This window comes from Aquila chrysaetos, chromosome 16, assembly GCF_900496995.4.
Source record: "Aquila chrysaetos chrysaetos chromosome 16, bAquChr1.4, whole genome shotgun sequence".
Taxonomy (NCBI): domain Eukaryota; kingdom Metazoa; phylum Chordata; class Aves; order Accipitriformes; family Accipitridae; genus Aquila; species Aquila chrysaetos.
In genome coordinates this window covers 29,364,293-29,486,480 of record NC_044019.1, presented here as the reverse complement: position 1 = coordinate 29,486,480, position 122,188 = coordinate 29,364,293, and the positions used below count along the sequence as shown (strand labels likewise).

The window sequence follows — 122,188 nt, the reverse complement described above, 5'->3', positions numbered from 1 at the left end:
GTTTTATGCTCCAGCTCGGGTATGACTGTTTCTTACACCATTCCCCTCTCCACACACTTTAGCACCTCCAGGACTCACTGCCAGCCATCAGTAACCCCCCCCCCCCCCCACGCATAACCCTTTCCAGGGCAGCCCACTGAGATTACTTTTGACTTCTCTGAAGGAGATCCCTGATGCTCAGAAGCGGCCACCGATTGTGTTATCAACACTACCCCACAAGACTGCTTTTCAGCTACACTTGTGAATTAAGTGAAGATCTGGAGTAAAAATACCACCTTCCTCATCAGAACTACAGCCCAGTCCCAGGAACCTGGGATTAAGATGGTGTGCATTACATCAGTTGAGACCACGAGAGAACATGCATGGGGAAAAGGTAGCTTTTGGAAGATGAAAACGTGAGCCAGCTGCTGGAGCACATTACATGCTCCAGTAACTTTTTTCCCAGCTATTTCCCTTCCTCCCGGTCCCTCTGCACGCAAGTTATACCAGATGCACTCTCCTTGAACAAATTGAGCTCAATGGGACAAGACCAGTGTGTACAGGCAGAGGGCAAGTATTATATGTCAATAAGCAGGTGGAAGCCCAAAGGCATCTACATGCTAGGAAGGAACCAAGAAGGTTCGAGAAAACATCCTCTGATCTAGAGACACCTTTGACTGGACATCATTAATAATTCTTCACTTATTACTTCTCCTTTTAGGGAGCGCTTCTATTTGCCAGAGCTTGCAGTTCAAATCCTTCTGTAAGGATCTAAGCAGAGGCAGCATTACACAGTGCTGGAGGATCACCACTGTCATGCGACAGTTGGACAAGGCGATATTAGCAGAAATTTCCTCACAAGAAGTCCGATTCCTCCCTCATGAGACTCTTCTCAGTCAGAAAGGAAAAGCAGAACATGACTTGGTCTTCCCTCCATCCTCTTAAGCGATTACTGTGATTAGGAACTGGAAAATCAAAGCTACTGTGGTATTTACCTTCCCTTGACACTTGACAACGATGCAGTCTGTCACTGTGTTTCAGAACTAAGTTGCACCTGAAGCACAAATGTACGGCGAGTTCTGTTCTCTATGCCACAATTTTTTTAAAGGCTCTTATGAGCACAAAAATATGGAACTCAAGCCCTAAATGATACAGAGACTCAAAGCTTGGAGGAAAAGTTGGCGTTACAGAATTATTAGCATGTTTAATCAATAAAAAACTGAAGTAAAAAAAATGGAAGCACAGATGCCACTATTCCAGCCATATTCTTACAGCCATCATGTTTTTACAGGAGCATCCCACAGTTCAAAGTTTTGAGACTCCTGTTAACTTCCTTATATCACTAAAGCAAAGGGCCTAAGACCAAACATTTCACTTGTGTTTAATTATCTTCTTTGTCCAAACTGACTTTCAGATAACTCCCTTTCATACTGATGCACACACACTGGAAATACGGCACAGCTCTGTTTGCAAGTAACCAGCAGGACAGCATTTGTGTAAAGGGAATAACCCTCACCAGCAATTCCAAGGAAATAACATTACAAATCATGAGGTTACAGCGATTTCTATCTAGGAAGCAACACAAAAGCCTGTGCCTTATCTTGCCTGATACAATTACACTAAGTGAACTGCCTTTTTTTTTTTTTTTTTTTTTGAGGAGCTATGAAGGGAAAGACTGAATTGGAGCTGAAGTAATACAAAAGATAACAAGACAGTCTGCCTTTTAAACCTCAGGTTTACCCGAGACTGGTGACCACACCATTTTAGGGCACTAAAACAGTATGTTCAGATGCAGATGACTGTCTTAGTACAAAGATGGCAACACAATGCAAAAATTCACAGTCCAAGATGGCAATCCAGCTGTTATCTGTTGCAGCCAACCTACTTCCCAAGAAATCCCTAGCACCCTGCATTTTGAAAAGTTAGCTTACACCTCGAAACCAGTCCAGACAAGCCATTTTTGTTACTAGAAGTATTTGCAAAGTACACTTAGTCACCGATTTCTTGGACAGTCTGCCATGAAGAGAGCAGCAAGCACAGAGACTGGCTCATTGCAGGCTGGCAACAGTAGTATCTCCAGGGGAACATATTTTCCTACAGAGGACTACGATTCCTGGCTAGGGGAGGGATGTAGAAGAGATTTTAGCACAAGAATCTAGGTCCAAAAGGGCTTTGGAAAACGAGGCTGCTCAAATCACAAAAGCTCCCTGGCCATTAGGCCAGCAGTCCGCAATCCTTCTGCATCTTTGCAAGACAAAGTTTCCCCCCTGTTGCACACTGAGTACAACAGTAGTGAAGTAAGAGGATGCTCCAAAGCCAGTTGTAACAGGTACAGAAATAGAAGTGTTTCACATCTCAATTTGTCAGCAGAAGATGCAAAAACACAGTCTGCGAACTCATCAAGCCTGCACTTTCATACAGGAATGAAGACAGCCACAACCATCTTCGTACTGGCTCATCAACTATTTTTAGCACCAGAAAGGGAGGCAACTGTCAGCAATGGGTCTATTGCCTTTGATAAAGCGGTTCCGAATACCATCACTGTCCCAAAGATCCTTTGCCACTACAACCACAAACCAGGTGAAAAGCTTTAAGTTGTTCCTGCTCCTGAGTACAAGGCATCTCTCCGCAGTTACATGACAGGTTGGAAGAGGGCCATGCAGCCCATTTAATTCAATTCACTTCCTCTTCCATCTGCTCTACGCAGCCATGCTCTATTAGTCTTCTGAGAGCAATTGTATTTAAAGTGAAAAATGCCAGGAGTCTGTGTATATCCAGCATACATTGGATGTACTGTTCAAAGCCATTATAGACTCACCAGTTCTGAGCTGCAGGCCAGGACCAGAGAAATCCCAGCATCTGTGTAATTCCACCCAGCTTTTATTTATCTTCAAAGGTTTTAAAAGTTACAACACAAGATCCCTCCCCGAGATGCTTCCCAACTGGTTCTGCATTTAGTACCAGAGCCAAGAAATAGACAAAACTCAACTGGCACCAAACAATGAGCCTGGTTTGTTTCTCTTTTACTCATTCCTCCCTTAGAGACGCAGCCTTTCTCCCTACAACCAGAGGTATATACCAAGGAGAGCAAACAGCATCATTATCACCAGGACCCAGAGCTCCTGCACACGTGGCAGCCCCACGAACAGGTATCAACATGCTGCAGGCAGAACTGCCAAGGCAACAAAATCACCCACTGCTACAGAACAGACACAAAGAGAGTTAAACCCAGCTACGATCCAGTGCTGCTGCCAGGGTACCACCAGCCCTTCCACTGCAGTGGGTAAACAGGAAGAATTTAGAAGCAGCTCAGGAGGTAAGAAGAGGACGGCAGGGCAGCCGCCTGCTACAGCAGCAGCTTTGGGCTTTCAGCTCCTTCACCAGCTCTTCCACCTGCCCTGCAGAAAGGTGGCAACGATCACATGCACGCTTTTGGCTAAAATGACTAAGCGTGATCTTTTTTCCTTCGCACCAGCTAGCTTTCTTTTCTAGCGCATTAACAACATACAGAGTTTCCTGCATGCTCTCCAGAAAATGGAAAAGGAGGGCGGAAGATCACACCGAAAACACTCTCCATACACTTTTGCCAAATTTCTTTCTGGAAGCCCTCTGTTCCTGGTTTCTACCTTTGACAGATGCTGTAAAGGAATGCCCAGCTGACAACGCAGGCTTACCACAACACCACCAGTCCAAAGCATACTGATTTAGGTATGAAACAGCTATTTTCCCACCCCCCCAACTTTAAAAAAGTGCCGCATTTTACAGTACCTTCGCGATTTGCACAACTGAAATATGTACACTGCGTTAGAGCACATTTTTATCCCTCGGCAGAGGAAATCCGAACTCCAGGGATCATTTCACAGGGACGCAGAATAGCCCGGCAGCCTCACAGTTAAGGCATTCAACCAAAACCATCATCAATCTGAAAAGCAGCTGCTCAGAATGACAGGGGTCTTACAGTTTCCTAGTTGATAGCCCTCATCCTACAGTCATTAAAGGCCAGGTTTTTTGCACTGTTCATCAAGGAATAGGGCCAGGCAGAACATTTCTGAAGACTACACGGCAGGAAAACATCAAGCCGGGAGGAAAGCCTGCCCAGGGCACATCACAAGCTGGCTGGCACAGACCTACCTCCTGATGGCACCGGCTCCAGGGTGCCACCAAGGTGCTGTGACGGTCTGTAAGCTCAGCCATCCCACGCAGGCAAGAGCAAGGGTGTACAAACCACAAAGCGCACCGCACACCGCCGCAGCTGCCCATCGGCGCCCACCGCGAGAGCTCCACCTGCTTCTGTCAGGAAAGATCAAACCTTCTTTCATCACCATTGCTTAGTTGCCATGATTAGCGGGAGTTAGGCACGTATGGAGGTTTCTCCAGCCTCACCTAAGGAGACCAACGACACATGAATCAACAACATTATAGGCCACAGCTGCCCATTACAGCAGGCAAACCATTTTTGCTACCCGGAGAGCCCTTCCAGTTCGACGTTCCTCCCAAATCAACCTCCCACCACCAAAGAGAACATACTGTATTACAGAGACTTTCATATTGGGAAAATATTTTAATATCGTAAACAAGTCAATTTACCTTTCACATGTTTTTAAATAAGTTTATGCTCATTGTTAAACAAAACTGTTTTTACTTAAACAATGGATTACAGCCTCTAAATTCGTATTGTTCCCAGCTGATCCCGTAAATAGTGAGGAATCTTGGACACCGATATCCTTTTATAGGTAACAGACTGGCATAAATAGCGCAGGAATTCAATGCAGGTTCAAAGGGAGAAGCTAGCCCTGGTGAGGAAAAAAACCGAAGCCACAAAATTCCCTTTCGAGGAAAAACGGGGGGGGTGGGGGGGGGGGGGGGGGGGGAAAAAGATACCGCAGTTCTACCAAGTAAAAACACGTCCTTCCCGCGCCGGCCCAGTCTCCAGCCCGAGCTTTTCGGGGCTCGTCCGCGCCGGGGGTCGCGGTGCCGCCTCCCCAGCGCCAAGCGCGGCCGGTGCGCAGGGGCGAAGGAGCGATCCCACCTCCGGCAGCCGCGCCGCCGGCCTCCATCCTCCGCCGAGCCCAGCCGCTGCATCCCCCTCCTCCCGGCCCCGGCGGGGAGCAACCCCCCGCCGCGCACACACACACACACACGGACCCCGGGGGGCGGCACCGGCCTCCCGGGCCGAAGCGCGGCCGCCTCCCGCAGTCCGCCGGGCCCGTCTTCCCCGCCGGACGGACGGACAAGCGCTGACGGCCGCCTCAGGGGCTCCGGCGCGGCGCGGCGGTGGCCGCCTCGGCCCCGGGCGGCGGCGACGACGACGACGACGACGCGTCCGGGCGGTCCGTCTCGGCGAGACCGGGGTCGGGGTCGGGGCCCGTCCGCGGCGGCGCTGGCGGAGTCTCCTGCGTGGGTCCGGCGGGCGGCCGGCTGACCGCGGGGCCCGGCGACGGCGGCGCGGCGCGGGGCTGAGAGGTAACGGCGGCGGCGGCGGGACCGGGGCCGGAACCGCCGCCGCCGCCGCCGCGCACCGGCTGCCAGATGAGGCTGTAGTAGACGGCGAGGACGATGGCGGCCAGCGAGACGGAGAGAACGTAGGCCAGCACGGTGGCCAGGCGCACCCACTTCTTGTTGGTCTTGGCCGCCATGCGCGCCTTCTTGTCCCCGGTGTAAGTGGCGGGTTTACCCCGCTCCGCCCCCGACTCCTTCTCCTTCATGGGGGCCCGGCCCTTGGCCCGCTGCTCCACCGACCCCTCCGTGGTGGGGCCCGGCTCCGCGCCGCCCGCCCGCCCGCTCGCCTCAGGACATGCTGCCGCTACCCGCGGCCCGCGCTGCTCCGGCAGCTCCGCCGAGCGGCGGAGCGGGGGCGAGGAGGCGGAGCTTAAAGGGGCAACACCGCCCGGCGAGGGTTTGTGTTTAAAGGGGCGATGTTTCAAACGCGCCCCCGCCCCTTTCCCTCCCTCCACAGGGCGCGCACCCGGCTCGCTCTGGGGAGCGGGGTGTGGTCGCTGCGCGCGCGGCGGCCGTTGAGGCGCTCTCTGAGGGGGCGCGCGGTCTGTCTGTCTGTGAGGAGGCGATGGCGTCCGGTGGGGGGGTCCGGTCCTTTTACCCCGCTGGGTCCGTGCGTGGGTCAGCTCGGGGCGGAGGGTAGGGGTAGGTACGTGGGTTGAGGGGCGTTTTAGGGCTCTGCCTGCTGCGGCGGCGGCGGCTAGCCCCCCGGGGTCTGCAGGGCGGGAGGTGTTCTACCGAGCCGGTCCGAAATTAAGGCTTGCTTTTCGGGCTGTGAGCCCGGGGAGTGCTGCAAGGAGGGGTGAGCGTGGGGAAGGCTCCTGGCAAAGGGCTAGTGGAGGAGGAGGAGGTTAGAAATCTTCCCCTCTGCTTTCTCTTCTCGATGGGAGTTACTCGGTGTCTCCCTGCCTGCAGGTACGTGATGCTGCCTGCAACTTTTGTGAAGCTTGAAGGATTCCCTAGCTAAGCAGCAACTTTTGGAGAGAGAAGCTGTTTAGTTCCCTTCAAATTGGGCTGATCCCAAACCTACTGATATAATCTAAAGCTGCTATTAGGATACGGATTGACCTTACTCCCCGTATGTTAGTCCCCCGCAAAAGCATTATGTTGGCTTGTTCAGAAGACAGCTGAAACGCTGTTCTGGGGTGTGGATTAGCCTTTTTATTTTTTTCTTTATGGTGCAAGATGTTTACTTCCAAGAATGATTTAGTTGCTCCTTTTACAATAACTTTCTTCTCCCTCCCTTAAATCTTAGGCCAGTCAGGTGTGTTGTAGCAGAAAACCTCTTGTAAACAAGGAGATGCAGCTCTGAAAGAGGCTAACAGCAGCTGGAGAAATGACTGTCACCCAGAAAGGCATCAGAGGAAGTGAGTGATTGAGTTTTGAGTAGCATTTTATTTTTACTCTCAATAGCAGGAAAAAATATGGAGGGTTGGGAGAGAAAGGGAAAACCTCTGAGTTTTTGCAGGAAGAAGTATGGAGCTTGCAGCTCTGAGGAAGACTACTGGGGCAGAAGATATGTTAGGGAATAAAATGGACTAAGTTCAAAATAACTGTAATTCTTGTGAAAAGGTGGGTTGTGTTCACTGAAAGCTCGAGGGCTGCTGTGTGCACGTGGAAGGGTAGCACTGCAATGATGATCTGTGCGCACTGACCCTCAACAGGGCATGGCAGGGAGCTCCCAGTGTCCAGCAGCAAAGGGAACCTTCTGAAAGGGGCTGTGAAGCCCCTCAGTGAGGGGCACCTGGCTGATTGTTCTTACAAGGGCAAAGGAATTTGGGGGACTAAACTTTTTGGGAGAGAGCAGCTATGCAGATGTGGGACCACAGCTGCCTTGCCAGCACTGGCAAGGGTAGCAGTGATTTTGCTGCCTGTTCAGGGCAGAGGGGGCATATTGCCCATGGCAGGGGGATTGGACTAGATGATTTTTAAAGGTCCCTTCCAACCTAAATGATTCTGAACAACAGCTAATGACATGCTCTATCCTCCTGAAATATTTAATTTTCATGAAATGTTGCTGTAACCCAGTATGTCTAGGAAACATTTGTTAGTAGGTATTAGGACTTTTCTATGGGCCCCCTTATCTCTCTTGCCTGATTTATTACAGCTGACTGCATTTTTCTTGTTGAAGGCAAAATTCACACACCTGAATAGCATGAGCTGGCCCCCTTATCTCTCTTGCCCTGATTTATTACACCTGACTGCATTTTTCTTGTTGAAGTCAAATTTTGTACACCTGAATAGTGTGAGCTGTTGTCATCCTACTGACACAGATTTCCTGAGTCATAGAAATGTATCTTCTGTGTTGTTCTATAGATTCTATAAAAAAATTTTCTTGGGCTGTATATGTTTAAGTTAAGTGGTACATGTGGATTTATAGCAATTCCTTCAAAGTGGATTTTCTACTGATTTTTCAGGCTGTTTTCTTTCGATGATAGGTTTTCTCCAACCCCTTTCCCCTTGCTTCTCCTATTTCATTCAGCAGCTGTCTCCTGCTCCATCTTTTCTTTGCATTTCAAAGAAAAATTCTGTAACTTGATTAGGACTTCAGCACACCTTTCCTCTGCTTTACATATGTCACTGAGCTATTTATTTTGAGGTCAGAGACTTTTTGGTTTCTGTGCTACGGAGTATTTTAAGATTGAGTTTTGACCTCTTTTGTCTAGCACAATTTCTTAGATCTTCAGCTTGTTTTTTAATCCATCCTCTCAGCTGCCGGTCTGTATTCACATTCTTGCTGGCCTTCTTTTTCCTGCTGTTGAATGCTGCAAAGACAGGCAGAGGCAGAGCCTCACTGGGCTGCTGTCTGTGTCCACTCACAGTTCTTCCTCAAATCCTCTGTGCAGAAATCAGTTCATTCCAAACCCTCGTGCTGTCTGTGATCTCTGGTGTGGCCACTGATACAATTTATCATTGTCTATGGTGAAAGCATGATGAATTACTACTTCCTGCAAGTCCTTTCCCTATGCTCTTCCTTAATTCTAGTTCTGGAATGTTGGGGGAGAGGATTGACATATACAGGTGGTTCCTCTGGGGCTGAATGAGGTCTTGACGGTTTTTGCCTGATGCTTGTCTAGTCCATATTGTCTTCCCACATTTTAAGTCTGTCTTTGGAGATGCTACGTCCTCCTTTATTGCTTAACTCTACCCTGTTGTAGTGTCTAGAAGTTGGTAGACAAAAATCAAAGCTCTGGTGTCGCTCGGTATTCAGATGTATATTATGCTGAGTTTGATAAAGGATGTTTAAAAGAGTCAGCAGGTTGGTACAGGAGATAGGCACAGAAGGTAACAATGAGGTGGTAGGCATCAACGTAATAAAAAGCAGTTAGAGCTGCATGTCTTAGTCCTATGTCCCCAAAATTAGTTTCCCCTCTTCAGGGAAGGAAACCAATCCTTCTTAATCTCTGTGCAAATGACTGCTGCTCTTTCACTGGTGCTGCTTTTGTTTTCCTCTACTCACCAAAACTTTGTTTATAAATCCAACAGTTAATAGCACTCCTTTGCCATCAGCGGAGGTCTTGGCAGACTGGGTTGGCTAAGGACATGCAGTGTAGTTGTAGAAACAGTCCCAGCAAAGGTAGTGAGTGTGGTGTGGTTGAGATCCTGCTACACCTCATATCATTTGAATGTAGATTCTAGGAGCAACTAAAGCTGCTCCAGCTAGAAAATGTGGCAATAGATAATTCAACATGAGTTACACTCCTTCCTGCCTTCCCAACTCTCTTACTCCTCTCCCCTTCACTCCTCAGGACTACAGATCTGTAGTTGATTTAAAACTGAACTGTGTCATTCTAGAAACATTCTACCTTCAGCCTAGCACCTTCATCTCCCCATTGCACTTATGCATTGCTTATTCAGGCTGCAGTGTGCCTCCTGGCTGCAGTGTAGACTTACCCTTCATAGAAGACAACATTCTATGGTATTATTAAAGAAATTCAGTGTTCTTAAGGCTCTCTCTATGTCAAGTCCTCTGCTGTCTCAGCTTTGAATAAGATAAGGCTTGTGTTCATTAAATACTGAGTCTTGTTGGCTTTTGCCAAAATCAGGTGTAAGCTTTTCTTTTTACTGTGAACAAATGAATGGGTGTGAGTTTCTCTCCAGGTCCTTTTGTTCACGTGTAGCCAGCTGCCAGAAGGCGTGTGCCTTCTGTTCCTAAACTTAGTTCCCTGCTAACAACCACCCATAAAGGCAAATGAGAGCCAGGAAGCCAGAGCTGCAATAATGACATTTTCTTTGTCCTCTGGGTTTTAGCAGAAATACCAAGCTGTGCGTTGAGCAGGCTCCTGTGGTGCGGAAATAGAGCTCTGGGGTGCAGAGCTCAGAGGTCTTGTGAAGTCAGTGAATGTGTCAGGCACTAGACAAAGCTTGCAAATTAGTCCTCTCAGATTTTTGCCTAAAGAACACAAAGGAGATCACTTGCCCGAGACAAACTGAGTCAAGGCCACGTGGTGCACCCTGGGGCTGGACCTGCCAACAAAGGAGAGCTGTATTGCCCTTGAACATCTAGCCTTTCTCCCATGATAGTCCAAACACCCTACTCTTCAGGGTCCTATTGTTTATAAGCTTCTCTAATTTTTGACTTCTCTGGTCTGAGGGTCCACTAGAAAACTCATTTACTTACAAGCCTGCTAATTACTGCCTTACACCTGTGTTTAGTTCAAAACCCAAGTGCCTGAGAATGTTGGAGATCTGGTGTTCCACCTACTGACTGAACAGCATTGCTTGAATTCTGGTGCTACTTGTTGCAATGGGATGTTTGTTTGCTCTCCAAGGGCCCCTGAAGGATGTAGCTAAATAAACTTGTATTATTGATTTCCCATGTTCAGAGTCAGTGGATAGCATCTAGTGCTTCAGGACAAAGACTTAATTAAGGGAAGATTATTGGCCAAAGATATTACCTCTGTATAGACCTTGAAACACTGGATTGGATTGCCTGGCAGGTGGCTGAGCCTCCACTGTTATCGGAGGCCTCCTGAAGCTCTCTGAACTAATGTGTGTCAGAGCTGATAAATGTCACAGCTGATCCTGCCCTGGGACAAGGGATGGGCTGGATGGCTTCCCACAGTCCCATTGCCCCCGTGCTTTTGATTCAGCAAAGGCAGTTATTCTGCCTTTCCTTCCTGTGCCCTGTCATTAGGAGGCCATCTGATGTGACACCCTGCAGATGATCAGCTTATTCCATGAGTTGTGCTGTTTGATACTCCACTTAGGTTAGCTTGTGAGACTCTAAAATCATAATTTGCTACCATGATGCTGTACACTCCCTTGTCTGAACTCTGGCCCTGGTTTTTATTCTTGGTGTCTGCCTCCAGCAGTGTGACTTCTACAGGCAGATTATAGACTTCATAAAGAATTGAAACTTTTATTGGCTGTGTGGTGCGCTTTATACTGTCTCCTTGGTTGCATTTGTGAGCTGGGGAGGGGAGAGATGGATGAGGTCTTTCTACCTGCCTCCTAATGTTTAAAGGATGGAACAGGTATGCTTAAATTCATCTCTCTTTCTTGGCTGAAGTCATTGAGCAAATACTTCGCTAGGCTTGAGCCTTCTGTCACAGAGAATGTCTCTGCTCTTGACGGGACAATCTCTCACGCTTTGCTGTCTGCTCTTCTAAAGGAAATATGCCTTATTTCACACTGTTGTTCCAGTCTCCCGTTTGGAGTCTGCAGGGAATCACATTCTGTCCTTCCCTGGCATTTTCCTCTTACACTTCAAAATCTCCTCAGTCTTATGTGGGAAGGTGCTGTCTCCCTTGTTAATCCAATAACAGATGGGGGGAGGTTGGGGATGTTCTTTTAATTCCTTCAGCTTCTGATTTAGCTGTGGTAAGTGAAGTTTGCACAACCCACTGTCTTGCGCTGACTTGGAAGGTGATCTGCAGAGATTATAGGGTGGGTGGGGAAGATAGAAGTGATGCTGAATTTGAGATACAACAGCAAGAAGTCTGGTTTTACTCAGGATAGAGGCCTTGGACAGAAAGCTCCTGGTAGCTCAGGGTAGTGATGCATCAGCAGCTTCAACCTTGTATCATCAATTTTGTTGAGGCCCATTTTGAGTCATTTTATTATCCTGTGAACCATCCGCACAGTATAAAGAGTATGTCCTACTTGCAGGAGAGCCTTGCACAGTGTATGTTTCCTTGGTGGAAAACTCTTGAGAGTGAAAAGTATGTCTGAAAAGAATGTATTGTTTTGTTTTTAATGTTTAGAAACTCCTGTAGGTGTAGACGATGGTTCAGACTCTGGAGCGGGGAGAACCACTCCATTAGCTTTATAGCAGAGGTGCTCACAACATGTCGGAGGCTCTGCTTTTGTTTGGTGTAATTTGAGGGTTGGGGTACTGTGGAGTGGAGACATATCTCAGGCAGCTTTCTGGAGGCAGGGAGTTCTCCCAGAAAACATGAATTCTGTTTGGCCTGTTGTTTCCATGGCACATTTCCGAAACTGAGAAAAGGCTGACAAGGGTGGCTTGACAGTGCCCTGGGCATTCACTGAAACGAGAAACTTTGCCATTTGCTCACATGTTAAGCTCTAGTCCCAGGGGTTCCCAGCGCTCTGAGCTGTAGGCTTCACACATCAGTTTGTGGAGAGGAAAGTTGTTTCACTAAGTGCAGGACTTCAAGAGGGTGAATGTTGTGGGTTTTTTAATTAAAAAAAAAAAAAAGTTTCTCTTTGCATGTGAACCTGTTCTGTCTGTGGTTGTGACTCTAAACACAGTCTCTGTGCAGGAATCTAGAGTAAAAAATCAGCACTTCATTGTTCATTTCGCAAGGAGGAAATGAGCATATACACACCCACACACACTTTACATCTGAACACAGTTCTGAGGTTTTGGAAATAACCACCACTTTTCAAGCAATAGGGCATTGATGATTAATGGCCACGTAATCTGACTGTGCATCTTTGCCTCTGGTTTTCATGGTCTGAAGAAGCTGAACCTGCCCACCTTTATGCGTGGAGAATGAATGTGTACAAGTTGTGCGTCTCCCTCATGCACACAGTTATACAGATATATGTATATATATAGGATTTGCTCACATGTATGTGTGGGAGAGCACTGACATAGGTTGTCTGAAAATACAACCTATAATGTTTGCAGAATGACAACAGTTTATTCAGAGTTGCACCAACTTGTGATTGACCCTGCAAGCACTGGAACAGGATTTTCTTGGGAAGCCTTATCCACAATCTCATGATGCAGCCCTGAAGCTAAAGTGATCCTGGTTTAGTTTGGGTTACTGCTGTTTCAATCTGGGATAGTTTGATTTTTTTTTTTTTTTTTTTCTTCCCCAGGATGGAGAAGGGTCCTTTTTCAGTGGTTCATTTGTACGTGATTGCTCCAGCCATCTTTGGGGCCAGTCTTTAATGCAGCCAAGCTCTTGGTTAGGCCCAACAAGTTGTTCATTCTTCAAAGTCAGCTTGACTTAGCTTAAGTTTGGGTCCTTACTGAGTTAACACTAAGACACCATGAAGTTTTAACTGCTTTAAAGATCCAAATAGATTCTTTTATATACAAGGTCAACATGGGTTTTCACCTTAGTTAAAATAATGTAGCTTTGAATGTGATAATGCTCCCTGATCTCACAGTAGTTTTTCCTTGCAGAAAAAAAATCAAAAGCGGCTGTTACTTTATTTTCTCCATTTCCGTGTGCTTGGCTTTGGTAGCTGAATAAGGAAGATGTGCTGGACTCATGTTGATAACCCTGTGCAAGGGAGGGTTATTTAACTGAATTAAAATAGCAGTCTGAAACTACTCCCAATTCTGCTGGAGCTCATTCTTAACTTCTTAACATCTTACTGTTTTCACACTTCTGCCATCCTGGTTCAGGCTGCGACTGGAAATGGAGCTGTAAAGTCCTAGGGGAGAGGCTGTTCTGATGCTTCCAGGAGCAGAAAGCATGGAAGATGTCGGCAGAAAGTTCAGTCCTGCTATGTTGTACACCTGTGAAAAGGGGGAAGATTTGTTGGCAATGAGGTTAAGTGGGATTCCTTGTTAATGCTGTGTTGTCTTCAGATAAATCTTGTATTACTGGCCATTCTGCTCAGGAAAATATTTCCTCCAGATCCAGTGGTTTGATAATCATTCACTCTTCTGGATGTACACATTTCCAGCAGCGGTGTCCAAGTGGTTTTGGTTATGTAACAGTATTATTCCTCAATTTTCTGCGGACCATGGTGCATGCCTCATTGTCAGCTGAAAAATACTATGGAGGCCATGTGAGCCTGGAGACCAACCGCAGCTTGTTTACTGGAATCTTAAAAACCACAAATTGTGAACTGCAGAACGTAATCAAACCTGACATCTAACCCAGTCATGTATGCCCTGAGTGCTAACAAGGTGGCATGTGTCAGAACTGGTGTTTATATCTGGGAAGCTGCGCTGCTTTTTGTGAACATGCCTCATTAAATGGAAGCCTCCTGATGCACCTTCACTGTCTGTTCCCACCAGTACACCCAGCCTTGGATTTGTCAGTGTAGTTCATGAATGTGCTACTGCCTTTGGTCACTCATACGCCACGAATGCCACAGAATGACCTAGAAAGAGACCTTTCTTGTGCTCTGGTAGCAATTTACATTCCATTTGCTGCTTTTCCCTGTTCCCGTGTTTGCTCAGGGAAAAAAAAAAAAAAAAGTGGCTGGAGTTGCATGCAGTGTTAAATGTTTCCTAGAGAGCTCTTTTCTAAGAATCTGTAGTCATTTTGTGTGTTTGTGTGATGTTTGTTCCTGGTTGGTTAATGTGATGAAATAAAAAATCATTTTCAAGGTCTAATTTTGACCTCTAGGAAGACAGGAGATAATATAAAATACACTGTACTGATTGCATTCATCAGGGCTAGAAAAGCTATGTAAAAAGCACAAATAACAATAAACAAGGTAAAATGGGCATTTCCTGGTAAGGCAGGGAGATGAGTCTCTTGGAGAGTGGCAGTGGAAAGAAGCAATGGCCATGCCATGTGTGCGTATTCACATGCTCGTTAGTTAATGGCACTGGGCTGAGTCAGTAACCTGCCTGTGTACACGGCAGTATTGCGGGCAGCAGTGATGTGTCAAGAGAGCAAACCTCTCTGCAAAAGTGAACAAAAATGGATTTCATTCTCTCTGTAGGATACCCACAGGTGATTATCAAAGGACAATGCCTGGATGAGATTTTGCCACTTTAGCTTCAGACACCTTTAGCTTCATCTACAGTGGAGATTGTAGACCTACCTGCAAACCTTCCTGACTTTTCCTTTGCAGCCTCTGATGGAAAATGTATTCTTTCCTGCAGGACTAAACTTGAATGTGTCATTGCTTCACAAGTGCATTTCACCTCAAGGAGGTGAAGAGTTTGGAATATAGTGTGTAAAGGCCTTTGTAGTGAGGAGGGGAATACTGGAAGGTTGAGGCTGGATATTACAAAAGCAGATTTTTGGTCTAGCGTGTGGAGGACTGAAGTTTGGGGAAGGGCCAGGGAAGACCATGGCCAAAAACTATTCGGCTCCATTAGCTGAGTAAGCAGAGTGGTTCTTGTGTAGCAGTCTGAGGCTGCTTTAACTTGGAATCAGCTGGTAGGGGCAGTGCAAAGAAGGTTTGTAGCCTTTTTTATTTTTATTGTTCTTTCATCCCTGATTCTGAATAGTGCTGCACCAGGGTATAGTCTGCAATGGGAGCCTCTGTCTCTTGAATGGGATTCATTGGGGTGCTTTGCCTTTCAAAGTCAGTGCATTGGGGCTTACATATATGTAAGCCTGACTTTCAGTGACTGTGAAAAGCAGAAGCGATGAGGATGTGAGTGTGGCAGAAGTATTACAGTAATACTAAGGTCTTAGCCAGATTGGGGAATCTGCTGTGGCAGGCAGCAAATGCATCCACAGAAAGAGACAGCTTACGGTTGAAATAAGTTGGGCTGGTAGAGTAGGTAGAAAAAGTTGACGAGGTCAAGAGCAAAATGGGGCTTCCTGCCCCAGTATCCTGATTTCCAGTTCACTGTTTTATACTGTAGGGAAATGCAGTGGGGCAATTGGATGCATTCACCTCCAGATTTGGTAGAAGTTGCTTTCCTGTTCTTGCTGCTCCATTACTACAAGGTAACATGAGATGGGCACGTTCTGTCTGGTGTGCTGCTGCTCTTCACCCTTCTTCCTCTTCTGTTAATGACCCATCTTGGAAAGTTTCATTCTTTTGCTAGCAATTAGGAATTGTGTGGTTCAGTCATGCCTGTGCAGCAATTACTTTTGTACTGCAGTAATGTATAGGATGTTTAAATAGTGTGTGAGCCTGCTTGCGTCACTCAGCTGTGCAGTTTGGAAATACTCAGAAAGCCATCAGAGTGCTGTAAGCGTAACATACTCCTGCTGCATATTCCTGCCCAGTGAACAGTTAATTATGGACCTAACCATGTCTTGGTGGTTGATCAGATGGGTTTTTGGTGTGGTGGGGGGTTTTTTGGGGTTTTTTTTTGTTTTGTTTTTTTTTTTTTTTTTACACAAGACCTCACTGCTTTTATGGTATTGTGGCATCTGTGGCCGCTTTTCTTTCTGTGCTGTAGTCCACTGCCCTCTGACTTTTGCAGATCAAGTAGAAGAGTCGTGCTGTCCGCTGAGAGCTGTCGTGAATTCTTGGCTTTGTGGTTTGGGCTCAAAGTAGGACACGAAATATGCCCCAGCACACACACTCAGCAGTTCTCCTCTCCAGGGGTGGTGAGAAAATATTGGCCTTTGTGCTCCTGATGGTGTCATTAATCCTTTCAGGATTCCCAGGGCTCAGAGGGCAGAATAGAAAAAGGAGCAGTAGGATGAACTTAGTTTTGCTTAGCTGTGAATTTTTTACGGGTGTTTGAATGCAATGCTAAAGTCTGTGCGTGCAATATCATAGCTGTTCGCTAGAGGACAGTATTACACATTGCAAAGTGTAATTATGATGGAACAATGCTGGAAGAGATTTCTTAACGATTTTGTGTGTGCTAGGAATAGGTTGGGGTTGAGGTTACAAAATAATTTGCTAGAACTCGGGAGCCATCCCGTCAAGGTGGTTTAATAGACGGGATGGTTTAAATCACTGTCTACAGACCCTGTCTTGTAAAATCTCTGAAGGGTAATGCTGACTACCTTGCTTCTGCATGCACTTTGTGGGAGGTAGAGGCTGCAGAATAAGTAGGACAGGGAGATAAGGAAGAGTCTCCAGGAAAAAAAAAAAAAATTTTGTATATCAAAACTCCTGTAGTGGGTGGTGGGCTGCACGGTGGTGAAGGTAAGGGATGAAAGCAAAGGAGGCACAGGGCCCTGAACCGAGGGGATATAGGATGAGTATACGCTGGGTGACGGGCCTTGCAGGAGAAAGAAAATAAAGGGTGATTAGAATAAATACTGCTCAAAGTGCTGCTGCTTCTGCCTGCTCTGATATCAGAGCTTTCAGCAGAGGGCAGGACTGTTGCTTTATTCTATCGCTGTGCCATCAGCCATCTCTTCATGCAAGGGACAGAAGCTCCCACATAGAGCAAGGAGTGTGAAATGAAAGATAAGGAGGCTGGGTTATGCAAAAGGAAGTGAGCTTCAGCTTTTGTGACCATCTTTATGCAAGCGGGGATCTTGGCAGTAGATGTCGTGCAGCGCCATGCAGCCTCACAGGACAGCCGCTAGCTTGGTTGCTGCTCTTCATGTTGTGGGGGTTTTTTTTAAATTTATAGTTCTATCCCTTAGGGAAAGCTGACCTTCAGTGACAAGCAAGTAAAGCTGTGGCAGGATTCTTGCTTACTTTAGGCTTGTTGATGAGACAGAGAAAGCTGTTGAATATCCAGGTCTGAGAGAACACAGGACAGAAGCCTTCTGTGAGGCCCTGGTTCTGGCAGGAAGCAGACATGGTTCATGAACTGATGATAATGGTGGTAAATACCAGATGGGCCACTGGATCCAGTAGCTGTGACTGTCTGATCTTACCTGCAGTCCCTCTGTTCTTGGCAAAGGTGGCAAAGCTCACCCACCTTTCACTTCTTCACAGCTGTGACCTCCAAAGCCTTCCTTTAGTGCTTTCTGTGTTGCAGAGGAGGGGAGGGCTGCAGCATTTCTGAGCAAGATCGATGCTGTTTATCCTTTTCACAGCTGCTCCCTAAGTTAAGCAGCCCTGAAACTGCTCTGGCCTTGCAGAAGGAATCAGGTGAAGGCAGAGAAAACTTCCACTCCTCACTGCAGCCTCCTGTGCTCCCCTGGGCTTTCTCTCTGTACCTAGGCCTCAGGGTGTGTTCCTAAGCTGCTTACAAGAGTGCAGAGAACAAAACCTGCCCAGCAGTGCCTGGCGTTTCACTGGCATTTATGCCAAGTCCCAGGCTGCTGCTGATGTCCCTGAGCACTTCCAGCTCAGCCTTTGAGATCTGGGCAGGCATGTCATCTGCTGCTTTGCTGCTTGGGAGGAACAGTGTTCTCTGGCTGGGGGGGGTCCTGGTGATGCTCTCTTGGCCGGGCCTGGAGTACCCCAGTGCTCTGTGAGCTGGCTGAGAAGCACGTGTCACTTTGACACACGTGCAAAGGAAGCTTAATAATACCATGAGTGTGGCTTGGTTGAGACCGGAGGTTATGGAGTCCTGTGTCCCTAGTCTCAGCACTGATACAAGCAACCACAGCTATGGGGTAAGCCACCACAGTTTGCTGCCCTAATAAAATCGAGCTAACAGCCTTAGCTTGGACAGCCAATTCTTGGAAAGTACGGTGCCTTGCAAAACAGGTTAGCAAATGCAGAAAACTTGATGGTAGCTGGAAATGTAGAATCTCTCTTATTCCCAGTTTGTCAGGCAGATAAATCCATGAAAGAAATGTTCAAAAGATGTTAGGTTTGTTCAGGGTTCTCTGTTTCTGCAGCAGGCATCTCTCTGATAATTGCTGCCATCTTTGATTTTTTTACAGCTAGAGCACTTGCCACAGGTCCAGTTAATTTCTCCTGTCTTACACCACTTATGTTTGAGAATGCCCTTAGGATTCCTTCAGTCAGCCTTATCTTGGCTGTCCAATCTGCTTTAAAGTGCTGGCCTTATCAAGCTGGGTAAGTCAGGAGTGGGAAAGAAGCAACAAAACCATGTAGCTGGCTCCCTTTGCACAGTGGGAGTTTCTTTGTCTACCGCTCTTGGAGAATCTGCACTACTTTTGACAGTGTCTTGTCCCTGTTGAGCAATGGCAAGTGCTACACCTTGATTTTCATAGGAGACAACAAGGATGAAATCCCACTGTGTGGCTGGGAATCCTGTTATAGCAAGTGTAGCACAGCTATCTCCACTTCTAATTAGTTGTGGGGCTCTGCCTTTTTGACTAAAATTAACCTTGCCTATGTCAGTCCTTTTCACAAGCCACTCTCCTCCTGGTTAGCCAGTGCACATCTGCCACCAGAGCAGAGCTCCTTTTCTTCTCTGCTGTCCATGCGCAAATCCTTCATTCCAAGGTCAGGAGGATGGACTCGTTCTGCCCTGTTTGCCATTAACCTTCTGTTCTGCTTTCTGTCACTTCCCTGCAGCTTCTTCATTATAATCCCCACCTTACACGTATCTCCCATTCTATGTTCCCACAGTATCTGCAGTAGACCCAAATGAATCTGGAGAATACTGCAGTTCCTAGGGACTCTTGTGAATGTTTTATTTCATCTGTTTGTGGAATTTCCATCTGCTCTGCTGGTCTGTCTCACTTTTCAGGTTGACATTTAGAAGAACCCCTAAGAGAAAGGAAAAAAGTTAAAGGCTGGACAGTGCAGCAAGTGGCCCCAGAAATGGAGTCTGTACAGAGCAAAGAAGTAGGTTTATTTTACGTGATATTTGGCCCGTTGCATGAAGGGGGCAGTCTGCTTGTAGCCAAAGCCCAAGCTGTTCTGTAACCACATCTGCTGAAATAGTTTGAGTGTCGGCTGGCAATGCCTGCACTTCGTCAAAGAGAACATTTAAGGAAGTTCAGTTGCGGAAGTGCTACAAACCGAGCGCTTCACAAGTACAACTCCGAGGAGTAGGTCCCTCCTGGAGAGACGGTGTGCGTGCATGACTGTTCAGGCGGGCATCTCAACCCATCGCAAGCTTTCCTCTAGGTGACCTTGGGCTGAGCTCCGTGTGCTTGCTTGGAGAGCTGTTGATTTACAATGCAGATTCACCGGTCCTCGCCTGCCTGCCCCTGCCCCTCCTAAATTTGGCTGGGATATAATAGGCTGTTTGCTTTCTGATGCCAACAGTGGCAATGGCAGAGAGCCCTGCCATGTGAGAGACAGAGATAGAGGAGAGGGGGCCAAGGAGGAACAAACTGTGCAGCTGCTATTGCTTCTGGTGGCTGAGGAGCACATCTGCGGGACAGAATGTCAATGCTTAACCCTGTCCTGCAGCCCCCAGAGGTGAAGGAGTATCTATCCAAGGGTGAGCGCTTCATCAAATGGGATGATGTGAGTACCGGGGTTTTTGCTTTGCTAGATTGTATGCATGGTGGCAGGGCAGATACTGTGTTTTGGTCACAGTGTGTGGGGAGCCTGGGAGCGTGTATTCAGTGGGGGTGATGGGACGCTGTGTGTTGTACCTGAGAGCAGTGATGTCTGGATAGGGAGCGTGAACTGAGAGGAACAGGAGAGCTGAGGGCTAAAAACAAAGGGCCTATGTGTTAGGCGCTGGTGGTGCGGCTTCTGCATCTCTTGTTATTGTGGAGGATGGAAGTAAATGGAGTGCCGCTGGGACTATGTGCACGGCTTCTCTGGTGTAGGACCCCAGGGTCCTGTCTGTGTGTGTGAACCAGCCCTCAGGAAGGTGGTCACTGCTGGGTGTCTCCTTGGAGCAAGAGGCATACGCTGCATTTGGACTTGTCCAGAGGAGCGTGAGGGGTAGGATTTACTCCAAAGCTGAGCGGACTCTCCATGCTTTGCAGATAGAGAGGAAATCAGGCTCCAAGTTGCTTCCTCTTATGGCTCTGTTGCTGGAGTGGATCAGAGGGTGAGCCATGTCCTCCCACGCCTGCCTGGCTTATGGGTCTGTGAGCTACCAAATGCGCAGTGGCCGAGCAGCAAGGGGCCTGTGCTTTAACAGTGCTGGAGTCCCAGAGGGTGCTGCAAAAAGCTGCTTCTCTCTCCAACTCATTGTCCTCTTGTATCTTCAAAACACCTGGTTTGCAGTCTTTGTTTGCCTTTCATTGTGAGGGGGAGAAAGTGTGACACAGCGGAAGAGAAGTTAATTTGAATGTAATAGTCCCTCTCCTCACTTTCTAAGAAGGCAAAAGTATTTACCCAATATCCACATACCTGAGCAAAAAGACAGCAGCTGCCCATCCATTTTGTCTGGAGTATAAATTGTCTGCTATTGAATGTTGATAAAACAGGGGGCAGGCCAGGTTATGATTATTCACCAAGATCTGAGGGAAACATTTGATGTGGTATTGCAAATGAGACCCATTAGAAGGAGCCTCCAGCAGCAATGCAGGAGGGATTAGTGCTTGCTTTTGTGGGTGTAAAGCTGGAATAGAGTTTTAAGTCCCAAGGCAGTGTGTGCGGGGGAGGTAGATCACTTGTGTGCAGCGGAAGCAGGGGTGGTCCAGTGGCACTGAGAAATGAGAAAGCAATGTACTGCACAGCTGACAGAAAGGATGGATGCTGAGGAATACAGGTTGGAATATCACTGGGCAGTTATTCAACTACCTGTACATAAACAGGATAACACCAGGGTACAGTGGAATGTGCAGCCTTCCCTTTCTTTCCAGTGGGGCCACTGCCTGCAGAATGCACTTGTGGCTTCTTTGAATTTGAAAAGGGATTTGGTTTCTGAGAATAACAGCAGGCAAACTTGTCTAAAATTGCTGCTGACTTTCTATGCTCAGTCCTTGGGCACCACTCTCCCAAAAACTCGAAGCTGTTAAGTTCTTCATTGGGAATTCCTGGGATAGTTAGGCTCCCTTGAAACCCAAGGTGAGTCAAGGTGGGCTTCCAAGACCTACCAGGTGTTTATTTCCTGCTGCAACCATAGGAGTTAAGGAGCTCCAAGTCCTCTATGGGTTTTTCCCTAAGGTTTACAGATCTGTAAACATTCCTAAAAGGTGGCCTCTAATTACTAAGTAGTTTACAGACTTAACCTCCAACAATAATGAAAGCCTTTTCCACAAGTGGGCTGTTCTGGTCACGTTTCTGCATCTCATCATGCTTTGCCACTCCACAGTTAAAGCAGGCTGCAAAGGATGATGGCAAGAGCTCCAGGCTGCAGGATTGCTGCTCTTTAGGGGTCATGGGCCTGTGTTTTTTTGTCTCACTCTTTGAATTGACCTGGCCATGCTGTCGGTAACAGTTTTGAATTCCTTCCACAATATCTGAGGCAAAGGAATGAAGGTGGATCAGATTGGCTCCTTACATTGCTCTGTACAGTTTTGGGACTGGACCGGAACCTTCACTGTACCAAACAGTTTCTTGAGAAAAGCAAACCCACACTTTTTTTATAGTGCCTTCACCTTGTCCAGCATTTGTAATGTATTCTTCGGAGGAGAGTGCAGTAGGATCTCTGACAGGAGGGACCGTTCTGACCTGTCCCACTGAGTTAGTTGTGACATCTTGGGGTAAGCAGCAACTCTGCTGTGCTTTGTTTAGCATCCAGCAGGCTGGGGCTACCAAGCAGACTAAAGAGGTTAAGTCTTACTACATGGATGAGAGTTTATTTCCAGAACCAGCTTGGGAACCCTTTCAAAACTTCAGATAGGGCACAATGTAGTAGCTGACCTCTTAAGTGGAGCAGATGCATGTGGATTTGGCCCTATGCTGACTCTTAGCCCTCAAAGTAACATTTTTGCTTCTACTATTTCTTAAAGATTATGGATTACAGGATTCTACCAGACGATGCTTGCTTTCTGCCCTAGAGTTCAGCTCCACAGTGTGAGCAGCAGCCAGTTTGGCTGCCATACCATCTTCTGCAGAATTCACCATTTCCTTTGTTGCCAGGAGCCACCCTGTAGGAGAGTCTACCTGCACCCCATAGCTGTCCATGTCCCTGATCAGGAGGCCAGCCTCAACTCGCTTTTGAGAAAGCTGCTTTGTAGGAGATTAGGTTAATCTAGAAACATGGCACAATACTCAGTAGTAGTACTACAGTGCCTGTTCTGCTATTCGTGGCTTGTGGCCATGTGTTCAGGGAGCTAACCAAGAGCTCTGGGAACATGGGCATGAGAGAGAGAGTAGGGAGTAAAAGGAGTGCATACGATGCACTGTGGCATGGGCAGTTTACTGTAATGAAGAATACTGAATCTGGAAATGGAGGTCCCTGGAAATAAAGATATACTCTGGAGTGAAGTATGAGTTCAATAAAAACTGAAGAACCCAAGGCCAAGCGACAAATACAACTTCCAAATTCCATTACTGGTTTCATCTCACTAGCTGCGTGTTTCAGCTTCCTGAATTGAATTTGAGGCCTTCCTAGAAATGGCTGATAGGCCTTAAGATCCTATCTTCTGTGGCACCAGAGGACAAATGCAGTGAGGAGTCATCTAGACTGAATGAACAACTGGGCTGGGACTCAAGCAGAGGCTCCAAGCATCCTTCGTCTCTGTCTCCAAAGAGCTCACTTTAATTCATTTCTTAGCACAGGCTTGCATGTGAGATGAGAATGGATGTTGTCCTGAAAATGTCGGTGAAGTTGCCTTTAACTGAAAATGCAGAAGCAGTGTAATTATTCAGAGGCAAAGTACACAATCTCACAGCAGCCTGTGTCTCCTCTGCAGTATATGCCTTGGCTCTGATCCAGAGGACCTCCCTGTTGTATGGGGTTCAGGATCAGCCCCGAATAGTTTCATCTAATTTTGTGCCTGTAGTGTGGATATTTGAATAGCTGCTTCTTTTTAGTCTGTGTAGAGCTAGCCCATGGAGTTTAGGAATCACCACCTAAAGCAGACTCATCTGTTCTATTAGGTGGACCCCTCCTTGAACTCTTCCTCACTAGGCCCATTCTCTATAAAGAGAGCCCAGATAACTAGCATGAGCACCTAGATGGTAGATGTCATGGATGAATGCTACCTTTACTTGGGCTAGGCTACTTCTGGAGCTCATAGAAGGCAGTAGGTGTCTTGGAGGGAAGGCAGTTCAAGTGAAACAATTAATTGCATCTGTGGGTACTTTATTCTCTTAATTCATTGCATAGAAAGCTCCAAGAGAGTTGTTCTAGCTAAATGCATAGTGTTAGGTGAGATTCAGGCTTCAGCAGAGATCAGCTTCCATAGCCTCACACTGTTACTCTGGAGATGTACTGAAATCATCTGGTTCATTTCCATAAATAACAGAGGATGATTCACCCGACTGGGTCTATATTTGAACTGGGAACCTTATGTCCCATGATGGGTTCTCCAAGTCATGTAAGGTGCTAGCCTTCTTTTCTTCTGGTTTTTTTGGTCAGGAAACAGCAAGTGCTTCTCCTGTGATTCTTAGAGTGGATCCAAAGGGATTTTACTTATACTGGACGTATCAGAATAAGGTAAGTGCTAAAACTTCACAGCTTGGTCTCCAAATAGCCAGTTCAAGTTTGTGCAAGATTAAACACACTGCGCTCAGGAGCAAACTACCACACTCATTCCATTTAGCAGGAAACCCTCCCACAAAGGACCCGAGAGTCTTGTGTTTATTCAATGGCAGATTTGTCTGTCTTCAGAGTTCTAGAAAAGAGCAGGAAATTAAGCCACAAACATGCCAGAGAGATGAGCGTGGCCTTTTTGTGCTTGCCATGCTGGCATCTTATACCTGCAAAGTTCATTAGATGTGCTTCAGAGGACTTCACAGAGAACAGTAGTATTGATATCCCTGTTACCCAGCATTGCTAAAGGATTCTCCCAACCACTACAGTGGTGCAGTTGGAAAGAAAATGGGTAGATGCATGCAATTAAATGTATGCAGCTTAAGCTGACGTGTACCTCATGTGCAGCCTGTGTTGTAATTAACTGACTTGTTGGGGTTAATAAAAAAAAAAAAAAGTAGTGACTGTAGCCATGTAGAGACTACATCAAGTCTGGAGAGTGGGTTTTGCTCCTCTCAGGCCAGGGTGGTGTGTGCACACTGCCGGAGGTAAACCACAACACACTGGCTGGTGGAGGAGAGTGAGAGGCAACAAATTTAGGAAAGAGAATTCAGCTCCTCACTGATGAGTAGATACAAGGAGTGGAGAGATCTGGCTGACTGGAGGTGGAAGGCTGGGCTTACTTCTGCTTTCCAGAGCAGAGCTGTGGTTCAGCTCTACTTCCTCCTTGTGACCTACATGCTGAAGAGGCATGGTAGATAGAGACAGAGACAATAGTCCTGCACAACGCCCTGGCCAAGAGACCTGATGTGTTTTGGTGAGCTCTGCCTTCTCAGAAGATTGTGCCCCAGTGCCAGCTGGGCCAAGGCACTGCCACACAGCTGTATCCTCTGAGAACAGTGTCATGAGGCTGGGGACTCTCACATCTCCCTAAAAGATGTGCTCTCCTTTCAGCCATCTCCATCACTCTCATTCTCCTTTCCAGGTCTGCTCCTGGTGGTAGAATTTTTGTTGTAAGGGTTCCAGCAAATGGCAGGAAGAAGTGGTAGCACTGAAGGAGGTGCACAAAATAGGGCAAGGGGAGCTGCTGTCACCCATCAAAACTGAGATATTTCACTCAGTTAGTGGTATGAGGGATTTAATTATCTAGGAAAGGGGCAGGGGTAAGGAAGCATAGCTGACATGAGGAAACCCAGACTGGAGGGGGTCTCATGTTCCTGGAAAATGCCATTGACTAGCTCCTAAAATAAACTGTAAACAAATTTTGAGAGCCACAGTGGAGCAACAGCCTGTTTTACATCCTTGGGGAAGCACTTTTCTGGCATCTTTCCTACTCTCTGAGGGAATATGCAGACAGTGTGAGCTAGCAAGGGTGGTGAGCAAATGCTGGCTGTCAAAGTGAGCTGGGGTAGGCTTGTGAAGGTCCCATGGAGGCTGACATGAGCACAGCAACCAGGGACAAGGGACGGGCTGATACAGAGCATGGTGTGGTATGGTCAATAGTTTGAATTTATGTGGCTTATTAATCTTTGGCTGACTCTTCTTGAGATCTGCGTGTCATGAACAGCAAGGAAGAAAAACTGTACTGCTTTTGCACTAGGGATTCAGAAGGGAGTGGGATTAGGAGTAAAATTTCCATCCCACTTGACAATAACATGGGGATACAGCCAGAAGACATGGTATCCACATTGTTCCTTATTGTGATCTTGGAAAATAATATTATCTGCTGCAACAAGTATAATTTGTTCTCCAGATCCGTGGTGAGCAGACAAATTAGTAACAGAGGAAGGAAATTCAGGTTGGATATTAAAAGAACAAACAAAATAAACATGACAACCAGCCAGTAGTGAGGATGTGGAGTGGGCTGCCTAGCGAGGGTTGTGGAAGGTCCTCCATGAGAATTGCTTCAGAACAGATTAGGGGAAGGTCTGCTGGGAGTGCCCTCGGGAGAAGTGGTCTTGCCTGCCTTCCAGATCAGCTATTCAGTGTTGAATGCATGGAGGCAAAAGGCTGAGAACATGAGTGACAGGAGACTGGGTTGTATTAACACGTGGACTGTAACTGGGGTAGTTTCCCCGTATAAACCTGTATGCATGTCATATGCTCCCTCTCATGGTAATCCACACCGAGCCTCTGGCCTCACCCTGAAGAGGATGGTGCTGCACACCACCGCTGCCTCCACACTTGCCAGCCTGCCAGCTTTGCCTATCAGCAGCTGATATTTTCCTGCCTGTGTTGTTCCTGGTGGGAACGTTCTTCCCCAGTAAAGGGTGCTGGCCGAGACCTGCTTTGCAGCTTCTGGGGGCCTCTGTAATGTATTTCTTTCCTTCCTCCTTTGTCTTTCTTCATCTTCCTTGTCCTTATTTTGTTGTAGGAAATGGAAGTTTTGGATATAACCAGCATCAGAGATACCCGAGTGGGGCGATATGCCAAAATCCCCAAGGTGAGTGCATAGCTTCATTTCTGCAGGTTGTTCATATGGCAAAGGCGAGGCTGCCTAGGGCTTTGGCATAAGCTGAGGCAGTTTATCCTGGCTTTCTGTTACAAGAAGGTGGAGAAGACCTTGTCTCCTTACATCACAACTATGTAAATATAGAAAAGCCATCTTTACTCTTGTCCCTGAACTCCTGGGGTCCTCTGTGCACCCAAAAGAAAGGCACTTCCAGGCTATGGTATATGAGCTTGTTGGAAAGAATATGCCAGAAAGCTAGGAAAACAGCAATTCCCCTTCCAAGTGCTTTCCAAAAGAGCTGTTTTCTGTTGTGCACAGCAGCTATGTTCTCTCCCCTGCCATGCATCTAGCTACACTGGGAAGTCCTGCAGGAGACTTGTGATGCTTCTGTATTGAGTCACCAGAGCTGCTTGCTTGTGCAAAGATGCACAGGCTGGGTCAAGGCAGCTACAAACCTGTAGTTACAGTGAGATTCCAATGCAGTGTGTGGTGAGGTTTTTTTTCCCTTTAAAGGGAAGAAAATGTAGTTTCAGAAAAACTAGTGGGTTTTTTTTTCCCCAAATAATTTTAAATTGTCTGCTTGCAGGGTGGCAGACTAAGGGAGGCACATGATTATGGCTTTGTTCTTGGTTTCAGTTATAATTTAAGCTTCCTGCAGCAAAGTTGTCCTTGTTAGGACTTCTTTCTAGGTCTGTTTTTTGTTTGTTTTTAACTTTTCCATGTATGGAAAAGGCAAGCAGAATATTGAGGTAAAACTAGAATGTGAAAAGGAAACAAAGGAGTAAAGATAATGGCTCCATATGGTAACATAGGTGATTCTCAGTCTAACGCAAAAGGGGAAGATTTTGCAATATATACTGAGAGACTCTAGCAGCCTCTTTGCGTAAGTAGTATGGCTGTTTTCTTAATACTGCTCTGAAAATGTCTATTCAGAGCTCCCCGAGACTGATGTTCCTCAAAAGACCATAATGAGGTGGGTGCTAAAGTCACAGCAGAGCTCAAGAACAATACCCATCTTACACAATTCTTAAAAATCATCATTCCTTCTCAGAAACTGCATTTCTTCTTGGAAATTCACTAGAATGAAACATACTCGAGTTTTCAGCAAGCCTAAAACTTTGTCTGCAACTTGTTTTGTGGGAATAATGTTTGAAAAGAAGCTCTTGCAAGTTGGTTGGTTTGGTTTTGGTTTTGTGGTTTTTGTTTTTGTTTTTTTTTTATTTGAGAGAATAAAATATTTGGAGCTGGTAGAGCTAGGTGCTGTGCTGCAGACAGAATGCAGTAAGGAAAAGGCCAACTTAAAGAAGAGGTATGAGATACTATTTTCTAGAGTGTTAAACTTTCAGGAATAACCTGTTTACAAAATGAATTCAGCTTTGATATAGATTATAAATTGATGGTGTAAGTATTGAGGCCATAGCTGGATGTCTTTCTGGTGGCAATAGGCAGGCTGGAGAAAAAATGTCCTAGATTTTAGCAATTAGTTAAGGAAGACTAATTGGAGACTACCAGGAGAAACATTCTGGCACAAGTGCAGTGTCGGAGTTGCCTCTAGACAGAAGGAATTTCTACTCAAACAGCATCTTTCTGTAATGAGCCCCTACTCACAAACAAGGAATTGCCCTGGAAACAAGACCAACCCCAGTTTTCTAAGAGTAATTCACAGTACGGTTTTGGGATGACTGCATTCCATATCCAGAGAAAAACTAAAATGGCCTTTTAAAAGAGATTTTTAAAAAAAGCACAAAGAAGTTTGTGAAAAGAATGAGGAAATTCATGAGCAGTATCAGGGTAGCAAAAAGCAAAAGAGGAGGGGCAAGCAGAGGCTGTGTTCCATAGTTAGCTCTAAATCTTTTCAATAAAATTGGAAAGCGGCCTGTGTGATTCCCGTCATAAGCAAAGGCTCTTAAAGAACAGAATAAGAGAGGACATCTTTTCATGGAAAAATTACTGCTGGAGAATAAGAACAAGGTCTCTTGAGAGAGAGTACCAGCAGACTCCCAGCAAGATCAGTGCTTGGGCCTGTGACGTACTGTGTGTTCTTATGTGATCTGCAAAGGAGGTGTATAGAGACATGACAAAGTTTGCCAATGGTGCCAAGTTATTTGGGGTAATAAAATGAGGGCTGATTTGTAGAAAGACCTTGAATTGCTGATTGACTGGATGATTTAATAAGTGGTAAAATTTAGTACAGATAAAAATCAGACAATGCGCACAGAAAAAAAGCCCTGATCCTAACCTTCTGTAATAACAGGCTCTGAGTTGGCTGTTGCTACTCAGAAATAAGATCATGAGGGTATGGTAAAATATCAATGCAGTGTTCAGTAGTATTTGCTCAAAAAAAGTAAGTTGTATGTTAGGAATTATGAGTACAGATTTAGGAAATTCTGCCACTGTACACCATGAATGCACCCATAGTTCTGCACATTTCTAGTGTCCTCATCTCAAATGAGACAAGAACTGGAAAAGGTAGAGAAGAGCAGCAAGATTAATAAAAGAACGAAATGGCTACTGTAGTGAGAGCATCTGAGTAGGCAGGGACTGTAGTCTGGCAAAAAAAGAATAAAGGGGGATGTGGAGTTGTATTGTGGAATGCTGTAAAATCAGGAGTTGAATGGAGAAGGTGAGCATGAAGCAATTACTCAGTGTTTCTTCCAGTGTGAGAGCTACACATCAAGTGGAATTTTCCAAAGGCAGGTTCAGCACAAGCAGAAGGAGGTGCTGCTTGCTGTTTTACACCTCGTGTTGCTGCGCTGTGGGATGCCTTCCTGCACAAGTCATGAAAACATATGCGAGTTTAAAAAGTCAGGACAAGAGGGAATGCCCTTTGAGGGTTATTAAATGCAAGATAATGCCTCAGGTTTAGGAAGTTGCTGAATCATAAATTGCTGGAAGCTGCAGAAATGTGTCGGGGAAGTATCATTGTGTTTGCCCTGTTCTTATGCTTTTCCCCAGGCATCTGGATGGATCTGTGGTCTGACCTGCTGTAGCTGTTGTATTCTAGCCATTGTAATAGGCCAGAGACAGTATTTTACAGTCCTGGGAATTGGCTACCGCTCATTTTTTTACAAACAAAGAAACAAAGGTCAAGCACTAAGTGATTTATTAAGTATTTTCAACAGGCAGAAGTGATGTACTTGATGACAACCTCTGCTGTGAAAATCCCAAGTGCTTTTTGAATTCTGCATTTCACAGAGACCCATTTAAAATAAGTCCCCTTTTTGTTTCAGGGGATTTTCTGGCACTTCTATGACAATACATAGTAAAATGCACTAGGCTGGCTCCTTATCCACCTTTCTCTTATGGGATGATGGGAGGTCTTGTGTGGGCACTGAAATGTCCATTGAACCAAAACGGTGGGAGAGATGTGCTGTCCTGTCCTGAAATTTGTTATTTACACATGGCTGTACTATCCACGATGCTTCTGCAGGGCTTGCTTAAAGCCCCCAGTTGTGTATTCAGTTGGCTTTCCTGAGAACAGAATTTGCTCAAAGGAATGCAGAAAGCAGTGAAAATTTCTTCATGTGAATCACCACACCCTCTACATAGGGCAGCTACAGCAGGTGCACCATTACAAAAAGGTATAAATATGAAAAACTGGTGTGATGAAGCAAACAAAGATCCGTTACAGGTGAAGGGTAGAAGAATGAAAAAGGGTGCTCTCCCTTGCTACAAAATAATGGCTTGGAGTGGTTGTGGGATGTAACTGGTGAAATTAATACAAATGGTTACTTGTTTCATTCGCTAAAAGTGAAGGAGAAGCAGCTAATGGATGATACTTAAGACAAGAAGATCATCACAGCTGTTGGAAGAGCTTTGGATAGTGCCAATAACAAATCAAACATCCTTTTCCCCCTCCTCTCCCCTTCCTTGCCAGTGATACCATAGTACATAGTAAATCCACAGCCTCTGTGAGGCAAAGCTTGTGATCTGGTTTTCACACTGAATTGTGACTGAAGGCATTTACAAGGAAGGAAAGTGCTTTATTGAGAGCATCTGCACTATTGCTTTCCTCTGCAAGGCACTATGCCCTTTTTGGCTGTGGTTCAAGCTGCATGAGGGTGAAACATGCCCAGAGCTTTTCAGACCCATGTAGGTGAAATGAGTCTCCCTACTAGTGGGTGGTTTGTACTGTGGATGTTGGGAGTTCTCTGCTTTCAGTAACACTTTCCCACTGCTGCTAAGTAAGAGGTTTGGGGTTTTTCTTTGTAACCTCTCTATGTGCAGCAAGAAGAATAACAGCAAAGCACCCACGCAGAAGCCGCTTCTGAAAAGACCTGCCGTCACATGCACTACCTCGCCAATACAGGTCACAGCATTGTCCCTGCCAGCTGGGAGGCAGGGACTGGTGGGACCCCCTTCCTGACACTGCAAGTGTTTAGGGAGTAGATAGTCACCCTGTAGTGCTCACCAGAGTAAGTGTGGCACTGAAAAAGGGATAAGTCACTAAGGGCTGGCAGCAACAGGAGCCCCCTCCAAATGAGAAGAGCCACTGCTGTTTGCCCCAAAAGGAAACTATTCCTGGAACTGAACCTGCCTGAAGGTGAGGGACAGCCATGCTCTCTGAGAAAGGCTTTCCTCCCTCTTCCTGCCCCCCTCCTGAGCCCTTGCCTCCTGGCGTATTAGCACACAAGCACGCACACAGCCCTCGAGTCCTCCCATGACCTCTTCTATACATGTGCATGTTTCCCCTTCTCACCCCCTTTGCTTTATTTTCTTTGAGAGCTACTCAGTGTTCTGCAGTGTTTTTTCTCCATGGAGATCTTTTTTGAGAGATGGGGCAGAATGAACTTTGGCGCATGTTCAAGAGTAATAAAGATAAGAATTAGCAGGGACTTTGAACATAAATGAGACAAGATAAAAAGCTATTGAATGTAGTTCAGCAGCATGCCGAAGCAGATCAAGATGTTATTTACAATGCAATTCTGTGTTTTCCTTTGAGTAACAAGGAACAATAATGGCTGCTCCATTTTGTTTTGTTCTGATGCACCAAGACCTTAGAACGCTGACAGAGAATGTAATAATTAGGACCACAATACATGATGTTTTAGGCCAGGCTGTTGGCTTCATCTTGGGTTTTGTTTAGACATTTCAGCAGGCATTGGCTTTGAAACAAGCATAATTTTTCATAAAAACAGAAGTTGTTTTTTCTGACTGTCATGACTATAAAACAGTTTTGTCCTTCATGCACATTTTGTTATCATCGAACCCAGAGATGCAGACTCTGAACTGAACTTGTACAAAGGAGAGAATTATACTGAGGTATTTCACGTGTCATATTTTAAGATGATAAAGTAGGAGCGAGTAGTGTTTAGGAACACTGCTGCAGGGAGCACTCACATTGCACTCGGAGCTGAGCAGAGGCTGAGCCGTGGACTATAAACATTTTGTGGGTGGTCAGCTCTTCTGCTGCATCACAGGGGGAAGGCAGCAGCTCTGGGGATTGAGCATCATCTCAGCGCTACGCTGTGGATTCAGCAATGGGCGTCAGCAAAGGATGGAACTAAACGCAGTCTGATGTTCGGGCCTCCATATAAAAGTGATCACAGGTACCCCGTATGCTGACAAACCAATATGTGTGCATGCAAGAGAAAAGTGGGTAGAAGCCTGTGGCTTGTAAAGGATTTATAAATAGGGGAGCAGGGGCCAAACAAGTAAACAGTCGCATCTGAATAACGGCCCTTTGCCATGCTGAGCCCTTTTTCTGCTTCTTCCATCTTTCCACAGTGTGAGCTCTTAGATCACAGGGACAGAAGTTACTGAGGATGCACAGTCTGCATCTCTCCCTCACAGTCTGTTCCTGCTCGATTCCAGAATGCCGCGAGTTATTTTGTGCCATGTGAATCTGTGTGCTGCTGCATTTTCCGGTTCCTTTAGATAAGACAGCAATGGGAGCTGAGAGTGCTTCATCTGCATATTTTTTTTCTGCCTCATCTCGCTGAGATGCTTGGCACAGAGACAGGCTGGCCCCCGCCATGCAGACAGTGGCAGGACAGCCCTCCCTGCTTCACAGCAGTCGGTCTCGTTGCTGAACCCCATGATGGAGCAGTGCTGCTAACGAGGACACAAGCATTACCTGCAGAGCCAAAAGCATTTGAATAATCTTGGTGCTCCCTATCCCTTCTGGCAACCAAACCAGACCTTTCTTCTCCAAAAGAGATCTGTTGTCACGTCGTGTCTTCTAATACCATAAGCACTGCATCGTGTAGTGTGTTTCGTGAAGATACAAAATTGTCAGTGCAGTGAGCGCGTGCAGTGAGCGCATGCAGCTGTGGCAAATCCCGGCTATCATTTGGCTGTATCCCGTTTCAAGTAGAGAAAGGACTGTCCCTTGTATTAGGCCTGGCTCTTTGATTATATTTGCATGAGAATTTGCTTTTCTCTGGGCTATGAATCTGGTTTGTACAGATGAGGATTTTAGGGAAATTAGGAGGTGGGAAGTGAAATGCAAGCTGGATCTGTATTTCAGCCACTCTGCCGGTGGGTTGTTTTCTGTTTGTTTGGGGTTTTTTAAGTGGATTTGCTGAGCGTGTTTCCCTTCCTCTGATTTGCATGGCTAATATGGTTGTCCTGCTTTTCATGTAGCAATTCTTATTTTTCCTTTATGGCCACCTGCAGGACAAGGTGTACAGGTTGTGAAAGAGCCAAGATGTGGCATCAGGTTCAGTGCTCTTGGACACAGTCTCTGGTCTTCTCTCACCATCTTCATTCAGTGTTATGCCAACATCGCTGCTTTTATCCCGTGAGGGAGATAATCCCCACGTAGAAAAGGCAGCACAAAGTAAGCCCGTGACTTGCTTAGGGCCAGGCAGGAAGTCAGTCGCTGGGAAAATATGACCCAATTTAGATCCCTGACAAGATCATCCTTTCCTCTCTCCACTGCAGTTTGCTTCTCGTAAAATGAAGCTATCAACTTCGCCAAGGTGTTAGGAGGTGTCGTAAGTTAATGCTGATAAAAGGGCATGGCATATAAAGAGCAGCTAAGGCTAACCATGAGCAACTTCTGAGAAGGTGATCGGATATCAGGCCATTACCAAACACGGCATGTGTCAGGTTTGTCTGGTGGAGCACAGCTAGATAAAGGCAAAAGCTCTGATGCAGCATTCAGCTTGCTGGAGACACAGCGTGAACAGAAACGTCTGCTGGAGAGCCAAGCAACACCAGTTTGCAGAGAAGGAAGGGCTGGGAGGAGCCGATTTGTAACAAATACAGGAAATGAGTTCAGCATAAACCACAAGTTCTCTATTGTCTTAGCTTCATATAATTTACAACACTAGAGGTAAGGAAGCTGAACAAAGGCCAGTGGGTTTGAAAGATGAAGTTAAATTCAAAGTTAAAATCCTAACACTTTGCCACTTGTAATGAAAAGTTAAGCTCCATCAAGAAGTTGCTATGAGTGTGGAAAGGAGGTGTGGGTATGTGGGTGCTGCTCACTTCTGTGAAGGAAAATTGCTCACAAAGCAAAAATGAGGCATTTTAGAAATTCCCGAACTATTAGAAAATAGGCAAATCTTCTGGGTGGCTGACTGTTTTCCCCCTTCTTTCCCTCTAAATGCTTTTGGATTATACAGGTTTCAGAGTTACCCCTGCGGAGAGTTGCTTTTATGAAGTGAGAGACAGCAGTCAGATGATCACGAGTTGTAATCCAGCCCATCCTGTTTTTTCTAAAGGTGCCTGTTTGCTACAGATGTGAAAAAATTGCAAATGGTCCAGAAATTTGGAAAAAAGCAGTGGAAAAAAATCTGCAGAGTTCCTTATAAAATATATATGCAGCTCTGTGCGTGACATGGTACAGTCACTTAAGAACGCCTGAAGCTGAGCTGTTTTGGAGTTTCTGCTATTACAGTCCAAATGTAAAGAGAAAATTCTGTGGCAGAAATGGAATTGGTTCCATTTGAATCACAATGTGATGCAGACAGATGGTTGCATATAGGGGTTTTTAGTTCGTTTGGGATAAATTGAGGTCCATGGAAGTCTGAGATCAGGGAATTCGCTTTCTTCAACTTGCAAGGATTCAGACATTGTCCAGTTGGTAGCAGCTTAACAAGTCACTAAACATAAGCTGAACTGCAGTGACTGACTTTGTGTGTGCTCTAAGTTTATAGCAAACACAAAGGTAAAGTCATTTAGCTAAAACCTCTTTTGCAGAAGTTAACGTGATAAGTAATGTGTTACGGTATTACTGATGTTTTAACTGGTTGAAATGCAGTAACTCAGCCATGTGTCTAACTGTAGGTTTGTGCATACAGCAAGAGCTCAGATTCCAGCTCCAGTTAAACTTCTGAGTCTGACCTGCTCTGCTAACAATCCCAGATCATGAATTTTGCCCTTAGTTTCTGAAGGAGCAGGTGCTCTGACAGCCTCCCTGTCTGCTTTGATATGTATTTATCCTGCGCTTTAGATAATGAATTGCTGTGCTTTATTCTAGGACATGGGAATTTTATCTCTTCATTATAAATAGCGGCCGTCAGTACAACTCCAGGATACCTTGGCTTAGTGATGCCTTACGTAGGAATGCAGAAAATGCTAAATAATTTAAAGGGATTCTATAAATACTTTCATATGGTGATGAAATCCGAGTATGACTAATCAGATGAGCCTTATACTTAACAAAACAAATCTCTGGTGAGCCATTGCTGTAGGATACTGTAATTGCTATGGAAAAAACCACTTCTAGCAACTTGACAACTAGCAGAAAACGTGACTTGGAGGAAGAACAGCCCACCTCTCCAGTGACCATGTCTAAAGCGGGTAGACCTTCTGGGTCCAAAACAACATCTTTCTTGTGGTGGAGGGAGGTATCACGCTAATCTAAAAGACCTTCTTAGTGTGTGTTTTCACAAATGGCTGTCTGCAATAACCTGGTTATGCACCTCTGGTATGAGCAGGCCAAATACTCCTCTGCTTGTCTGCAAGTTCAGGCTGAAGTTTCAGAACGAGTTTCTTTAAAAGCAGTCTCCAACTTTTACTTTTTCAGACCAAACCAGCATGTTTGTGCAGTGATGTTAGTCGCAATGTTTTGTTCCATGGAGGATCCAGGTAACATAGGCTCCAGAATAAAGATGAAAAATAAGGAAAGCCAAGGAAAGGAAGATTGTTAAACAGTTTTGCAACCCTTGAAAAGCTTGCCGTGAATTTGGGTCAATGTTTGGATTGGTTCCTGTTTTTTTCAGGTACAGTTTGCCTCATTCTCCCTTCATCCCCATCTGTTCTGTTTCTTTTGCAGTGCCAGAAGCTCCGAGAGGTTTTTAACTTGGATTACCCTCACAGCACCTTCCTGCTTAAGACTCTGACTATTGTATCTGGCCCTGACATGGTTGACCTCACTTTCCATAATTTTGTGTCCTACAAGGAGAATGTTGGCAAGGTATTGGGTCCTGAGGGCTAGGAAACACTGGGAAACACTAAGGATTGGGGCATTAAGTGGGGAGCAGGAAAGCAGAGGGGAAGATGGGGAACCTGAACCCTGTCAGTCTTACTGGCAAGGTTATAAACAAGCAGGTTTATGTTCCAGTAAGGTGTGGTACCTCCATAGTTCTAGAAACTTCTGTCCTGCATGGAGAAGAATCAGTAGAAGAAATTTTTGTCCTTCATGTGCTTTGTATGGATAAACAGCTGAGAAGACTCAGTGGAAAGGTTTCAGCTGCTAGTATATATAGGCAGTAGGAAGGTGATATAGCCAAGTCCAGGGCACAGTTGTTGGGATTTGGAGCCCAGCAGCATTGTGACAGGCCTTTTTACCAAGGCCTGTAGTGATAGGACAAGGGGTAGTGGTATTAAACTGAGAAAGGGCAGACTTAGAGTGGATGTAAGGAAGAAGTTTTTTCCTATGGGGGTGGTGAGGCACAGGAACAGGTTGCCCAGAGAAGCTGCGGATGCCCCATCCCTGGAAGTGTTCAGAGCCAGGTTGGATGGGGCTTTGAGCAACCTGGTCTAGTGAAAGATGTCGCTGCCCATGGCAGGGGGGTTGGAACTAGATGATCTTTAAAGGTCCCTTCCAACCCAAATCATTCGATGGTTCTATGCCCTTTTCATGTTTGTTGCTGTGTACTTCTTGGTGTGCAGTTCCGTAATGCCCAACTGCCTCTGCCTTTTGTGTGTGTTTGTTCCCAGAGCTGGGCTGAGGATATTATGGCCATTGTTCGGAATCCCCTCACATACAACGCTTCTCGGTACACCTTCCTAGAGAAAATGTAAGTGATTTCTGACAAACATTGTTCTCTGAAACGTTCTTGTCCTGCCCTTTCTGTCTGCACTAGAAAGAAAAGGCTTCTTAGCATCTAGGTCCTTTGGCAGCCTTCAAAACAAGTCCTGTGTCAGCTCAGGAGCCCCCAGGCACAGGTAGGGGAGTTGGTAGTTGAGCCATATGTTGCATGACAACTGACTGGTGCTGAAGTGCTCAAGCCAAACACACACGTGGTATTACAGAAACTGAAATTCTGAGCCTCAAATGTGTCCCACCGCAGTCACAGCACTCACCCCAACAAAGTGCTGCCTCTTTTTCTTTGCTCTCTCATACTGTTTGGTTGGCAATCTGGGATCACTGAGGAACGCTAAATAATAGGAGATATCATTATCTCATATCTATATCTTATGTTTCAGAGGAATATTTCTGATATCTAAGCTCTTATAATTTGCTGGTTTGTCCTTCCCAAGAAACAGGAACAGGTTGTCTGAGGTTAAGCTGATGGTCTGTAGGACTGGTCTGATTTCATTTAACTGCTAGATTGTTTTCCCAATTGCATATTTTTTCTTTCTCCTTACTGAATAGGACCTCTAAGATTGTACAAGTGCATTTTCATAATCTTGTGTTTTTTCACAGCCTGGTGAAGCTGAAGATGCAGCTTAATGCAGAGGGGAAAATTCCTGTCAGGAAGTGAGTATGGATATTTGTTTTATTGTGTGTTCAGTCAGACTAAAGGCAGAGCAGCTTGTAAGAGGATGATTGCCCAATGGCTTCAGCTGCCTGCTCTTTCTGCACCTAAGAGGTAGAGATCATTCCCTCCAGATTCAGGCCATGGAAGGACTCCTGCTGCACCTAGGTGCCTCACAGGGAAAGGCCTGGGACATAATTTGGGTCTGGAAGGGAGACCTTTTGTGGCCTTCAACTACAGCAAGAAATTGCCTTAAACAGCCATGGATTTTACTTCCTGGCTGTTGCCAAGAAATAATCAACAAAACCAAGCACCTTCAGTAAAATTCTGATCAGAGATTGCTTTGCAAACCTGATTTGAAAGGTGGCTGAGGCGTAGGACTCATTTTACCTTTCATATAAGGAGTTCTGTATTTGGATAACGTTTTGCTTGACTCCCAGGCTAGCTGAAGTAGGGGTCCACTGCTTTTGCTTGTCTCCTTTCTTCACGTGTGACCACTACAACCGTTCTCCACTGGTGTAATCCACTGCCCTCAGTCTTTACTCTGGATGTGCACGAGAGGGAAGCAGTCTTTGAGGGCAAACGTCTGGGCCAATGTTAGTGCTGGTTCAAGTACGGAACAGTGGAGACTTGCACTTCACTTTCCCCACGGTTGGCTTTGTGCATCAGGCTAGTACTGCCATTAGAATAAGCCAAGGCTGCTTTGCTGAAGCAAAGACCAGCCTATTACTTCCCCCCTGCACTGCATGGCGTAAATCTAGAATTGATTTTGTGCCACTCAGTGTCTTCCCTAGTAAAATCACTCCATAACTGATCCTATGGCTCCTCCATGTTGATTCAAGTCATGAATGAGTGACAAAAGGCTGCACTGCCATGTTGAATTCCCTTTTGGGTGCATAAATTATCTTTTCTTTTAAGTATAAGGACCTGCAGATAGTGCATTTGTGGGTATTCACTGGGAAGTCTTGAACCACTCTGCTTGTAGGTTTATGCTGTGTTATAGCATCACAAGAGGCAAGCGCTAATCACCTGTAATAAATATGCTACCTACTGCGTGTTATATTGCATAACGATTCTAGATTGTCTATGCTTGCTAAATGGGCTCCTGGATGGTTGACCATTATTCTACAATAAACATTTTCTGTTGTTTGTCTTCTAAACCACCAACCAGCAGAATTTCATTCTGGCAGAAACCAGTGTATTCATCAAAGGGCTTTTAAAAATGTATAGGTCTTCAATGAATAACTCACACTAGGGAAGAGTATTTTGAATTGATCTTTAAAATGCAAGCAAGGTAGCATTACTGCAGAGAGAAAACAGCTTATACTTCTGAAATAAGCTAGAGAAAATATCTGGTACAGGCTGTACCTCTCTTCAATGGCCTCATCTGTCTGTCTTCCAGTGTGGTAAAAATGCTTTACTGTATAAAGCATTAGACCATTAAATAGTCCAAATTAAGAGCCAGATTTATAAAAATATTCAGTATTTCCAGGTGCAGGTATATGTAAGGCTTTCAAAACTCCATATCTGATTCTTCTGAAAATTCCACTGAGCATCTGCCTTTCTCTTTGGACATTTAATTCCCTCTTGAATCATAACAAGGGTGCTGCAATTTTTGCCTTGCAAAGGGAAGCTTGGGAACCAATATGCACTGAGTTTGCATAAGTCTGCTGCAGCTCCCACTGAACACTCTTCCACCTGTCAACACACTTGGCACTTTTTGTTCCCCTTTTTGGCTGTAAGCAGCTGTGATGCCAGGAGCTTAATAGAGCTGACATCTAAATTTATCCACAGAGGAGACCTCATTGCTGCTGACTGGGATATTCTGACAGTAGGGAGAGTTCAGTTATTGTTGCTATTCCATAGTGCAGCAAAGAGGCTGCTTTATGCTAAAGGCTTGACCAAGTGAATTCTGCCCTGCAGACTAGTACCCAGCTTTCTAAATTGGAGGTGAGCTTTGGTTTCTGCAGCAGCAGACTTTTGTGCTTCCATCATGTAGTATACCGGCTTCTTGCCTGTGTAATGAGTTTGTTCCTTGAAGTCATGGAAAGCCTTTGGTTCCAGAAAATTTTGCCTTTTTTCAAAGCAGCAAATGTGCACAATATTTGTTTGATTTTTTTGAATGTTGTCTAGACTACAAAGTTATTCCTTGTTAATGCCAGCTACCACATGGGATAGCGTCTTGTGGAGGGAAGTGTCCTGGGGAGTTGTGGCACGAGGCTTGCTACCACAGGGGGCACCTACAAGAGCGGCAGGGGGAGGACAGTGAAGAGGGGTTTGGAGAGTAAGCTGATGCAGTTCAGTGACAGGGCTCTCACAGAGTCCATAGGAGAAACACAGAACTTCTGTATTAAGGCAGCAGTCAAAAAATCCACTGTATAAGACTTGGTGCATCAGTTACTCCTTTGGAGAAACACTGTATTTTTTTCTCTGGTTCATGTTTACAGTCTTCCTGTCAGTCTCCTTTGCTGTGCATTTTGAGTGTCTTGCATTCTGGCTGCAACTCCCAGGCACCCAAACCCAGGCTTTCTGAATTCACTTCCGCTATGTTGTGGTGATTTTTTTTTTTCCCCCTGTCTGGTCAGTATTTTTCAGATGTTTCCTGCAGACAGGAAGAGGGTTGAAGCAGCATTAACCGCTTGTCATCTTCCAAAGGGCAAGGTAAGGGTTTTGCTAGGTAGCCAAAGGTATCATTAGTTTGAGAATATTTGCCTACCCTGACCGTGTTGCCCTTGGGTATGAAAAAATCATCAGCCCAGATGCTCTTCGTTGCTCTGAAACCTTTTCCTTACCACTAGCTGTCATGCCTTAACTGCAAGCCTGCTAGGATCAATTCTTACTGTTCGTATTGCAGTAACGCTTGCGACTCCATCACTTGCAGTATGTGGCACAAGAAGCAGCATGTTCCCTTCCACCTGTGTCACTGTTTGCTCTTTGAAGCAACAGATCTGACAGTTAATCTTGGTGCTTCTACCAACCTGCAGAGTACAATCCAAGGCTCTGACAGCTCCTACTGCTGCATCAAGCTTTAGCTTTATGCCATCACACAAGAGGCACCGAGGGACAGTTTAAATAACTGTCCATTCTAAAATAGGGTATTATGGTGCTTCTCCACTCCATCTGTTCTTTCCGAAACACCTTGCCAGATGTTCCAGTTGCTTACTTGCATTGTCACAAACAAGTGCTGGACTGTGGGTGTTAATGGAGAGGTGAAAGCCATCGTGAGTTTGTGATACTGACATGTCTTTGTTGCATTCTCAGAATGATGCCATCAACCCAGAGGACTTCCCTGAGACAGTGTATAAAACTTTCCTCATGAATCTGTGTCCACGGCCTGAGATTGATGAGATATTTACCTCACAGTAAGTTTCCCTTAAGCCACAGCAGAGAACTTGATCTCTTGTGGCAAAAGAGAGGCAAAAAGGAGGGGCGAGGGGATTTTATGCTGTGTCGTTTGTCTGGTCTCAAGCCTTAGAAGGGCAGGAACCCAGGTCACAAAACAGTGCCAGTGAACTTAACGCTTTCACTCACAGCGTGAATAAAAAGGATAAGACTCACTGTGCTGCAAGGACTCTTAACTGTCACCGTCAGGAGGGCTGATTCCAGCTTAACACTAGATCATGCTAATGTGATACTGCTTGTGGCTAGCCCCAAACAAGGCTATGTACAGCATGAGAACCATAGATCCTCACAAGTAGCCGGTGACTTTTTTTTTTTTCAAGTAGCTAAATCTGTGACTTCTTAAATGGACTTGATTTCATAGGGCAAGCAATTTGGTGTGCTCAGAAATTCAAGTCCCTTTAGACTTCGAGTCAGAGGCTCAAAATACGCTTTGTGCTCCCCTCAGTACAACCTCTTCACAGTCTTGAATTAGTGAGGAAGAAGAAAGGCCACAGTGGGAAGCATCATCTATGGGAAGAAATGTAGACAAAACAGAAAATTGTGGGCCTGGGGAGGTGGACACCCACTGCTAACCTGAGGAAGGACCAGTCTCTCTTTTGTGAAAAGGTTTTCTGGGTAATACACAGGCCTTACCTCTGCTCCTCTGTAATTCTCTCACCTTAGCCATTTAAAAGCAAAGCCCTACATGACCAAAGAGCACTTGGCAAAGTTTATCAACAAGAAGCAGCGAGACTCTCGCCTCAATGACATCCTCTTCCCACCAGCCAAACCTGAGCAGGTGCAGAGCCTGATAGAGAAGTATGAGCCCAGTGGGATTAACATCCAGAGAGGTGAGTCTTGTTCAGCCCAAGAGTCTTGCTATAAAGATAGTATGAAAATAGCAGAGCATCCTGCACCTTCTGCTACCCTGACTTTCCCAGGGGAGCAGTCAGCCTGATTCTCGTAAGTCCCTGTGTTGCAATGCACCGGCAAGGAGATGCCAGAACCATTTGGTTTCGGTACTGTTAACAGCTTTGCTTTCTTTGTAGGGCAGTTGTCTCCAGAGGGGATGGTCTGGTTTCTCTGTGGCCCTGAGAACAATGTGATAGCACTGGACAAATTGCAGCTGTACCAGGACATGACCCAGCCACTCTCACACTACTTCATCAATTCATCACACAACACATATTTAACAGGTATGGGCAGTTCCAGAGTCTGCCTCAGCTCCAACGCATATGTACCATCACAGGGGATGGATGAATGATACTGACAATCAGTCGGGCAGATGTATGTGCCCTGAAGTTTGGAGGGCTGAGGGCTGTAATGCACTCTGAGGGGCTTGGCACTTAAATGCTATGTAAGAAGAAGAAATGTCACCCTGTAACCAAAACCATCTCGTCAGTCTGCCACATACACCTGCTCAAGGATGGCAGAGAGTTCTGTTGCTCTGGTTTATGCAGAAACTGTCCCATATGAGTAGCTAACGTTGAGCCTCTCTCCTTCTGCTGTCCTCCAGCTGGTCAGTTTTCTGGGATCTCATCTCCTGAAATGTATCGCCAGACACTGCTGGCTGGCTGCCGCTGCGTGGAGCTGGATTGCTGGAAGGGTCGTCCCCCGGATGAGGAGCCAATCATCACTCATGGGTTCACCATGACAACTGAGATCCTCTTCAAGGTACAGAAAGAGTTTTCTCCATACATGCTTTCCCCTGCTTGTTTTTAGACTGATCTCTGTTTGAGGAGGCTGGCTGAGGGAACTGTCAAATGGATGGGCTGAGGGCAAAGATATTTGATAGGAGAAGATTGATGGCAAGATGCCAAGTGAATGAAGTGTAAGACAGAATGAAAGATGAACAAATACGCAATAGGTTGGAGTTTGTGTACGTTTTTGGAGTGGGAGGCCTAGAAGAGAGGTTGTTAGCTAGATGAAGATGAATAAATGAGGAAAGTGCAGGCAGTCATGTAGAAGTGATGGAGGGATGGTTGAGTAGACATGCCTGCACACATATGGCTGTGTAGCAAGATGGATGTATGGACAGAAAGTTGCATGAGGATGGTGGATTTATGGATGGATGCACGTCAGAGAAACAAACGATGGGTTTTAGAAAACAAACGGTTAAAATGAGTCTATCTTCTAACTGGTCTACAGCAGGTTTCTGCGGCTTACAGCCTCACATGGTGGCGCTTTGGAAGAATATAGGTTTCAGTTACTTCCTAATTACATGAGTGTGTGGAACGTGTTCAGTGGAGCAACTGCCCTCTAGCATGCTGGGCAGATGGCTTCCCTGAGGATTCAGCTCCCAGGGTTCAGAAGCACAGTGCAAAGCCTACTTTTCCCTTGGAAATACAGGGCATTTAACCACAGAACTTACAAACAGCTTGCAGGTTAAAAATCAATGCACCGCACTTATTTTTTTCTGCATTCCTTTACACAGCTGCTACCAACAGGCAGAGGCACTTTAGATTCTTTTTAAAGCTATTTATTCTTATTCCGTATCTTTCCCCCAGTTCCCACACTTCACTATTACTAAAATACTTATGTGGGGGGAAAAAACCCCCCAGTCCTTAAGATCAGAGGTATTGTCATATTCAGTGTCAGTAATTTCCCAAATCCTGTAGTACCACTGCTGTTTTTTGCACAGCAGTTCACTACAGTTAGGAGAAATAATGACAGCTGTAGCTGTGGTAATTGCAGAGTTCTGCTAAAGCATGTGACTACCTGAAGGAAATTACAACCTGTTAACGCAGCATGTGCCCAGGTTTTAGTTTTACATAATACGTAGATCTTTCCCTCCACACTTCTCTCCCTTTTCTACCATTGCCTGTGGCCTTTTAGTAGCTTTTTCTGTAGCTTCTACTCCTCTGAACCTTGTGGGTTTCTGTGATAGAAAGTCCAAGTGGTCCATGCAGGAGCAGCTGGCAGCCTCCCTCAGTGCTAAGACCATGGCTGAACCAGGATTTTGGGGGGAGTAGGGGACTGTAATTGCAAAGGAGCAAATGACTCTTCTTTACCATGTCAATTAGCAGCACCATTAAAGAAAATAGTGGAAAGTTTGTCGCAGTTTTAACAGGGGCTTGGGGAAAATATGATTATTTTTTCTTACATCATTAATGCTAAGAACGTTTCCATGGTATTTGCATTTGAAATGTCAGCACTGCTGGTTACTGAACGTTCCAGTTTGCTGCTAGACAGAAGGATTTTATAAGCAGGTGAAATGATAAAAAAATTGGACAGGTTCAGAGGTAAGTATAAATAGCATTTGAAGCAGTTCAATCTGGTGCTGCATACAGCTTTCTCTACCAATTCATAGTGCATGGGGCAGTGGCTTGCCTTTCTGCTTTCACATTTGTTTATGTATACACTGAACTATGTAACAAAAAAAAAAAAGCATATTCTTACATCTTCAGCTTCATTTTTTAATGCAAGCTATTGAGTTTAGCTGCATGTTGTATCCTCTGGAGCTGGAAATCCAGGCAGGTATGAAAAAGATGACACTTCTCACCATCTTACTGGGAGAAGTTTAGTTACTTTAAAAAGAAGCTCCTGACAGTGATCTGTTTGGAATCCGTTCAGCAGGAGGTCAGCTGCATGTCTCTGTTATTAGTGAGTGCTGATCTTTTCTCTGACCATTGCCTCTCATTTAGGATGCCATTGAGGCCATTGCAGAAAGTGCTTTTAAAACATCTCTCTACCCTGTCATCCTGTCCTTTGAGAACCATGTGGACTCGTGAGTATCTAGTGATTGGGAGAATTGTGTTCTCTGCTGTCCAGAGCAAAAAGTATACAAGCAAGGGCTGCTGGGTTTTAAGTGAGTGCCTGAGCTGAAATGAAACATTGATTGAGATTTCTGAAGCAACTGGAGGTGGGTCAGAGCTGAAAGATGAGCTATAAGCTGTAGAGTGAGACTGACAACAGTTGTGGAGCCTTTTAGCTCGGGATGGCAGAGTATGAACAAATGGTAGTTGGCCTGGGAAGGAACTTTAGGATCTGCATAGCTGTCTGAGTGAAGGCAAGAGATGCTTTTCTGTGTAGAGTACATAGATCTTGAGGTGGTTGTTCATACCAAGCTCTGGATATGGGCATCTGTTTTCCTGTTCACTCCTGCTTGATCTCTTTGTTGATTAGGCCCAAGCAGCAGGCGAAGATGGCTGAGTACTGCCGAACCATATTTGGAGATATGCTGCTGACAGAGCCGCTGGAAAAATACCCAGTAAGTGGGAGTTGGGGAAGGAGGCTAGTGGAGAGGTCTTTCATGATGCCATGGACAAATAAGCCTGGGTCATAGGCGTGAGCATCGTCAGTGGATGGAAGACCTCTCAGTTGCAGAGGTTTTCCTATGCACTTGCCTGATTCTGGTCTTATTTAATGCTCTGTGACTTGAGTGACTTTGGAAACTTGAGCTCTAGGTAGCCAAGTCATACCAGTTGTACCAAGATGCGTCAGTGTATTTTTGTACATGGTACTGTTTCAAATCTCTCTGCCAGCACTTGCTTTGGAAAGAAACAGGAACAAGGGCTTAGCAGCATTTCAGGACTTTCCTACCAATGCTTCTCAATTCCTGCTTCCAGCCTGGAAATACTCCCTTCCAGGCATAGATGGACAAGTCAGTGACATGCATAGCTTTGCGCTCAGAACAACTGAGTAAAGCTCCCAATCTGTTTGACCCTAGTCATCAGCTTACTTGTACAAGCATGTATTTTTGTGGATGCAGTGACATCCTTGGTGATCCCCATGCACATTGCTACTTCAGCTTCCTTGCAAATGGACACTCATTTACAAATAACGGGCAGTGCCTCTGTTCTGCAACAAAGCATGAGGCAGTTCCTTGGAATATGTAGTGGAGAGGGGAGCTGAGACACCTAGCCCCAGCATCTATTTTAAAGCACTGAGATCAAAAGAAGAGCTGAAAAGCAGCAGTGAGCAAATCAGCACTTGCCCACTGTCCAGACCCATGTCCTTGTCCAGCCAATAGGGAGAAACAGGGTGTGTATGGGGAGAAACAGTTCAGGCTATTAGCTAAATTAATAATAGGCCTGATGCTATCTGTACCAGGGAGTGTAAGGCTAGAAGCACAGTCTGAGTCACACATCCTTGTCTTGAGCCACCTACTCTGGGATCTTTTTTTCAAATCTGCTGCAGGCAGAGTGTTTGAATATGGCCCGAGTGCTCATCTAGGTCTGAGGCTCTGGGATAATGAGAGAAGTAGGTGGAATGTGAAAGCCAGAGGTGTGTGGATGCCTTCAGGCCATGTAGGGTTTTTTTTTGTTGTTTTTTTTTTTTTAGCTGTGGTACAGGATAGGTGGCTGGGAACAGCGTGGCATGTGCAGGCAGCAGAACATGAGAGGGCTGAGAGGTGCAAAATCCTGGTCTGAAACCAAAGGTGAAGTCTTAGGAAAAATCTGCCTAGATATAGTGGGATATGGCAGCAGATGGAGAAATTATACAGTGGGTGAGAGATGTGTCCATGCACAAGAATGACCAGAGGAATGGTACTGGGAGGGACAGGAGAGATGAGTGTTTGAATTCTGTCTTTGTGATGAAAATTCAGTCTGAAGTTTATCTGTTGCAGCTGAAGCCAGGAGTTCCTCTGCCAAGTCCTAAGGATCTCTTAGGGAAAATCTTGATTAAGAACAAAAAGAACCAATCTATATCTGGGAAGAGGCAGAACTCTGTGAAGAAAGGGAGGAATGTGGAACCAGAAATCATCGAGCAGCCAGCCCCTATGGATGCTGAAGGTACTGGTACATCAGAAGGGAAAACGGGACTAGTATAGCTAGATGAGCAAGTCTGGCCCACTGGAGACCTTCCAAATCACCCCAAATTAGCTTGAGGCAAGCCACTACTAGTCATTAATTCAGTTACCTCAAGAAGCAGCATAAGGTTGGAAGAGAAATTAAATCTTCAGAATATTTTCAAAGACTTCATTCCAACCAAAAGAGACAATCAACATAAGCCCTGCCCATCAGTCAACTCTTCTGCCTCCTCTGAGGCATATGGCTGCATGAGTTGGTAATTCACTGATACACACTGGCTATTGGTTTTATGGAAGGGTGGATAATTTTCTACTGCTTGTAGCTGTCTAATAACCACAAATCCAGCATGGCTTAGTTCTTCACCCTGAGGTTCTTGAAGGTTTATAGAACCTTCAGCCCCGCTCTCCTCTCTTCCTCCAGTCTCAAGGCTGTCAACTCTTGGGCTCAGGGAACCTATGATAGAACAGTGAATTTTCAGTCCCTGTCATGGTAGGAGCACATGAAGTCATATGAAGACAAGGTGAGCGCCACCATAGAGCACCTAGAAATGGACATTTATTCCCACAAATGTGTGCGACCTTGGTGGGGAAAACAGCACTGTGATTGTCACTCTTGGCTTATGAGGGAAGCCTGCAGGAGGAATGATTTGGTCTCTTGAGTGTGGTAGTCCAGAGTCTGCTAGTTCATATTTGGATTTGGCTAATAAAATTGTATGATTCTTCCACTTACTGTTCCTGCATGACTTGGTTGTGAGGATTTGCAGAGCTTTCAATTGCTAGCAATCTGCAATGTCTTGTCTAGTGTGCTACTGATAGGTACTACTGATGTGGGCTGTGTGTGCTTAGTCTGGGCAGGTGATGTGGCTGAAGAGGAACCAGAGGAAGAGGATGTACTTCTTGGAAACCTGGATGAAGAGGAAATTAAAAAGATGCAGTCAGATGAGGTACTGTCACTGTTGTTTCTGTTCCTTTTCTGTTTCTTATCTGGCCTCCAGTTTTCTCTGGGCTTCACTGTATTGAACAGAGATGAACCCAAAATGCAAAGGGGAATGAACTGTGCTATGACCAATCCTTCCCCTGTGCAACATGACTTTTGCAGGAGAAACCGAATAAGAGAAATTATGTTGCAAGCATAGAGAATATGGCAGAAGAGTTATTATTTCTGACTCTGCCTTTGATATTCTGCATGATTTGGAGATAATTGTTTGTCTTCAGGGTGTTTGGAGAGGCTTAGTAGCCTTAGTGTGATAAAAGTTGTTACCAAAACATGAAGTGCTGCTGCTGAAGAGGGAAGGAGGAGTTCAGCATTCCCTTGAATAAAAAAATTCATTTCCAATTTCGGTCTCCCTAGTATCGCTCAGTGAGGAGGGAAAACAACGTCCCCGGTTTGTCCTAGACTCCATGCTTTGAGAGGTTAGAGAGGTCCTGGGCTTCTTACATACCAATACCTCTCCATATGCCTCAGTTTCAGTTTTTGCCAAGCTACTTCGAAACTCTGCACCCCCGACTATGCTGCCCAGAATGTAACTGTAGGACCAGGAAGCCAAAGAAACTGGTGTGTTCTGGTCAGGGCAGCGACCAGAGTTCTTTGACTGTGAAGCCCAGGTGTGTTTTGTTTCACCTCTAGGAAAGGTCTCTTCATCTGTCGTCTTTTGGATTTTGTTTTCTGTTCAGGGCACTGCTGGTTTGGAAGTGACAGCGTACGAGGAAATGTCCAGCCTAGTTAATTACATACAGCCTATCAAATTTGACTCCTTTGAAGTCTCTGCCCGTAAGTCAAATTCAGTCCTTTCAGAATCCCAAGCATTTCCATTCGACCAGGAGAGTAGTGCTTTCAGATGCTGCTGTTCTCCCTGACTTGCTTTCACCCGTTTTCTGTTGTGTTCTCTCTCTCCCACAACATGCACATGGTCACTAACACTTCCCTTCTGCCCTCCTCCCTGTAGTAAGGAATTGGTAAGGACAAGACAGATATGTCAGATACTGCTCCCAGTTATATGAGTGCAGATGAAAAGAAACAGCCTAGAGGCCAGTGACATCTCTGTGGGCTTGCTGTGCTGCTTCTGAGGGCAGGATTGAGCCCAGCTTTTCCTAATGTGTGTGACTGTGGTGATTGGACAGAGAAACATCTGAAACACTGAAAATGCAGGCAATTTCTTTATATACAATAGGTTCCTCTAAATAGTTCCCACATTTGGGTCTAGCTTTGAGTGAGCTGCTTTGATGAAACAAAGAAAAGAAAAATTAAACAATAGGGGAGTGAAGGGGAAACTTGACAAAATAACAAACTTTGTGCAAGACTTTGAATATTTGGATTTACTTGGAACTCAAACTCCAGGCAGGAGCTACTCTCTAAATGTCATGGAAATCCAGGAAGAGATGGGCAAAATTATTGCCATTTAAGCTTTGCAAGCCAATCCTGTCTGTACTCCATGAAGTTCCTGTCCTGTAGTGCACAACCACTGTCTCCCTGGTAAACATAAATCACCTTTTATGGAGTATTATTCTTCAGTCCCTTTTCAAGGGACCAGAGAAAGATAAATTGCCTTGATAGAAAACAGTACCTGATAGAAATTGGGAGTAAACAGGCCAAGTGCTTCTTGGGTCCATTAGTCCCCACACACAGAATGGGGACTGGGCATGCTTTTCTTCTAAATGCTTTCCTATCTCCTGTTTCTAGAGAAGAACCGGAGTTACGTCATCTCTTCCTTCACGGAGCTGAAGGCTTACGATCTACTAACCAAGTTCCCTACACAGTTTGTGGAGTATCCTTTTGGCAACCTTTGTCCAGTGTAGTTGGTTGTATGGTGTATGAGAGCTAATCTGAAGCTTGGGTAAGGCTGAGGCATATCCAACTGGCTTCTGGTTTCAGGACCTGGTAAACTCTTCATCAGAGATAGAAACTGTGCAGGTGCTAGAGACATGGGATCTTCCAGGGTGGCTTGGGAGCTATTCAGAGATTCCTGCTGTAGTGAATTCCAAGGCTGCCAGGTGCTTGTCCTCAAGTGGAAAGGGTATGGGAAAGAAGCCTGTTGTTGCCAGGGCCTCTCTTACTTCTTGTCTGGAAGGCTCTGAGCATTTGGTAACAGAGCTTAAACAACAATTTTCATAATCTGAATATGTGCGCTAGCCCCAGGGTACACAAGGAGTGCTCCAGACTTGTTTCCAATAGAGCAACTGTAGATACAACAAGCGACAGATGAGCCGGATTTACCCCAAAGGCACCCGGATGGACTCCTCTAATTACATGCCCCAGATGTTCTGGAATGTCGGCTGTCAGATGGTGGCACTGAACTTCCAGACCATGGGTGAGTGTCGCATTGTCCTCCAGCTTAAGTGGGTGAGACTGTGTGCTCACATTCACTGTCTTTTCCTTTGCTGCTATTTCCTACTGCTGCTGTTTCCCTGAATGCATTTATTCTGTGTGCCTTCTCCCAAAGCGGTAGTGTTCTTTGACTCCATCTCCCACAGACCAAAAGCACTTTTCTAGGCCCAGCACAAACCTGGCATACAGTGTCTGGGATGCCGGTCCTACACACTTGTGCACACACACATACATGGATTTGCTGTCATCCAGTGTCTGGGTACTGTCTCTGGCTGTCCTGTAACATGATGTCAGACTAAATAATGTGCCCAAATGCATCAGAAGCTCCCGCTTCCCCTGAGTTGCTTCCTCTTTTGCAAGGCAGCAGGCAGAGCTCCATCTGGCTACAGGACTGGCCTGTCTGTGCTATTATTTCCAGTATTTTGACCTGAACAGGGAAGAAGGGCCTTTCCTTGCTGCACAACCAGCATGAGAAGGAAAGAAAAGCCTCCAGAGAAAGCTATTCTTTACCCCTCTTCCTTCCTCAGAGGAGTGTTTTGCGTATAGAGAGTGTAGGAGACTAGCTGTAGGATCAGTAGGAGAGAAAAAGAAGCAACTTTAAAAGGGAGAGAGTGAGAGATTGGTTACAAAGAGGATATCTCATTGAAGACAGTTGCAGAGACCACAAGCTGTGTTCTCAAGTGAACAGGCAGAGGAGAAGATGGACTGAGAGGAGGCGCAAAATGAAAGGGAGAAGGAGTAGAGGGGTTCAGACAACTATTTCACACCCAGAAATAGTGGGTAGTTCTTAAAGTAGGTTTTAATTTAGTTCTACCCATGACTTACAGTGCAATCATAAGCAAACCACTTACCTTTCTTACAACAGCTGCCGTAATATTTTTCCCTGTAGGGTGCTGAGAGGCTTGATTAGTTTTTGAAATGGCTTTGTGAGCCTTTGGCTAGCAGGGGCTGTAAAAGTACAGCATCTTTCAGCTCACTCGTAGCATGCAAGCCACCTGATGAGGCCCAACAGAAATTTTTCTCACTGTGTTCCTCTGTATCTCAGATGTCCCTATGCAGCAGAACATGGCTCTGTTTGAGTTCAACGGCCAGTGTGGCTATCTGCTCAAGCATGAATTCATGCGGCGTCCAGACAAGCAGTTTGACCCCTTCTCTGTGGACCGCATGGACGTGGTGGTGGCAAGTACCCTGTCTGTCACGGCAAGTACAAACCATGGTGCTGTTCCTCCCCTGACAGCCAGTTCCTGGCACCACATATATAACTGGCATCCATGTCCATGCTATTTATTACCCAGTAGAGTTCTTAGTGGCAAATGAACCCAGAGAGTCCTGTGGGAGAGTGTTACCATGGCAACTCCCAGTCTTTTCACTATTTTAAATTAATCATAATCGCATGAAAATGGAAAATTAGCATCTGCCACACAGAAGAAGCCAAGGCTGTGATGATGGGGAGGGAGGAGTTTGGAGAAGTGCTGAAGCAAGAAACATGGGTGGAGGTAAAAGAAAAGCCTATTGTGGATTGGAAGCTGCAGCAGAAAAGATGTTTTGGGGCAGGCGAGTGACTTGGGGTGAAGGTATGGGTGGGTTCTTCCGTTTTATTCTTTTCAGCAGTTGCTAATTACATTTTCTGCTTGTTCATAGATACTCTCTGGTCAGTTCCTCTCAGACCGCAGTGTGAAGACATATGTGGAAGTAGAGCTGTTCGGGTTGCCAAGGGACACAAAACGCAAATACAGAACCAAACTGACCTCCACTGCTAATTCCATTAACCCTGTGTGGAAAGAGGAGGCTTTTGTTTTTGAAAAGGTAATAACATTTGATAGTAATTTAGACAGAGCTCCTTAAAGATCCTGTTGGCCCCAAGCACTGCCTCTTGAGAGGTCAGTGACAACAGAAGTGACTCCCTTCTGGAGATCTCAGTCACAGCTTTAGACACACAAGGTGTTACGTGTTGTGCTCTCAGATAACATCCAAACAACAATATCCAAAATAACTCTCCATCAGTATTTCCCTGAACAGAAAAGGGGTAGCTGGGAACATTTCTGGAAATAACAGGCATCAAAAGTCTTCCATTTGTGATGCACTTCAGACTGAATTGACTAATCAGCTTTGAAAACTTCAAGCACCAGGAAGCAGAAAGGAACTGAATGTCTGTGGTTAAACTGTAAATGAGAAACAGACAAACTGGAGAAGTAAAGGGACCAGTCGGAGGTTTTCAGTTGTGCCAGAATACGGAAAGCTGCCTTGTTTGTTCACAAGAATTCAGTGGTCACTAATCCAGCTACAGGGTACAAGGGAGGTTAAGTCAAAGGTGATAGTAATGTTTGGCCTTTCTGCAGTAAGTTACAAACGCAAAAGACATGTTACGCAATTCATCTCTGTCAAGCACACTGTGAAATAGCAGATATTTTCAGCCTACTTGGGATGCGGTAGATAAATATTATCCTCATTTCAGAAAGCACTTTTTCGTCTTCAGTTCTGGCAGAATAATTTTTAGTTCATTTTATGGCAGGAAAAAATGTGGGAAGAGGGAGGCAAGAGCCCTTATGGCAAAGTTAGCATGCTTGCTAAATTACCCCTCCAAGTTCATTCCCTTCTCTGGTGAATTGCTTCATGGAAGCTGTGGTTTGGAGGGTTTGTTGCCCCATTTTTTCTTTAGGTAAACTGCCCTCGTGTGATCCTTTGCAGTCCCTCCTCTGAAAAGCCTGTGTTTTGTGGAGTTTCTGTGAATTCAGTTATGTCCATGATAAACTGTAGCCTTAAATTACAAGATGCAGAAATAGGCAGTGACTTCCTTGGAGAGATAGCATTGTTTTGTTGGAAGGAGGAGACAGTAAAGTTCTACTAGTGAAGCTAGTATGCTGTCAGGAGTTAGAGGTAAGGACATTGGTGCCTTACTCTGTTTTTTCCTTAGATCATGATGCCTGAGTTGGCGTCTCTCAAAATTGCGGCTTGGGAGGAAGGAGGGAAGTTCATTGGTCATCGTGTCATTCCTGTTATTGCAGTGCACTCAGGTAAATTTTGTGGAAATTCCTTCAGCTTTTGTGGCCTTGAGACCTATCCATTGGAAGCTGTAAAGGAGATGCGAACATCTGTGTGTTTTGCTACTTAATATCCATTCCTGTAGGCAGTGGAGCCTTCAAATTCATCCTATTATAGCCTTGGCTTAATTCCATAATATATTCACCATGGCCTTCTGTAAAGAGAGACTTTATTTTGCTGTTGGAGCACACAGACAAGAAGGGACAGAGATTCTGTCAGCTTACCTCTTCTGCTTTCTGTTTTCAGGCTATCACCATGTTTGTCTCCGCAGTGAAAGTAACATGCCACTCACCATGCCTTCTCTATTTGTGTACCTGGAAATAAAGGACTATGTTCCTGATGCTTGGGCAGGTAAAGTATGTGTTAGAATGTGGGGGGGGTTGCTCTGGCTTTGTCCAGACTGTGATCCAGAAGCATTTTCCAGCCTGGTGCTTTCCTGCTGCACCCTTAATTCCTTGTCAGGGTGGGACCTGAGTGCATGCCAGCATCCTGTCATGCCCTTGCTTTCATCAGAAGAGAGTGGATGCTTGCACTGTAACTGGTTCCCAGTACGGGCTGAGAACTGTCTCTTTTGTTTGGAATGGGTTGGTCTCTTTACTACCTTTATTCAGTGGCAGGGAGAGGTTTCCTAGAGTACAGAGGTGGTAACTATCAGGGACTGACAAGAATAGGGTTTTAGGGAGCACAGGAGTGGTGTTCTCCCCTGTTTGAAGAGAGGGAGGTTCTTGCTGGTACTGAGATACAGTGATCTTCCTTTAAAAAGGGGATGGTCAAACAGTGAGAGATGAATCAGGAAGGAAACCCCACTGGAGGTAGTTAACAGCAAAACTTTTTAACAGTCATCAACAAAACCATGCAGAATGTAACAGCATCAGCCACAGAAGTTCTTGTGAATACTTCTCATGTTTACTGTCTGTTCCCCTGTGTTCATACAAATGAACCTTATTCATGGGGGAAATCCTGTGAAATTGATGGTTTTAACACATATTTGTAAAAAAGACCAGGTTTATACAGCATTGGACTTGAATTGGAGCAGGGAGCTGTGCAGGTTTGGAAAGTCTTAACCTGGCTTTGGATTTTGGGAGCAGTATGCTCTTTTCAACTTCATAGAGCTGCCCTAAACATCAATGGTGAGCCATCACCTCAGAATGGGACTGAGGTGAAGAGGGTCCCCTCCCTTTGTGCTGTCAGGGAGAAGCTTGTTAGAAGTAAAGAGTACAAAATACCCCTTCTCCACAATTTCCTGTCCTAGGCCAGAAAGGAAACCAGAAGGCAAGGAAAATCAGAGTACAGTGAGTTATTTGATAATCCAAGCAAAGACCTCCTCTTTGTTTCTAGATCTGACTATTGCACTCTCCAACCCCATTAAGTTCTTCAGTCTGCAAGACAAAAGATCAGTTCAGCTAAAAGATGGCTCGGTGGAGGTAAGTTTTTCCAAGTTCTGTCATTGTCTCTAAAACATGTTGCATGGATTCAGCCTGAAATAATTGAGCTTTGATTTACTTCTGATCTTTGTTTTAGAGGCTTGGCACACAGAGGAACTTCCCATCTGCTGAAACTAACGGGATACCAGACTCCACTGGGAAATTCAGCACTCCTCTTTCTAATGGGCCTGCAGGTAAAGCTGTGGGGTGAGCTAAAAGTAGAAGGGAAAGCCTGTACACTCAAAAGGCTGGGAAGAGACAGCACTGGAGGGTCAGGATCCTTGGTAATGGGGTCAGAACCTCTCAGGCCAAGTCACCACCTTAAATTCTGGTGCTTGTCATTAATGGCAAAAGTTGTAGTTATCCCCTGACTCTTGGGCTGGAGTGTGTGTGACATGCATACTGCTTTTACTCCACAACAAAAAAATAATCTCAGGTATCTACTGAGAATACCAGGAAACAAGCTGAAGGCCCAACTGGCATGAATATAGTCTTTCCCCTCCAAGGCAGGGCTAACGTATTGGGGTAGTACTGCTGTTTCCTGTGCTATCTTGTACATATGCTGAGGATTCTGATAGAGGACCTCAGTTTTCCAGCTTCAGCACAGAGTTCCCTGGGAGATAACTACATTAAGAGGGAACCACTGTCCCAGGAAGAAGCAGGGCCTCTGGCAGAGATGTAGCCTCTCATCTTAAGTGTGAAATTGGAGGTTGGATATTGATTTTGAGCAAAAATGTGATAATTCTGGATATTTCTGAGACAAAGGTTTTACGATCTGGCTTGGTTTTATCCCATAATACCTCGCTGCTCTTCACCTCTTTGTTGTTCTTTTCAAGGGTCTCTTTCTGTAGATTACTGTTGATTTCTGACGCTTTAAGTATGTTTAGATCCCCCGACAACTCTACCTTGTGAGACTGTGCCTGCACCATAGTCTAGTTGTATAATACTTGGGAGCTTTAAAGATTAGTAATTTTATTCATGAGCTCAGATGAACACCAAACTTTTTGTAAGATCCATTGCAAGTTCAGAGTGAACAGATCCCATATCTGGCATTCTGCAAGAGTGGGAATAAGAGCACAGTCCTGTGTTTTGACCATTAGATTAAATGGGGACCCATTAACATAGCAAGGGCAAAAACTACTTAACTCTGACCAGTTGGATAAGTTGGAAAAAAGTTATGGATTTCCTTTAATAGAAATCAAAAGACAAAGTCAGCATTTATTACTAAGTTTAAAGAAGCTCTAGCAGAGAAAGATCTTCCTAACAGCATGTTTGTTCCTTGCATACTGGCACCTACAAGGTAGCCAACAAACGTTAAAGGTGGTGTATTGGTGAAAGTGCCAGAAGGAATGTTCCTCAAACATGCTTCTAATACATACTAATTGATAGAGCAATTTCAGGTTAGGTAAGAGCATGTCCCCTACTGTACACTTAGATTACCTCATTCTCTTCTATTGTGTTTTATAGTAATTGACAGCTAATCAGTATTTCTTTGATATTTACTGTATCAATGTGATTAGTGTCCTTTCAAATATGTTGGTATCAAAACAATCAGTTTTCTCAAATTTCAGACCAGAATATCCTTCTCACCTAATCAAAACAAGTTTACATGTGCCAAATCATTACTAGCAATATTCAGCTAATAAAAAGCAAATGCCCTTTTTCTCTGGCAAGGCAGAGAATTCTGTTCCCGTTCTGATGTGCCTGCTAACAAAGTTCCCAAGCACTTAAGCGTCTCAGCAGCTTAATTAATTCCTTTGTATTCACACCAACATCCTTCATGTGGCCCATGTTCTTGATGAGCTCTCCACTGTCCGTTTTCAACCTGAAGATCCAAGATAGAACATAAACAGGAACCCTTTTTGTGATTTCAGGAGCAGCGGCATTTGCCAAGGATGAAAATGTGATAGAAGTGATGCAGATTGCAGGTAACTCCTCTTGTGCTTTCACACGGGCTGAGGGCCCTGTCAGTCATCTTACATTCCCTCTGCCCAATTTCTGACTGGGATAGAGATGAAGCCTGTTATGCAAATTAAAAAAGACCTGGCCCAACCCTGCCTGTTGTAGCCAGCACTGAAGACAAACCACATGAATCTTTGGGCTCAGGGACCCACTTCCCTGCCTGTGTGGCACCATTTGCCCGTTTTGGCAACTGCCATGTTGTGTGGCAAGCTCTCAGGCTGGGATTGAGCTCACAGCAGGTCTCAAGGAGAAAAGAGGCTTGGAGTTGCCACGGTCCATGCCTTAGACAAGCTGGGCCACTGTCACCTGCAGATAGGTCAGGAGAGCTTTGGACTGCTCCAGCTTTAGCCCTCTGAGGCCACTGGCTGCAGCAGCACTGCAGCAAGTCAGCTTTATAGCAAGGTAGCAGCCTGGAGCTGTCACCCGAGTTCTGCTCTGGCCAGATTCAATGATTCCTTTATCCTGACTAAACCAGAGGTAATGTGGCCGCAGGGAGACTCCAGCACACTTGCACCCTCTGTAATAATGTATTGTTCACCTGCTTTTCTGTGTCTTAATGCAGCGTGATACAAATCAACACAAAACACGAGTAACCAGTGTGCCTAATTATGCCACAAAACTGAACTGAAGGCACAAGAGTAAACCTACTGCACTCAGGATATGTTGCCAAGTAACTGTTACGTACATTAAGTTTTGTTTTTAAAAGTTATTCCTAAAAAAAAATGTTCCCCAGGACAGAGCTATGATTACGTTAAATATGTACTCTGGTAAAAGGCATCACATAGTATGGAAGCATAGTGGGCTCTGGTTTCAGAGTCTGGATGTGTTGACAGAAAGACTTGGTTTAAGCTGTACGCTTCAGTTTCCTCAATACGAGCCTTTTAGAAGGAGTTGACCCTGCACAGCACAGCACTGTGTTGCAGACACACCCACAAGTTCTGTTAATTTTTACACATTCCAAGCCAAAAAAAAAAAGTTACTTCCCCTGAGAAGATAACTCCCTGTGGCCTTTCTGCCACAGATAACCACATCTAACTGACTTGCTGCTGCCAGATAACAAGTTCTCCAACAGTTCACAGGCATCCTTCCCCTCTCATTTTCATCTGCCTCAAAAGCCCTTTCATTTATTCCTCACAGCTGAAGAAATGCCAGGCATTAAAACTGGAAGGGATGAAAGCACCTGTCATTGTAACTCAGTTTTGCAAAAAAATCAGTAATGAAGTAACAAAGCTTTTCCCTTATAATTAGAGCTGGTGACTAGCTTAACAATTGTGCTGTCTTTTGGATACTTAGAATTGTGGAAAAGGGTGCAAGGCATAAGACAGACTGGCACATCACCACCAGTGTGTTCCTCTGGCCAAAATACCAAAGGGCACCAATTCTTCTGGCCATCCCCATGCCATGCATCAACCAGATGGTGAACTGCGCTGTATGTAATGCTGAAAAGAGGGAGGAAAGGCTGAGGGAGGAAAGACTGAATGAAGGCAGTGCTGAAAAAAAGCTGTCTGACCCCAAAAGGCATCACAGCAGGTTGAGAAAAGCCTCTATTTTGTATTTTAGAGCCTCAGACGGCCAGCCTCGTAGAACTGCAGCAGATGAAGCTGTTTCTGAAGCTGCTGAAGAAACAGGAGAAGGAACTGAGGGAGTTGGAGCGGAAAGGAAGTAAACGGAGGGAGGAGCTGCTGCAGAAATATTCTGTACTCTTTTCAGACCCTGTCTGCTATGGATGCAAGAAAAGGATGATACACACTAGGAAGACACAGAAGAAGAGGTAAATACAGCACAGGGTCTCCAGCAGGGCCTCGCCTGTGGGTCACCTCCCCAGGGACTCCCCTTTTCTGAAGGAAGCATTGCGTGCTGCAGGCATCCACATCTCCCTGGGTTTATGGAGTGTCGGGTGTTCCCACTGAGGGGTGGGTAGGAAGGTCAGAATTGTATCATTGGCATCTCTAGAAGCAGCACAGCTGCTGTATCTGTTCTGCAGGAGTTTGACAACAGGTGATGTTGGTACATGTGCAAATCCTGTAGAAATGGCTGAAAGCATCGATAGCCGAATTTTGGAACTGAGAGAGAGGCTGGAGATGGACCTCATCCACCTGGGAGAGGAACACCATGATGAGATTCGAAGAAAGAAAGAGCAGCATGCAACAGAGGTAAGGACTGCAAGTGTCAACAGAAAATGTAGCCTAGGAGAGCCCCTGCAAGGACAGCCAGAAAAACCAAGTTCTTCACTAAACTGTGAACTTGGAAATGTGGCCGCAGAGCAGAAAACACCCCTCAGAGCAATTGTCAGGTCCATGCAAGATAATTGAGAATGTAGACAGTGAAGCTTATTTGTTAGAAGCTATAGAAATCCAGCAGAAACATTTTTATAGGTCTGCAATATTGAGAAGCACTGCCCTGGAGCACAACAGGCTCCATCTGCTTAAACTCTTCTGATAGCTTGGCTTGGGGTTAACGTGGCATTTACTGGCTTCATACACTGCCAGGTGCCAGCTCTCTAGGAGCATGGGTACACGAGGCTGTACCATGCTTCTCAAGGCTCCCTGCTTGATGCTGTACTGTCAGAGCTAGGGTGACACACAGGTATGCTAAAGCCCTGCAGGTTCACCAGTGGCAACCATCAGAGCATTACAGACATGCTGTAGGGGCAATCACACTCACTGCTGTCATTCAACCAGGACAGATGATGTGTGGGAACAGAGGAGCCCCACCAATACATTCGGTGCTTGCCATTGCCACATCTGTGCTAATAAAATGAAAGCCTTGTGAGGGACAGTACTTGTAGGACCACCCCTTACCACTGATGGCAGGGCTGGATCTCATTCCTCTTGAAATCTGGAAAGCGTTTTGCTGTTTGACTTAGTAGAAGTCAAAGTAAGTGTGCATGTATGGTGTCACCAGTGAGCCCTTCAAGTGCATCAGTGCCTCCCACACCCTCAGACACCCCACCTTAAGCAAACACCAGCAAGAGACGCAGTAATGCCTGGAGACAAAGTGCAGTCCACGAGCTGGTGATGATAAATATGGCATACAGCATACACCATCTGTTCCAATGAAAGAGGGATGATTCCAGGATTTGGAGGCCTTTTCCTATCATTATTTTCCAAAGGAGTTTGCATCGTATGTCTTAAATCTTAGGTTTCCTGGTGCACTTTGGCTTGACAGGCACCTTGCAAGCTGTCTAGAAGACTGGCTGGTCTAGCCTATACCAACCCTGAGGGAATAAAAAACCTGCCTCTTGAGAACTAGCTTACCTGGAAATCATGCTTATCACCAGAGAGAGAAGCCAAAGGAATTAAAACATTCTTGTCTCACAACTGTCAAAGACTGTGTGATTTAGCAAGCATGGGTACGAAAAGGAAATAAAAAACTGAGTTCCCACTGCACAGCACGTAGCCCAGCAGTCAGGGTTTTTCCTCTCAGGCTGTCTCTCAGCAGACAGCAGTGCAGGCAGGTCTGACTGCACTGAGACTTATCTGCCAGGAGTTCCCACAAGATGGAAGGCCCATCCCCTTGCTGCTAGCCTCTGTTGTTTAGAAGGTAAGCTCTGCTCTCCACCTACCCACAAGTATAGTGAATCTGGTGCTGCCTCCTGCACCGAGGGATAGGAAGCTGTCTGTAAAGATAACCTGGAGGTGTGTGATATGGCTCACAGAGTAGCCTGTGGAGCCTTGGTGGAGCCAGTCCACTAGCACAGTGCAATCTGTGTGCACATCTGAACTTGCTGTTGTGGTGCACTGGTTTGCACAAAGCCTCAGGGATTAGCTGGCCCCTGGAATTCAGTGCGGGGAGGGATAAAGCTGAATCTGATGGTAATTAGATACAGATGGTGTGCTGTGTCTCATCTTGGTTTGTTTGATTTTGATCTTGTTTTCATCCCTTGAACAGCAAGTTACCAAGATAATAGAGCTAGCCAGAGAGAAGCAGACAGCTGAGCTGAAGGCACTGAAGGAGTCATCAGAAAGGTAAACTTAGTATTTGAATAACAAAGTAATAATGCATAGCTCTTATCTGGGGTAGCATTTTCTGCTAGATCTCAAAGCACTGTACTACAGACAGTGAGTGAATACAGGGGAAGAGAAGCATTTCTTTTACTTTGGTGAGAAACTGAGGCACAGCGATGTGACATGGGGTCTCACACAGCTACACAGTGGCAGTGGTGGGAAGACAGCTCTTGTCTTGTGATCTCCAGAACAGCATTCCTACCACGAGGCACCAAAGAGGGTACTAGTGTTCAAGCTGCAGTAAGGAGCCTTGACTGACTAATTCAGAAATACAGGAAATAAGACTGCTGGCCACTGGATGTTATCTCTATCTGCTGTAGTCAGTCCATCACATATAATCCCTTCCAGGGACTCATCAGCTCAGTCTTCTAAGTGAATTGAGCATCTTGGCTCCAGTACTTAAACAAACTGGCAGAATCAATTCACCGATTTCTAGCCAGGCATTTATCCATTTGTTCTTGCAATAACATTGTCCTGAAGCTAAAATCCTCACTCATTCCTCCTTCCCATTAAATCCTCTCTCAGCCTTTAGTTGCTAATTCAGTCAAAACTTCCTCTTTTCATGTCCTTCATCGAGACAGATCCTCTGTTTCTCTCAGCTATTCAGCATATTCAGACAAGACTAAGAAAAACAGATCGAGTAGCTAAATAATGGTTTGTTAACAATACAATGTCATTTAGTACAGTCACATCTACAGCTGGCTATGAGAAGTTCCAGAAAGATTTAAAGATCTTAAGCAACAGACAATAAAGTGGCATTTAAATTCAGTATGAATAAATACAAAATAATGTGAATGGAAAAAAACTAACCATAGCTCAGCTGTGAGCTATTGTCACTCAGGAAAGAGATCTTCAACTGCTGTGGGTACTTCTCTCAAACAGCTCATCATTCACAGCTCTGCAGTGGCCAAAGTGGCAAATAGAATTTTTGGAACTGTATGGAAAGAGGAAGATTCAAAGTCAGCATTATGCCACTAGATCTATCTCCATAATGCAGTCACCTTTTCAGTATGCCATCTTGAAAAAAAGCTTTGAAAGAGCAAGAAGGCGGTGGCAAGGATAGTCAGCAGTGAGGATTAATTTCTGCACAAAAAGAAATTAAATAGGACTCAGCTTGGAGAACAGATGATTGAGGGGGATGTGACAGAAGTGTGTAAAATCATGAATGGTATGGAGAAGAAGAATAGGGAAGTGATTACTCACTGTTTCTCATAAGACAAGAAATGTGGAGCACCCAGTGAAGTTCTCAGGGAGTACTTCTGTCACACAGCATATAAATTAATTTTTTTTCCTCTCAGGGCAAGGAGCTATGAAGTCCAAAAGTAGAGCTAAACTCCAAGGTATGAGAGACATTCATGGGAGATAAATGCATAGAAGCTGGAGGATAGACAGGAGACTGGGAAGATGGAAGAAGGAAAAATTACCCTATACTTGTTCTTTTTCTTACACTTCTCTTAAGCATACGTTCCTTCCACTGCTGGAGGCAGGGCACCACAATCTGATGGCCATTTTTACATCCCCCTTAGCAGCTGTCCTGTTGTAATCATTTTGTACATGGGTGGCCAAGATGAGGTACTGGTGGTGTGTCAGCAGCCTCTTATGCCCTGATGATGCACCTTCCTCCGTCTGTCTTGTCACATTCTCTGGCCTGCAGTTAGCATTTCTGGTGGCCACACATGCCTCAGTCAGGGGCACAGATCCTAGGTTTTCTGGATTTTGTTCTTTTCATCCTTCCTACTAGTTGATCAAATGCCTTTTAAGTGTTTAGGGTTTCTGCTTTGCAAGTCACATGCCATAGTTTATGTGCCTTTCTGCTTGCTTAAGGTCTTCTTTTTAGCTCTGCTATACAAACATGTAGGTTGTTTTTTTTTTTCCTTTTTTTTAATTTAGCAGTTCAAGTACTTTCAGCAAGTTTCCTGCTGCTCCAGAGGACCCCAGTGTAGGTATACAATACAACCTCATTATATAACGTGTTTTCTCTTGTCCCTTTGTTATGACTTCCTTTAAAAAAAAAAGAAAAAGTTACAGGACTTAAAATATTCTTAAGACTTAGGGCTTTCTGCTGCACAATCACTCAAACTTTGCTTTTCTGGCCAGTAGAGCACGCCAGAGAGCAAATGTGGAGGGCTGCTTCACTCTGGGGTTTGTAACCAGTCCTGTCTCTCATACCACTCTCTTCTCTCTGCAGCAACATTAAAGACATTAAGAAGAAGCTGGAGGCAAAGAGAGTGGACCGAATCCAAACCATGATGAGGAATACAAGTGACAAGGCTGCTCAGGAGAGGTACTGGGCTAGATGTTACTGGGCTTTGTCTATGCAGAACACTAGCTGTCCTGCTCCAGGCAGGGAACAGTGCTACACCACAGTCTCTGTCGCCAACAGGGAAACTTTTTAAAGCAGCCAAACAGGTAGTGGCAGAGCTGTAGGGGTCAGGGAAGGTGTGCTGGCTTCCCCTCACTCCTGGCTTAGCGCTTTTTCTCCATTGCATTCCAGTACACAGGCATATACATAGCGAAGCCAAACATCTGCTCCCTAGCTGTAGCGATAATGTAATTTCTGCAGCCACTGCTGACAGTGGATTCTGGAACTTTCTCCATAGGCTTAATTTTTTTGTGTAAGGCAGTCCACAAGATTGGTTTCACTTAATGGACTTCTGAATAGCCTGAGAGGAGCAGTGCCTTAGAAACACCTCCTGCCCTGCCGCAGGGAGTAGGAGCTCATATGGAAATGCAGGGGGAGGTCATTACAGATGGAGAAATTGTACCTTGAAGACAAGCCTCCTATGCACCCATCTCTTTGGCTCTCTTATGTGACATGTAAGCTTCTTGCTGATGTGATGATGCACCTGCCAGTCACTTTAACTGAAGCCTAAGAGCACTTCCAAATACCTCCTGGCTACCCCCATGCGTTGGTGGATATTTGTCTCCCCTTAGAATCAAAGGCAGGTCTTCCCCAGCCTCTCTAGAATCTGTTTGTAATCAGTTTCAGCAACCATCTCAGTTAAGAGGTTGTGTTTAGGCATATAATGGCTGCAGCCTTCTTTCCCATTTGCTGTTATAAAAATAATACTCTGCTACCAAGCCTGTGTAGTCAAGTACTGCATGATATGAATCAGTTGTAACAGCTTCATGTGTTCAAGGGTACAGAAGAGGGTACACTACACCTCCTTTGCTTCCGGCTCATAGCAAGGTCCTTTTGCTGTCTGTTAAGCTGAAAAAAACAGAATTTTAATCCAATTATTTGGCTTATGTCTCAGGCAAATTTGAATGGTGTTTTATTTGCCTTTCCTAAAATTACAGCAAGCTCTGAATGTGGGAGGACACTATGAGAATACAACACACCTGTCTTTCTGTGTGGGAACTAGCAGTCCTGTCTTACTGTATGGCACTTTATCAGTATTGATAAACAGGTTTTATATAAAGGTAACAGATGGATTATAGGGTTTTATACATTTCCTTTCTTTAAAGGTTGAAGAAAGAAATTAATAACTCTCACATTCAGGAAGTGGTGCAAACAATCAAACTGGTAAGTTCTTCTGTAGCAGTCTGGCACAGCATCTCTGTTTCCTGCAAAGTGGGGGTGTCTCATGTACATCATCAGCATGGCTCACAGTGCGAGTTCTCCGAGGCATTTAAATCCTATTAAATTGCTACTACATCGAGGACTCTGAGTGTGTAATTCAGACAGCCAAAGTGCAGCTGAAGACAGCCACTACCCTTACTAAAATACTGCAGGTCCATAAGGATCTAATGAGTCCTCCCACCTGGTCAGAGATGCAGTGCAAACAGAGCTGTCTAGGATATTTTTACATTTCCAATTCAGGGATTTTTTTGAAGCACAACTAATTAGCAGCGTAACCCCACATCTATTTAATAATGTGCAAAATTTTGCAGAAGGGGAGGAGACCCTAGGGATCTCATCTTTGCCCTTCAGAGACCCATCCCCTTATAGAGCAGACCGTCTGTGTGCAGGTGCCACACATGTGCACGCTTTTGCAAGTACTACACAGATAACTCAGAGCCAGCAGAAATTGTTCAGAGTTGGGAATGAGGGGGATACTGTGGCATGTGCTCTATAACCCTGTATCTTGCTGGTATGCTAAAGCATTTGTTGATGAAAGCTTAAATACAAGTGTTTTTTTAATTTGTTCTTTTTAAAGGTGACACAAAAGACAGCCAGGTATCAGCAGAAACTGGAAGAGAAGCAGGCAGACAATCTGAGAACAATCAAGGAGAAAGAAAGTCAGGTAAAGGCAAACATGAAGCTCAGGGTCAGTGCTGTTACTTAGTACAGTAAATCCAAAACACTGCAGGGGATCAGTCTTCCTTGCACATTCTTTAATTAATGCTACACTCATCCTACACACACACACTTCAGACACCCACTCCTCAGTATGCTGAGAAAATGAATGACTGACTTAGATCTGTGTAGGCTCCTGTAGAACCACCTTCTAAGTCAGAGGTGCTGCACTCCCTGTGCCAGAACTAGCATTCATCTAACCATACAGAAACACCCTAAATTTTAAAGTGTGATGGAAATGCATCTTTAGAAGAGATGAGCCTCATCCCTGAGCTCCTCAAACTCTCAAAACACATTCATGTTCTTTCAAGGTTCACATGCAGTGAACACACAGTCTTAATTCATCAAACTGTGGTGCAAATTAGAATAACATGCATCAGCAATCCTCCCTGCTTTCATCTTCAGGGAAGCCAAAGATTGCCTGGGGGAGGGAGACAAGTCATTCAATATAGGGTTGAGACCAAAATCGTGAAGTACTAACATCTCATCATATTGGTCTCTTTTAGAGAAGGTTTTTGTACCATTCTCAGCCTGACGTCTGCTTAGCTTCAGTGTTTGGAGAATGATTTGAGGTCTCTGTTTGCAGCTCCAGCAGGAGGCACTGGCAGAGTATGAGGAGAAATTGAAAACTCTGAATATGGAGGTGCAGGAGATGGTGAAGAACTACGCGAAACCAGGCTTTCATGGAGAGCCAGAGACGCAGAAGGAAGCAGTTCAGAGCGTTCCTGAGGGAGGACAAGGGTCTACAGAACAACTGAAAGACAAGATCCCAGTGGCAGAGGTGTCAAGGCTCACAATAGCTGTGCCTGAGCCCCCAGGAGCTGAAACAGATGTCGAGATTGAAGAAAGCATATTCTGAGAGATGCTTGCCTTACTGTTCCACTTCAAGAAGGTTTATGGAGATATATAGTGAAGTTAAAGACTACCTTGACAGACTACTCTCCCTTTCCACTCTGGGGAACTCCTGAAATCCTTCAGGAATTTACTACTTCATTATGCTAGATACTGGAAGTAGTCTGAAGATATCACCCTCCAGAGAGCGCTTTGCGCTCTTTGTCTTCCACAGCCTTAGCACTAAGGTATTTAAGCAGCATGAAAGGGCCTGTGCCTGAAGACAAGCTGGTTGTTGGCATTCACAGCAGCATCTACATTAATATTTTAGTCTGGATTTAGACTTCAGTTTTGAGAGTAAGTTCCCTCATCATTCGTCACACACATCTCTTCACATCAGTGTGGTCTCAGAGCCAGATCCCTTTGAACAAAATTTAACTGAGAGACACTCTCCAGTAGCCCACCTAATGTGCTCCTACCAGCTGAGAGCTAGCCCAGAATAAAGCCGCCTGAAATACCTGTAAGTGTGGGTGCAGGTGCTCAGCAAAAACTGTTGTCTTCTAAAGCACCATTCCTTCTGGCAACACTACCTGCTAATGTAGACACAGCCTCTGGTTATAGGAGGAAAGGTCAGTTTGATAGAACCTCATACCATTTTTGTCAGCATACCACTTTCTTGCACAACTAGTGTTGGCTTTTTAATTGGGCTCCCTGCCCCAGTCAGACAAGGACAGTTTTCAGTACATTGGTACCCATACAACATAAACGAGCATTTCCTTCTGTGGAAATGTGCATTACCAGCATTGTAGCTTTTCTTCTTTCTTTCCTTCTTTCTAACCTCCCCTTATTCCCAGGGGCTGATTCTCACTCCTGATTCTAACTTCAACTCTCACAGGCCTTCAGCCAAGTTCTTAGATCTGGATCCATATCTCCTGAAGACCCTGCCAGGCTTGAGCAGGCTCCTTGGGCAATTATAAGGCAGACTATGAGGAGTCAAAGAGCCTCATCATGTGTTCCAGCTACCACAAAAAGTGGAGTTCTTGTCTACAACAATCTGACATTTTTAGAGCTTCACTGAAACTTTTTCTCATGAAGCTAAATTAGTTCCATATAATGGGCTTAGGGTAACAACAGTTAACAAAATTTCTAAACTGTTTGAAAATAATTTTGTTGCTCAAATAAAGAGCCAGCCAGTTATATTGCCCATAAGATTCCCTTATGCAGAAAGCTGAGTACAGCTCATAAGAAAACACATTGAATTATCCATTCAGGTAGCAGAAAGCAGTTCTCTGGAGCTTCTTTTACGTGCTGCCATCCCAGTTAATGACAACAGAGGGCTCAGCAGTGAGCTGTAGAATCTGTTCCTTGCTGCTGGAAAAACCAAACTCCTCAAAGATCCATGTTCTTTAGGACCCTGAGGGGAAGACTACACACTACTCCTGCTGTTTGTTTGCTTTCCCTTTGCAGGAGTGCTGCACACATCTTCCCTCAAAGCTTTAGTCACTTCCCATTTCATGAAATATGTGCACCTGTAACTAACAGCAGTTCCCCACTTTGGTGACATAACAGGTACATCTCATTCCACAGCCTAACTGAAGGAACATGGCCCAGCCATATGACTTCAAAGGGTAAATGGTCCTCAGCCTCTTTTAGTCCTAGCACATACTTGCTGCTGTCTGTCTTCACTAACACATAACACAAAAACCCAGCAGAACACACCTGGAGGTCTAGATTCCCATTACCTTGGTCCTGTCTTGCAACAGAAAAAGGGTAGGTTCTTCCTGGCCATCTTTATGCTTCCACTTTCTAGGACAGCAAAGCCTTATTTTTGTGAATGCAGAACTTACACCAGTGCCACCTCGCGTACTTTCTCTCACCTGTTGTATGACCTTGTGCACTGAACAGCTTTGACACAGCAAGTTCTCACTCATCCAGCAGGAAGGAAGTGGAAACATATGGTCCAACTCTTTTCCTAGCACCATTTAAGACAGACTTTGCTTATGGATCCTAAAAAAGCAGGAAATAGCAATAATTCAGTACAGATCAGCTACATCCTGACCTTCCTCATATCGGGCCCTGAAATAATGTTAGCCCAAGAATTGGAGTTTGGCCTGCCAAAGTATACATGCACCAGGTCACAGGGACCCTGTGAAATTAGGCACTTGTGGTCACCAGATGTCATGAGTGGAGGGGGGGGATGTCCTGACACCCCCCACTCCCTCCCCCAAAAAAAGGGAGTCAACCATCTCCAGTCATACATCTGTAAATAGCAAGACAATTTAAAATTAAGAGGTGGAAGAAGATACACTTAGGGGTACAAAAGGAAATGGGAACTGCGACTATTTTACTACAAATGCTTATCCTAAAGATGAGATACTGTAGGTCAAATCTTCCAAATTGTTCAAGGAAACAACAAAAAACAACAAAAACCCTAAACACTGCTGAAAAGAAATGGGGGGGGATAGGACCCCCAAACCTCAACCTGCAATTGAGCAGATCTATGACTACTGCATGTCTTAGCACCAGCTGCCTAGAGAACCTTGCGCTGATGAAACCCTCAATGTATTTATTTGGCCACTCAAGCCCCCTTATATTGCTACCTTATAGAGCTGCAGAGGGTAGAGTGTCTTCAAACGCAGCCACAGAAGAGAAATGGGTGAGACTATGGTCTAAAAAAGGAACTTCCTCCAGCCTCTTGTTATTAAAATCTTTGCCCTTAATTTGAGACAATACTAGAAGAGATGTGTTCCTGACTGGAGCAACAGTCTCTCTCCTCTCCCCAAAATTTTAGGTGCCACGCTGCAGTGTAATCTCGTAAAGTCCCCACTCACCCTTCAACTTGTTCTTCAGGTTTCTGTCTTTTCTGGAAAAGTGAGCTCAGTCACAACAAACCTACGGCATGCAGTGGTTATTACACAAGAACAGTTACACCTAGACACTGCATTCATAAACGCATTATGAAGTGCTGCTATTAAAAAAAAACCAAACACACCACACAAAACCCAAAAACCAGCTCAAGTAGGTATGAGGGACAAGATGTTCCAAGCCTGGTCTGACACCCAAGAAGAGACCACACCTCCCCTGCGGTGTTAACATAATACTGGAATTATGTATTGTAAATTTCTGACTTTTATTTATTTTCAAAAAAAAATAAAACATTGCATTTCTTAAAAAATTAGATCACCTTTTTTTTAATTGCAGTTAGTGCATATGGGAACAAGTTCCAAATGTCGCCTGATGTACGCACATGTTTGTTAATAGAGACATCAAGTGCCCAGAGTTTTCTGCCATCTGTGCTTGCAGTTCTCAAATTCAACTTCTTCAGTTACTAAATATGCAGTGAGGTGGGGTTTTTTTAAATGCAATATCCTTCTCACACACATTCTCCTCTGCACTAATTCATTCCATTCCTTGTTGTACTTAATAACCAAATCTACCAAAGCAAATTACTCACAGTCCAAATACTGCTCCTGCTCCCCCTTACAGACAACCCTGCTTCACTCTAATACAGTGGCAGCGTCCTCCTCCTCCTCCCCCAAGCACAGGTCAGAAGAGCACTTCAACCGGAGTCAAAACTATTCTGGTGAGTTCACGCTCCTCGGCTTAGTCCTAGTTCAGACCAGCAAAGCCACTGCCACGAGACAGAAAGGTCCTTCACAGACACGCTAGGACAGCAGCACAAAGCCTTACACTTGGAGCTGGTTCTCTCCCACCCCGCAGCAACACTCAGCCCTCACAGCACAACCCTGCGGCCGCTCGCCAGCGCTGACTGCTGGCAGAAGCATCTCCCAGTACAGACCAGGCTCAGCGCAGAACACTTAGCGCTGTGGGCAGCAACAGGTTCACAAAACTCTGGCCGAGCAATGCCAGGGTACCACAGCATGGGCTCTGTTCCCTTCCGAGCTCGTCCTGATGCCTGGTTGGGCTCCTTCATTGGTACAGTGGAGCTCTGGGGTGGGTACATGTTACTAATGGCCACTTCCCTCTCCTGAGAGCAGTTGCCTTCGCTGTTCCAGGACTGAAACTGTATTTCAGGAAGCAGTAAAATATTACTCTAGTTAGTTAGATCAATTTTGTTGTTTTATAGAACAGTCTCCATCCCTGAAGTCTCAACTCACATGGTGAAGTTTGAGGGCCTTCAAAAAAAAGATGACAAACAAACATCACAGCAAGGTAGAACTGCAGCCAAGGAAGCAGTTTAATATTTTGACTTAAACCAGCTGGCAGTGTTGGCAGTTCCAAATTGGAGCCCGTGATCATGAGCCCACTGCTTTCTATACTGGGACTGGCAATGGTGATCAAGGATGGTGTCAGAAACGGGATTAGCACAAGGGGAGGGGCTGCTTTCCTGGCAAGAACACAGAGCAGAGCCACAGCAATTATAACAGTGAGGAAAGGCTGCAAATGGAGAAACACACCAAAAAACCCACCCAGAAAGACACTGGCCCTGAGCAGGGCTCCCCAGTCACTGCTAAGCACCAGTTATTTCCAGACATTAGTAATAGTCAATCTGCATTTCTCAGCCATGCAGCGGTGCCTGCGGTTACGCCCCTGGATGCGGCTGCACATGGATGCAACCGGGAAAACAAGGAACTGAGCTTAAGTACATGCAAACTTCCCATCAGCATAAATATAAACCCGCAATGCTCACTGTTTTACAGCCTGAGACCGCTGATAACAAAAGCTGTTCAGAGCTGTTTCTAACTGTGTTTCTAGGGGCACAACAGCCACCACCTGCTCTGTATGTCATTACGTGGCATATGTTGCTCAACACAGATTGAATTGTTTGGTGTTTATCCCACCCTTCTGCTGCACACACAGCATCTAGCGCAGCAGAAACACAGCTCTCATGCTGGCTAAACGGGTTTGTTGCCAGGTTCAGCCACCCAGTCCATGCTGGCCACCCAAAACCCCTCCAGAGAAGTTTTTCAGAGGTTATTTTAAGGGAAATTCATCCCATCTCTCTCTGGAGGGAACCCAGACACCCAGCTCAGACCAAAAGGTGGGCACGGGGTGCCCCCCTCTCCACGCACATTGCCAAGGCACCAGGGGTTGCTTTTTTCCTTCAAACCCTTACAGTGAATGAACCCAACAGAATAAACCCATGTTACAGCGACAGACATGTAAAGCCCGGGTAGAACAGCAGGGCCTGAGTCAGCAGAAGTTTTCACTCCTCTCTCCCCTGACACCATCACCTAAAGAAGAACATGTTTGACAGGGACAGCCCTAATGGCAGTTGCAGTGAAAAGGGGGAAGGATGCACTCTCTTCCTCCACACAGCACACAACAGGACAAATACTCTAAGCCAGGTCGGGCAGGTTCAGTCTCACTTCAGCGGCTGCTCCCCACCTACAGCACCGGCGCAAGCTGCAGCCCATGCAACAAGGGATACCAGTGCTACAGCCTCCTTCCCTCCAGCCTGCGCCAACTCACCCAGCGCTACCTGTCAGAATTCCCCAACTGCTTCATTTTCCTGCCTAGAGACCTCTCATTACTGCATTATGCCAGTTCTTCAGCTACAACATTCAGTGAGAGCCCTCATACCGCCTGTGAGCATTTTGAGGACAATATGGCAGGCTGAACCCAGCGCTCTCCTCTTCTAATCTTTTTAGCTATTTTTGCCATCATCTCCAAGCAGAACATCAGTGCTCTGACAGCCTTTGAACAACATAAATTGGTTGGCCAAAACAAGGGCTGCAACAATGCCAGAGTAAAATGCTCTTCATGAGGCTTTTTTAAAGGTGTGGACATTTCAAAAAACAATTATAGCTCAACTATACTATGACACAGATGTAAGAAAACTTAACTTCAGCAGTTTGGATTCATGTTATTAATATCCTCTGATGTTTGAAGCCTGAGAAAGAAAACACACCATGATGACCCGTACACTTACACCACATCACAGTTTCTATTGTGCAACCCTTCTGTTATTAAACAAAGCACTGGCACAGCTTTATCAGGTGATTTATGCAGAATTTCATAAAAAACAGTGGTACGTTTTATGCAGATTACGTCTTAGTGCTAAAAAAATACCTTCTAATAGTACTTTTTAGAGTGTCTATGGGAGAATCACTAACTGTAAGCAAAGCCACATCTCAGATAAAGTACAGACCACATTCTGCATCAACACCTTTTCCCCGCACTGAAGTGAAGCAGTCTTCATGCCTCAGAGGCCAGGCGTGCCAATGCTCCTCTAGACAGAACACTGTCTCTAAACAAAATGTGATGAAATTTCTGGAAGATGAGAAACAGACAAAAGTAAATAAAGGCACTAAAACAAATGTTACTGTAGAGGTTTCACACAACACACAGTGAATTCTGACCATCCCTCCAGCAGCACAACGGCTCATAGAGTCACACCAGCATTTGGTTACTTACGTACTCCAGAGGAGAAATGCTACCTTCTGATTTTCCAGCACTATTTCTTCCCACAGAATTCAGACATCTTTGGAGATTTCCTCATGTGGCTGTGCAGCCCTGCCTGTGTTATTGCTTACCGTAGGGTACTTGCTGACCACAGGGTGATATGGTAGTTGGATCAGACAGGTCTCTCTAATAAGGCTGTTACATACAGAAACCAAATTCAATGGTAATTAAGACAACAATAGTGCCTGGTCAGACACTGAACAGCAGCAGATTTAGGCACAATCTTAGATTCTTTCCACATTTTCATCTTTTATGTGGCATATTCTAAATCTCCTTCTCTACCACTAAATTCTCTTGCATAAAATACTTACTTTCATGAGCCCAAACTTTGTGCTATATTCTTAAAAAAAGAAGTAATCGGGATCTCTAAGCAAAGGAGGACTCCAACCGCAACAAGGGATACAAACACAAGATATTGTACCTGAAGGATCAGCACGGGGACTCTCTAAAACGAGAGCATTACTAACAAAAGACACAGCAGTCAAACTCATCTCTTGGCCAACACCTTTGCAGGCAGCTTCCCTAATGAGAATTCAGCACTGACATTTAGGAAAAAAAGAAAAAACCTAAAAGACTAACATGGCACACACTTTCAAATGAGAAGCCAACACGAGGGAAGGCTTCCCCTTGCTGTCTCTTCACTATCCAGTGCAGACTGGTGGTAGTGGGAAAGTTAGGGCAAGCACAGCTCTCCTCAGCAGGCTGGCTTGCTATTAGCGCCTTTGTTATCGTTATGCCCTTCACATTTTCAGAGCACTTTACAGACACAAGTAAAAGCCTGAAGGTCATTGCTAAAGCAAATCAGTTTGCTGTGGTGAATAGATGCAGATCCCTATGAATATGATGCTGTCAACCAAACACCGAGAAGCGAATAGCCAGAAAATGCATGTAGCTGGTTGCTTTAGCTTTATTTCTATCATCATTCCCTAGGCAGTCAGGGACCTAGAAGCCTTTGATGTCCCCTCACAGGTCCAAACAAATGTCTGGCCATCCTGTCCTCCTTTGTAAGCAACAGTAACTCATTTCCTTCCAGTCTGCACAACTATGATGCCCCAATTTTTAACTGAAGAACAGATAGTGTGTACAGCCAGTTCTCTCTGCTCCCTTTCCTGCAATTACAGGAAAATTTGCCTTCAAATATTTAGTGGCCACTCTGCATACCGCAAGCTGCTCTACGTATTCCTACAAACTATATCCAGTTGAGAGCTACAGTTCAGGCTCAATTTGTACTGAATGATCCAAAATTATCTTCTACCTCCGTAATAAAGATATGGTGCTGACATGACCATTGCTACTACAGAAGAAATTGCTGCACAGTAGCTATTGTATTTTAGAGACACTCTCCCTGCCCCATGTGTATCTCCACATGGCCAAGATTCACTACTTATTATTATCCCCATTTATAGACTAGGACCTAGGGCACAGCAAAATGCTTCCTCCAGGCTGCAGGGGGAAAAGTAGGATTCTTCTCACCAGACTGAACAATCTTAAAAGCCAGGAGCCTCATTTGATCTAGGGTCCTTCTGTAATCACTGGTTTAAAGATAGGGGCCTCTAGAGAAAGATTTGTCCCACTCTGAAATAAATGGGATAATAAGCTGCTGCATTCAATAGCACAGAGCCCTGTTTGAGGAGGACAGGCACCATTATATATAGACAAGTGCAATTGGGAGATGACGACAGTCACAGACTCCCCATTTGATTCAGCAAATTGTTCATATAAATTCAACCTGCCATCTTCAAAGGCCTACTACATGCTGATTGCCAGGGCTGTGGCAGCATGGAAAAGACTCGATACTAGCAAGGCTGACAGGAAGGAAGAATAAAAGGGAACGATTCAGGTGAAACATGACACAAAACAACAGAAAACCCAGAGACATAAGTGTAATCTTGTTGAAGGCATATACGAAAAGATATTCAGAGAAAACATCATCTCAAAGCATAATTACCCACTGAGTAGGCTATGAGCTCTTCACAGAAGAGGCTACATTTTGTTATATACTAAGATATCACTTAGCATACAAGAAATATCACTCCTGAATACTACTGCAATGCAAATTACAAACCTGCTCTGCTTATCATAATTCTCCTGACTGGCTGCCTGGTTCTTGGGGAAGGAGTTGTTGGCCCTGGAGACAGAGCTTCGATCTTTTAACTAATCTAGGTTTATCTTAGGATTTATATTTGATTCCACACTCATCTAAGTAATGGAGCAATTAACTGGTGATATGCCATGCACGAACTGTAAAGAGAGAAACACAAGAATCAGATACTTAATTCTGTATTGGACAGGAAGATAGATACTTTCTGCATTCTTCACAAATATGGTAATGAGTTTTTAAAATTTTATAAGATTCTTGAATGCAATCTTTCAAGGGCCTTCCCTCACTGTGTTTAGTCAGACTTGGGCCAAAGTATAAAATGGTGTTAAATGTTAAACTTGTCATCCCTGTCTCCAAGAAATGTTTCAGGATCCAGGCTTCTGCTATAGTCTCCTCTTGTTTTAAAAGCCACATAGCCACAGAATAGATAAGTTAGACCAGACTTCAAGGTTCACACTTCTCTTACATCTCTGAACTATAGACATATTTTAAAGCATCTCAGCACCACAACAGGCTTATGAATAAATCAAGATCTACTTTAATTTAAAACACAAGTGCAAAGGATTCACAACTACAGACGAGCAGGATCGTTTGTTTCAAATTATAAATCTTTTCAAAGCCCTGCTCTTTTGCATAAAAAAAAGCAGTATATCTGGAATACAGAAACATTTTACATCAAAAATTTTCCAGTGCAGCTAAGGAGGAGCTAAATGAATTCATTTCAACCAACTTCATCAGCCCCAAACTTAGACATCCAGTCTAGGCAAACCACATACGATCCCTCTACTGGCCACAGGCCGAGTGGTATCGAGAGAGAGCGATTTCATCCTTCAGCAGGTATCTGAGATAATGGAGATGAACCACCTTCCGGAGGTGTTCCTCTCACCTTGGTCTACAGAGCCAACCTATATGCTTCGCAGACTGGGTGCCCACCATTTGATGGCTGGCATCAGTGCAGATGAATTCCGTCACAAATTACTTCAAGTAATCAACTGTGGCTTCAATTTTGAAGCAGGATCTGTAACTGGAGTAAATAGCAGAGGATAGAGATTATTAACATCTTCTGAAGAAAATGCAATTATGAGGTTAGTTTCTGAGCCAGTAGGACTGTCCCAAGAATAACTTAAATTCCAATAAATTTCTATCTGGAGTTTCAAAATAGGATCCCAGTTCCACATGTAAGATTATATTCTTGAGACCTCACAACAATACACACCATTACTGTACAATGTTACATCCTGACCTAGAGTCCAAATACCTTGACTATCTCACTGATCAGAGAGTGTATCATACAAAATGTCTAAATCTATTTTTAAATAACTGAAAGAGCTGTTTAGACAACCAGTAACCTTCCAAATGTCTTGGCAAAGGGATGGTGGGGAAGGGCATACCAATAACAAAACATACAGCAAAAGTTTCTCTTCTCCCCATGTTCTGCAGTAGCAAGCAGGGGAGACAGAGGCCTAACAAACCGCCTCACACGAGCACAAAAACCTCTCCAGGGATATACAGGACAGCTGAAACTTTTTCATTCAGTCTCCTAGAGCACCCCCAAAGTGCTACCCAACAACTGTCTCAGGGCAGCATTTCTCAGGCTCTCTTGAGAGAAAGGACTTGCAAAGTCAGGCGCCTGGAAACCAAACATAGGAACACAAGCTTTCAGAGAGCCATTCCAACCAGCACTGGAGGTGTAGTATATTGTGACTTTTCAACCACAAGATCCTGGTGGCAAGAACACCTGTCTTCACAGTGTCTGTTTTGAGGCCTGTATCCAAGGGTTTCCCCCAAAAAAAGTTTAAGATCATGAAATGGATTCAAGATTGACCACTAAACCATACATATTCCTCAGCAAAAGAGAAGCATGTTGATGCAAGAGAGCCATTTAGAAACAAATATATACATATCACATCTGCTCCCTAGGAAAATATGTACAGTTTTCTAGGTCCACACTTAACCAAAGGAAATTAAAATCATCTGTGAAAAAGTCTCAGAGGAAAAAATTGCCAAGTCTTTGTGCATTGTTTGAGAGTTTAAAGGGGTCTGTGCCCCAAAATGTACATTTGAGTCAGCTCAAGACTCCAGTGTACAACTAAGGAAACAAAGATCACATTTCTGATTGGGAATTGTTCCAGTTCAGTAGTCAGCAGCCAAGGTTTGCAGGAACTTGCAGACATTCAGATATGCAACTTCAGACTCCACTTTAAAATGCTATTCTTCAGATAAAGTGATCCACAAGCCATCAAACACCTGCTTTATTCTTGAGACATACTTGGTCTTATTTGGATCTAGTATGTATGTATGTATTGATTGTCTTCAGCAAAAGAGAAGCCACAAAAGGCTGAGAATGCAAGGACAGTATTCACATTCATCCTCTAAAATGATCGCTGACAAGTTCCAAGCACCATTCACAGGATGAGACTGCCTGGTCTCTTGATTTCTTTTTTTTTTTTTTTTTTTTTTTTTTTAAATAAACTTTACTTTTTCCTAGCATTTCCCCTTATGTAAAGTCAGCAGGTAGAGGTACGCTTTCTGTATTGTTGGATAAGGGGGACCAGGCACTCTGGAAGTCCTGTCTGGAGCAAAAAAGGGTGATCCAGAAGTTCTTGTGCCGTTGCTCTTTCTAGCGGATCCCGTGTCAACATCCTTTCCAAGAAGTCTCTCAGAACTGGGGAGGTCTGTGAAAAAGCAACCAACCAAGTCAACCCCATAAAGGAACCAGGCAACAGTTCACGCGACAATAGGTTGCCGCGGTAGGGTTGGTTATAAAGGATCCTGCACATTTCAGCTTTGTAACCCTGCTTTTGCACAGAAATGTAACATGAGATAGCATGCTTTTTATGCTACAGTAATAACTTTCTGTCACCTGTAGGCACAACATTTGCACAGGTTGTTTTCTTTTTAATGGGGCACAGCAAATTAAGACAAGACTGCCTGCCATGTCCTTCCATCTAAGTTAATTTTGTTTCCCATTTTGTTATTTAATCTTTTCTGCATTTCAGCTCAAAAATTCAACAGAATTCCTGTTACCCGAGGCACATCACTTGGGTGTGAAGGGTTGATCGATTCATTTTTTTTACTGGCCACAGATTGTGGGAAAAGTAGTTAAATACGATTCCCAAATAGGCTTTGAGAGTCTGCAAACCTGATGCTGCTGGTACAAGAAGATGAAGAAACTGCAGAACAGTATACTGAAAAGCTAAATGACCTCAGCAGGTTTGTCCTTTGAAAGATGTGTAAAAGCCTGTTGAGTAGCCAGACCCAAGAACCACTTCAAGGCACTGCACATCTCTTGCTGGTGGTAATCCTCTGCATCATTAAAACTGAATAAAAAATGAACTTGGCATATATTTATTTATTTTAATGCCGCTAATTACATCCATTTTAGATTGGGGGCATTTTCTGAGCTCTGGTTAACTTAGAAGTAGATCATGAAATACTGTTCACACTGAACTAGTGCTTATTTCATGAGTGCTTTGAACGACTTCACTGTCACTGCTAGAGGGAGAAGGCACAACACAGCTAAGTACGAGTGTCAGAATCCAGCCTTTGTCACTCTGTCAATAAATCTACCTGCGCTTTAGAAAAGCAGCAGAGATTCTCTGTTTAACCTGTTGCACCCAGCACTACAGTCATTGACCACAGCAAGGCATTACCTGTAATCAGAATGGAGGGCTGCATCCACAGCTGGTGCTGAGTTCCACTCAGACAGCAGGGAAACAGGGGAGGATGGCCACCAGTCTGGCAATCCAGAGGTCTGCTGGAAGCCTGTTTGCTTCCCAGGACAAAGTGGAGCAGAGCAAGACTGTAAACGGCTCTGGCTTTCACAGCCCATGGTAGGGTCATCTCACCAAGCAAGGTGTGCAATCCAGACCAGAAGTGGCTTTACACCACCTAAGGAGTGCAAGCACTGGGTCCAGAATGTGACCTTGAAATTCTAAATAGTGTTGCAAAGGCAAAGAGCAGCTGTTCATGTTTGAGTGTATGCTGTTAGTTCAGCAGTCTACTCTGTTAAATAATTCAGTTTTAGCAGCTGCAGCTATTCTGATTAATTGGAAAGGCCAGATAGCTCAGAATGCTGCAGAAGCTATTTGATCTCAGAGGCTTGGACTGAAATGAAAGGAGGACTGCTCTAAGTGGTGACTAAAAGGTAATCACTATTTCTTATGTCACTGCTACTTTTTCATAAGAAACCATGAAGCTGAGTTAATCTTCAATGCAGCTGCAGTGTCTCCATGAGCTACTGTCTGTATTGAGCTCTCCTGCTCCGACCATAATGCAGTCTTTGCAGTCCTGAAAGCCGTGAAGCCAGAAACCCTCAAGAGCAAGGATCCTCCTGTTTACTTCCCTAGAAGATGAGCTACACTATTGACATCAGCATGATATTAACTGTTGGGTCTACCTGAAGCAGCTTTGATTTGCATTATCAGGTTTATGTGCAAGTGACCTTACATTATTAGGGCTATTTCCCAAGCCAGCCACTAGCTGTCAGCAGCAGCTTGCATCCACTGAGGCACCAGGGCCAAAGAAGTTCCCCAAGAAACATGTCCTAGCAAGCTCACTTTCACAGCCAGCTTTACTGGGAACGGCTGATACGGATGTTTCCCCATGATAATCATCAGGTTTACAAGTGTTTGCCAGTGTGCTCACCCTGTGAAAGTTTTTCAGTTTGGGAGGAGGGCTGTCACGGAGTCTCTTCATTGCCTGGACTGGAGAATCACTAAAATAGGGGGGTTCTCCATCCACCATCTCTATCACCATGATCCCCAGAGACCAGATATCCACCTGTGGGAACCAATGTCACATCAATACACACAGTTCAGAGCAACAGGTCCTTGCTTTGTTGCTTTCACAAAGACAGCAACACCCCACCCATGACAAATGGTACTGAGAGAATAAAACATTAACCCGCTTGATGCTATTGGACTCCTTACCGTAGTTTAACTAAGACAGCTTTCCACCTAAGACTGAGCCACACTGGTGTTGCAACATGTAAAGGTCTGCAAGTAACTGCTTGTGCTACACCTGGTTGGTTGGTAAACAACACTAATCAGTCTGCTGCCACCTGCCCATAATTTCAGAGCTCACATCTGTGCCTTCCCTCCTCTCCTCCCCTCCCTTTATGGCATTGATTGATTTACTGATCCATATCAGGTGACAGGCTGCTCCTTGCTAACATCTGTCCACACTACAGCAGATACAAGTCTATACCAAGCTTCAGGTATAAGAATAGAGTAAGTTTACACCTTGTTCCCGGAAGCAGAACAACCTGTTTTTCTACTGTTTTAGGAAATATTGATATCATCACAATCAAATCTGTAGTCATAGTTGTATTTAAACAGACTCTAGAGGCTCTTCCTAGAAAAGCCAACAGTTAGTTTCCTGTGACACTTCAGAATATTATTTGCTACCACTTCTGATATTAGGGCAGTGGTCCCTTACCTCGGTAGTGTATGGTATCCTTGAAATAACTTCTGGAGCCATCCAGTAGGGAGTACCTACTAGGGACTTTCTTTTAGGTACATCTTTACTGATTTGAGCACAGAAGCCAAAATCTGAGAGTTTGACCTGTACAAAGAGAAAAGCAACCAACCTTAAAAATAATTTTTAAACAACATGGGGGGAAACACCAAAGACAAAGAAGACAAAGGGAGTAAGAGGACACGGTACAAACAAAATATTGTGAACAGAAAGGAAATAAGGAGACAGACGAAGGCTGCAGCAGAAGACAGGAAACAGTCTGTCTGAGGAAACATACCCTTCCATCCAGTGTCAAAAGAATGGAGTCACTCTTAATGTCTCGGTGAATGACGCCCTGAGAGTGAAGATATGACAGAGCCTGCAGCACTGACTCACACACTGTTGCAATTTGCTCTTCATTTAGCCTGAAATTAAAGACATGGGAGTTTAACTGCATCATACTGGGCAGTGGATAGTACTCATTCACAGGTCCTCTTTGAAGGCACAGTGCAATTTTGAAGTTGAATTGCAGATACATATTTTGGTTCCCTATGGCTGTTACTGTCTCACTTTTACTGTTTTTTCTATGACAGTTGAAAACATTTTTGTCTTGATGGTTAGCAATTTTTAGTTTTCATAAGTCTAATACAGAGAAATTGCATTTTAAATCTTGTATCAAAATTCATTCCACAAGATGCTGTTTCAAGCAATTCTGATAGGCAGGACTGCTTCTTCATGCCAAGGTGCCGCAGTAACTGTTGAGACAGCTTTTATTTTAAAGCAAATATAGTAAAGCTATTGTTCACAAGGCTTATTGTGCAACTTCATCCAGAAAGCATCCAAACACGTAATTTGATAGCGAATATAGGGATCCTTTAGAGGCTTCATGCAGCTGGACACTTTGGATACTCTTACACCTAACTAAAGGTAGCGCAGGTTACAAGCGGAGAAGACACTCCTGAATTTTACCACTCTCTGTTAGCCCACTGAGTATGAGCACCAAGAACCTCATCTTTAGAAACTGTTGCTGTTTGGCATACCAACACAAGAACCTTCATGATCAAATATAAGTGAAAATGGTAGAAATGAAAATTATCTCCTGTAACTGGGGACACTGACAGCATTCTCTGCACATTTATACTAAGCAATGCTAGAAGTTAAGTATTTCAAAGAATAGCTGAAGTACCCAATTTGACTACTTTTGATTCTCAGCCTGTCTCTTGCAGTTGTTTCAAACAGCTCTCAGCTGAGGACATAGAAATGATACCTCCTCAAATCCAGGTCTGCAAGGAAGACTGAGGAGAAGAGAGCGCTCAGAAGGCAGAACCATGCCAGTACCACTGGCAGTACCAGTACCTTCTAAATACATAAAAGCAATTTCTACACATTCATGAAGGAGGTTGCACCATCACCTGAGATGGTGCTTTATTTACTTTAATTTATACTTCCATTGCTTGTTTGGTATTCCATCTCTTACTCTACCAAACTGACCAAGTGACCAGGACAACTACATGTTGTGGCTGCACTCTGCCATGCTGATGGCAAATATATCTGAAGAATGGCAGGGAGCTACTTTTGGCATTTTGATTTACCCTGTAAAGGGAGAGGGACAAAGGCTAACTGTGGGACTTGCCTAGTACAGAACCTAACCTATTTAGAAACAGTGCTTTTCATTTCATAGTGCATGAGCTGTAAGAAAAGCTGATATACTTCTGAGCTCTGTGGTTCTAGAAGATAGCAAGAGGTGTACTTTTAGCTTGTCACATATGGAATTTGGTTTCAGTCAAGTGACTGCATAGTGTAAAACAGATTACTAGAGGATTACCTCACTCCTGGAGATGCAAATCAGTTATCACCTTCAGCAAATGTTTAATGAGTGGAATGAGGGTATTTTCCTCCCTGTGAAAAACTGATAAAGGCTTGCAGCTTACTTTTAATAAATGTTATGGTTACAACAGATCCTGTTTCCACTATGTGGAAAAACAAGCATTCATTAGAAGGTTCAAAGGAAGGCTTCATAAAATAACTCAAACCTAGGCTGAGGTCCCACTATGGAATTCAGTCTCACTGGTGGATTAAATTACACAGACCCTTCATAAACCTCTTCAGAATATATATTTTTTTTTTAATCCATAGTTCCATTGGTTCTAATACCAGCTATGAGCTACAAGAGTTTCACTGGCTCTGCAATGCCGTAACTCAGCACTGTTCAGGATTAAATGTTCTTTCTCCTGTCCAGGAGCAAGTACATGACTTACAGCGAAACCTTGGTTCTCAGACTCTGAGATGTGCCTCTGAACTCAATGCTGGAGGGCCTGGCCATCGGGCCTGGCCATCTAAGTGTCTCCAAGACACTCCTTACAGGTGGAATTGTAGAGGCTACAGAGGACAACGTGTTTTTTTTGTACCTCCCAAACACATCACAGATGCACTTCCAAAACAGAGAACCCAATAGAGCAAGATATATGCCTTAAATCCACCACAGGATCAGTAAAGGCTAGTCAAAGCACGTAAGTGAATTAAAGGCATACTATGATTAAAAAAAGTAAATACAATTAGTGTTAGCAATACTACATAATTGTAATCCAATTAAGATTCTGAATCTTCAAAAAAGGAAAGCTCATCCTACAGACTTTCTTGGTCAGTCTCTTCACTGGCGTTCCCTGCACCAGTTTACAGCCTCACAGGACTGCTTGGAAGCAGGAGGGTGCTCCAGGGTCATGGGTAAGATACGATCATCATAACTGCATCACCAGAACACCTTGTGAGTGAGACTCTAGAGACTATTTCAGAACAACTTCTTTGCCCTACAGAAATGCTTTGGGCATTAATGAAGTGCTGTTGATAAGAAAACAAATTTAGGAGAGTGTCCAGTAGTTGCTATCTTTAGGCAACGAAATTTGGGAAGGAGTCCAGATCTCAAGGCTCTGCTGCACTTCTCCAGAGGAGCTAGCCACAAATTCAACCTCACTAAGGTTGCACCACTGAAAACTATTTCTGCATGCTCTTTAATACTTACTCAATGAGCTTCCTGGCCAGAATTCAATACATATAGTAAACAATACTTTTTATGAGTACTGTTGTTTTACAGGAAAGGTCATCAAGTAGTTGAACAGTGGCTATCTAAAGGGATCAGTACCGTAAATAAGGTCCCTTCTACATCAGAAGTATCATCGCATACTTCAAATGGATAACAGTTAAAAAGCGTAGTAGTCTCAGGGCACTGCAAACACAAAATCTCTGAGGGAAACTACTCTCCCCAGAAATCTCTGCTCTACTGCTCTTGCCTGTCAGATGGGAACACAAGCATTGATGTTTCAGACTTTGCTTCATACCTGATCTGAGATACAATGTCTGTGAGGGCTCCCCCCTGCAGAAACTCCATCAGCACCCAGAGCTCCTCTCCCACTAGATAGCTCTTGTACATCTCCACTACGTTGACATGTTGATAGTCCCTCATTATCACCACCTGTAAAAAGAGAGTGGACAATTGACCACCACAACATCACTAACAACACTTAATCTTATCCAACGAAGCAAACATGCACAACCCTACGAGTACAACGCAGTAGCCTCCATCCCCCCAGTCATTTTTCTCCTTGGTACTAGCACAATTCTATTAAAAGGAAGATGTCTCCCGCTCTTCCCTTCTTTTTACCACACTGTCTGTTACCACAGCTTTATGGTGGACACAGCAGAACCCCACCTCTCATCACTATATTTACCTCATTAAAAAGGAGCTCCCGGCGCTGCTGCTTTCTCAGATCCATCATTTTCACTGCCACCTGCCGCCCTGAGTGCTTCTCTCGAGCAATACAGACAATACCTGTGGACCCTTCACCAATCTTCACATAATTCTCCAGCAATGTCCGAGGATCCCCCTGGTCCACAACCATTCTAAGGGCAGCTTTGAACTGCTCATGAGTCACAACCACCGGGTCCTCACTGGCCAGCTGCCCTTTCACAGAAGAGTCCTGGGGAAGGTGAAGGTTGCTAGAACTAGTCTGAGTCTGCCGGTTCCTGGGAGACCCTGCCGGTGATGGCCTGCCTTGTGGCAGTGCAATTGCCTTCTCCACTGTTGGTGATTTTTGGGGGGTTCCAGCTTCTGAGATCATCCTGGGGAAATCGGATGCAGGCTGATCTGATGGAAGAGACTGGGCTTTGGTTGCAGGGCTGCGTGGTGAACCCCATTGCTGGGGCCTGAAGAAAGCATTAGGCTTTGAGAAGAACAAATATGAAAGTGGAAGAAAGAAAAAGTGATGGTTAGATTAACAAGAAAGAAATGTCAGGAATCAGTTGTGTGTTATGCCACTCTGGCCTAGTACATTTTGTAGCAGACTGGAGCCAAGAGCTCTAGGTTCTTGTCTCCGGGTCTGCCCAACATACGCTGCATGACTAGGGGAAGACACATGGATGCAGACTTTCAAGAATCAGCCACAGGATGGGTGCTATGCTTTAAGGACCTCCAAATTGAGGCAGTTTAAAAGGGACCTTTTAAAGCACATGCTTTAGGAAAAAAAACCAAAAACACCAAAACCCAAAACCCACAGCAAAAAACCTAGCTGCTATAAAGCATTCCAACCTTGCCACCAAAACTCAGGGGCAACCTGTGTTGCAGAGAATTTGAAAATCCTTTTGTGCCTCTGTGCCTCTGATCTTCCTCTATATAAAAGGAAAAAGGATTAATGCCAAAGCTGTAAATCACTTTGATGTCTTGGCCTGATTCCCTTTGGGTAATTACGCTCTGCCTACTGAAAACTCTCTGCACTTTCCACTGGTACCTGCAGAGCATTCCTGTCGCTCAGACACTTAATTAGCACTCTGTTTTGGGAAAAGCACCGTGAACCAGGATGGCTGTGGGTGGCCAGTGTGAGACTTCGGCTACACAGAGCCACCTGCCACCTTGCCATCTTACTGGCTCAAAACTGACCTACAATGAATTTGGATTAGCAGTGCTCTTTCCCAAAGCACCCGAGGCTTTTGGAGACCTCCCACTCAAGTACCAAGCAGGCCCAACCCTGTTTAGTTTATGAGATCTAGTAAGATCACAGCCTGCGGTAATGTGGCTTCAGGATACGCATTCCCATGCTAGCACTACGCATAGGTCTCCCAAGAAGGATAAATCTTGAAGTGCTAATACTCACCCTGGAAATGTTGATTAATTAAAATTCAACATCATCTAGCAGGTTAAGTATAAAATACATTATATACTTAGTTATATGTAAAATAATAGTGGATCCGACAAAGCAGCAACTTCAGAAAGAGCAAGCCAATCATTTATATTATAGGGCAAAACAAAAACATCAAAGCAACAAGCTTTTTCTCTCTCACAATTCAGACAGATTATTAATAAAGTTAATAATACGGGTATGGGAACCGAAAACTGCCAATAGAGAAATTTTTAAAGGAGTACTCGTTTTCTGTCACAGACAGAAAATAATTGTATAGAACTTAATTCTATGCACTTTGGTTTTTAATCAAGGATTTTTGTCAACAGTAAAATCTGCATAAGCCGAACATACATACAGCTCATTTTCACACACACATTAGCCCTGGAAGTATGATTTAGTAGCTCCTGGCATCGGGGTGCAGGAGTGCGCAAACACAAACTGCCTGTCAGAAGTTACTTCCTCCTCATTTAGCAGCTCCACCCCTGCAGTCCTGTAGAGACATGCTCATGGCAACAAAGTACTTATTTCCCAATTCTTGTTTTGTCTCGGGGGGGGGGGGGGGGGGGGGGGGGGGGGGGGGCGAGGTTTTACATAACCTAGAGCATGCAAAAGGGCACACAACATGCATGCAAGCTCACACATACTTGTGTAACCACACATAAGTATTATTTCCTGCTCCTGTAATTTGACAGCCCCTATATACACATTTTCAGTCTCTGTACATTTTGAGCTGTCACTGGTTCTCCCACTCCTTCCCCCCATAGTCAGTCAAAAGGAGAGAGCACTCGACCTTCCCGTGGTGACTCTAGGCAGCCTGTCAAGGCACCCACTTCCCCATTTTCAGCCAATTATATCCCCTTTCCATTTCATCTGCAATTATGCATTTCCTAACATGTCACAGCTACACATCATCATCTCCATTTGTGAGGGAGACTAAGGTTTTAATCACTGGAGACTGTTAACAACCGCTTAGATAAACAATTGCCAGCGATGGCCCAGATCCTTCGCTGGAACAGGGAGATGGACTAGATAACCTCAAGGTCTTTCCTACTCCTCTCACCAGCAGCTCGAGTTCAAACACACCCAGGCACATCCCTGCGCACACACCATTTGACTGGTAACCTCTGCTCCTCTTTGTGAAAGTGCTGAGGCATGGCAAAGACATTCTTGCTACAGAAGAAAGAAGTGGTCAGTTCTCCCAGGTACTCAGGGACAGACCTCCAGCCAGTATAGATCAGCCCAGAGTCACGGACAGCAATAAGTGTAGCTCGTGCTACGCAAGAACTGCATTCCTTTAAAAACCCACTCCCTTGGAAAGGGAATCTGCAGGGAGAAGGCTGTGTCTGAAAGCCGTGAGCCTGATCATTATGCAAACTCCCAACAAGCTGGGTTGGAGAGAGCCCCACCCTGCAATACACTTTAGAACAGTCAGTTTTGTTGGGCCAGTGGTTCCTGTCGTTTTCCTCTGAGTTCAGGGACTCCACCCCTGCTAGAAATTAGCCTGGCCTTGCACCAGCCCAGCACAGCCTTTGAAACCACCTAACAACTGCGCATGGACAACGAGCACTAGGTTAGCCTGGGATGAATTAGAAGCAGTGGCCTGAAGGGCTACATTTCCTATCCAGTAACAGGGACCAGAGTTTTCCTCCTAGTTGATTGAGTCATTCATTCAGGATAGCTTTCCTGGGGGAGATGTAGCTATGAGCTGTCCCATCCTTACCAAAAACCGTCAGATTTCCTGTTTGACAGTACTGTGGGTGCTGATGGAAACATTCCTATTGTAGGCAGGTTGGCAGATACAGCTATAACCAACAAGCTCTCCTGAGATAGTTCTATTTTGCACAAGCAAAAGAATACCTTACTAATGTGAATTATGGCAATTTCCCAAATGGCAAAAGCACATTTATACTAGTATAACGGCATTTAAGTTATTCCTTTACTACCACAGAAGGGCAAAAAATGAGTAAGTTCCCTACCTCCTTCCCAGCCTACACTCCTGCAAGCACAGCTCCACTAACAAGCCTTTCTCATGTAGATCTGACTGCCATTTTGAGCTATGCCTAGCAGTATATTTTGTGAAGCTTAAGAGGACTACACATTTCCCCTGTCCAGGAATTTTGATTCCAACATTAATCATAACAATAACAGATGGTTGCATGATGTTTGCAATTAAATTTGTTGAGCTGTGCAAGTAACCCCTGGAACTGTAAAGTCAACATTGCACTCACTCAAAAATACTGAATAACTAACCTTGATCTGCAGGGAAGGGCCTGACTTGTTTGAGCCGCTGGATGAGGGGAAAACACTGCGTAACAGCCTCCTCTTCAAGCTGTTCTCTCTTGATTTGGAGCTAGGGCTGCCCTCCCCTGAGGGCCTGGAGTTTGCCTGTCGTACGAGACAAGGCTGAGGCCAGCACTCTTCTGAGGTCTTCTTTCCCGTCTTCTCACTCTCCCCCGGTAGAGTTGGCATGTGCTGCAAACCAGAGGCACGCTGGAGGCAGCTACCGTCAGCACCCTGGAACTCCGAAGGCCCGAGGGACTGTGCTTTCATTACCATACCATTGGGATGAGACTGTCCTTCCAATCGGGGTTTGTAATCTGGCCACATAGTCTGCCTCCGGGTCACCTTGGTCCCACCATTGCAATTGAGGTAGTTTCCATATTTGTCTGCCCAGTCTGCTTCAGGACTCTGAAGATACATGTCTGGGGGTCTGTCTTCCCCCAGGAGCCCAAGGGACTGCGCTCTCCTCCTGCTGGTGGGGCTTCTTCCCCTCAGAGTGTTCGAACTGATGGCAGAAAGCTTCTGGATGTCGTTGAGTATCCCGGAGATATAGCCTTCCACTTCCACAGTGCTGCCCCTCACCACAGTCTGTGAAACATAGGGAAGCAGGGAAAAAAATCAGAGTTGTAAGAACTGAGGCTCAGTTTATCTTGACAAAGGTTAGACTTTGTTTGTCTAGCCAAAGAAGACTCAAGGAATTTAGGAGAAAATAGAAATTTTTCTTTCTGTCTTTTTTTCATTGTCCTTTACGGAGGGGGGGGGGGGGGAAAGGAATCATTGGGGTTACATCCTTCTGTCAGAGGCAGCAGTGCTTTCAGCCAGAACAGTGAATTCTGCTGCTGCGCTCACATTCTAAAGGACAACATTAGAACAAAACCGGGATGTTTTTAGCACTATGTACTCTCTTGTGCTGAAATCGTGCTACACTACATCACTAACAGGCTCAACAAGCTCCTGAGAATATTAGTTCTCAGAAGTAGTTACAGAATGCCATAAGCTCTATCTGCAAAAATCACCTTGCTATTCCAATACAAGGTTCAACTCTCCCCTGGAGCACTCTCAATAGTGTTGTAATCAGCCTCCATTAGTCTGTGTCTCTACAATTTTTGCTAATGCATCTTAATCCTGACCAGTGAAGACCACACTGTTCCAATACTGCATCCCTCCTCTGTTCTGCCAAGCTATTATAATTAAAAATTATGAACAAAGGGTCACAACAGCTCACAACTGCCTTGTAAGCAAACGATGAAGAACAAGGCTTCCATCCAAACAAGCAACAGCATTATACAAGTAGGACACTTGAAGCTGTTGGTATATTATGTAGTCCTCTACCTTGTTTACTCTGGAACTGAAAAGCTTACAGAAGCTTTTTTAGTGCTGGGAACCAAAATGTTTCATTTCTTCACAGAAATTCACAGCACAGGATCACTCCTACACTTTCATGAATCTGTGCCTGAGGAAAGTCCTTCCCTGGAGTGATGGCAATCTCCTGTTTGCTAACTGAACTCCAGAGATCTTCTAAAGATGCTGAATTAATTACACCAAGCCTAATATTTAGCTGGTGCAAAACAGCAGCTCCAGTGATTTCAACAGAATGCTACCACAGTGCACAAAACGAGCACATGGTTTGCTCACCGTCTGAGAATGAAAGGCAGACTAGAAGATTTGGTCAAACAAGGTGAAGAAAGGACAATCCGACTCATTACATTGCATACACAACATCACCTACAGCAGGAAATTCTACTCTTCAGTCCTATTGTAGCAATGTACCTCCCTCACCACATACATGCACCTTCCTCCATGGCCCCAGCTGCTGTCAAGTAAACAACACGCTGAGGACACTAACTCCTCAAACTGTTTCCATCATTTTTGCACCAAACTTGATAGGGGAAAAAAATACCAAAAGTAAATGGTCAGAAACCCAGTCTCTGAAATCTGTCAGTGGGGTGGGAAGAGTCTTCTGTCCATTCTAATTCATCCATTAGAAACACCAGACATATCAGTTTACCTCAGTAATGCACTCAGTTAAGAGCACTAGTTCATAAATGAGTCTAAGCAGGCACAGATGTAATATGCACACCCCCCAGTCACAGAGCACACGCTTGCTCATGCTTGCACAAGCAGATGGGAGAGAAAGAGGCTCTCCTCCAGTGCTCACTGATGGTTCAATGTTTCTACAAACTGGGAAAAAGAACAACTCAAAGTTGGAAGAAATCTCAGGAGCCCAGCTAGTCCAAAGTAGATGGACAAAAGTCACTCCAGAAAGACTTGTATCTAGCAAGTTCTCAAAAAAAGAAGTCTCCAAGAATAGATGCTATGGCCTCTCTAGAAAATACATTCCAGTGCTCGCCTCACCTCCTAGTTAAAAACTTCCTAAAATTAGACTCAAGTCACTCCTGCTGCACTTCTAGTCCATTAAGTCAGTCCTATCCCCAGTTGTCAGAGAAGATGGGAGTTAGCTGTACTTCGCAGCTGTGTTTAAAGACTGCATCAGATTAATGAAGAGACATCCAAATTTGACCCAAATCTATATGGAGTGCTCCTACAAAGATCATGCCGTTTTGACCAAAATTTAGAAATTATAATTTTAAAAAGAAAAGCAACTCTTTACAAGCTACATACAGTCCATGTCAAAAAAAAGGAAAAAGCTATGATAGTTGAATCCAGGAATCTATGTATAAGAGGGCCAATTAGCACTTAAAAAAAAAAAAATCTTACTATTGACTGGTATCATTGAACAGGACTTTGTTCAAATGGAGTTTACCAGAAATAATCAACTACGTGATGCAGTCTAAGACAGTATTTGCACTTGGACTTACTGGGGAAAAATAAACAGCATTAGTTTAAGATTCTTCTATAGTTTAAAGACTGTTGGGTATTCTATCCTTGTTCTCAAAGATTTGCACCTCCTTTCAGCTTTTACCATCTACAGGTTTAATAAGTCACACATGAAAGTACTGACCAGTATTAGACTCAGGACAAACTCCAGTAAATCTCTTCATGCACATTTCTATTTTGCCAGTGGTGCCTCACACTATTCTTTTGAGCATATTTTTCCTAATATTTGAGAAAACTTGCTCAGTTTGCTCTGGGAATGCCATAGGTACAGTGTCAAGAGGCTAACTGAATTCAAGATACAGGAGAGAGCTATCGTTTCTCCCTGACCCAAAGCCTGATAGCCTGTGATAGATGGAAATTGGGTTGCCTGACATGATTTGTTCTTGATAAATCCATGCTGGCTGCTGGCTATTACCCTGCTATCTCCTAGGAAGTGGTTGCAAATAGATTACTTGCTTATTTGTTCCAGTCTCTTTCTGGGAATTGAAATTATTCTGACTGATCTGCAATTCCTTGAATTTCATTAGGCCCAGCTGACTTGAAAATATGTAACTTATCTCAGAAGTCTCATTTCTGTTCATGTTCTTTTCTTATTCTAGCCTGCGTTCTTATCCCTTCATGCTCATGTTAATTGTGTTAGCCCACTGATCACAGTTAACCTTTTCAATAAAGACTGAAGAAAAATCATTAAACATTTAAGAATTCTCAGTGTCATCTGTTATTAACTTTCTTCCAAAATGAGCAGTGATCAAATTCTTTCCTTCATCCTCTTTCTCCTCCTCAGTGTACTTATGATTGTCTCCTTAGTGCCCTTTACGTTCTTTGAGAATAACATCCCTTTTTGTGCCTTGGCCTTCCAGTTTTGCTCCTACATAAATTTCTTTTCTATTTGCCCTTTATAACTTGACCTAGTTTCCACCCTTCTGAGCAATCCTCCTGCAGTTTAAGCTCATTAGAGAGCTCCTGATCTAACCAAGTTGGTCTCTTATTACACTTTTTGTCTCTTCTCTGGATTGTGGTCCTATCTTCTACTACATTTTGAACCTCAAAGCACATTCAGGACACAATAAAACAGAAGGCAATACAGAAGGCAATACCTCCTCCCTTTTTCTTTTACTTGTTCTTCCTGAGCAAGTTTTTCCTTTCTAAATCAGCATTCTGCTGAAAGATCCTGATGTGCCATTTAAATTGCAGGTTTGATTTTGCATTAATACTTGCATTATACTAAAATGTAGTCCCATTTAGTCCCCATGTTTTCAGCATCTGTACACAAAAAGCTAAATATATTAATCAGATAGACAACTATTTTCTTTTACGTCCCTCCTAAAATCCAAGTAGTAACATCTCTATTTTACAACTTACCTTTCAGTTTTTAGGCCCCTGTAGGGTTTTTTTTAACTGGGAACAAAAACTTCCCACAAGGTAGCAAGACTTTAAACACAATAATTCTGTCACCATCTTTCATTTCCTTTTCCAAGAGGTCATCATGAATCTGCCTCTCTTCACGCAGCAAATCCCTGCAGTCACTTACGAACACAGCCTCCAGATGCCATTATCAACAGCCATCCGAGCAAGACAGCCATCTAAATTCACCCATCTACAAGGATCAGTAACTTGTTTCTCCTTACTGAAGGACTTGCTTTAAGGACATTCTCCTGTTTACTATGTCCCACTTTCTGTTAAAATGCTGTTTTATAAACCCTTTTAGCCTAAACCCTAGTTTAGTCCTGCTCCCTGTTGTCTCTCATTCACTTAGCCATCCATGAACAGCAAGCTAGTGCCACCCCACTCTCTCCCACTCAGGCTTCCCTGTCAACTTAATTACCAGCCAAATTTGCTCACCCACGACAATGACAAACTTGCTAAAACAGGTCTCTCCACGAATTCTCCTCTTTGCTTCCCTGTACAACAGCTGAACACATCCTGGGCCCTGTCAGCTACCACGGGAGCTTTCACGGGTCCTTGTTCTAGTGACAGGCAGCCAGCTGGCTCTTTGAACAGTGACACTACTGCAGTTAAGGATACTACTGCCCTTATTTCCGATGAAGTTACTATCGCCTCAAAAAAAGACAGTGTTATCAAAGCCCAGACCCTGATATCCACTGAATTCCTTACAGATCCCACCCTTAGCCCCATTTAAATATATATGGGGCAATGGAAACATTGCCTCAACTTGGGCCTCCCCAAGGAAGAGGAAAGCCCAGGGGACAGGAAAGAGCAGTCTTCCTCTCTTACCTTCATAGGCTGGAGTTGCATCCTTGTGATCCTTGAAGGGTCTACCACTGGCTTGGGGCGCCTCAGCGTGTCTAGAATATTCTGCCATTGAGGCGGCAGGCCCACAAATTTGCCCTCCTTTGGGTCAAATGAAGTGTGGACACGGTGCTCAAAGTTCTGTGGAGCCGAGATCTCTGGGCGTTTCTTCTTCTTCTTGCGGAACATGATGCCTGAATCAGAGAAGGCAATGCCGTCAGTGCTTTCGCATGTCTAGGTCCAATATGCCCAATCAGTAAAATCACGTATCAATTATATTAGTTAATTACGTTGTATTAAGAACATTTCCTGGTGACAAGCACTTTAACAACAGAGTTGATCATCTGCTTTTAGAGATGAGGAAATAGAGGCAACAAGAGAGCAATGACTTGCTCAAGACCACCTAGCAGGTCAGTGGCTGAGCTAGGATTTCTAGTGACCTTTATAGTGCTCTGCCCACTGAGAAACAGTGCTCCTATTTCAGAAAAGCAGCAGACACCTGTTACGTCTATGGCTGAACTCCTTGGCTTCCTTTATTTCTACAAATTCATATTGCCTGACATAAATGTTTTAAATATATATATATGTATATGAGACACACATTTATATTTTACACAGGCTTGTACCTAGGTTAAATGGCTTTGGAGTCCAGCCAGTTAGTGTTGATTCCACTACAAGCCTGGAATGAAGGATGGTTATGAACAGGGCTCAGGCTGTCTTCTCACTCGTTACTCCAAGTAAGTAATATATGTTTGATTCCCATTTAAAGACAACAGAGTTGTTGCCAAAGGAAGAGCTGTCCAGGACTGATTTTGGATCTCAGTTTTTCTAGCTTAGACAGAGGGCTTGGGGGAGAGAGAGAAGGTGGTAGGTGGAAATCAAACTCTGTCAGCAGGTAGTTGAAGAAGCTAAAATTAAAAACTAAGATTCCTTTCCCTTGGGGGCTGAGAGAGACAGTTTGTGTGAACAGCCATTACAATTGCAACAAGCCAAAACCAGCTAACACTTAAATATACCCAAACACAAGAGACATTCAAAATCTGAATTTAGACTTTAATGCCAAAAAAAAAAGAGATGTAGATAGACAGAAAGCCAAAAGTTTTAGACCTTTTTGAAATTGGCAATATAGGAAGGAAAAGGAAGAACCGGAGCTCCACTCACAGAGGTGGGAAAGCTTGAATAACTGGAGGACTGCGATGGATGGACACAACCTCTTTACAAAAGACAGACAGGGAAGATGGGGTGAGAGGGAAGTTACTCCTTCCATGAAGAAACAGCTCAGAGGTAGGGAGATTTTCTATGGAGAGCCAGGCTTTTCACAGTGGAGAGTGGTGGCAGTCTGAGAGATGACAGGCATAAATCGAAACAAGAGAGGTCCCAACTGGATAGAAGGATAAACTTTTTCGTGACCGGGAGAGTCCAGCATCGGAGCAGGTTGCCCAGACAGGTTGTGCAGTCTCCTTCCTCGGAGATTTTCAAGAGCAAGTTTGCTCTTGAAGACAAAGCCCTGAGCATCCTGGTCTGACCCTCAGAGCAGAACCTGTTTTCAGCAGGGGGTTGGACTACAGATCTGTTCTATGATTCTATCGACTGGTTTGATAGCTTTAAAGTTACAAGTATTCCAAGTTACATTTTCCTGTTTGCTGTTGGAGAAACATGTTCAATGGGCAGATTACTGTTCTGTGGATGCAATGGAACTGGCATGCTCCAGAGCTTATCTCCTCTCCAAGATGCTTTCTGTCAGTGCACAGGATGAACTGCACAATGAAAGCCGTAAGAGAGATGAGATAAAACAGAAACCCAGTGCCAAAACATTTTAGGTAGTTCAGTGCTAAAGCTCTCTAGCTTGGGAAAAAGCTGTACAGGTTTCTTTTATGCAATTAATATCCACCAGTAGGAAAAAAAAAAGTTTATATGCTCTTCCCTTTCCACTGACAACTTTAATATTAGCATATGCCTCTCACTAATACTGCTTAAAGTGATGAATGCTACTTCTTCCTTGACATCAGGTAGAGGATTTTTGCCACTTAATCTTCAACTTTGTAGTGATCACTCTTCCCCTGTATAGGACCTCAGCTTCCAACTATTTGTGCTGAATAAATATTTACAAGGGTCAGAGACAGAGAACACATACAGAGATAACATGTTATGGTGTAGACATGACACACTTCTAGAGGACACTGGTCTCGAAAATCAGCACACCTTGTGCTTTCTTCCCCCACAGTGAAATACATGTCAAACGTTCTCCAGGTTATTCCACTTAAAACTTGTTTAGGGAGCAAAGTGCAGCCACCAGGTGAACGACTTTGCTTCCTAGTGCTAGACTGAGGTCCTGAAAATGCACACAGACTGGCTTAAAATTTGGTTACCATGATCCTGTAGTCACTGGAATGGGAAGTGTTTGTATGTCACAGAAGGACCTTTACACCATCTAAACCCCCAATCATGCAATCCATCCTTGGTGAAATACAGACTTCACACACTGACAATGTCCATTGCAATACTGTGTCCAGAAGCCTACTAAAGATACCTTACAGTTGAAAAAGAAAGCAAAAGGTTAGGCAACTAAAAAAAACACTTACAAAAGAGGCTGGAAGCAACTGCTCTGCCTAGAAGAGGCTTCGCAGCCAGAATATCTTTGCTTAGAATATGTTACAATGAAAACCCAAATACATCTTAATGGAGAGCTTATGGGAAAAGCTTCTGTGCTCCAGGTCTGTATTGCAACTACTCAAACACAGTGATTCATCTTTAACGCCCCTTAAGTGCTGCATATTAACTAATAACCAAGACTAAAGTCACAGGGCAATTCTTTAAGGAAAAAGTGCAGACAATCCTGGAAAGGAAAGATACTCTAATAGCTCATGGTGTTAGTACTATTCAAACCAACAGCTGGTGCTACTGAGGAGCTTTCACAGCCTCCAAGGAAAGCAGAAAGTATATCTGTAGTATTATATCAAGTGCTTCAGTTCTGAATCGTTGACCACATGTCAGTCATGACAGCTACTTGATCCACCAGAACAGGGGCATTTCCAGACAGAGCGATGTTACTATTTCAACCAGTATCTTTCCTTCCCCTGCTCCTATTCTCACAGCTTCCTTCCTCATCTCATCTTCATAATGAGAAAATATTCAGGGCATAGCACACAGTGTCTTTCAAGTTTGCTCTTTAACTGCTTCAGGTGGCAAGGGGTCCTGTAAAATGTGGTGTTACAAATGCCACAACCATTAGCACTTGTAGTACCAATTGTTTTCTGAACATTTCAATCATTTCCCCATAAGGAGAATGATTCTAGCTAAATTACTTCAAAATGCAAATTTTTAAACCCGGGTGATATTTTGGCCCCAAACAGAACAGTGGCTCTATGCCAGCATATCAGTTTGCATAAGCATAAACACTACATTTGTATATTTACATTAAATCACTGTACCTGTCAATCAACACCTGGACTACACTTAGATCCTATATACAAAAGCATGTTTCCTAAACCCAGAAAGAAGCATCTACTAAGTTCATGATCAATTTTAGGGTGACTAGCTGACATGGCCTACATCTACCTTATTGGCTTATAATAGACATCTTAAAAGCAACAAAATGTAATCAATTCCAAATACAACATACCCCTGGGTATCCAATGACATTTACTTTATAAGCATCAATCTTTGATTATAAAGACATTGTCATATCAGACAGGTGGTTTAAAGGTACACTGCATTAAGATCAAATTAAATTCATACGGTAAAAATAGTTATTTGAAATCCAATGGATTCTAATAATCTGTGTAGGTTTTGCATTTAATTGAGAAGGTCTGTATTTAACCAGTCTCCTTTCACTTTCTGGTTTTAATGCAAGAGCTATTTACTTGTATTTCCAATACCCAGCTAAAGAACATTTAAATAAAATAAATAAAACAGGTCTTTTCTAATTCAGTAAGAAATTTATAAGAACATTTTATGCATATAAGATCTTGTAAATCAAGCCAAACCTGTATTTAAACGCAGACAGCATCCCTTTAATATAATAATACAAATACTGTGACACTGATTTTATAATAATCTACTAGACTTCAGTCTTTCATTCACTGCTGACAACTGTACTGTAAGAAATGTCACAAACATAAATAATAAAAGTCACTACCACAAGACAAAAGCAGTCGGAGATTGAAATTCTCTCAGCGATCCATTCCTGCTGCCTGGGAAACCACGTTAGATTTTTCAACTCCAGATATAGCTGCTCCTAGATGATACAGTTCCAAAAGCTGTCACATCTGCCAGTGAGCATGAGAAAAAATCCCACAGCCAGCAGATCCAGAGCAAGGGGAGGGATCGGCTGGGAAGGAGGGGCAAGAAGAGAGAAGGGTCAGGCTCAGATGAGAGGAAGGGGTGGGAAGATTAAGGATGGAAGAGAGAAAGGGGAATGAGAGTTAGGAAGGGAAAGAGGAATGGCTGGGAGACAGGCAACCCGAGGAGCAAGGCACAGAAAAGAATCAACCCCACTGAAAAAAAGTAGATAAATGTTATCAGGAATTGCGCATTACAACACACGAGTTCAAACACTCAGACAAAGAAGCTAGCATGCACCGTCATTTCATCTGACTTGCCTCCACCCTATACACATACAATTACATACTCCATTAGTATATATGCACGGTACTTAACTATGTCCATACGCTCATTCACTCACACGTACACTTGACAGCAAGACAGCAGAGAGCTACTTCAGTCTCACTTGTATAGTTTCCAGTTAAAAATAAGCTTTCCCTCCCCCTCCTTGCTGCAGCAACTGAACTCACTCATCAGTGCTTATTGCACTGCTATCGCAGATCTGGACACAGCTTGCTACATTCCTCCCACCCCAGACAAGAGATAACACTTGGTCCCTGGGCTGAAGAAAGCAATTCCCATGATTTCCAAGTACTTCCTCAGCTGATATGCCAAACTACTCTGGCCAGCTACAAGAGGAGGGCAGGAGGAGAACTCTTCCTATAGGCCCCAAGGAACTGCAATATGCAGATTGAGTTTGGAGTAGGAAGATGAAGAAGATCCCAGAGAACCCACCAACTAAAAAGAAAAACATATTTCCATACTCTGTTATACAGGTCACTGTCACATAATAAATTTCAAATGCAACGCAAGTTAAATAGGCCATTATCAATGCATGTTGTTTGCATACATGCATGTGTTTGTGCATATGTATGTGTGAATATGCACACATGGTATTTTACTGTATTTCATACCTTCTAAAATCCTAACATTTACCCTCCTGAGGTTTCTGACATTGTTATTTATAACAAGCCATAAACGTTCATAGCAGTTTGCAGACAAAGAAAAATGACAGGTTACTTCCCTCAGGAGCTTACAAATCTAAATGTGACTTCACACAGCAAGAAATGACAACAAAGGGTGAGTGAAAGGGGGAAAGAAAAGCAAAATGGTCTGAAATCTGAAACGGAATCTAAGAGCACAGAGCCTTGTCATGATGATACCTTCCACATTTGTCTGCAATTCTAGTTTTAGAAATATTGTTTTAGGGACTTTTTTGTCTCCTAAAGCAAGAGGGGATATTTGCTTGCTGTGCTATCACTTCCCCTATTTCAAGTCCTTTCCTTCCACTCCCCTCTCTCCCTCACCAGCCCTCAAAAGCAAAGCTATGTATTGGAGCAAACTAGCAGCACAGCAAACTGATGTAATGCTCTAAATCCTGCCCAAACACACACATGAGCACACAGATTAATATTACATTAGAAATAAGCTTAGGGAGAGACATATTTGTTATACTGGTGGGTTTATTTTTGACAAATGAGAAAAAGAACACAACTGCTTGACATTTTTTGCTGTGCCTCCACTGAACAGGGTCTAAAAGCTATGGTGCTGCCTCTTTCTCCCCTGCTCCATTTCCTTGCTCATAAATTAGGACTAAAACCTGAAACACAGTGAACGCCTATTTGCTAAGCTTGTTTTGGACGCTGCTCAGTGACATACTTTTAGGTGTGTTTTAGCTATACTAGACCAAATTCATTCTGGGACACATAAAAGCACTTGCAAAGAAAAGACCTCCTGAACTTTCTGAAACCAGTACGGGCATGTCCCAGAAGCTAATGGGCTTTTTCCCTTGACAAATAATAAAGTTTTCCATTATTTACAATCCTCTAGAAATCCCAGCTGAAGTCACTGTCCCATTGTGCCAGTCTCTGAAGTCATGCCCCACCCTCCAAAGGTTTCATCTAAACAGACAAAAGGTAAGGAAAAGGAATTATTATCCTCATTTGCAGACGAGACAGAAAAAAAATTACTAGCTTGGTTTCTTCCCAGCTATGTCTAGATTAGCAAACCTAAAAGAGCTTCCAGGTATGTCTCCTGGCTGCTTTTTAACTTCATATCAAGGCCAGATCCAGACCCAACACACCCTGGCTTCCATGGAGAGAAAACATGGGTGCGCAGCACCAGTGGGAGCCAAGACGTGCTCTGACCACATGTTTGATCTTGACACCAGCACGTAGGTCTAGACACCATGACAGAAACCAACTGCACAGACAGAATTCACACCCAAACCTCAACTGGAATCCAATGCCTTCATTATAAGATTAGCCTTTTTCCCATCTGTATTTGGTTTGTGAGAGGGCTACAGCTAGCAAATACCACTGCAACACCAAGAGAAGGCTGCAACTCGTTGCATCTTCTTCACCCAAAGCCAGCCAGATGTATGCTGCAGGTCATAAGGCCAAGACATAAGCCACTGTAACAACTATGACCCTTTTTCCCCACCTTTTAAACACCTGACATGGCTGTGTCCTGTTCTGTATATAGAAAACCACAGAGCACTGCATCTCTCTGACACCTGCCTTACACATGCACACTTCACTGTTCCATGTCCAAAGAGCAACTGCATTATTTCAAATGGGTTTACTGTCATTATTTTGCCATGAAGGATCCATCAGGGTTAAAAACAAGTGGCTGTATTTCGCTGTTGATCCAGAATAGCAAAGAGCTTCAAGACAGGGTAGGATATGGAGCTTCACTCTCCACCATCTTGTGTGACAGATCCACTCAAAATGAGCATAATAATACTACCAAGATTAGAATAAGAACATTTAAGGTTCTGTCTCCAAAAATGCACATGAATAGCAACATCTTACATATCAGACAGGAGGTTATGTTGGGACAAGCACAAGGGGCCACATCTGGCATGCTGGGTCACATGACACACAAAGGAGCCAAGGCACTCGGTTGCATCTGGGGAACACGCTACTTCAAAACAAAGCACTTCGAAACACTGGGTCCCACGTCCTGAGGCTCTATCTGAGCACTGTAACCTCACTGTGCTCCTCCGTGCCATGTCACGGATCGCAGACCCAGCTGCCTCTGGCACATTGGGTTACAAGAGGGAAGCTGTAGCTCTGTGCTGCAAATGTGCACGGTACAGACCTTACTGTAGGGAAGCACCAGGCAGGAGCCAAACAAGAGTCGCACACTCAGTGAGCGTGGCCCATTGCTTGCAAGCAGACCTGTCCCAGCAGAGGCACTGGCGATCACGCATGTACTAGATTACAGTCCTCACTCCAGCAGCATGGCAAAGGGCTGGCAGAGACACCACTGATTCCCCAGACCACCCAAGTATAGAGATGTAAGAGTTAAACTTCCTTCCAAACAACACTAAACAATCTTAGTCCCTATTTATGATCATCATGTTCTCCTAAAGTGAGATACATACATATTTAATTGCTGTCAACAGCCTGCAAGGCAGTTTACTTGTGTTATTCCCACAGGATAACTGATGGGAAAACTGCAGCCCAGGCAGTGTGCCCCAAAACATAGACAGACTAGCTTGAACCCCACAACCTGGCTGACTCTCAGTGCCTTCCTACTCACTACTGCCAACACCGATACGGAAATTTAAATCATAACAGACGACTTCTCCTAGGGAGTATCAGTTATTCTGCTCTGTTTGGAAAGGAAAAACACATGCCATGAGTATGAATGTTCCCATAGACCTCCATACATTAAAACCTGAGATGCACTTGTAACACAAGTAGAGATAAATAACAGTTATTGTCTACAGCTACACTCTGTTCATCAATTAATTACAAAATAATCTAATTACTAACAGTACAAGTTAAAATGGCTCAGCCCTAGGGTAAATGTAATTTCCTGAGATTTTTTTGAGGGAAATAGATTTGAACTTTTAGTCTATCGTCACCCTACATTCACATTGCTCTCTTACGCCAGACAAATGGAAGGCCAGTCTCAAAACAATATCATCACTAATGACCAAATCTCAGTCCATTAGTCCTCGAGCCACATGGTAATCCTCCTGCAACCTTAGAAACCATACTGAGAAATTCCTTAAAACTAGACCTGCATCAGCCAAGTCCTGATTCTGTACTCCGTTGCACTGAGTTTATACAGTTATAACTTAGAAGCCAATGAGACTGGTGAAGGAGCAGGGTTAGTACAACACACAAGAAAACTGCTCCCTTAGTCCAGAACCTCCCTTGGCAAGATATGAAAGCTTGCGGTACTCTCTCCAGCTATCAGTGCTGTGCAGCACAACATACTGGTTAGCCTTCAGCTGCTCTTGCTAACTTCAGAGCTGGTGTCCTGTACGTGTACAGAGCTGCTGTGCAGCTCTGAATGTGATGAAACTTCAGGAAGGTACCTCTATTGGTACCCTCAAGAAAACATGATGTGCAAAGTGGAACTCAGAACCTGGCTGAGTTTTTACCTGCAGTTGGTGTAGGCTAGTCGAAGCTGTTTTAAGCAATTTGCACAAAGTATTTAGCTCTTTTCTCTGCTTATGAATTTCCCTAGGCACATTAGAGAAGTAGGTTAAAAAGTGCTCTTTTTTTCTGACTGGAGGCAGGACAACCAAACTTTTATAGTGCTTCTCCTTGTGAATGAAAAACATTTTGTGACCAAGCAAGAGTTATGTTTCTCACTTTTGCAAGCCTTGTCAGCAGGACCCAGGATATTCTTTCCAGGTACATACATATTCACACCCATCTAGACAGAAACAACCCCTGTACAGGGAACAGACTTTCCATCTGGAAGCACAGTTGCTAATCCAGCAAACTGTTTGCTGATAGCTCTTTCCACTGTTTGATCAGCTTTGGTACTAAATACATAAACCATTGCTCACACTTAGCACACAGGATGTACATACCAAGGCAGTGTACAATATTAAAATCAATACACAGCTTTATCACACCATCAAGAATGAGACTTTTCAGTGGGACAGGGCTTGAGAGAGAGCCATGCAGCAACACATTCCTTTCCCCAGCAGCAACGTAGGAGCTGACTCAGGTTTTACCCAAGCACAAAACTCAGAAAAGCAGAGTAAGACTCAGCAAGTATCTCTTACTCTACGTACATCCCCCAGCCTCACCCAAGAACTCACACTCACCAGCCACAAACTTCTCTTCTGGTTTTTTTCAGTACTCTGTCCCCAAATACATTAAAGCATTAACGTCCTGGCAAAGAAGAGAGCAAATGCATCAGCAAACAATGGACAGGACTGTTTTCTGTAGCTGTAAATACCTGGCTGTTTATGTTAGTTACCACCTGACAAAAATAATTAAGTACAAATGCCCAATAGAATTGTAGATTGTAACTTAAATAGGAGGAGATCAGCCAGCTTTCAGAGAGCCAAAATACACTCACACACCCATACACACACGAGTACTACAACGTAGTTTCATTAGGTGTGCTGAAAGGATCTTGGCTAGCACAGCAGCGAGAAGGTCAGGAATACGGACACAAGGGGTTTTTAACTGGTGAGTCAATTAGACCTCTTCATAAGATATGGTGAGGGTCCTTGCAGATACAAGAGACTTAAGAGGAGATATTGCTATGTCTCACATAAAGGCAATGAGCATGCATGTTCCTGACATGCTGTCTGCTTTCTCAAGCATCATCCAGAGTAATTTTAACCCCTTTTTCACCCCAATGTTTTAAGAGCATCACCCTGCAAGATTCAACAATGCATTTTCTTCTCTGCATTCCCCATCATCTCGAGTGTCAATAAGCTAAATTGCTAGATCCCAGGCACCACAGACCCATACACCGGCCCACCTAAAAGACACTGGAAAGCAAAAAATGCAAGATCTTACTGGCAGTCCTGCTGCAACAGTGCCGGTAGAGGACAATTCCAAGTGAGAGGAGAAAGAAGGGTCTGGAGGGAAACTCTCCCACTGTCATGCAGCAAAGCCGATTGGAGGACGGTGTTGCTGGGCTATAGGAGTAAAGATGAAGTAAACTCCTTCCCAAAGGAATCCAGCTCCCGGGTTTTCTTCCCTTCCAGAACCGTCCCTCGAGAGAAAAAAAATTGTATGACCCCTCGAACCATTCCTCTCTCACTTTGCCCTAGGCTGGCACTGCCAACACACTGTGATCATTACGCTAATTCTTGGCAGTGGCAAGACTTAGCTCCGAAGGGAAGGGGTTAAGCCGTAACAGCACAGCCACTGGGGAGTGAAGATGTTAGTTCAAACTGACAAACCTAGTCCTCTGTAAACAGAGGAAACAAATCGCACGAAACAGCGGCCATTAGGATGGTGTTGTTACTGCTTTAAAGCAAGCAAGTAAGTCAGTGTTGATCCCCAAATCTGCGGGAGGGAGCTTACCCCTGACTCCTCATTGCTCCGTAACCAGAGGTGAGGTGGGAATGTTCTGCCACCGGAATCCGCTGACACGCCGATAAACTTGAGAGAGAAAGACGGCAGGAGAAAGTGGGAGAAGAAAAAGGGGTGGAGGCAAGTCTGACATGTTTGTACAGTGCCTGGTTCACCTAAGCTGCCGAGTTTGATTTCAGGGTGTGGTAGTAGATGTGGCACAGAAGCACTCAGCGCCGAGAAGCCTCAGATTCCTGTTCCAAGGAAAACGACAGATGCCAACAGCAGAGCCTCTTGGGACCATCTTGCCTTCTCCTCACCGTCTTCTCCTTTTTTGGTCCCTAGAGGGGATGAGAGAGAGAAAGATCTCAGAGTCACACCTGGGCACTGAGGTTTGCTGGGTCCCAGGCAAGAACCTTGGGGAGATCATCTCCCATTCCCCTCCACCCTTTTTTTACCCCCCCCCCCCAATTCACTGCTGACTTATTAAAGCTCTGACTTGCTCGTTAGCTCTTCTCTCTCGGCTCCACAGCCTCAGGGCCTAGAACTGCTGCAATTTCTAACGAATCCCGACATCTCCGCCTGTGTCGCCTGGCTGCAGATTTCAGGACCTGCCACCAATTCCTTGTCATTCCCGGCAGGAAAGGTTTGATTGCTTGCTATATGGCTGGCTATAGAAGAATTCACCGATTTATTTGCATTGCAGATGAGCAGCACATGACCTGGCGCTTTTACTTTTCCCCTGTCACTTCAGCATGAGTCAGTGCTGCAAGGTCTGAAGTCTAGTATCACCCTATAATCCTGTTGCGCTGCCTGTGCCGTGCCTCAGGGTTTACCGACTCCTGGAAACAGACATTTCCACAAGCGACTTGCGTTCTTGCGTAGGACACCAGCTCCACCACTAGCAGTGGTGGATGGGCATATGTGAAAGGGGGCATCATTAGAGGACACTTTAGGGATTACAGCCCGGGAGAGGTCAGAGTTCATGTCAGCAAACCCGTCAACTGCTCTTTCTGCACTGCAAATAAAGAAGATTCTTGGTCTCTCCAGACCACTAACAATGCTGGCTTAACCCTAAGATACTTTTAGGTCCAAAGAGCAGAGATAAAAGCCTTAAAAATCCACCCCCATGATTTTTTTTTTAACGTTGTTTTTGTTGAACCACTCTTAAAATAAATAAATGAATGACATGCTACAAATAATCATTAGGCTGTCATAATTTCTGCCAGGAGTGGCTTGTCCAGCAGAGGTGGGCCAGCCCAGTGACCTTTTAGCCATGTTCCCCCATTCCCATTTTCCTTCCTACCTATTCGTCCCACCTAACTAGGCTGCAGTATCTTTGTACAACAAAAAGAGTCACAGATGTAGTTGGAATGCACAAGATCTACAGTAATATTATGGAGAAGGAACAGAACTGGTGTTCATATAGAGAACATAAAGGAAACCCCATCATTGTAGCTGATGGTCTGAGGTTCATAATCCACATTTCCAGACCTGCTAGCGAAGTTGTGGAAGGCTGCTTCCTGAAAGTGCAGTCACCTCTTCTGCATTACACTGCAGGTCCTTGCCTGCCAGAGCCTGCCAAAGAGACTGAGGTTTCCTGCCTGCTACCTCACAGCAGCGTCCCTAGGGTATAGGAAATAGTTAGCCAGGTTCCTTTCTGTCTGGGGATTAGCTTGTCTCCTCCTATGGGACAGGCCCCATACACAGATGTAATCAAAAAAGGAAAAGTTCATGTTAATAGTAGTAAATAACAAACTACAATCAAGAGAGGGGGACAACATTCTTTCTCCAAAAGACTGGAACTCGCAAGGCAGAAGCAGTGCAGTGGAGGATCAGAAATGAGGAAACAGAGCATAATCCTGCTCTGGAATAAGTGTGGAGGAAACGCAAGTGAGTGCAAACCATCATTGTCATCTGTGGCATCTGTGCTTTGCTGATGTGCCAATCAGTGAGGAGTTGTCTACGCAAAGATAGCTTTGGGAGCGTCACAAAGAAACGTCATTTATATTCTACAAGGAGTCACTCAGGCTTGGAACTGGCTTCAGATTTGCATACGTATTATGTTTCCTGGGCTTACACGCTAACACAGTCATCTAGAATAAGACGCAAGTTCTTTATAAATGGAAGAACCTGATTTTACTTGTCAAGACACACGCTTAGATGAAACCAAGGCAGCTTTGAGATGGTGTGAAGCTTTGCTGCCTACAATCTTAATGAAAAATTAGGACACTTTCCAGTCTTTCTATTCACAAGTTTGGTCCCAGCAGTCCTACACACTTTGAAGAAAAATTTCCCAGTAAAAGTGATGCATCTCTAATTTTCCCCTTTAGCAATTGTCCCTTTATTAAACATTTCATTGCTCCTTCCCTGCCCACTGCTCCCTTCTTACCTAGAGAATTGCACAAGATAATATAAATAATTATACTCACACATTTATATAAACACATGCATACACACCCCACTCCTCCTACAGTTGCTATACTTTACGTTGCTCATTCAGGTCCTGTCTGTCTTAGCTATGGCAGCCATAACTGGCAAGCAAGAAGAGCTGCAGGGTACATTGACTAAATGCTTGCATCGCAGAATGCCTGATTTATCTACACAGTAATGGCCATTCCGTACTCCATGTCCCCTCCCCAGACACAAAGCATAGCAAATTTCAGATCAAAACTGCTGATCTCGCCTCTTTTCTCACCTTGCCCATCCACGTCACTGCATCAGGAAAGCACCAGTACCTCATGTCCTGCACTGTTGCTGCAACAGATTCCATTCAAGCCCATTTCATCTCTACTGGAGCAGAATTTTGTGAGAGGAAAAAAAAAAAAAAAAAAACCTTTTCAAAGTTTTATTATGCCAACAGGCAAGACCGGGCACTTAAAACCTTCAAAACAAAATGTTAGAGACACCAAGGGCAACTCTACTACATATGATGCCTTTCTTCTACCTCAGCCAGGAGAAACATACTTGGCCACTTGTTTGGAGCTTGTGGGAACTGGGCAAGCTGTTAAGAAAAATTTATCCTGCTTCAACAAAGCTTCCAGGAGAAGCCTACTGGCAAGTCTACTGTGCCAAGGCACAGTAAATCTGATGCATTCAGGAAATCTCAGTAGGAGCTAAGGCAATTCCACCTATGGAGCTAGGCTGTGGTTCAGAGCTAGACCTTCTAGCAGGGCTCCTCTGAGCTCTGGGATTTGCTAGGAGGCACAAATGCACTTCCATCAAAGAAGTGTGGTCCCTCTTCTCTTTCATGGCCATTGAAATCCAGAGCAAGCTGGCCAGGGAAGTGAAAAAATACACCAACAATTGGGACAAAGGGGTCACTAGGAGAAAGGGTGTGTTGCAAATTCACAAAGCATCAGCATCAACTGGTGGGAGGAAGCACAAGATAGGAATCAAGTCTGCAAGTCTCATAATCAACACATGACATTAGCCAGGACTGGAGATAAGGAGGGAGCAATCCAGAGGCAGTTTCGCTTTAAATAAGTGCTTACAGTTTAGCTAACTTTCCCCAAGGCTATTGCATTCAGAGGTGGGCAGAAAATTTCAAGAGAGCACTATTTGGATTGCTAGCTCTAATGTTAGGGTTCTCCTCCTGCTTACTATGCATTGCTGACATTATAAAGGTAGTGTCCTGGAGATCCCAGCAGTACAAAGCCTCATCTGCACTCCCACTGCATGAGCTCATTCAGTGTGCTTGTAAGCATCTCGAAGGTTTACAATCTAATCCATTTTCCATTTTTTTGGCCCAATTCAAAACAAAAAACTAATGCACCAGAGTTGAAGACTGGAAGTTGGGTTAGCACGTTCATCACTTCTGCTAGAGCACTGCACGCTGTTATAGATCAGGACACATCCCCATGCTCAAATCTGGCAGGGCAGTGCAGTGCTTGGAGTCCCTCTTCACTATATGCACACCACCAAATACAACGCACGCTGGGTCACATGAAAGAAGAAAATTTGTGCTGCTTCAGGCTCTCATCAGCACTAGGGCAGGATCACAGCCAGGCTCTCCTGGGCCAGGCAGCTCCACTGGTGGAGCAAAGTATAGCCAGCAAGGAAGTAGCATGGGGACCTACAAATTCTGCCAGACTGAGAACAATAGGCTGGAGCAGCGAGAGCTGAGAACATAGGCAACAAAGCAGATTAAGCTTAAAGAGAGTAAGAAAACAGCAGACTCTCTTTAAAAATTTTAACTCCCACTCTGATGAGGAGTTGAAACTAAAGCTCAAGAGGATCACCTGAACACAGCACACGCTCTTTTGCTACTGGTTAAATTCCTGTGGCTTGGTAGACATTCCCTGCAGATACTATCAATACAGCTTGGATCACAGCCATCTCACACTTCTTCCAGATCTTTTACTTGCAAAAATTCACAGACATATTAGGTTATAATAGAAGTAACGTCATGCTCCACCAGACAAGTCTGTGCCACCCTCTACAAAAGGTGTATGTGCTGCTTCCCACAAAAGTCAGGACGATCAGTCCTGCAATGGCAGCATCTCAGCAGAAAGTCAGAGTAGCCTACCTTTTCCACAGATTCGCCAGGTCACCTTGGGAAAGTCATTTTGTGCACTGGTACAATGACTGTGACAATGCTTAACTCCCACAGAACAGAGGCGGCTTAATCTGTTGTTTTTTCAAGCATGCTGCGATCCTTAAAGATGCTATAGAAATGCAGATTGAAATCCCTGGCTGACATAAGAGGAATACAGACTACAGCTTCTGTTCAGAATAACTAGGTCAGTCAGCTATTGCAAAAGTATTAACCAGAATTCAGAGAATTCCTAGTGGCTAAAATAACGGTAGCAAAAGTCTAACACCATTTGCTGTTATTAGTCACTCTCTACCTCTGGGTACGTTCAAACCCAACTCTCAAGAGCCCAAAATAATTTGAGGGCTGGAGCTTATGCGTGTCAAAATCCAGCCACATGGCTCTGTGCAGCACAGGAGGCTCCCATCCCACTTGCTGCCTTGTGGAGGCAGGGAACAACTGCCCTCGCAGACAACACAGCCTTAAGCAGCTGAATGTACGCAGCCCATCTCAGAGAGCTGCACCATTAATCCTGTGCAAGGGAATGGGTGTCACAGTCACCCTCCCAGCAGCAGCCACCCTACAGCAAGGTACAGGAGGGTGCTTTGTACGAAGGTGGTGTATGGGTTGGGGGAAGGCTGGTAGAGGCAGAGAGCAGCTGTTTGAATGGAATCTGAAGAAAAGAAAAGGGGAAGGGTTGATCACTGCAATGGGGATGAGTATCCAAAATTTATCTCAAGTCCCCTCCAGGGAATGAGTATCCAAAATTTATCTCAACCCCCTCCAGTTGCTGAGGCTGGACTGAGCATTTGCTTTCCTCTCACTGTTTAGCACTGCTGCATGCCACGCATTCAAACTTTTATACTGCAGCTCATTTCCCCTAGTTGTGCTGGTACAACTGTACAGCTGCCCGTGGACCTTACCATGCAGATAATCAATACAACTATTTCTATCAAAAAGCTTTTGGTTTTACTGGAAATAGGAGGTAGGTGAAGAGTTAAACCAGTTTGGGGGGTTTTATTATTGTTGTTATTAATATTTCATTTATTTTTAAACTCAGATTGTTTCAGCAGCCTGGCATACAGTTCAGCCACACAAACAGTCATGCCACCACAACTCAGAAGCCAGTGACCTGCAATGCAGGAACTGGGCCTTCTTGTTTTGCCACTAAAACAATCATGTCATAATACTGTACCCTCAGTTTCCCTTATCTCCATGAGCTGTGAATGCACTGGAGTCCACAGGATGGGTTGCAAAGGATTAAATGGTTATAATCACCACTTAGATATTTATTTATATAGTGTAGAAAAATATGTTAGCTATGACATCCTTGTCTTGTGTACTAACTGCTAGAGCAGAGGAAAGAGAAAAAGTTGTTTAATTGCTACCTCCCCTAAGAGCGATTTTTGGTCTTTACTCCTAGTAGTTAGAGAAGCCTTTTACTTTCTTTATCCTCAGCTCTCTTCTCCAGTCTTCATTCAGGCTGCAATTTATAAAAGCCTAAATACTAGCATAAGACAGAATAAGATGCTAGTTGCTCTGGAGCACAGTTTCAGTAGAACACAGACTGGTGGGCACATGATAAGGCTTCCAACCACCATTTTCTCCACTAAAAAAAATTCAAAACTACCCAAAACATTTGTGCAACTATTAATACTGTCAGATTCCACAATAAGAAACTAAAATGTGCACACAGTCGGGCAACACGTGTTATAAAAGATTGAAACACGCTGGCTGTTTCTGGTATTGTAAGAGCATTTTTATACCAAAACCCTACCACATGATTAATGCAGTCCAAATTGAATACGCTCATACAATCTACCTGACCACGTGGACCTGCTGGCATTTGGCTGCAATCATAACAAAAGTCCTTGCTTTGGAACACATCTAGGTCCTGCTGGCTACTGTAAGGAGTGAAACCATAGTGGAACAACTGAACCAGAATCCTCTTCAAGATAACAGCAGAAACTAATCCACTGATATCTGTCTGTCTGTCTATCTATCTATCTAAATATGGTATGTCTCCTAGCCTGCAGATCTAGAGATTCTGAAGATGGCATCGTAAAAATAAGTGAAAAAATTCTGTTAACCTTCTACTTAATCATCATTCATCCAACTACCAATTGAAAAACACATTTCTTGTTCATGTGCTCTCTGGAGTACCAAATAAACTCTATAAAGAAATGAATTCAGAGAAATGTGTTCAAATGAAAAAAGTATCAACTTAGTTCATTTCCACGTGACCTTTAAAAACAAATCCTTGTTCAGACTCAAAACGAGCATTTTCTTGTTTTGTTCTTCAGAAATTTGATGAAAACTGAAAGCCTGGCTAACAATTGTGCCCAAGTGCTTAAGCAAAGATTCCCTACACAAATACTTGGGTAGTTATTTGGAAAATTCTTCCATTCCTTCTTTCAACAAATAGCAATCTCAGTCCAAGAACAGCCACAACCTGTTATGAAGGTGATCACAGACCACAAATTAGAAGTAGCCAGATAATTTAGGTAACCCTGAGCTCTAAGAGACTGTTTTAAAAACATGCCTTTAAATGACACAGAAATAAATGGCAACGTTCTTTAAATAAGTTATTGGCTCAGCTTTATGTCACTCAGGCTGCTATTTTGCAGAAACTTAGGGAGAACATATTTCAAACTTAGAAGAGAAAACAAAAGCCCAAAGAGCTTTGCAAATTCCTGACTGGGAGCAACCAGCAGAATTAGTATTTTCTTCTCTGTTAACACCAAACTGCATATTTTATAATGAAGTGTCAGAAATCAGGATGTTTCCTCAGCAGCAGTCACAAACAGGAGCATCTTGTCTACTAACATCAGCTATGGTTGATGAGGTGGTACAAGATCTAAACTACTTGTGACATTACTTTATACATTTAGGTTTCTAATGAAATAAACACAGCATGCATTTTTCATTTTATGGCCCAAATATTCCATAACAGCACCTAGGTTTGCAATCTGATTTTCCACACCTTTCACTACACACTCAGGAGCTCTGACTTCTGCAAATTAATTATGTGTGTACCCAAACTGGACAGCTTGCTGTAGCATGAACAGCTCAAAGATGGCTTGCCCAGAGAGACTTCTTTCCAGAGTCAGCTGTAACATCTGTTCTTCAGATCCAATCCAAAGTCCCTTGAAACCAAAGTTTTTTCACTGACTTCCACAAGTGCTAGAAAGATTCTTATTCTATGCTGTATTTTACAGGAAAGAAGTTAATCTCTAACATTATTGTATGTATTTATGTACTTTCTTGGACAAGGCCCAAAGTACTCATTATGAAGTGTAACAACCTGCTTAATTCTTCCAGAAGCCAATCATAAGGCTACTATGAATTTTAATGAGCACTGAATCAAGACCCAGATGGTTTTTAAAGCCAAATTATCCTGATCTTGGTTATTTTAAGCTCTGTGTAGTGCCTTCTGGCCACTATACATATTAACCCCTCTGTTCCTAGTCCAGATTAAGGAAAGACTTTCATACGTGTTCTCCCCATCTAAACACAGCTCTTCAGCTCCGCTATAAAAGACCCTCAGCTCCTGCTATGCCTTGAAAAGTCACAGCTTTGAAAGAAACATCAAAGGTTGACACAGGTGAGAAAAAAATGTACCTAGAACACAGCAGGGAGGACAGTGGCCTGATCCATACTCTTTCAGTAACTCAACCAAGGCTCTGCAGCCTATTTAGTACTGTCTTCTAGACACAGTAACATGAATACGATCAAATTTAGAAGAGATTAGTGAGATCTTTGAAAATTTTCATTTCAGTGAAAAAGGTGACAGAGTATAAGAAAAACAAAATATAGTCATTTATAAGGCATTCTGCATTGCAGAAAGGAAAGTCAGAAAACTAGAAGGCCATCAGTAAGATAACACTGACACTACAGACAGTCCAATTTAACCAGATTCTCAGGGGAAAAACAATTGAGCTCAGACCTATCAAGTTGACATTATCAGTTCATAGAGACACTTGTCTCTGCTGATACTGCTGAGCATGTTTGCTTTCTAGTTTGAAACAGTATGTTTCATTTTAAGAACTAAACCATCTTTTTTATACAACAGTGTTTCAAGTATCTCCACATCATTGGCAGGACATCTGCCCTTGGCCAATGGATGCTGACTGCAGTGCCTCAGCTGGGTCTCCACTACAAATGACATTGCTCAGAGCTGTAGTTTGGCTACACTCCTGATTCTTCAGAGCAGACTATGAATTACCTTCCATATCTACCACAAACTACTATTACCTTACTCTTTCCTTTGACTAAACTTGTTTTTTGGGGGCTGTGTTTGTTTAGTGCAAAGCACTGCTGTTGCAAATGGTAACCTGAGTGTCTCAGAGATTCACAAGGCTTTCTCCCTTCCTCTTGGCTACCTGCAGGAGAAAAAAATGCATCACTCCACTGTTTCAAAAGTGCTTTTTGGTTGAAGCAGCGCTATTCCTTGCTAGACTTTAAGCAAGTCCAGAGGAGCATGAATTCTTGTTAGAGACTTTTTTTTTTTTTTTGAAGGAAATTTTGTGACCAGCAACTGACTACAGGAATGCATGCCAGTCTTTGTAAACAAGACAGCTTTCAGACAGCCAGAATGCCAGCTGTTTCAGGGTGGTTTGTGGGGTTCTTTTGGGTTCGGGGGTTGGGGTTTTTTTTGGAAGGGGGGGGGGGGGGGGTGGTTGGTTAGTTGGGTTCTTTTTCCAGGTTGGGGTAAGGGGGGAGGAAAGGAGGAAGAAAATAAAAAGGTTCTACTACCTGCTTTTCTGGTCCCCAAATATCCAGGATCTTCTCTCACTTTCCTGCCTCGGGCAACAGCAGTTCTCATTCCAGTGTCCCAATACCTCTGTTCTTTGTTAAATCCCCTTTACACTCACTTGTGTGTTTTTTTGTTTTTGTATTCTGGGATTATTTTTTTTTCCTCAATTTTTTCTAAACCTTGTCTGGTAAACAGATGGACGTCATAGAAATGAAAAGGATGAAATGGAAAGAGTAACAAAAACTGAAGTGCAGCATTATGCAAGCTAGCTATGGAAAAGAAATTATGTTATGTCACTGTGTATTACTCAGTTGAGAATGGTTAATGAGTTTACGCTATTTAACCACCTTACCAGAATGGGCATCACAGCTTGAGGAATGCAGACAGAGCTCTGAAATGATTTCATGATTAGACATGAGGGGTGGGAGGGAAATAAGGAAGCAAAAGATGGTTTAATGTCCTTTCTTGCCTCCAGATGCATGACACATGGCTCAGTTGTCCTAAGTCTGGGCCTGAAATACTTATTTTTAATTTACTGAAAACACACTGACTGAGCAGCAGGAGCACAAGCGATGCACTTAACTTGCCATCATTTGCTAAAGCAGAGAAGCTCAATCTCCCGCCTCTCTGCTGGCATTGCCAAGTAAAGCATCAGTGGCAGGTTCAGTAACTCAGACAACTCTGCCTTCTGAAATGGCCCGAGAGCCCTGAGGAGCATGTGCTTTAACAGGTTTCAGTCCCTTTTGACTTGAACCACATTTGAACTTCTTAGCAGTGAAAAATCATTCTATCCTGTTACTATTCCTCTGAGCAATTGCACACAGGCCCTTTTTATTATTACATTAGTGTAATTTTGTCTCCGACATTCCCCCGAGAGGAATTACTCACGTCCTGCTATTATTTATTTTACTACTAAGAGCCTGGTTTTTAGCAGTAGTTTTAATTAAATACCAATCCTCCTCCTCAATTAAGATCACCTTTATCTAGCTTGCTATGCTTTGTATTCTCCAGCAGTATCACTTGCTTCCTATTTATCCCTCCCTTCACAGTTCTCTCAGGAACTGCAAAAAGGCCCCTCTCCCACCAAATCCTATCAGCAAAAAGAAATACAAGATTTTACTAAAGTAAAGAACCATCACATGGAAGATAATATGGTGCCTAACACTAGTTATGCAGAATTCCAGTTTAAAATTGATGCCAAAAGCAGCAGCATCTTCCATACCCCCCAAAGCCATACTGTCTGCTGCGCTGTCCCATGCACCAGCCCACAGCATGGTGCTACTACTGTCCCTCTTTGGTTTCCCTGCTCCTCTGTAGCCTTGCTTGTACATCCATGGCTCCCCTACCCTCTGATGTTGCGTCTGTCCTCTCCAAATATACTATTGAAAGTTGCCAAAGCAGGTTTTCTTTGGGAGTTTGAAGTTCAGTACGTCCACACACTGGGTAAACACCTCTTCAGTCTTTGCTGTCCCTGGATAATGAATCGGATCACAATGTATTCTAGACTTCAGTACACAGGATTCTTGGAAGCTGCCCTAGATTAATGTTTTAAGAGTTATTCATTCATGCTCCCCAAGTGTCAGAGGCAGAACTGATGACTCCTGACTGTGAAGTTGGCAGGAATATCCTCATCTCAACTATTTCTACAAAGTGGAATCAAACTGCAGCAACAGCATCCAAATGCATTAACTGCTCCAGCGCCTGGCAAAGCCAGCTGCGGAGACAGCATAAAGTTATACTATGACTGCTGGCACCAAACACCCTCCTGGCCATCATTCCCTGCCTGAATATTGGGCACAAGTACCCTTCCCCAGGCAATCTCACCTAACCACTCTGCAACCTTCACAGAGCACAACTTTCCCTCTAGGCACCACTCCATTCCTTACCTTGCATAGGGAAGGGAAGAGGAGGCAACAAGTTAGAGATCATTTTGATTTCACTTCTCACAGACTTGACAAGGCTTTTTCCTCCTTCCCAGCTCTAGGTGCAAAAGTTTACTAACTACACTTACTTCCCTAAACTTAAGATGTTTTTGCTTTTATGAGAACATTTTATTCCTTTTCCAAGAGCAAAATGGAACTGCATACAAGTATTAGATCAATCAGCGTGCAAAGAGAAAGTGTAGTCTCACGCCTACACTCTTCCCTGCACTTCTAGGCTCAGCAAGTGCATTCCTTAATGGCTTCAGCACCTTTGTAAAATTCATGCTCTGCTGTACTTTCATCAAGGACTATAATTTATACACCGCAACCTAAGCATACAATTCTCAGTCTGGAGGGTTCCCAACTAGGAGGAGTTTCAGTTTTTGGTTTATACTGGGGAGGAGGGGATACTGATGATAAAAGATTTTTTAGATGTTATTCACCATTGTTTTCCAGAGCCACCTCTGTACATTCAAGATATTTTTTTCCTACCTTAAAAATAAGGCTTTTCAAACAAGTTGCCTGCAGCTGGGACAAGGAGCCCTCTACTACTTTCTGGCCTCTCCACAAATAGTTTTCAACAGTGATAAACTGGTTGTTCAGGTGTAATTCAAATAGATGCTTTAAAAAAAAAAATCCTATCTCCTTGCTCTTGTTTCAATAGCATTTCTTCAAACCAAGCCTATTAAAAACCTTCAAGTTCTAGTTCCCAAGGCAGGAACCATCTCCATTTTGCCTCCTACAGAACAACAAATATTCTATCAATTTTTAAAAGCACTAAATGAAATTAATAAACCATAAGCTCATGTCTATTTACTGAATTTTACTATCATTCACCCCCTGTTCCTACAACGCCCATCATTCTACTATTTAAGTACATGATTTAGAAGCACAGTCAATGGCATTTATTCACCAGTAGAATACAGGCAGGCAAAAGGCAGTGTTAAAAGCATTCCCCCTCACCCCTTTTTTATGGCTTCAGACCTCAGCAAATTAGTTCTTATTGGCTGATTTAAATTTCCAGCCTAAAAAGGGAGCGCCAGAGACATCAGACATTTATCTCAGTTCTACAGCTTGGGAAGGTAAAAAAATTTTAGAAGTCATCTCAATTTTAGTGTTCAGAATGCTGGACCCTGTTGCCCCATCTACCTCCCACAATAGCAGTCTTACCTTGAAAAAAAGATGTCCGAGAAATACTTCTGGAGTGAATTCAGTCCCTTCTTCCTTCTGAGAGCAGGTTGCTGCTTGTCTTAAACAGGGGAAACATCCCTTGCTTCAGGCAAAAATTCTCAGCAATTTCATCTTAAAGCTTCTTCAGAAAGATCCTGGTTCAGTCTCATACACATGCAAACACATCAAGCTCGCAGCTGCTTACTCACCAGCACTACCCCAATGCCAGCTGCTGTGGAGGAGTGTATCAGAGTGCCACACGCCCCCTCTTTCTGGCAGTCAGCAGAGGTGTTAGAAGAATTCACGGAAGGTAAAATATCCTCACAATTGGAGGATAGAGGAGACCACAGTGATAAATTCCATTAAAACCTTGCAGTTAAAATTGATGAGAACTCATTGTAGACACATACCACTATCAAGATTCTGTAATGCAGTGAATCAATGTTTTCTGGGACCTTTTTTATCGTGGGCTGATGCTGTGATCTCAGCAAAGAGGATGGGACTCTGTGTCGAGTGACATTTTGCACAAAAGGCAAGTGCAAGATACTAATCAAAATTCTAGTGTATAAAGACTATACATGCATTTCCCCTCAACTAAGCCTTGAAATCACAGGATGGCTGACTTATGCTTCACTCCAGGGTGGGGAGGGGGTTAACAGACATAAATAACAGAGCCTCACACTTTGAGAATTTGTGATTAAAGACTCCTGCGCCCTATAGAGGAATAAACTGCAGGCCATGAGTGGCAAATATAATGTTACTCCACAGCTCAGGCAAACCAAAGTGTTACTTATCAATCTCGTAAGCATTGCCATATCCCTTTCTGGATATAAGAACTCTGTGGGTGTTGTGCTGATCTTGCATAACTTGCCTACATCCATGTCATGCAATTTCAAAAATGCAAAATATAATATCAAGTTGACACTTCTGCAGGCTAAATTTCAGCAACAGACCTCATGGCATCCTGCAGAAGAAGGAAGGTAAACTGTTCTAAGACCTTAGACTTCATAGGGATGTAGATTAGGACAGATTTATTAAGCTGATTGAAGCAGTGACAGTTTACACTGCCCGAAACTCTGCAGATGTAACCATTATGTTCCTGCTACTTATGCCCCAAATGGAACCCAGCAGACTCCAATTCTGTAATCAAGACAGCAAGCAAAACTGCTTCCCCCCACTGCAGTGAGTTTAGAAATCAAGTCAAAACCAGCTGGTCTGCCAGTGAGGCAATTAGGTATTTTCCATAGGTAGTCTGATAAAGAAGCTAGTTATTTACAGTTTCCTGGCATGTCAGTTACTTTAGTATTTCCTGGACAACATTCAGAAAGGAGAAGGACTTTTTTTTTTTTTTTTTTAAGATAAAGGTGGTGTATCCAAGAGACAATTTATTTTTCTTGCTTTTAGGGTTGGCTTTTGTTTCCTCACCTGGATAACCACAAGCACATTTTTGTGAACATTAGGTAACAAGAAAGCCTGCTGCTAATTCTTTCTCATCAGGGCCTGGGGAAAAATACAAGCTGTTGGGTGAAAGCTAAAAAACAAACAGAAAAGATGGGAGGGGGGAGAGAAGGGGAGTGAGAAAATAACTCAGGAGTGAGTCAGTCATGCTCCTCCTGCTTAGTCACCTGTATTGCTTCTCTCTAGACACACCGGAGATGGAGAATAAGATGCCTGCCTGCCTGCCTTCCACCCACCTCCTCCTCCTGACAAGGACTTACAAAAAGAAGAGATGGGGCAGAGTTTTAGGAGACAATCATTACGGATACAAGCTTTCCAGAGAAGCAGAGCTGACAGTAGCTTGTTTGCTCATTTTTCCCACCCCCTCCTGTCACCCCCTGCACTATTTCTCAATTATATCATCTTGAATCAACCTGTTCATGTGCTGGTTTAAGTTTCTCTGATAGTGCCCTGCAGTTTTGACATCGTAGGGAGTTGCCATGGAGAAGAGGGTGATGTCATTGACACAAAAAGCACTGAATTTACAAATACAACAGGAACAGAGCTATTTATAAAGAGCTGCTTTTCTCCCCCCACTCTTTGCTGGGGTGGGTGGAGGCAAAGGCAGCAGTTCCATTCTTGATGTTTCTGTCAACAAGTCTCAGAAATGAATTTTCTTGTTAGAAAATATCCTGAGCCCGTGAAATTGCTGAATGCTGTCAGCTTTCGGACTTCATTCATTAGAGCTGGATTTAGCTTTCCAGCTCATAGCTATTTTTGAGGTCATATAACACTCGTGTTTGTAAGTAACTTCTATCCTGAAAAATCTATGCAGCATTACCGAAATACAGCCACTTCTGAAAGGAAAGACAATAGCATGTCACAAAAAGAGAGGGGACAGATACCCTCTTTTATGTAAAGGCTTCGTACTGCTTATAATCACTTTGAATAATAACTGTGACTGTTGGTTTTGCCTTGACTATGTGGGGTGCACCATTGCACATTAACACAACCCTCATATAATGAAATATTTAGTGCATATAAAAATTGCAAAACACAAGAGATAGAAAAGGGAGGATGATAAACTTACACATGAACAAAAAAAATTTTTAGAATGCATTTGGAATAAATTGGGAGGAATAAAGGGTGGTTTAAGAACATGACAGGGAAGCTATCATAGATGTCAAAAGAGTATTATTTACATGTATGGCACCTAAACAAAAACATGCAACCATCTATCACACCGAAATCTGACAGGACAGTGACGTTCCTAAAAGCTGGATGCTAAGAAAAATTATTTCACCAAGATACAGGTCAAGGTCCAAAATTCAGTTTTCAGTTAAAAAAATAGCTTAGTTTTCAAAGAAAACAGCTTGGATCTTAACAGCTGGTAGAACAACTATGCTTCAGCTTAAACAACAGCATCAGTCAGAGCAATGGTTCCCCTATTTTACTCTCTGGATAGTAATATCAAACCCAAACCCTATTTTGGTGAAATGTTACTGGTTTCATTCTACATTTCAACTGCCCAGAAGCACTACAGTGCTAGGGAGCAACAGAAATTACTAATCCAAATGCAGGTTAGGAAACCAGCAACTAAATGTATCAAAGTGTTACCTTGTTTTTATGAACCATTTCTCCTCCACAGAAGTGAAACATTTATAAATATGTATATTTAGATATGAAAATATACATAAAAGTATAATACCAGGTTTATAAACAAGAAAACCCTAGGACTTAAATGATTCGTCCAGTATCACATGCAAAGCCCAGAGCAATGCTAACAGTGGAAGGTAGGTCTTTAGTCTGGAACCCTGTTTGTCTCAGTAATAGAAGGTTAACAAAACTACAAATGTTTGAAACAGTAACAGGGCTTTGCCAAAACATCCACAGCTTCTGCAGCACAATACCCAACAACTTGGCTTTTACCATAATGAAATAGGAAGAAGATTCAAGAGAAGCATAGTTTTCTTACCTCTCCTTTACAACAAGTCCAACTACGCAAATACCATTTCCAAATTTGCTGTCTCCCACTTTAAGGGACCAGTGTGAATTTACTAGGGAAGCAAGGAAAACTGTAACTCTTTTCCATGAGTCTCACATCCAATGCAACAGTGTGTGCCTAATCACATGGCAGTTGTTCTGCCCTCCCCTCCCGCCCACATTGCTATGCATTAGTTTCTGGAAAGGATATTGATACATCAGGAAAGATTGCTGTGGAAATCACAATAAAGTTTAAGAAAGCAAAGAGTATGCCATATAGTGAAAGACCACAGAAACTTAAGCTTGTAATTGAGAAAGTTATGAAGCGATTTGTGGACAGTCTAAAAGTATACAGATATACTGCTCACTTTGATAAAAATCTCCTCAGTTTAGCTGATAGGAAGCAAAAAACGATTTTGATCTTGGTGCATGGAGCACGTGTAGCAGAAATGAATGCTCATAAACAAGAAGCAATGAAGATGGCTCCAATGTTCAGTTGTGTGGGAATTATCTGTTGAAAGAACTGAGAACAAGATCACCGTGAGTTTTCCGTTGTTGTCTAGCTCACCACGTGAAAAATATGCTTTCCCAGGAGATGAGGAAGAATAATACATTTTTTAATTGCATAAAAATGGACTATTCCTATTACACATTCCCCATACGTTAAAGCAAATGAAAGACTATCTTTACAGCTGCCCACACCAGTTGCCAGTAATGTTTTCTGTTTCAGGCTAGGCAAGACAAATTTCAGCTGACACTTATGTTTTACATCTTGATATAAAAACTGCTGCTTTTAGTTGCACGGGATCTAAGCAGTAGTTTCCAAGATAAAAGAATATGGCACACTCCACTAAAGCAATACAAAGAAGAGTCTTCCATGGTTCCCCTACAAACATAGCAGGAGGAGACGATGTGCTGCTAAAACAATAGGTGCCTACTTACAGCTGGATTTAATCCCTGACATACTTACCTTTTCAAGCAGGATATCAGCAGATCTGGACTGTGAAGCCATGGGAACAGACTAATGAAAGGACAAGTCGTAGTCAGTTCAGTTCACAGTACAGGTAAAGTACTAATCCAGGTTGGCTCTTTAGGAGTAAATGCAAATCTAATAGTGTGGCAGAATGGTCCAGAATGCCTCTACTGGATCTATTTTGACTGGGTATCAAGGAAATATACCAACAAGCCATATCCAGCCACCACTGAATTTTGCGATACTCAACACTTTTTTCCCCTACGAAATGATTCCTGAGTGAATGATTATTAAAGCATTACACTACATCAAAATACATTACTAGTTTAGCTTCAAGAAAAGAACTGTACAATTCAAGAGATACTGAAGAACTGTGCGTCGAGAGAATCCAAAGCACTGCAAAAACAAACATAAGCTCAGGCATAGAAACTGAACAGAAGACTAACATTTGTCTTCGTCAGCATTGTGTCACTTAGCTGCTGATCCTGCTTTGTAAATCACCCTTCCATACCAGCTGGAGCCACGGGATCAATAATTAAATAGCTTTAGATGGTACTTATTACAAAAGGAGAGTAGGGAATAAACATTTCTAGAACTAACAAAAGGAACAGCATTCTTCCCTGGTCTTACTGAACGACCTCAATGTTCACACGCTTGTTTAATAATTCAAAATATTCTATCAGATAAAGAATGAATGGAAATGAAACCTCCTTATTTCTAAGTTTCTAAACATGGTATTCTGCTAGATTAACCAAGCAGAGGGGCAATGAGTCTAAAATTGTAAGAACCAAGAGAATGAAACTGTTAAAGGAGCTTCAGTCTTCCTTCAGCAATCTTTAAGGGCAATCTTTTTAAACACATGCACATTAATGCAATTGCAGTGCCCATAGCCCAAGGCTAAATGAGAGACTCTAACCACCAATTCTCAAGACCACAGTCAAATAACTCACTTCGAATAAGAACACTAAGGTTTTGTACACCGAAGCATCGCTGGCACTGAAGCATCGCTGGGGAAATCACTAGTGCACAGCATGGAGCGCAACACCTCAGAAGTTACAGTTTAGCCCAAAGCCATTTTAGAATATTTATTATTTGGGAAATCAGCAACAGCACAGAGGAAAGATTTAGAATTATTTGCTGATGCACATGCAGGAGTTGTAATTTGTCTACTTTTAAAAGTATTCATAAATTTCATGAACTAAAAAACAGTTGGATCTGATTTATAGTATGTTTGGTAGAACTAAAGCAGAATTAATTAATGTATGGAATCCATAGTCTGGTAGGTCAGTCAGAAGGACACAAAATGTGAAGTGACAGTGTTCTTCATAAAAAATAATTAGGATTTTTCTCTTCTATAATTCTTTCAATTTTAGACTAAAGATAGGACAAATGGCTCACCAAAGCCTCTTTAAAATTTTCTTTTAAAACATGACCGTACTGTCTCTTCTCAACTCTGCAAAACTTCAGTGAGGTTGATGAACAGACTCTTTGTTTTCTTATGTAAGACCATATTACGCTGCAGCGAGGAAAGCAACACATCCAATAGGTAGAAAATAATGGAAGTTAATTTCTAAATTAATATAAAGGTATTAGACACTGGAATAATTCAGCTTATTGAAATAGTTCAAAACCTTCCAAACATTCAGATTCAAATCACATCAGTTGTTCACAGTGTCCAGAATGCAATTTTCTGAGAACAAGAAGAAACCTATGCTTAGGAGAGCCTTTAAACAAGAACTCCTTGGCTGTGTCCAACATGTGTACTAGGAAGCACTCCCACTTACCGGGAGCATGCACTATCTGTGTCCTGACCGTAGGGATAAGATCTTTGTGCCTACTCTTTATGCCTTGTTCTCTATCAGATGGAAGAAGAGCTCTGAGATTTGCTAGTCTGGATGACTATGGTACAAACACTGCTGTACAGGAGAGATGTAGCCCTCAAAATTCGGGTTCTCTATGTATCTAAAACTTGGCAAGTTCTTAAACATTTTGCAGAATGAAAGCCTGACAGGAGTCATAAACATAACAGTTTTGCTTAGTCTTGAAATTATCTAACTATTGTCCCATGTAATTTAAGGCTACCGATGTAATCCAACGTAATTACCTTTATGTGTTGCCAAATTTTTGTTATTTTAAGAATTCCTGAATTTATATGAATCTATAACATAGACTATAATCAAAATATTATATAATTGTATGATTTCATATCAAAAGCTGTAAATTCAAGTGTGGGATTTAATGCACCAGCTACATGAAATGCATTCTCCTTATGCATCAACTGAATTTATACAGAAACATCTAAGTATTACAGGGGACACACATTAGGATAGAGTGCAAGCTACTGTTTCTAGTTCATTCTGGAAATCTTCTGTTAAGTAATCTCACCTGCTAGCACAAGTACAAGCTTACACCTCTGATAATGTATCAGTCAACAGGTGCATACTTCTACTATGTGGTTTTCATAATCTTTCTATTTAACACAGACCCCAGGCTAGGAGAAGGCTCAGATATGAATGCACTTGGAATGTATCTGTCTGAGCTGATAAATACTTTTACCAGTTACCTCAGTTTTAGGATTTTTAATCTCCTACAAATTAAATACCTTTTTAGGACAGCAGGTGATAAGCACTACTAGCTGACACAGTTCCTTAAAATGATCTCTTAAGATATATTAGCAATTTAGTTTCAGAGCTTGCAACAGACTTTTTGTAAATATCTGTAGATATACTTTAAAAAGTAAGTTCTGTTTTAGTATTACTGTTTTAGCACTGATTCTTATTGTTGGCTTCTGCAGCTTCTCTTAATCACTTTTCTGTTGTTCACTATCAAGAGCTGCTTTTTCTTATTATTTGCACTGACATAGTCAAGTAGAAGTAATAACGTTATGTAACATTGTTGGTCATTACAATACAGAAATACTAATGAGGTAACGTGTATCACCTGCATTTCACAGGTGTAGACAGTGATCTTGATGAGCCCTAGAAACAGTGGAAGCAACTCTTTC

The 122,188-nt window shown here is 43.9% G+C and overlaps 3 protein-coding genes across 12 annotated transcripts; 1 reads left to right on the top strand and 2 right to left on the bottom strand.

Annotated features, from left to right (window-relative positions):
* Window positions 1–4,525: 4,525 nt before the first annotated feature.
* On the bottom strand, window positions 4,526–5,930 carry INAFM2 (InaF motif containing 2). The gene has a single exon (XM_030039286.2). The coding sequence runs from the start codon at window positions 5,682–5,684 to the stop codon at window positions 5,229–5,231; it is 456 nt and encodes a 151-aa protein (XP_029895146.1). The 5' UTR covers window positions 5,685–5,930; the 3' UTR covers window positions 4,526–5,228.
* Window positions 5,931–6,611: 681 nt separating this feature from the next.
* Window positions 6,612–67,494, top strand: PLCB2 (phospholipase C beta 2). Of its 7 annotated transcripts, none has more exons than XM_030039162.2 (32): window positions 6,612–6,842; window positions 23,816–23,893; window positions 26,304–26,372; window positions 35,608–35,748; window positions 36,495–36,574; window positions 37,204–37,257; window positions 39,841–39,916; window positions 40,517–40,617; window positions 41,321–41,487; window positions 41,686–41,832; window positions 42,153–42,310; window positions 44,281–44,363; window positions 44,762–44,846; window positions 46,206–46,371; window positions 47,235–47,332; window positions 48,063–48,159; window positions 49,069–49,153; window positions 49,572–49,696; window positions 50,759–50,913; window positions 51,355–51,519; window positions 52,628–52,727; window positions 53,002–53,106; window positions 54,094–54,179; window positions 54,277–54,373; window positions 56,054–56,107; window positions 57,702–57,912; window positions 58,126–58,294; window positions 60,033–60,109; window positions 62,337–62,432; window positions 63,617–63,674; window positions 64,309–64,395; window positions 65,035–67,494. In XM_030039162.2, the coding sequence occupies exons 3-32, from the start codon at window positions 26,307–26,309 to the stop codon at window positions 65,305–65,307; spliced, it is 3,462 nt and encodes a 1,153-aa protein (XP_029895022.1). In that variant the 5' UTR covers window positions 6,612–6,842; window positions 23,816–23,893; window positions 26,304–26,306; the 3' UTR covers window positions 65,308–67,494. The 7 variants fall into 7 exon arrangements, 5 of the variants coding, with proteins under 5 accessions (XP_029895022.1, XP_029895021.1, XP_029895023.1 ...); XM_030039161.2 differs by lacking the exon at window positions 6,612–6,842 and adding an exon at window positions 19,142–19,221; XM_030039160.2 differs by lacking the exon at window positions 6,612–6,842 and adding an exon at window positions 19,382–19,851.
* Window positions 67,495–74,321: 6,827 nt separating this feature from the next.
* Window positions 74,322–114,979, bottom strand: LOC115352095 (serine/threonine-protein kinase PAK 6). 4 transcript variants are annotated; one of them, XM_030039770.2, is made up of 12 exons: window positions 114,792–114,979; window positions 102,422–102,750; window positions 101,909–102,107; window positions 101,203–101,269; window positions 91,788–91,996; window positions 86,685–87,302; window positions 82,989–83,480; window positions 82,599–82,732; window positions 79,562–79,688; window positions 79,246–79,371; window positions 78,454–78,588; window positions 74,322–76,481 (listed from the first exon to the last, which is right to left on the bottom strand). In XM_030039770.2, exons 5-12 carry the CDS (start codon window positions 91,989–91,991, stop codon window positions 76,314–76,316), a joined length of 2,004 nt encoding a protein of 667 aa, XP_029895630.1. In that variant the 5' UTR covers window positions 91,992–91,996; window positions 101,203–101,269; window positions 101,909–102,107; window positions 102,422–102,750; window positions 114,792–114,979; the 3' UTR covers window positions 74,322–76,313. The 4 variants fall into 4 exon arrangements, with proteins under 4 accessions (XP_029895630.1, XP_029895631.1, XP_029895633.1 ...); XM_030039771.2 differs by lacking the exon at window positions 114,792–114,979 and adding an exon at window positions 102,909–103,079; XM_030039773.1 differs by lacking the exons at window positions 101,203–101,269; window positions 101,909–102,107; window positions 102,422–102,750; window positions 114,792–114,979 and adding an exon at window positions 95,941–96,062.
* Between the last annotated feature and the right edge of the window lie 7,209 nt (window positions 114,980–122,188).

What these genes read in the sequence shown, in the direction of transcription:
- LOC115352095 (XM_030039770.2), bottom strand. Translation starts at nt 91,991, where the DNA reads ATGTTCCGCAAGAAGAAGAAGAAACGCCCAGAGATCTCGGCTCCACAG. An exon ending in TTTTGACACTGGATGGAAGG is followed by an intron (nt 79,372 to 79,561) that starts GTATGTTTCCTC and finishes CTCTTTGTACAG; the next exon opens with GTCAAACTCTCAGATTTTGG. An exon ending in GGATACCATACACTACCGAG is followed by an intron (nt 78,589 to 79,245) that starts GTAAGGGACCAC and finishes TGGTTCCCACAG; the next exon opens with GTGGATATCTGGTCTCTGGG.
- INAFM2 (XM_030039286.2), bottom strand. Translation starts at nt 5,684, where the DNA reads ATGAAGGAGAAGGAGTCGGGGGCGGAGCGGGGTAAACCCGCCACTTAC.
- PLCB2 (XM_030039160.2), top strand. Translation starts at nt 19,768, where the DNA reads ATGTCAATGCTTAACCCTGTCCTGCAGCCCCCAGAGGTGAAGGAGTAT. An exon ending in AGCCCCTATGGATGCTGAAG is followed by an intron (nt 46,372 to 47,234) that starts GTACTGGTACAT and finishes GTGTGTGCTTAG; the next exon opens with TCTGGGCAGGTGATGTGGCT. An exon ending in TCTTTCTAATGGGCCTGCAG is followed by an intron (nt 54,374 to 56,053) that starts GTAAAGCTGTGG and finishes TTGTGATTTCAG; the next exon opens with GAGCAGCGGCATTTGCCAAG.